This window comes from Tenrec ecaudatus, chromosome 11 (genome assembly GCF_050624435.1).
Source record: "Tenrec ecaudatus isolate mTenEca1 chromosome 11, mTenEca1.hap1, whole genome shotgun sequence".
Lineage (NCBI taxonomy): Eukaryota > Metazoa > Chordata > Mammalia > Afrosoricida > Tenrecidae > Tenrec > Tenrec ecaudatus.
In genome coordinates, this window is record NC_134540.1 from 75,907,124 (window position 1) to 76,051,302 (window position 144,179).

Here is a 144,179-nt window from a genome sequence, read left to right on the forward strand (position 1 = left end):
TGTTACTGTTATGAATCAGGCAACCCCTGTGAAAAGGTCATTGGACCCTCAAAAAGTTGTGACCCACAGGTTGAGAACCTCTGGTATATAGCAATCCAATAGACTTCTGTTTGTTGCTCTTGTATCCAATCACTATTCCATATTCTTCTATTGCTGCCAGCATCCCAGTTGTGGAGCTTTGGGAATTTTCAATGTATAGAATCATGGTATCTGCAAATAATGATAGTTTCACCTCTTTCCCCCCCAGATGAATTCCTCTAATGTTCTTTCATTGCCATATGCTGTTTTTCAGGACCTCCAGTACAATGTTGAATGGAACTGGGAATAAGAGTCATCCTTGTCTGGTCCTCCATTTTCAGTGAGATTGTTTTTGTCTTTTCTCCATTAACATCAGCTTTTGGTTTTTCATAGATAGCTTGTATTAACTTGAGGAATTCACCTTCCATTTCTATCTTCTTGAGTATCTTAATTAGGAATGGGTGTTGGATGTTGTCAAATGCTTTTTCTGTGTCTATTGATATCATCATGTGATTCTGATCCATTTTCTTCTCAATGTGATGGATCATGTTGATGGAATTTCTGATGTTGAACAATCTCTGCATCCCTGGAATGAATCCCACCTGGTCATGATGGATGATTTGTTTAATACACTTTTGTATTCTTTTAGCCAATATGTTGTTGAGGACTTTTGCATCAATGTTCATTAGAGATCTTGGTTTGTGGTTCTCTATTCTTGTGGGATCTGTGCCAAGTTTGGGTATTAGTGTTAAATTAGCTTCGTAGAATGAGTTCGGGAGTTTACTGTCTTTTTCTATGTTCTGGAATAGTTTGTGTAGGATCCATGTCAGCTCTTCCATGAATGCTTGGTAGAATTCTCCTGTGAAGCATCCTGGCCCAGGAATGTTTCCATTGGTAGTTTCTTGATAGCATTATTTATTTCTTCTTTTGTTATGGATCTATTGAGGTTCCTGACTTCTATCTGGGATATTCTAGGGAAGGATTGTTTTTACAAGTATTTGTCCAGGTCTTCCAGGTGGAGATCGTAAAGTGAGCAGCCTCCTATTTTGTTCTTCTTTAGTAGTAGTTTGTACATCTGGGGTCTTTTACTTTCCATATAAATTTGGTGATTTGATTTTCCATTTTCTTAAAGTCTGATGATGGAATCTGGTTCAGGTTGCATTATATTTGCAGGTGCTTTGTGCGGTACTGACATGTTCACAATGTTGTTTTCCTATCCATGATCATGGTACATTTTTCCTTTTCTGTTGATACTTTTGTTGTTGTTGTGAGATAGTTAAGGTTTACTGTGCCAAACACATGTGGAAATAACTGAAGGGCAGAGAGATAAATAACTCGCTGAGCCTCATCTTTCTACTTCTCAGGTCTCTTGCTTTCTGATGTTTGGACCAGAGTGCAGCTGCCTTAGCCAGTTCCCTGCTTCAGCTGGCAAGGCTCACTTCCTGCAAGACACTCCCGAGGAGAAGCCACATGGACCTACCCTGATGCAGCCCTGGGTGCTTGAGTAGCCATGTGGAGACCCCTGCCTGCACTGAGATACTTACACGCTCACTGATTCTGCTTTCCTCCTGCAGTCAGCATCATTGCGTGTGTTTTGTGAGATTGAGGATAACTTTGTGAATTGGTGTTGGACATATGGGCTAATGTTGGACTTATGGGCTTGGACAGCACAGGGTTGGGATGTTTTCTTAATGTGCACTTACCCTTTATATAAAACTCTTTCTTATATATATGAGTTTCTGTGGATTTGTTTCCCTAGTTTACCCAGAATAACACATGTTGTTTAATAATTTTCTTTGTATTATTTTCTTCCCCGCCCCCCGGTTAAAATGATTTCTAAGTCCTTCATATTTTTATAGTTACTATTAATGACATTATTTTCCTGATTTCTTTTTCAGAGTTTTTGCTAATGTAGAGGAATCCAGCAGACTTTTACATGCTGACTGTATACCTTCTCAGTTTGTTGAATACCTCTATTAGCTCCAGTAGTTGTTATATTGAGTCTCTGGGATTTTCTGTGTAGAGGCTCATATTACCATCTAACAGAGAGTTTAACTTTGCCATGTTTGGTGCCTTTTATTTCCCTAAAAATACCTTATATTGTTCCACAACTGCAGATGCAATAGAAATTTTAAATTGAAAATAGTAATTAAATAATAATTAGTGAATACTAAATAATAGGAATTAAATAAAATAGTAATAAAATTAAAAATAGCAAAATATGCAGATCCCTTTTAAATAAAAAACAGGGTGCTTTGTAAGGCTGATTGTTGCATAACTAGTGACTTATTTTGAATTATTTAGGTCTTATATATTTCATGATAGATTTTAAAGGTAAAATTTTGAAACGGAAAAGAAAGTATATATAAGTGAAATTCTTAGGGACTTTTCAGCATGCAGTGGCATTTCACGTGAGGTCATTTGAGGAAGCTCCTCAAATAAAGGATGCTTTAATTACTCCCTTCCTCTTTCTCATGAGCAACAATGCTATTCCATTTTTAACCACTTTTCAAGGTAATTGAGAACTAGTAGTAAATTGTTATGGTTTCCTGTTGTTTTCTTTGAAAATTTTCCAATTAGTTCTGCCTTCAATGTCAAGTGGTTAATTATCCATGTTTTTGGTAATTGGTTTAGGACACAATTCCTGAAAGTATAAATTCCATGCCTGTAGACAAATAAAATATTAGTGAACACACTGTTAGACTATATCATTCCAGGGAAAATTGCCACGATCTTGTTTGAACTTCATAAATGTTGGGGTACCTATAGGACTTGGATTGGGCACACATACCAATCCTTTAAAAATATATAATGAAAATTAGAATTTATTTGTAAAAGGGACAAGAGATTAAATAACCTTCAGGAAACATGTAAAGAATTTTCAACACTGAACATAATAATAGTTTTACATGACAGTCGGTTGCTTTAAAAAAAACCAGAAACATCTTTATTTGATTTTAAGTGGGAACATGGGGAAATAGTAGGGTGGGTCTGTGTTACTCTGACCTTTTCTGACCTTCTTAGGGAGAAAATAATCTAATTTCATACCAGCAGAAGACCAACTTCCACAAGACAGACGTCAGACATGCCTCCACCTTTCAGCTTCTTTACTCTACTCTGAACCAGTAGGTCCTCCTATGGCACTTTACTTCTATGTTGGGTTTGAGAATCGCTTGCATTAGCCACACAGAATACAAACAAGACTCACAATTGTGGTGTTCATTAGGGAAGGTAACAGATTCAGAGTGAGTGTTCATGCCATGGACATCAAAGTGGATGTCAAAAGACTCTGAAACTTGCTCTAGATCAGTGCTTCTCAATGTTCCTTTCCTCATGCCTCAACCCTTTCATATAGTTCCTCATGTGTGGTCAACCCCCAGCCATAAAATTATTTTCGTTCCTACTTCATAATTGTCATTTTGATACTGCCATGAATTAGGCAACCCCTGTGAAAGGATCGGTTGACCCCCACAAGGGTAGTGACTCACAGATTGAGAAGCGCTGCTCTTGAACATAGTCTAACTAAAGAAAATGGAAGCAATTAGTATGTAAAAGAGCTGAGCAGAAATATTCAAAAGACAGCCCAAGAAGACAGTAGCATATTTTAATGAAATGTGCAAAGATCTGGAGTTAGAAAAACAAGAATAATCTTTTCAGCATAAATCAAGAGGAAAGAACTGAAGAAAATTGAAGCCTCATGTTGCAATACTAAAGGATTTCATGGGTAATATTGAGTAATGCATGAAGCTTCGAAAGCCAGTGGAAGCAATGCACAGATGCTGTACCAGAAAGAACTTTTGGACAGCCCACCATGGAAGAGGTAGTGTAGGATGATCAAGAACAAGTGATACTGAAGAAATAAGGCCCAGATTCACTGAAGACATTAGCAAAAATCAAGGCTCCAGAAATTGACAGAATCTCCATTGAAATGTTTCAACAATCTGATGAAGCCCTGGAACACTCAACTCATCTATGTCAAGAAATTTGGAAGACAGCTACAGGGCCAACAGACTGGGAAAGATCTGTATCTGTACCCATTATAAAGAATGTTGCTCCAATAGAATCCTGAAATTATTGAATAATATTATTAATATCATATTGTTATTGGAGTGAGCAGTTAATATTCTTTCCCTATTCAGTAAGAATAACAAAGCAGAAGAAAGCTTATTGTACAAGCAAAAAAGGTTTATTAGGGGATATGTGGAGGAGGCCGGGTATGTTGCTTTTAACAAGGGTTTTTCGTGACTTTAGGCAGCACGGACATTGTGTTTATTGATGAAAGGAAGTTGAGAATTCTGGAAATTCAGTTCACGTGAGTGAGGTGATAGTAGAGTATGTGCATGATCGTGTTCAAAAGGGAACTCTGACAAAGGCCTCAGGTGGAGGAGCTATCATCCCTTATTATGGGATGGTGCACATGTGCCAAGAAGCTGATTTTATTTTATCTGGAAGCCAACAAATCAGTTTATTTGTACTTGTCTCCCCTTACCAGAAGCACCAGGACGATAACTTAGTTTCCCTCCTGGGCATAGACTTCTTTTCTGTCTTTTTTTCCCCCCTCCAGATTATTTTATTAGGGGCTCTTACAGTTCTCATAAGCATCGTACATATGTTGCCATAATTATTTTCTAAACATTAACCTTCTATATGAGCCCTTGGTATCAGCTCCTCTTTTATCCATCCCTCCTCACCTCCTGACCGCTTGATGAATTATAAATTATCATTATTTTTATATCTCACAGCAACCACTGTCTCCCTACCCCCTTGGTTTCTGTTGTTCATCCCTCTGAGGGGTGTGTGTGTGTGTGTGTGTGTGTGTGTGTGTGTCTGTGTATTTATGTGTCGATCATTGCTGTTGGTTCCCCCTTGCTCCCCTCCTCTACCCACCTTCTTTCTATCCTCCTGGTATCCTTACTCCCATTTCTGTTCCTGAGGGATTTATCTGACCTGGAATTGTGTGTCCTAAGCTCTTATCTGTGCCTGTGTACATGCTCTGGTCTAGCTTGCAGTGACAGGCAGGAATGGGTCATGATAGTGGGGGTTAAGAAAGCCTCAAGGAACCAGAGGAATATTGTGTGTTTCTTCGGTGCTATACTGTGCCCTGGTTGACTCATCCTGTCCTTGTGAGTCTTCTGGGAGGGGATGTCCCATTGTCTACAGATGGGTTTTGGGTCTCTGCTCCAACCCCCTTGTTCTTAACAATGTGTTTGTTTGTTTTGGGTCTTCTGATGCCTGTTACTGGATCCTGTGGGTGCCTCATGATTGCACAGGCTGGTGTGCTTCTTCCATGTGGGTTTTTTACTACTCTGCTAAATGTCCAGTTGTTTAACTTCAAGCCTTTAAGACCCTGTACACTATACCTTTTGATAGATGGACACCATCAGCTTTCTTCACTACATTTGCTTGTGTACCCATTTTGTCTCCAGCACTTGTGCTGGGAGGGTTAACATCACCGAATGCCAGGTTGTTAGAATAAAGTGTTATTGTGTTGAAGCAGGTCTTGAGCAGAGTCCCAAAGTCTGTCTACTACCTCAATGCATTGCCACATAAATATATGAACATATACCAATACCACTATTTATGAATTCATGTATTTACATATGGACACCCCTATGTTCATACCTCTATCCGTAGGAGAAGCTGATTTTAATCCTCTGCCCAGCTGTGCTTGAGTCTTGAGTTCAACTTAAGATCACAGGTCAATGCCTGCTTCTGTGTCTAGTCGAGTCTGACAAAATGCTGAATATTGCAGAACAAGGGAGTGCACCTGAAAACCACATTATTCTTCAAAGAGGTGATAAGATTGAAAACTACACAGGCTATATTTATACACTACAAGTTAAAAGTTAACTGAGTGTGGTGGTGTGCAGTTGGCCTGGGGGAATTCATTAAATTTATCATCGTAAGTGTGGATGAATCAGCTTCTTTCTTAACTTGTTTCACTTTGCAAGTAAGATTCTGCTGAAGATAATTTTTAAAAAAGTATTGCAGCAGTACATCAACAGGGAGGTACCAGAAATTCAAACCAGATTTAAAAGAGGTTGTGGTAACAGGAGTACCAGACACTATTGATTTATGGTGGATTTTGGCTCAAAACAGAGAATACCAGAAAGATGTTTACTTGTATCTTATTGGCTTTGCAAAAGAATTCAACTGTAGGGAGCAAACAAGCTATGGATAACATTGAGGATCGGAATTCCAGAACACTTCATTGTGCTCGTGTGGCATCTGTGAATGGGCTCAGAGGCAGTGGGTTGAAACAGGACAAGGCAACATTGCATGGTTTAAAATCAGGTAAGGTGTGTGTTAGGATTGTGTCCTTTCACCTGCGCAGACTTAATTCATATTTTGGAGTTTACCGCTAGGTTCTAATAGTCTCTACTTAATCTCTCTGGGTTCTAATGTCTATTGCAATGGCTCCACTGAACCCACAGACAAATTCCATGATGAATGGGTTTATTCAGGAAGTTAACAAGTTGTAATGCCAGTGAGAAATGCTCAAGGCAGTTGTTACTCAGGTCTCCTAAAAAAGTGCCCAAAGGGACTACCATGCAGCTGTTAACCTCAATGAGAAGGCATTCAGCTCAAGCTCCATGGGTCAGCAATCCCAGCCCCCCTGCAAGCCTCACCTCAAAGGCACTCAGGTCCACTTTCATGGGTCACCAAGTCTACTTCCTGAATAAAGTGTTCATATGTACCCCACTCCACATGTTAGCCTCCTGCACAAATGCACTCAACTTAGGCCATGGGTTGGGAGGTCCATCGTTCAGTTCCATTCTCTGGATCCTGGTTCAGCTGCTGCTTCTCTGATGATATAGCTGTCATTTGGATCCAGGAGGTTCACAGCCCAGGTACTTCATGTCCAGAGCAAGAGCTCGTCTTCTGGCTCTTGCTGTTCCTGAGATAACCTCCTCCTACTTCTTACCTGATTCATTTTATACACCGCAGGATGGCACTCCAGGGAATCCTGTTTGCATCATCCCCCTATTCGCAGGTGAATCCTATCAGCATCTTCCCCCATCCTTCCCGGTCCAAGGGAAAGGTTGCTTGGTGGAAGTACACTTTTGGGCTAGAAGAATCACATTAAATAAACCCACATTGTATGCTTTAAAATCAGGAACGTTGTGTGTTAGAGTTGTATCCTTTTACCACACTTATTCAATCTGTATAATGATTAAGTTATTTGAGAAGCTGGACTATCTGAAGAAGAAGGCACCATCAGCATAGAAGGAAGGCAATATGCCTATGACACCACCTTGCTTGCTAAAAGTCAAGAGGCCTTGGAAACACTTGGTAATAAAGGTAAAGGACTGCAGCTTTCAGTATGGATTGAAACTCAATGTAAAGAAAACCAAAATATGTTGGTTATAGGTTCGTTCCTGGACCAATAAGCAACATCATGATAAATGGAGAAAAGATTGAAGTTGTCAAGGATTTCATTTTCCTTGAGTCCACAATCAGTGCTGGTGAAGGACTTGTGAAGGACTCAGTATCAAGAAAGCAGCGAAGCCATGGATCAAATGCTAGCTAGAGACCCTCTAGATGCACACAGCTGCCAGCAGATGAAGCAGGAAGCTGGGAGATCACAGGCTGGTGGATGCAGAGTCAAACAGATCTCAAGTGTGCAGAAGCCAGACAGGTGATCGACAGTTCCCAGGGATAGCAGGCCACGTGGCCATCAGCCCTGGCCCTGGAGCCTGACACAGAATTCTAGCAAGCAGGAAGATGGGGGTGGTGGGTAATAGAGTGTTCTCCACATCTTCTCATGGAAAAGGTCATACTTCCAAGGAAGTGTCATTGGGTTGTGACTGATTGATAGGTTGGACTCCACTCCTATCTCCAAACAAGTACATCAAATTGACATAGACTCTAAGCATCACCACTTCCCTGCACAACCCTGGGAAACATTAAAGAACATTCCATCTTTCCTTGACTTTTTATAATAGTCTCATACAACATTTGTCCTTTTGCAGATGACTGATTTCCTTCAGCCCAATGTTCTCAAGGTTCATTTATGTTAAGAGATGCTATGCAAAGCAACCATTATTCTCTAATGTTGCATAGTATTTCGGTATGTCTATGTACAAATGCCATTTGTTCCTCTGATGAGCATTTGGGTTGTTTCTAGTTTTAGTTACTGTGAATAGCGCTGTGATGAGCACAAGTGTGTGTGCATCTATTGTTGTTGTCACTCTTACTTTTTCTCCAGGAGATACAACAAATAGAGGGATTATGAGGCATCTGAAATTCATTTCTAACTTTTTGGGGATTCTCATCATATCACTTTCCACAGTGGTGGCATCATTTTACAGCCCTACCAGTAGTGTGTGTTTGTCCAGTCTCTCCACACATTTCCCAGTGTTTCGTGCTTTCTGTTTTTATTTTAAAACTTTGCTATTAGTGATATGGTCAGATAATATTTCATTGTTGCTTAATTTGCATCTTTCAGATGGCTAATAATCATGAGTATTTCTTCATATGTTTGTCGACCACCTGAGTGTCTCCTTTGGTGAAGTGTATGTTAATACCTTCTCACTATTTCTCAATTGCAGATTGAGATTTTCTTGTTGAGATTTTTAAGTTGTCTATAAATTTTCTTGATATTTTTAAGTTGTCTATACATTTTATAGATTAATCCCTTATCTCATATGTCATTGTCAAAATTTTTTTTCAAGTCCGTGGTTCTTTTTTCACTCTTCTTCTGGAATCTTTGATGTGCATATATGTATAATTTTTAGAAAGTCCCAGTAATCTATTTGTCTTCTGCTATTTTCTCTCTCAGAACACTTCTGGAAAGGTATTCATTCAGGATGGCCCTTGAATATCTATAAAATGAGCCAATAAATGACTTAAATTTTAAAACAAGCAAAATAAAAATTAAAGTGTCTTTCCATTGTCTCTTTAAAGCATGATTTTGTAAATGTCAGCCAATCAGGATTTTCTTCACGTAAATTCTTAGATCTTCTGTATTTTGACTTTAAAAATCTCCCTTCACTGTGGTATTTTGGTGAATCCTTACAAGGTACTACCCAATCCTGGGTCATTTTGTTCCTTCAATAAACTCTTTACTTTTAACAGAAGCTCCAGTTTGCTCTTTGAAATTGGTGCTGTCAGATGGATCATTTCTGAAGGATAGTCATCTTCAGTGACTCTCCCAAAACTAAAATCACCATCATCGAATCAATACTGACTCAGCAACCCTATAATAAAGGGTAAGTGGCAGTTACATAATCTCCTGTCAACTTGAGTGAAGGGGTGGGTCTAGCCCGCTAATCAGGTCATAGCCAATTAGGTCTCTGGGTGGGCATGGCCTTCTTCTGAGGATTCTGGGAGCTCCCATCTTCCTCCCTGGAGGCAGGACAGACTCTCTGCTTGACATTCCTGCTGACAAGCTACATGGAGCTAAGCTAGTGGAGCCAGAGCCCTGGAGCTGGAGGAGCCACGTGGATAAACCCACACCAGTGCTGAGATGCTTCCACTACAAGTGGATTCGCAAGACTTTCCACCCACTGGTCTGTGATCTTCCTGTATTCGGCATCATTACATGTGTTGCGTGAGTCTGAAGAGGATTTTATAGACTGGTATCAGACATATGGGCTAATCTTGGATTTATGGATTTGATCTGGACTGAGCTGGGATGTTTCCTTAATATGCAATTGTTCTATGCGATAAAGCTCTTTCTTACACAGATATGAGTGTCGATGCTTCTCCAGTTAACCCATACTAATTCAGGGTAGAACTGCCTCTGTGAGGTTCTGAGAACTGTCTACTGGAATAGAAAGCCCTGGCCTTCTCCTGTAGAGCAATTGGTGGTGTGGTGGTTTTGTTTTCAACCACCACACCACCAGGTCCCTCAGTGGCTCTGAGAGGATGAAAACCTGGGGTCTGCAACCAGCGTGGGCCCACTGAAGCTCTTCCACTTGCATATATTCTCAGGACTGGCTGTAGTAGGTGTCTCTAGAATCTTGAACTTCATGTTCTGGCATTGAACTTTTGGAGAATTATTGAAGAGTTCTAGTCGTGTTTTATCTATTTGTTTAATTTTATCTTGTCCGAATTCATTTTTGTTTTCCAAGAAATGTTGCCATATTTCACATGTGACAGCGTGAAATTCTAGGCAATTTACTGTTGTAGATTTTGAGTGTGCTGAATTTCAGGCTTTCTAAGTTGCAAAGAAATAAAAGGCACAGCATGATCAGTAAGTACAAGTAGCTCTCTCACAATGAACAGGGGCGTCAAGATGGACATGGTCTCAATTGAGAAAGTTAGATAAGAGATAAAATAAAAGATAACAGGTGGGGTTTAGGGAGCTTCTGAAGTATAGACACTCCAGGACCCAGATTTTTATTCAAGGCAGGTTTATATGCAGTTCTTGTCACATATCCTGCATTCAGGGACACGTTCTCACACAAAGGATCTGTTGACACTTTCTTGGAAGGCAAACAGAGAAGCAAGAATATCTTTAGCCCATTAGACTGTGGTCCGGAGGGAAATATAACGGACTACCTGGACAATGCTATGTTACAGCCATTTCCCAGGAAACAGGAGAGAAAATGTTTACCTTAGCATAGAAAAAGGCTAGACTCTCAGAGTCTCAGCTCCCTGGAAGGAGCTGTCAGCTTTTTCACATGTCCTTGCTTAAACCATGGCATATTGCAACGGTCCTGTGCTACTCAGAGGAGAAAATGAGTTACAGACTGTCCCGTAAATATTCTGTGACATGGAAGCCCGGGGATTCCTTTCCCAGAGTACATCTTAAGCCAATCTGTTCCCCAAACCAGCAGTGAGTAAATTGGTAAAAAGTTACGGTGTCAGGATAAACCAGAGCATATAATAGACAAGAAGCCATAGGCTTGTCAGACAAATCCTCTGCATAATAAGTTATAGGTATCAGTAAAGCACACTACGTAAACCTTGGCAAGATTCCCATCAGGATTTTGTTGAGTCTTAGAGTTCTAAACTTAAAACACAGTGAATTGTCCATATTTATCAGAAATGTTAGCATTCACTTCTAGGACTTCTGTCATATATACTGACAAACACTATGCTGTCTGATTGTGCCTATCTGCTTGAAAACTTCTCACTAAAGACTGTATAGAAAATTGGTGACCACTTTTTGGTTCTTTTGAGCTACCTAAATTAACTCCTATAAATGTAATCTCCCCGTTAGGAAGTCCCAACAATTCTTTGCAGTGACAGGGAATCCATTCTACTGGGCAAGTAATCAAAGAAATACATTAAGCATTTACTGTACATTACTGTCCTCATCATTAACAACATTCTAGGTTAGTTAAAAGAACTAACTAATGATAGAGTAAAAACCCTTTTCACCAAGTTTTCTGTGTTCTTTCCTGGACTAAGCTCCTTTCCCCGATCCTTCAATTTGAGGTCCATTCCATTTAAATTTCATAAACTAGCCCCACGTGAAATTACTACTGGAAGCTCTATGACTCTCCCTTATATTTGAACTCACTCTAATGTTGTCAAGCTTTGGGTCAGTGCTCTACAGAGCACCTTGCATGAGTCAAAGGAGCTTTTGACAACCAAAGTTTATAAAAAACGAACATTACCTACTACTGAGCAAAGAGACACTGTATATGATAAGAAGCAACAATGAAAAGAGTTCAGGGAGCCTCCCAGCAGAGGATTCTTCTGGGTCCTTATTACGAACTCTCCTGTTACCAAATTGCAAGTAGTCAAACCCTGGAGGTACTAGCTCACCTGCAGAGGGCAAACATGTCTTCCTGGACTGCTTAACTACCGAAGGGTTTAGGTTAAACCTCAGACATCACTGTGACCACACCCAGAGGCTCACCTCAGACTCTCCCAAACCAGGCCTAAAAAATAAACTTCTTTTTACTGTAAATGAATGCCTCTAGAAATGTTCCCCTGGATTGGGTTTAATTGTTGCATGTGTGGTACTGTCAAGTCCAGTCTTCGCTGGTGGGTCTTTCCACTGCAGGGATCTGATTGGGGGACTTGTGGATACAAGGACAATAGAGAAATAGGGCACCATTACAGGAAATCCCTTTCACTGGATTTTCTATAACTTAAACTTTAGTGGTACCACAATCCTTATTTTACTGAATGAAGTTGCTTAAGAAGATTTAACTACAGAGTCCTCCAATCCTACAAACCTTACCTTTCATATTGGAGGTCCATATCAATAACTGTAGAGTGGATTCCTCTGATTAACTCTGCATGCAGGGGTACTAAGTTAAGTTGGTCCCTTGCGTTGTGAATAATCTATCCAGGCCCTTATGAATATACCAGCCCTCATCAGACCTACAGAATGGCTTCGAATAACTGAATGTACACCAATTAGAATCTTACAAGCTACTGATTGGTTTCCCATCAATTATCTATTGGGTTGCCCCGAAAGATACCTTTAGGCTTGTGGAAACCACTTTTGGCCCTGCCACCTGCGGGGCTGCATTGAAAGATGCCTTATGGGCCTCAGATGACCTCGCAGGCATATTTTACTTGAACTCTCTTTCCCAGCTAATGCACCCATGTTCGGGACTTGGTGGTCTTGATCAATATCTCACTGGAATAATCATTTAGAAGCAATGTTTATACCTCAGAGAGGACTTAGATATTATGGTACATGAAGAAGCACTAATTAAATATATTCAAAATTCCCCAAATGACAGCATCATGGACTTCAAGAGCTCAATACCAAAAGAGCTTTCATTAAAAAGAAAAGTTCTCCAAAATATAATAGCTCTTGATACCTTCACGGTAGTCCAAGGAAATACGTGCCTTGTGTAGTAAAATCTGATGGTGGTGCTTAATTCCCGAAAATGGTGCTAACATCATATTGCAATATGAAGTTTCTCGTCTTAACTATCCTGCTCCCTTCTAAAGTGAAATTGTGAGTAATTTATTTTCCTCTTGGGGTGACTATGGCAAAAACCTGCTACTTTATTTTGGGATCTTTACATTTCCATTGTTTTCCATAGTTATCATTGTAAATGCTGTTTTGCATTCTATACATGGAATGTTGTGTGTCAGAGCCCCTTTCCTCTTCATATAATTTTTTTGATACCTTATTGTGGTGGTTACATAATCTGGTGTCAATTTGGGATTTAGGAGGATTAAGAGTGAAGGGGTGGAGTCTAGTCTGTCAATTGGGTCACAGCCACAGCCAATGAGGCTTCTGTGGGCATGGTCTTCCCCCTGAGGATTCTGGGAAAACTCTGGTATTTCCTCCTTGGAGGCTGGAGAGCCTCTCTGTCACTATTTCAGTTTCTTGGACAAGCTCTACTGACAAGACACATGGAACAACACTAGTGTCCTGAGCTGAAGAAGCCACATGGACCTACCCTGATGCAACCAGACCTCTGAAGCTAGAGAAGCCATGGACAGACTCCTGCCAGTGCTGAGATGCTCACAACGTCACTAGATCCAAAGACTTTCTTCCCACTGGCCTGTGATCATCCTGCATTCAGCGTCATTGCATGTGTTTCATGAGTCTGGAGAGGACTTTATAGGTTGGTATTGAGCACATGGGCTTATGGACTTATGGGCTTGGACTGGACTCGGTTGAGATGCTTTCTTCTTTTTATTTTCTTAATGTAAAATTACCCTTTATATAAAACTGTCTCTTATATACATATGAGTTTCCATGGATTTGTTTCTCTGTCTACCCAGACTAACACGCTTATCCTCAAGGATAATTTGTCCGTAACTAAGCAAACCAGCTGGGGCCTCTCACTTAGGTTTCGATTTCTTCCTTCCTGGGCAAATGACCTATCTTTACATTTCAAAGAATTTTAAGTTGAAGTTACCTGTTGCATAATCTATCATTAATCCCCATACCTGATTACCTTTAATAATTATTATAGGGCTCAGACCAAATCCAAACTCACTGCCATTGAGCCGATTCTGACCTACATGTGCTATATCCTAAGAGACCGGATGCAGAGGCACATGTGAGAATCAAGTGTCTTATGTTAAAGCAGACATTAAAGAGATCTGCATGTAAAGCATGGAAAACATGTAAAGCAATATCATTGTTTTCAATCTATTCATTTAGGAAATTACAGTTGTATTTCATAAAATGTATGATATTTGTGCTAATCTGTAATGGGCTTATTATTATTGAAAAGACATAAACATGATAAAAATAATTTTATTCACATCATATGACAATAATTATAATAAAATAACAGATAATAAAAGTTCAATTTCTTTCCTTGATTTGAATTCCAGTATAATAAATCTAAACAGGTGTAACTCACATAAATAAAAGCAATTTGGAATCCTAAATGGTTTTTAAGAGTGTCATAATTTGCAAGTAGCTGGCCTCTGAGTGATTGCGGGGACTGTTGCTGCTAAGTCAGTTTCTGGGTGCCTCTAATTAAGTGATCCTTGCCATCCCCAGCCCCATAAAAATCAGCAAAAAGATTTTGACCAGAAATCTTTCTGCTACTTGGAGATTGCTATTTTCCAATCTTAGTGTTCTGTGGATTATTCCAGGGTGTCCCTTAATGATGGGAACATCTATCTCTGTTATCATCCTATTGCAAAGACTGAAGGAGCCTTGGTGGTGTACTGGCTGCCAGCCTCATGGTTGGCAGTTCTAACCCTCCAGCAGCTCCGTGGGAGAAACACTGGGCTTTCTACTTCTGTGGACGGTTACAGTCTCAGAAACCCACAGGAGGCCTCTGTGAATCAGTTTGGATTTAGACAGGAGCACTTTTCAGATTACTGGTAGCAGAAGAGGCTTCTGTTATGTGGATTTCTGTGAATGTGGATTACTCAACCAGATAATGATATCAAACACTGTACAGGATCACCTTTGGTGTTCCAATTTAGGCCACTGCTGGGCTGCAATAACTGCTCAGAGAGCTTCAAAAGAATAATTCATTTATAGAGACACGTGGAAGCAGATTTAAGATAGTTTCTTTTAACTGCTAGAAGATTAGATACAAAAAGATTTTAAGACCCACTTCCTATAACCACGCTAGTTCCTTCCCACTCCACCACTGGTGACCAGGGATTATCCTGGAATGCAAATACCTTGATGAGGCTCCTGCGTTTGTATTGTATTCTCTGGCAGCTCTGAGGATGCTCAGATCCAGACACTCAGGTAATCTCACAACTGGGGCTTAGCCAGGAGCAGGGGGAGAGGGCTGGGGACGGGTGCTGGCCTCTGATCAGTAGAGAAGTGTAGCGTTAACTCCCTGCCATGGAGTCAACGCGGACCCATAGCGACCCAGTAGGACAGGGTAGCACTGTCCCTGCGAATGCCTGAGATGGTGACTCTATGGGAGTAGACAAAGCTGAGCCTGGCATCGGTGCTGGTGGGGGTGGGGCCGCATTCCGCCTCCAGCCTGGGAATAAAACTGGTGTCTGCTGTCTAGGCGTGGTGGCATTCCGTCCATGGCTCATTTTCTCTGTGCAACTTTCCCCAGGAGGCCTCGGCGGGCTTCTTCCTGGGGAGCCCGCGCTTGGGTTTTCCGATGAAATTCCTAAGCTCAGGCGGATCCAGAAGGTGAGATCTCTCGGCAGGAGGCAGGTTCATGGGCGCCCGGACGCGCGAGTAGGGGCCCGGGACTCTTGCAAGGGACTCAGGGCTGCCCGCAGCCCGGGGAAGCCCTGGAAGCCAGAGGTCTGGAGGGAGGCTGGAACCTTCCCCGGGCGCAAGGCGCCGATCCTGCCCTGCTGCAGGTGAGAGCCTGGAAGGGCGCCCGCTTTCCACTCCATTTCCCCGCATCTCCCAGCGAGTCCCCTGGAAGCCTCCCGGCGGGCGGGGGAGCTCTTTCTACTTTCAGCGCCTGAACCTACGAGGTCAGGGCCCAGAGAGGAGAGAGTTGCCGAGCCGGGGACAAGGAGTCTTTGTGAGCGCAGCCTGGCCAACTGGGGCTCCGAGATCCAAGGTGCCGAACACGGAAGGAATTGGAATCTGCTCGGGCGGCCCAAGTGGGCTCGCTGCACCTGGCTGGAGGCGCTCCGCCCTCTCGCTGTTGCATTCTTCAGGAAGTCTTCTCTATTCTTGTAGCCCAGTATGGAGATGTCGTGCTTTCTGCTCTGCGGGGTGTCCCTGGCCCTCCCACTTTTTGTCAAAGCAGGTACGTGCCCTCCCTCCCCCTCTCTTGCCCTGCCTCGCCCTGCCCAGCGCGCTGTGTGGACCTCCTGGGGTCCTGGCCTGAGACGGGACCCTTGCTAATTCCCCCAGATGGCCAGCTGGAATTCTCAAGCTCAATCCCTCATTCTCACCCTTGAACTTGGAGATGATAATGGAGGGAGGGCAGTCCGATAAATGTTGAGGTCAGGCGTGCGTTAATGGGCTAACAGGACCAGCCAACCAACTCCAAAGGCCGAGTCTGGTTACATGAATGATGTCCTAATTTGCAAAGCCTTTCCAACATTCTCAATTTTCATCAGGCAGTGAACGATGTACATATAATATATCTTGGTGGAATATTGGAAGGGAAACATTTAGGCTAAAATGAATACAATATGGCCGCTTTTACGTGCTGGATGTCCTAGGGATGCAACCCAAAGGGATGCTAGCCCAAAGGTTGGAGGTTTGAGTATGATTCGTGGTGCCACAGAGGAGCCCTCAGGCCTGATCATCCACTGCAAGCAATCAGACCCTCGCAGTCCTAGGGAGCGCAGTTGGACTCCGACACCCCCGGGGCTCACCGCGGCTTGCATTCCCCAGCACTGGGTTACTGCTTATTTCCTAGTCATTCCACGAACCCTGGGAAAGGGACAGAAACCATCCACGCTGACATTTCCCTCAACACATTAAGCAATCTAGTGAAAATCAACTTTAAGGGGTCCCGAATTTTTGCTTAAAAGTCCCTCATGGCACAAGATCTAAAAAACAAAAACTAGTTGCCACTGAGTCTCCGTCTACACATGGCGATTCTATGACAGGGTAGAACTGCGTTGAGGGGTTTCTGAGATTTTAACTCTTGACCGGATTGGAGCCCACCTCGTCTTTTCTCCGGAGAAGCCCCTGGTAGTTACAAACCCCTGACAGCCCAGTGCGCAACCACTGTGCCATTAGGGTTGCTTGTGATACAGGATAGTCCACTTTTTTTAAAATTCCAGAGTGAAGAGTGGGAAGAGAATGAAACATAAGACTCATATTTAGAGGATAACGAGGGAAATCATTCCAAATGGGGCAGGTGGCTTGTGTCCAGGGCACTGATTATGTTCTGTCTGTGAACACATTTGTAGAATTTCAATATCTGCTTTGGAATCAGCACACTGTATTGGGTGTTGCGTTTGTTTGAGTTTAGTAAAACCCTGGATGAAAAATACTCCCAAATGAAATTTTAATTTGGTGAAAATCAAAGAGGCATTTGCTACAACTAATGGCAAGCAAACAAGACAATGCGCTTTCTTGACGGTTACACCTCTCTCTTCTTTCTTTCCATAGATGGATGCCAGGACATTAGTGTGCAAAATGAGACGGTCTCAGGAGGCCAGCCTTTTGCTTTTAATTGTACTCACCCTCCACAAACACTTGGGGAAGTGAATATAACGTGGTTTAGAAACTCGAACAAAATCCCAATATCCAAGAACATGCAGTCTAGAATTCACCAAGAGCAGAGCTGGATTTTGTTTCTCCCCATGACACAGAAGGACGCGGGGATTTATCAATGTCTTATAAAGTAAGTTCCTCATTTAAAATAGATTACTTTCTCGTCCTCTTTCTCCCTCACTGTGTGGATCTATAGAAAGCATTCTGTGAGGAGAATGAATTTTTTGCATGCCTAATATTTATTATTATTTAAAATATTTGAATGATAAGTAAGAGTATTTAAATATTGTTTTAAATATTTAACGTTGGTTGTGGTTAATACATATGTATCAAATCATTTGCCTTTAAGAATTTTTTCACATATGCAGTTCAGTGACATTAGCTGTGTGTATCCTTCTGTCCCACCACGATCATTTTCAGATGTTCCCATCACCCTCGCAAAAGCTCAGAGTCCCCTGGAAGTGAATTCCCTTTCAACTCCCTCCTGATCTCCGGATGGAGACTAGTGAACTTCGGTCTCTAAGTACTTGAGGCTTTGAAATACATCTTTTACTGCAGAAATGATGTGCTGGGACAGGCCAGCTGACAAAGATCATTTATCCCAGGTTATTTTGGTTTTTTTCCATTTTTCTTATAATGTCCTACATTTGTGTGTGTGTGTGTGTGTGTGTGTGAGATCCATGACATGTTTCAATAGGAATAAACCCTTTTTAAGCACCTTTTTCTAGAGTATTCTGTTTAAAGGAATTAGCAAGCATCAGGTATGTTCCAAACCCCACAATAACTTCGGGATTCGGCAGGTACTAAGCATCATGTACTGTGTTCCAAACATAGGCTAGGTGCTATGCTGGGAAGTAATGGAAATGAGTGATACAAGTTGGTGTGAGAAAATTGTGATTAGTGGAGACTTTGGACTCCTTTGGACTGCTGAAGTCCATGCCCCCAATTTCTCAAAGAAATCTGGAAATTAGATTTTGGGGTGTGTGTAAAAATTTTTAATTCATAAAGCTTTGTGTTGTCTGAATAAAATACTTCGGTGAGTCAAATTTGGCCTGAGGACCAACATTGTGTAACCTTCCTGTATTTGCCTTGTGCTGTCTTAACACATGACTTGGTCTCTATGAGCCTCACTTTTCTTATCTGTAAAATCCAAGTTTAGCCAGCTTTATAAGGTTGAAGAGAAAATTAAATGGGAAGAACATAGATGAAGCAGGCACTACATATACGCCCATAAGGTTGTATTGTCCCTCTCTTGCCCTGGTGCTATGATATTTTCTGGCTCTTTCCTCTGTCCCAGGATGGCCCCTGTTCCACTCTAAACAATTAATTCCATGTACTGTCCATGTAAAATCATTTAGTGTTGCACAAATGGCAGTGTGCAATTGCCTGTTTTCCTGGTTCATTTCCACCACTAGACTCACCCTGTAGGTTAAGACCCCCGCAGCTTTTATGGTGGTCCACCCTCTCATTTTTTCTGGACTAGAAATGATTAATTTGGGTTGGAGACTGTAAATCCATCTAATGTCAGATCTGGATTTAAAATATCTATATCTTGGAGTAATGAAATGGGGAAAATTATCTTTCATAGAAATAAAGATGAAATTAATCTTGGCTGTATGGTCTCCCCCCCACCCCCAACCCCCACCCCAGGGATGTGTTGTCTTCTGTTGAAGGCAGCACTCGCCATTAAGTATGGTTTTAATTAGACATAGATACTGTCTCTCATGGAAAAAATGAACATGTCTTGGCAGAGGGGTCTTTTAGTGAAATGTCTGTTTTTAATTTTAATTTTGAATTAATCTCAAATTACTTCAAATGACACTTGAAAATATAATATGAAGAATGCCCTCCTATCCACCCTTCACATAAATTCATTATCTTTTAATATATTAAGGAGCTCTGGTGGCGTGGTGGTTAGGCGCTGGGCTGCTAGCTACAAGGTTTACAGTTCGAAACCACCAGTCACTTTGCTGTAGAAAGATGGGATTTTCCACTGCCTTACAGAACTGCCATCTCAGAAACTCACAGGGGCAGTTCAACCCTGTCCTTTAGGATAACTATGAATCGAAATGGACTCGGTGGCAGTGAGTCTGGTTTTTAAATTTTTTACCAAAAAAAATCATTTTATATTTACCACATAGAGTTAGCCAATGCAGGCAATTTCCCCCTCATACAACATTTTAACCTAATCTACAATCTATATTCTATTTTGTCAGATATCCCAACGCTGACCCCTGTAACCTTTTACTCTCCTTCTCCATGATCCAGTATAGAATCATGCATGATCCAGTATAGAATCATGCATCTTCAGTCTTTTAATCCATATATGGTAGTTCTTTCTTGTTTTGTTTTCATGACATTGTGATTTTGGAAAGTGCAAGCCAATTAGTTTATACTACATCTCTCCATTTAAGCTGGTCAGATATTTCTTCATGATTAAGGTTAAGCTGTATAGTTTGGAATGGGATACTATATATTCATGCCATTTTCACATTATAGCATTTGGATGCCCTTGAAGTCCATTAGACCTTTGTTGGGGTGTTAATCTTGATTAGTTTGTTAAGGTGTCTAGTGTTTCCACTCTCCACAATTTCTTTTTTAATTAAATAATGTGTGGGGTGCATATTACTTTGCTTGAAGGCAGAGAGTAGACATAGTGTTCTGAAAATTATTTGGATATATTTGAAGATGAACTTAATAATTTCATTTTGTAATTGTTTAAGTGTTTATGAGGATTCAATCTGCTATTTTCTTATAGGAATATAAACAGCTGTTACAGAATATATGTAAACCTGATTGTTTTTAAAAAATATTGGTGTCATACATCCAGAAAAAATCCAACGAATTTATCAGATGAGTACATACAAACACTTCATTTTGGAAAAGATGGCATTCTTACATGCCATTTGAACTTCCCAAAGAGCTGTGATTTGGAATTAAGCAAGTGGTATAAGGTAAAATAATATTACTCCTGTTGATAACTTGTGTTCTTTTCTTTAAACTCTGCTTCCTTCTTTCCCAACTTCAGGTGTATGGTTTAACATGGTGTTGGTAGAGAGCTGTGTGCCAGAGAGGAACTACTGTAGCTGGTACCTTTTTATTATTTCACCCTCCTAAATGTCCTTCTTAATAGATATAACAGTTTTTAAAGGTTTCACTGCATTAAGCCACCGGGTTCGCACAAGTGTTTTTCTTGTCTCGGCTATTATTCTTGGTAGTTCTGTTTTTCTTATTAATTAAATAATTGCTTAGCTGGGTACTGCCTATACACAGTTTAATAATCATGTATAAAACATGACTCAGTGAGAAGTCTTCTTCGCACTCTCGTTCATTGTTGCCCACAGCCTGTCACACCTGTCCTGTCAACAGATTCCATTAGTAGTTGCTGTTGCTATCCTTCAAGAAGCCTTGTGCTAGACCAACACGTAGGGAAACTCAGAAGAGGATGTGAAACAAGGGTTGTCATTGCTGATGTCAGATGGGTCTTGGCTGAAAGCAGAGGAGGTCAGAAAAGTGTTTACTTGCGTTTTATTGACCATGCCAAGGAATTTGACTGTGTGGATCATGATAGACTATGGATAACCTTGCGAAGAATGGGAATCTCAGAACACTTCCTTGTGCTCATTCGGAACTTGTACATGGATCAAGATGCAATTGTGAGAATGGAACAAGGGAATACTGCTTGGCTTACCATCAAGAAAGGTGTGCATTGGGGTTGCATCCTCTCACTATACTTATTCAATCTGTATGCTGAGCAAATACTCCATGAAAACTGGCTTATATGAGGAATATTATCAGGATCAGAGGAAGGCTTATTCACAACCTATAATATGCAGATGGCACCACCTTGCTTGCTGCAGGAGAGTGAGGAGGGCTGAAAGCCTTACTGATGAAGATCAAAGATTGGAGCCTTCAGTACAGATGAAAGCGCAATGTAGAGAAGACCAACATCCTCACCACTAGACCAATAGGTAACATCGTGAGAAATGGAGAAAACATTGAAGTTGTAAAGGATTTGATCTTGCTCGGGTCCACAACCAATGCTCATGGAAGCAGCAGCCAGGAGATCAAAAGATGATTTGCATTAAGCAAATCTGCTGCACCAAACCTTTTTAGACTATTGAAATCAAGGGTGTTACTTTGAGGACTAATGTGTGTCTGGCCCAAGCCATGATATTGTCCATTGCTGCACAAGCATGTGAAAGGTGGACATCAAATAAAGAAGACAGAAAAAGAATGACAAGCCAATCTGTCTTGAGATAAGTAAGGCCAGATTGTTCCTTAGAGGTAAGGATGGCAAGACTTCGTCTTGTCTCTAGACAAGTCCCAGGAGAAGGACACGATGCTTGGTAAAGTAGAAGGGCAGTGAAGGAGAGGCAGCCCTCAGGTGTTGGATTGACACAGTAGCTGCATCAGTGTGCCCAAGGATAGGAACAATTGTGAGGATGGCGCAGAACTGGGCAGTTTCATTCTGCTGTGCATTAGGTCGCTGTGGGGCAGAACCGACTTGATGCCACCTTGTATCCATTTCAATAGTACAACAAATGGTGCCTGAGTAAAACCAGTAATTGAGAGAAATTAGCAAGGTCAAGGGGGTTGATTCAAATTAAGAGAGAAAGTGGTTGAATGGATAGAAAGTTCCGGTAGGGAAATATAATAGCCAACGTTCACTATCCATTCTAGTCTTCCTCTCTGTATTGTAGAGGTTACAAAGCTAAACAACGCACTAACACCCGACAATTTCCATAGTCTCTTGTAACTAAGGGGCAGTAGGTGATTTGGTGTTTCTAACTGGCTCTGTGGTTAGAACGCCTAAAAAGGAGATGGTGCATCTTCCTACTCTTTCCAGGGAAAGTCAAGGCAGGGACACATGGTCTTCTTCAGCAGCATTCCAGGGCCAAATCACTTGCTCTGGGGGTGGGGGTGAGAGTGTGTGTGTGTGTGGGGGGGGGTGTCCAGAGGCAGAGCATATGCCTTCTACTTGCTTTTTTGATGTGACTCAATTGAGACATAAGTGCATAAGTGTCAGCTCCTGGTCTCTGATTTGAAAGTGGGGTTTGTTGAAGTCTTGATTCTTCACGTTCATGATTTGTAGTATGAATAGCAGCTAGCAAGGCAAGTTAGTTCTGCGGTGTGATTCTGGCCAACATCTTTTTCTCCCAGCCCTTCTAAAGATTTTGTAAAAGCCAATTTCCTGTACTCAATTCTAAAATAGGTAGGATGTGTTTGCTGTTATTAGTGTTTGCTTGTTTCCTGCAACTAAATCTTGATATATGTGGCCTCATAGAGTTGGGTTTTTTGTTTAACTCTCTGAGATTAAGTGAAATGATCTATACAGTACTAAGTCACTCACTCACTCACTCACTCACTCACTCACTCACTCACTCACTCACTCACTCCAGATTCCCATGATATTCAAAAGTAGAACCTTCACATGAAACTGTTCAGAAACTGAAAAGAAGATAAAATGAAGAAGCAATGACCATTGATTTACAAAGTAAAAACTTTTGAGTGTTCCCAGACTAAAAAACAACAACCAACTCAATCAACCCCAAATGCATAACCCTGCAACCCTGAACTATAGCAACCCTGAAGTGTAGTGGTCACAGACACAGTTTAAAAGGAGGATGGCTTCATGCTGAGATTCGGAATGTAGTTCCCAGGGAAGGAGCTTGGTGAAGCCACTCCTGTTGCTAAGGGTGTGCTGCCTCTGTACCAGCTCAAGGTCAAACAAATGCTCACCAAATTAATCAGATTTCGAGCATTTTCAATCTTGTTCCAAATCTGATGTTTATTCTTGACTTTCTTTATGCCTTCTCTACCACTGCAGCTGGATGCATGGCAATCCCCTTCTCATTGCCCGAGCTTCTCACTGCATTCTGTGCATCCCAGCTGAGCGAGCGGCTTGTGCGCCCTTCGTGCTGTCTGCGTGGTGCTCCCTCACTTCCGATTCTGCTTATCTGTAGATTACTGAAACAACTTCCTAAATTATTTCCTGTATTTAGAGTTGCCTCATCCTTAAAATTTTTTTTTTAACATTTCTACGTAGTCATTCTAGGGATTATTCTAAAAATCAAATCTGATCACCTAATTCTCTTTTCCAAATGCATTATAGGCTTTTTTCACATGATGATTTTCTGTGGCCTCATTCGCTTGCTTTCATAAATGCTCTGTGCATACTATTGCTTAGCCAGCATGTTCTGGGGTATCACATACCTTTGGCCATTGCACATGCTGGGTTGGGAGCATTTATCTTTGTGCCTGCAATGTAAGAAGCATCCAAATGTTGGCTGACATTATTAATATTTTGATTTAAAATCTTGCTATTAAGACATCATCAAAAAATAACAACCAAGGCTTGCTGAAGATTTAGATTTTAAAGCAATGCCCTAGTTGATTCAGAATAGAGGCAGTCCAAGTAAAGGCATAAATTGTTCCCCAAGCTAGTCATGTTAGATCTTAGTACAATTGAATATGCTCATATGCAGCTCTCGGATGAAAGAATGTGTGAGTCATAGAGGAGAAAGCTCAATAATAGAAGTATAGCAGAAGCACCCAGAGGTTATGCCTCTCTAGGCACCATTCAGAGAACAAGCTTCCATTTCTCAAGAACTCAGCTTTTTTGGGGGGGTGGGAGAGAGGCGGGGTGTCCATATCATAAAGGACATGGATCTAAGACAGTAGTTTAGGGAGACCAAGGGAGTCATACTGTGTACTTTAAACTTAGGGAAAGTGTGCATCAGGGTTGTGTCCTTTCGAAGTCACCGAGAGAAGGAACTGACTTAATGGCAGCAGCTGAAGATGGTAACTGCCTAAAGATCCTTGCAGTTGTCAAGATTCTGAATTGACTGTGATTGACAGTCAGCTCCCATGGAAGCAACAGTCAGGCAATCAGACAATGAATTGCATTGGGATAATCTGCTGTAAAAAATCTTTTTGAACTTTTGAAAAGATGTCACTTTGAAGACTATGATGTGTCTGCTCAAAACTGTGATATTTTCAATCATCTCATGTGCATGCAAAACTGGACCATGAATAAAGAAATCCAAATAATTGATGTATTTGAATCACATTGTTGGAGACGAATACTAAGTGCACTATGACTTGCAGAAGAATGAATCTTTATTGGAAAAAGTACAGCTGAAATGCTTCTTAGAAGAGAGGATGATAAGACTTCATCTCTTGTCCTTTGGGCAAGACATTAGGAGGGAGGAGTCCTGGTGGCATAGTGGTTATGCATTGGACTGCTAATCACAAGGTCAGCAGTTCAAATCCACCAACTGCTCTGTGGGAGAGAGGTGAGGTTTTCTCCTTCTGTCAAGAGTTCCAAAAGAACATCATGATTGGTAAAGGAGAGGGTCAGCAAAAAGAAACAGCTCTTCAATGAAATGGACTGACACAATGGCTGCAACAGTAGGCTCAGACACAGCAATGCTTGTGAAGATGGTACAGGGCAGGCAGTGTTTCATTCTGTATAGGTCTTTCATTCTGTAGCCTATGAGTCAGAATGGACTTAATGACACTTAACAACAACAACAACTCTAAAGGAGGAGGCATCTTGTGATTAAAAGTCTCATGCCTTCAACCACCAGATTTTATTAGTAGCTCTCATTCTATTTAGAGAGCAATTGTTTGATTATAGGTTAGTATGCCACATGGGAGTGTTTACAGAGAAAGAATTTAAGGCTTTTAGAAAGTCATTGTACACACTTTAAATCAATAAATGCTCTTTCTGGTATTCCTGAGATTTACAGCACAAGATGGATCTATTCACACCGTTCCAATGATGGTGATGTCTGCACTCCAGTGCTTTTTAACTGACTCAATGAAGATAGAGCCAAGCCTTTGAGCAATTACATCTCCAATTAGGGGTTGCTTGCTGCTCTTACCTATTAGACTTTGAACTTTCTGAGATCTGGGACTACGTACGATTCCTGTCTAACAAAGAGTTCTTGCAGTGTGAGCAACAATAAGAAGTGGAATATTTGAATGAGGATATCAAGCAAATTCCCGGAGAGTTGATTCTGAATGGTGGGGACCCCATGGCTGCAGAGTAGAACTGATCCATTGGGTTTCCATCTCTGTGAGCTTCCAGCAGTGGCTCACAGGCGTTGTCCCCACAGGCCCCTCTGTGTGGGTTTGAACTGCCATGTGCTTCACTGCTGATGCTCCCAAACATGCAATTAACCAACCAGTCACATTAGGAAATGGCGCTTCCTTAAGAGAGGAGAAAAAAAAAAAAACAAACAAAAAAAAAAAAGAGAGGAGAAAAGATTTGGGACTAAGTGGCTTGTGAGAGGAACAGGGGAGTGGCAATTAGCATAAGAACTGGAACCTCTGAGAGATGACAAGTCCTGACAGGTAGAAAAATCTATCAGTATTCACCTGGGTTTGCAGTCTTGGCAAAAGGGCTCTGGTACCATTGGGTTGCGGTCTATTGGGGTAACCAGTCTTTGCAGGTGAAGGACAATTTTGCCTGTTTACCTACTCCTAACAAAACCATTCATGGCCAGTCCAATTCTTCCTCCTCTATGAAGTTTTCCTTCATAAGCCTAGTCTGCAAAAGCTGTTTTCCTCTTAACTCCTATTAGAGTTATTATTTATATTACTCATTTTAGCAATTCTTTGTCAAATCCTCTGGATACACATGTATATTGCCCAACAAGTAGAACAAGTTTTAGAATTTCCAAGTACTAGGGAGCACATACTTTTCTTCACGCTCATCACAGATCTTGGAAGGTGCTACATAAGAATGTAATATTTGTGGGGCAGGAGGAAAGTCAAGAGAAATAGAGGAAAGAGCTAGGAGGCAAAGGGAATTTATAGAGGTCTAGACAAAGACATGTACATATGCAAAAATATATATGAGGATGGGGAAACAGAGCTATGTGCCTATATTTATAGGTTTAGTATTAAGGTGGCGGAAGGACCTTGGGCCTCTACTCAAGCACTCTCACAGTGCATGAATACTTTCTTCCATTAAATTGGCATTCTATGATGCTCACCCTCCCGACACAACTGCTGAAGCCAAAGCGGGTGAACAAGCAAATGTGGTGAAGAAAGCTATCAAAAGATAGAGCGTCTGGGGTCTTAAAGGCTTGAAGATAAACAAGTGGCCATCTAGCTCAGAAGCAACAAAGCTCACATGGAAGAACACACCAGCCTGTGTGATCTCGTGGTTCCAAAGGAATCAGTTATCAGGCATCAAAGAACAAAAAATCATATCATTGGGTGCGCACCCCCATAATATGATTGCTGAGGACAAACGGGTGCATAAGCAAATGTGGCGAAGAAAGCTGGTGGTGCTATCAAAAGAGATAGTATCTGGGGTCTTAAAGGTTTGAAGGTAAACAAGCAGCCATCTAGCTCAGAAGCAACAAAGCCCACATGGAAGAAGCACACCAGCCTGTGCGATCACAAGGTGTCTAAGGGATCAGGTATAAGGCATCATCAGAAAAAAAAATCTTACCATAGTGAATGAAGAGGGAAGTGCAGAGTGGAGACCTAAGGCCCATTTGTTGGCCACTGGAGATCCCCTTGCAGAAGGGTTTAGGGGAGAAGATGAGTCAGTCAGGGTGCTACGTAGCACCAATGAAGAATACAGCTTTCCGCCAGTTCCTAAATGCTTCCTGCCCCCCAACTATCATGATCCGAATTCTACCTTGCAAGTCTGGATAGAGTAGAGGTTGTATACTGGTACATATAGGAGCTGGAGGCACAGGAAATTCAGGGCAGATGATACATCCAGGACCAGGGGTGTGAGGGGCGATACTGGGAGGGTAGAGGGTGAGTGGGTTGGAAAGAGGGAAGTGATTACAAGGATCTACATGTGACCTCCTCCCTGGGGGACAGACAACAGAAAGGGGGTGAAGGGAGACATTGGACAGGGCAAGATATGACAAAATAATAATCTATAAATTATCAAGGGCTCATGAGGGAGGGGAGAGTGGGGAGGGAGGGGGAGAAAAAAAAGAGGACCTGATGCCAAGAGCTTAAGTGGAGAGCAAATGCTTTGAAAATGATGAGGGCAAAGAATGTACAGATGTGCTTTACATAATTGAGGTATGGATGGATTGTTATAAGAGCTGCACGAGTCCCTAAGATATGTTTTTAAAAAAGAATGTAATCTTTGTATGACTCATTCCTTGTCAAATCATTTGGTTAGATTGTCTTCTAAACACGTGGTAAGATCAAGGGACGCTATTGTTTTCTCGAATGTTCTCGCGCTTTTTAGGGTGTCGCTAAGCATGGTACTGGTATTCCAAAATACTCACCAGTTTATTTACTTACTTTTGTGTTTAGGGGTGTAAAGAGATTCACGAAGAGCGGTTTAATTCTGTGGGAATGAAGCTGTTTGTAAAAAATATCTCAGCAGAGGATAGAGGGAAATATGCATGCCTAGCACGACTGACACACGAGGGGAAGAATTACACAGTTTTAAATGACATTAGTGTAGATGTCAGTAAGTATGCTCATATCTGTGTCCTGGCCTCCTCTCCTGGCTTTGTGTGAGCTTGCTGGTCTGCACGGACGTGGTTCTCCATCTTGACTTTGCTGAGAGGGAGCAGGCTTTCAAAACCGTCCTCGTTAAAGTCTGAGAACAGAAAGCGTGAAGCAGAACACTGTGAGCAGTTAGGTTTTCTCAACTGAAAAAATAGAATAGTCAAAGCTCCTGGCTTATTTGTGAACATTAAGTGAGGTCGTGTATGTAGTATGCCTGTAAGGTGCCTGACCAAACTCAGGCATTCGGAGAATGAGACATACAGTGACATTCTTATTATGCTGAAAGTTTTCTCTGATGAAAATTCCAGGGGGCCACTCCACTGAGTCTCAGCAGAGTTCCACATGGGTGGACATGGCTCAGCATTTGGTTGAATGTTTGTGGGGTTTCAGTGATAAACACTAGTGGCCAATTTTCTTGAGCATGAGACTTACAAATGCAAAGAAACCTTAGAAGTAATTTCAGGCCCAAACTCTAATTCCATAGAAGCCCAGGAGGGGAGTAATTGACTCTAAGTTTAGAAAGCTACCTAATGACAAAAGCAAGACTAGAACTTAGGTATTTTGATACTCGTGCAAGCAATGTTTTCCCTCAATGTATTGACATAGGAATTCCTGCTAGGCTATCTTTGTGACTTCTTCAGTAGAGGCTATTTGGTTAAGTGGTTGGCTGCTAACTGAAAGATTAGATATTGAAACCCACTAGGGTTTCCTAGAGAGAGGTATATGCTACCTGGTCATTTGCCCCTGTAAGGATCATGCTCTGCCTTAAAGGGTTGTTATGGGTTGGAATCCACATGACAGCACACAACAACCATCTAAATGGAGGGAATTAGATATTTGATAGTTCTTTGACTTGGACCCTCATGTATTAATTTAATTTATGTGAATGTCCTGATGACTTGTCAGTTATCTCTTAACAGTGAGGTTCCCTTGGGTGATATATTCAGTATGGGTGGCTCCCTATTCCCTGCTAGGAGAGACACCCTGGCATTTAGTCTGCAGAGGTTCAGTGACTCCCTGTGTTCCAGTCATATTGCTCCTCATCATATTCCTACCCGCCCCACCCCCACCAAGCCTTTCCCTGATGATTTTTTTCCTGAAATTATCTGTTTGACTTTAGATGCTCTTGGAGAGCTTTTGATTTTAATTTTCTTTGATAAGAACTTCTTAAGTAAGAAAATTGCATTGGATGTTCTGGTTTTTCTATTCTTTAATTTTATAACTATTATCTCTGAAAGTAGGCATCTACTTTTTATTGTTCACATTGAGTCCCTAGCACTGAGTCCAGTGTCCAAACTCAACGAGACACAGATAATTTATTAACAGAATGGTTGAATACTAGACTGTTTTAGTGATGTGTTATTTCTGTGGGAGGTTCTTGGGACACCTACCCCAAATATTGAAGGTTCAGAAAATTACTTCCAAAGCCCATTGGGTTGAACTGTCTATTTCATTTCAGCTCAATAAGCATTTGTTTTTAATATCTGTCACATAGGGCTTCAAAAACTTTTTTGGAAACTTCTATGATCTTTTATGTCCAGGCAAAAATTTATGTTAGACCTGAAAATTTTGAAATGACAAAAATTGGTTCATCTGTTGAGATACTCCCAGTCTGCTGGTAGTGGCTCTAGAGATATTATGCCAGTTATTTCAACATTGTATGTAAGTATAGAGTTATACACAGAGTGTCTTAGCACAGAGAAAGAATCATCACACTCGAATGTGGTGGGACAACAGAGGTGGCAAATGAGTGCTGATGAAGTAGCCAAGGAGAAATAATGTCTCAACTGGATGTAGAAGGATGAATACAATTTAAATTAGTAAAAAAGGGTCAGGAGGGGTCACTATGCATAAAAACAGTATGAGCCAAATGTGGAAATAATAAACCTCATGGTCCACATTAGATGTAAAACCAATTTCTCTTTAGTCTAAGTATGAGCTGACAGCTGGTGGAAGCCAAGGCCACAGAGTGAGAAAGGGCAAGATCAAAGGCTCCTTGTGTACATAGAATTCATCATGCAGCTACTGAGGGACCAACCTTTGAATGGTTGAGAGGGCAGAGCGACAAGGTTGCCTTTATGACAGATGAGATCAAGTAAGAGATAGCATGAAGAAGAGGTGAAAGGAGCCTTGAACTCCGCAAGTTTTCAGGTAGTCTGTACTTGAGTGGAGGTTAGTCATTTAGTGATTCTTTACCAAGGGCCTAATCAGGCCAGCTTGTGTGCCGGGCCAAGAAATAAAAAGTGAGAGTGATAAGAATCACCTGATCACTGCTTATGTGGAGCATGGTGTGTGAGCTGAGAGGAGATATAGAGATTAATTGAATAATCCACTAATGAAATATATAATTACCAAGAAGATTAATGCAATTAGGGAAAGGAAAAATATAAGATCAAACAGACACGGACTTGTTGTGAAGACGGTGAGTCAGAGAGGACTTCCTGATGATGCTAATGCGAAGGGGTCGGGAAGCATTAACTAAAGGAGGAATGGATGAGCCCTTTTCAGACTAAAGGAGCAAGTTTCTTCTATAGCAAGAGCAGCTTGGTGTCTGAAGAACAGAGAAGCAGACAGGTTGTGTTGGAGTGTTGTGGGCGAGGGAGAACATGGCACATGAAGAGTTCAGACGTGGTCACGGTTCAAGATCAAGTTAAAACAGAACCACTGATGCCAAATCGATTCTGACTCACAGTGACTCCACGTGTGTCCGAGTAGAACTGTGTCCCATAGGGTCTTCAATGACCAGTTGCTCAGAAATAGATCACCACGTCTTTCTTCTGATGGGGTTCTTTGTAGACTGGATCCTCCAGCTTTTCAGTTAGCAGCCAAACGTGTTCAATGGTCATATCGCCCAGGGAGTGGGAAGTCTGGATCGCACCAGGGCACTACCAAAAGCTTGCCAAATGCAAAGATAATGGGATTTTTTTTCCTGCAAACTTTTTGAAGCTCCCTCTTGTTTTAAGAATAAAAGTTAATGCCCAGAAGGGTCAAGACCAGGAGAGAAGCACAGAATATTTCACATTTTAGAATGAGGGGTTGGGCAGTTGTGCACAGAATGGTCCCTGCAGGGACCAGAGTGATGGTTGGGAGGCAGGTACACGAGGGCAGGGGAGACCACATGTTAGCACACATAACATGGTGGCAGTGAAGAGGGAGGTGGACTCAAGGCATGTGAGGAAGTAGAAGTGAGTGGTCTTCGTGTTCCACTGAAGATGGACAGTGAGGGATGTAACCATGCCAATGACACTAGGTCTTCGAGCTTATGTAACTCACTGGATCATGATTCTATTCAATAAAATAAGATGTCTCTGAAGGAAAACTAGCTTTAGAATGAGATATGAGTTTGGTGATAGATAACTCGAGTATGAAGTGCTTTGAGATGCCCCTACAGGGATGCAGGTAGAGTAGGCAAGAATCTATATGGGTCTAGAACAGTGGTTCTCAACCTGCCTCATGCCACAGCCCTTTCATACAGTTTCTCATGTTGTGGTGACCCCAACCATAAAATTATTTTCATTGGTACTTCATAACTGTCATTTTGCTACTGTGATGAATCGGGCAACCTCTGTGAAAGGGTTGTTGGACCCCCAAAGGGGTCACGACCCACAGATTGAGAACTGATAGTCTATAGTTTAAATGAAAGATCTGGAGATATACAATTCAAAGGCATTGGACTTTAAATGGTAGTTGAAGTGGTGGGTGGGAAGGAGATTGCTGAGGAAAAGTATTGAGTTGAAGTTGAGGGTGAGAGAAAAGTGGTTGCCTAGAATGATTTTCAGATTTTAGATGCATGAGATCTCCTGTGTGGAGGTGACCTTAATTAGGTCGTATAATGAAACGAATAACACTAGGTAGTGTTATCATACTGAATTTGAATAGTTGGTATAATATCCAAATATTAATGCCATTCTAAAGGGCATGCGATTTTCCATTTATTCCCTAGCTTGTCCTCACAACTTGTGCATACATCCCCACAAATGGATAGGAGGATCATGGGACTAAGTAGGTAACTGGTAAATTGTGGACAGTGGAATGGAGGAGAAATGGAGAAAGACGAAGGGTCTTGCAGATATCGGTACAAGAAAGACAGCCATAAGGTATAAGTAGGATGACACAGTCTCGTGAATCTTTGAAGAATAACAAAAGAGGAAAGGATGCTGAAGGATATGGAAAAGCAGAGGTTGGGGTGGAGGCTAAAACTGCAGATCATCTGCTAGGGTATGAATTCTTCCCACCTAACAGTATAGAACTTTGCTTATGGTCACCATGGACAAAGTGTATTTTGGGGTATTAGATAATGGGATTTTCTTATAGCATCTCATTAGTTTATATTTACACAAAATATGTCCTTTAGAGGTCAGCTATCTCGGTAGGTTGACGTCTAGCTTTGCTTGTGTTTTTCCTTGACAATTCCATTACTTCTGGAGTGAGACTTTTGTTGCTTCACGTGTCTTGTTTTCTTCGCAACCAACATCCCCTGCAGACCTGCTCTGTGCTGTGCTTTCTTTGTACTACCCCCCTGAAGAGCTGAGCATCTACCCTATGTGATTCTCATGCCGTTTTATGTGGGTATGATTTCTTAACAGAAAAAACTGAATATGGAGTCCCTAAAATTACTTATCCAAGAAACAACTCCATTGAAGTAGAACTGGGTAAGTAAAACCATTGAAATCACTAAGTGCCATGAGTAGAACATTTACATATCTTAGGGCTTTTTTTGAACTTTAAGGATGAAGACAAATCCCACACACATCTAGTTTTCAGCATTGGCTATACCACCGTCGTTAGGAGAGGCAGCAAGATAAAAACTCAGCAGAGCCGAGGCCTGGGGGAGTTGTGGCCACAAAGGTCTGACAGTGAGCATTCTAGGTCTAAATGATTACTGTAAGTTTGCTCATGTAAAAGCATCCAAAATACTTTAAAAAAAAAAGGATTTGTGAAAGAAAAGCTGCATATTGGAAAACTACAACTCACTAAGGTTGATCAAGAATACTGGATCAAAGGGAAAAAAAGAATTCTAGATTATATTATCTAACACTGGAAAGTATATATTAAAGGACTTGGGGTAGTCATGCTATAGTCCCTATTTCATAGAGAAAGGGAACAGTCAAGACTGCCTCAGTTTGTGGTCTAAGTAGAGAAAAATGGGCTCAACCTTTTGTTAAGGGGTTTTCTTTCTTTTTTCTTTCTTCTTTTTAAGTTAAAGGGAATGATTAGTAAAACAAAAAATATATCTAGTACCTTCGGAAGGAAATCCAAAACTAAGTAAACAAAAACCCCATACCATCAAGTTATGGTGATCTGTAAGGCAGCATAGAGCTGCCCCATAGAGCTACAACTTTTAGGAAGGCTGTAACTTCGATGAAACTTTTATTTGTCACATCAAGACACATGGGATTGAGTTACATATTAAAACCAATCATATATTTTTCTCAAAACATATATAAATCTCAAATGATCTGGGAGATTAAAGATATAACTGGAAAAAAATAACAGAAGCGAAATCAGGCAGACAAAATTCATGTCTGAGAACGCATGGTTTGGGAAAATGATAAAATACATCATAATATAGTAATAGAGATGACAACAGTTCCCTCAAATAACACTCTTGTGTTTCAAATAGCAATGCATTAAAATAAGTTAAAACTCTCAGAATCAATATAAGGAGCAAAACATTGTGGAGGATTTAACATTACCTGACTCGGGCAGACTTGTTAGAAAGCAAGGAGCAAAGGGGTTGAATAATATAATAGAAATCACACATTTCTTAGATCGTTTTATTAAAAAAAAACCTCTTAACTCGCTGCCATCGAGTAGATTCTGACTCATGGTGACCTGATAGAATTGTCCGTGTGAGCTTCAGAGGCCAATGAAAATCCCATCTTTCTCCTCAGAGGGGCTGGTGGTTTTGAACTGCTGATCTTGGCGTTAGCAGCCCAACACATAACCACTATGCCACCAGGTGCCCTGTCAGCTCATAACGACCTATGAAAAACTCAAAAGGAAATTGTACAGATCCCATCACACAATCACAGTGGCATAAGACTTTGAATTTACAACTAGAATTAAAACAATGTAAAAATCACTTGTTTAAGAAAATTATACAACAGTCCCTGATAATGCTTTATATTTACATATTTGTTTCATATTTACACTTTAAACTAAATCCTGAATATGTACAAAATAATGACAGTATATCAAAAGTTCATGAAATGTGACCAAAATTGTATTCTAACCCAATTTATGTTTTTAAATATCAAGTATAGAAATGATTAAAATATATAAATTATCCAATTAACTACATAAAGGAGCAACTCAACCACCTCAACAAAGAAAATAAAGACAAAAGTGGAAAACAATGAATAAAAAAACCCCAGAATTGGTAAATTCCTAGGTTAGTTCCAGAGTGAGATTAGGTGAGGGAGACAATAAATTAAAAAAACACAAATAAATAACCTCTGGCCAGTTTAATCCTAAAAATGTAGAATGAGCCCAATATAAAAGACAGTTTATAAAGATAAGTAAATAAACAATCAGTAATCTCAAGTAACCCTTAAATAAAAATAATTTTAAAATACAAGATTAAATGAAATAAAAAATAGCCAAACCCAAAGTGGCAAGCAGGACTAACAAGCACAGGACAGGTGTAACAAAGAGAAATCATGATTTCATCCCACACATATCATTAATTACAGGATGGCCTGCATGCTGAAGATATAAAGATTACCAAGTGGATTATTTCTTTTAATCATTAAAAGAAAACAAACAAAAACCCCACTTCCGTGTGAATTACAAGATCCTTGAAGACTAAAGGATAGAAAATGACGCTACCTGTGCACTAAACAAAACATTGCTGTAACCAAGCAAACCAATGACTCTCACGTCCATTTCTACTCCTGGCAGTCCCGGGCCAGAATAGAGCTGTGCTTTACCGGGTTTCCTGAGGACCTAATAATAGCCATTGCAGCAGGTCGCCAGGCTTTTCCCTGGGGTGCCTCCGAGTAGATTCAAACTACCAATCAATCTGTTAGCAGTTAACCATTCTTGCTATTCTTTCAAGGTAGATTTTAAAGGCAAAAAGCATTAGAAGTAAATAGAAATATAATGATAAAAAATTCAATTCTGAACATGTAGGTACATAATAATATGACCTTAAAAAGTGTGTTGTGTGTACGTGGCATATATGTACGTTCATATACGTGTGCTTCTACATAGCATTACAGTTATAGAGTTGTGGCATGTGAACACATACACACAGCATTCAGAATTACGGGGAAGATGGATACACCCACACTGATGGTGAAGAGACAGTATGTCAGGGTTGAAGACCAGGAGACAAGGAGCTTTCGCACAGATGCCACTCGATTTTGAAAAACGTGAAACCACCGATAAGTAGAGATGGTACCACCTGTATAATAAATGATCCCGAACAGTTGGGTAAAATCTAGAATAAAATCAAACTCATTTATTTATCACAGTTCTAAAGCCGATTTCAAGTGTATTGCAACGTAAATACGAAAGGCTAAACAACGAAGTTTCTAGAAAGATAGCTTTATAATTTGAGTGTCAGTAAAAATATTTTTCTAAGATGTCATACGCAACAGTAATTATTGAGGAAAATATTGATGCATCGGACTACACTAAAAAGAAGAGTTTCTGTTTAATGAAAGACAACCTTTAAATAATGGAAAGGTAAACCATTGAGTGGGAGAGTATACTTACAAAAGGTGAACAAATGCCATCTTCACATATCTTGAACCTATGGACGTTTCAGGAGTCCTGGGGGGTGGGGGAGGGCGAGTGGTTACATTTTTGGCTGCTAACCTCTAGGTCCGCAGTTTGAAACACCAGCTGCTCCATGGAAGAAAAACAAGGTTTTCTAATCCAGGAAAGAGTTACCAAAAAAAAGTTACAGTTTTGGAAACCCACCAGGACAGGTCTATCTGGTCATATAGGGTTATTACAAGTTTGAATCCACTCAACTGCAGCGGGAGTTTGGTTTATGAAGAAGTACAAATCAATGAGGAGAAAATGATAGAAAGATAGGTAAATGACTTCAGCAGACACGACAAAAGACATTATAAAAAGGTGCTCAATCAAATGCCATCCAAAAAAATGCAAGCAAAATCCACAAAATGATACTACTATATGCTGGTTACTTCACAGTAAAACCAGAAGGGCTAAAACAAAACCTACTGACAATAGTATGTATGTCTTGTTAAATATGTAAAGTATAAAAAACTATCATAGACTGCTGAGTGGAAGTGTCAATTGGTATAATAACTTCAGAAAAATTTGGTATCATTTAAAAATTGTATGATATGTATAATCTATGGTCTTCCAATTTTAGTAGTAGATAGGTAGCTAAACCTATTGTGTATATCCATAATAAATGGGTGCACAATTACTTCAGGAATCATGTACGAGGAGGCTCATAGGAGCATTACACATATTGGAAAAGGTGAAAATGTATGTATGAGTATAGCAACAGCCTCGTATAACCCATTGCCATTGAGTTAACTCTCACTCATAGTGACCCTATAAGGTAGACTAGAACCCCCGGGTGTTTAACCACTAAGCCACCAGGCTTCTTTATAGCTACAGTAGGTAAGATAAAACATTATACCACATTCTGGGTCAAAAGCATGGAAGAGTCTTAGAGACAAAATGTTGAGTAATAGAAGCCAGAGGTAAGAGATGTACACACACATCTATGGGAACTATCTTTTCATCTGCAAAATTGGTCTGATAAAAGCCTCCCTCAAGCCCAACTGAAGATCTTCACAAATGGTACCAGAAGTAGGAGTAGTATCCAGGCACTGGATATTATGGTGAACACTCCCCAGACAGCGTGTGTGTGTGCGCGCACACAAACACACACACACACACTTATAAACAAACATCCTGGAATTGCACTTGTCCCTTATGATCTCTGTCAGAGAGAGAGCAATAAAGTAGATTGACATTAACCTAAGATAATTCTGTTAAGTCAAAGACATTCAAGGCTCAGAAAAAAAGGCATGTGTTTGTTGACAGGACTTTTTTTTGGTAGACTTTTCATTTAAACTTTATTGATTTGATTTTTATAGGCTCCCCCCTTACTGTGACCTGCAATATCACAGACTTCAGGGACAACACAAATCTCCGATGCTGGAAAGTCAACAGCACGCAGGTGAATGACTACTATGCTCAATCCCAACGAGTCAGAGAAGGATATGAGTAAGTCTTTTGTTTCCGTGGCGTCTCTCAAAGCTGGCAAAGATTTCAGCATCTGAATTAATTTGGCCTTTCCATTGCTTTCTTTTGGGTTTTAAAGCCCATGAAACTCAAACACAGTTCTCCCTGCCTCCTTAGCATTCCTTTTAGCATTGTCTTTCATGGACATTCCCATTGCTGGCTCACAGTACGGATACAGCCAAGCAGCCGGTTCAGAGAAATGGGAGGTACTCGCTGGTATCAGTCCCACTGCTAGCCTAGTTAAGCAGGTGAGGTGAAGTTAAGGAAGTACCAATACATTTTCATTTTGCTCCACTTCTGCTTAAAGCCATCCATTTTAATTTAGTTATCATAGGTGCCTACATTTATTTGTCCTACAGGTCTGTTAAAATTTTTTTTTCTTAGTACACTTAAAAACTTTGGTACTGTAGCCAATAATCCAAAACAAAGTACAGGTATCCACTTTGTTGCCCTCCTGCGTGAGTTTATCCAGCTCCCCATCAGGGGACAGTACTTCCCACTTAAGGAACCCGGGTTATATCAGGAGCCATAAGCATTTAAGAGTTAGAGAAAAAGAAAGCAATAGAAGAGAGATAGTGCATTCTAAGTATGTAATTGGATGATTCAGAGTCTGTAGCTGTGAAAATGATTAAGCACCTGGTTACTAATCAGAGGGTTGGAAGTTTGAGACCGCGCAGACACACCTTAGAAGATGGACCTGGCGATCTAAAGCTGAGGGTTTGGTTTATAGTTAATACAACTACACTTGGCTGGTCACTGTTCAGAAGAACAGCATGCTTCAGTGAACTATTTCTTAGGGTAAAATGATAGTACCTAGTGTTCTCCAGGAAGTAATTTTATGTTCCAGAATAAATAATACAGAGTGTGCTGTGTAAATGGGATTCATTTATTATTGACAATAATATTCACGCATTAATGACCGTCTCCTTTGTTTTATAGATTTCCCGTATATTTGGAGCAATATATTTGGTACACATTAAACATAACCTTCGTCCAAGTGAGCCTGGAAGATTATGACCGCCCTTTCGTGTGCCACGCTGGAGTATCGGCAGCATACATTATGTTAAAGCTCCCAGGTAATGCTCCAGGGTTCAGCATGAGCAGAATAGTGACTGGAAACACATATGAAAGAGAAATAACACTACGTGTTTGATGTGAGGCAACAAGGTAGTCTTACATAGAGAAGCTAAATATGAAATCCATCGAGAAGTTGACCCAGTGTCTTAGGTTTTTTGAATAAGGCTGTGATTATATTGTAGCCTACCTTGAAAATACTTGAAATTAGTATAAATTTTATGCATCAAAATCTAGAAGAGTGAATTTTTAAGCATGACTTCTCAATATATATATACATATATAAATTATTTTGGGGGGTTCTTATAGCTCTTCTAACAATCTATAAGAAAACAATACTAATATGAAGTTAGTTTAAGGATCATAAAGTAAAAGAAAAATAATATATTTTATATTAATAAGTGTTAATTATTTTAATTTGCTAGAAAAAATGTCTTGTACAAAGTATAGCAACTGAGAGTACCAAAATTTCCATCAACTTAGTTCCCCTCATTTTCTTTTTTTTTTAAAATCATTTTATTGGGGGCTCATACAATTCTTATCACAATCCATACATACATCCATTGTGTCAAGCACATATGTACATTTGTTGCCATAATCATTCTCAAAGCATTTGTCTTCTACTTAGGCCCTTAATATTGGCTACTCATTTCCCCTCTCCCTCCCCACTTCCCCCTACCTCATGAACCCTTCATCATTCATAAATTATTATTATTTTGTCATATGTTATACTGTCCAACATCTCCCCAGCCCTTTTATCTGCTGTCCCTACCCCAGGGAGGAGGCTATATGTAGATTCTTGTAATCAGTTCCCCCTTTCTACCCCATATTCCCTCCACCCGCCAGGCATCGCCACTCTCACCACTGGTCCTGAAGGAGTCATCTGTCCTAGATTCCTTGTGTTTCCAGTTGCTACCTGTACCAATGTACATCCTCTGGTCTAGCCAGATTTGTAAGGTAGAATTGGGATCATGATAGTGGGGAGGGAGGAAGCATTTAAGAACTAGAGGGAAGCTATATGTTTCATCATTGCTACCCTGCACCCTGATTGGCTCATCTCATCCCCACAACCCTTCAGTAGGTGGGTTTCCGGTTGGCTACCAATGGGCTTTGAGTCTCCACTCTGCACTCACTCACATTTAGAATGATATGATTTTTTGTTCTTTGATGCTTGATACCTGATCCCTTTGACAGCTCGTGGTCACAAAGGCTGGTGTGCTTGTTCCATGTGGGCTTTGTTGTTTCTGAACTAGATGGCCACTTGTTTATCTTCAAGCTTTTAAGACCCCAGACGTTATATCTTTTGATAGCTGGGCACCATCAGCTTTCTTCACCACATTTGCTTATTCACATGTTTGTCTTCAGTGATCATATCAGGAAGGTGGGCACCCACTGATATGATTTTTAGTTCTTTGATGTCTGATAACTGGTCCCTTCTGCAATTGTTTCGGGAAGGTGTGCATCCTGGAATGCCAGTTTAATAGAACAATGTGTTCTTGCATTGAGTAAAGTGATTCAGTGGAGGCCCAATGTCCATCTGCTGCCTTAATACTAAACCTATAAATATATGCACAAAGATCTGTTTCGCCACACTCTTATATAAATATATTTACATATGCACATTCCAATCTTTAGACCTCTATGAATACCCTTTGTCACCTAGTTCTTTCCTCTATTTCCTTATACTTTCCTCTTGTCCCACTATCATGCTCAGCCTGCATGTAGAATTCAGTAATTTCTCTCGGTTACCTTGCCCATGCTGAATCCCTACCAGGCCTCTCACACTCTCCTTGCCACTGATTTTGGATCACTTCCTGCTTCCCTGTCCTTGGGTTGGTCAGCACCATCTCTTTACCCCCACCTCCCCCTCTCCCACATCCACCCAGAATCATTGGTCCTGTTATTTTCTCCTCCAGACTATTCATCCAGTGTATATTGTCTAGATAGATCTGTAGAGATAATAATATGCACCAAAAATCAAGTCATAGCAAGATAGGCGATAAGTAAGAACACAGCAATGGCAACAAAAAACGGAAGCCAATTACCCATAGAAGAATAAATTAATTAAAAGAAAAAAATTTAAAAAGAAAGAAAAACCTGTACATAGATCAAGGTCTGATTTTTTATCTCTAGGTGTGTTCTTCAGTCAAGTCCAATGGGGTTCTGGTCCAATGTTCTGGTCCAGAGTCTGTCCTTTGTACCCCCTTGGGGGCTCCCTGCTCTGCTCCCATGGCTGCTCTGGCGCCCGCTTTTAGTGTTTTGCCTCGGTGTCACAGGGTCAGTCTGGGCCAGTCCCGACACTGAGTCTCCAGTGTTGTCCCCTTTAGGGCTCTGGGCTATCAAGGGACTGTGTTTCTCATAGTGGGATCAGCCATATTGTCCACTCTGTCCATTGGCTGTTCAGAGCAGGGATGTCATCCTCCAGGCCTGATGGGCCAGGATGTGCTCTACTCTCTCTTCCTCCCCCTTCATTTGCTCCCATTTGCTCTGATCAGACATGCCCCTCGCCCCTAGCTGCAGCTTCAGTGCTGTCCTCTCAAGTAAATTCTTCTGGGGTGAGGGGCAGTTGTCCACATAGCTGGTATGGGAGCCAAGTCCTCAGGCCCCTCCACTGGCTCCCCACTCCTTACCAGCACACTGCATTCGTCTAGTACTGACTTTATATCTGGTCCCTCTTGCCTTGTGGAGACACAAACAATACCCTCCCTTGGGTGGGTCAGTGCCCTGTTCCTCCATCACACATCTTTTTTTTCTTTCTCTTTTCCTCCTTCCACCCCCTTTTTAGTTGGCTACCATATGTACCCCTGTATTTGGTCTGGCTCCTCCCACACTACCTGGACCTCACCCTGGAGTGTTTGTGCACAGTAGCTTTTTCCCTGTGCCCCTTTTGCACTTACCTTTTTGTGCTCTGTTTTAGATAGATAGATAGATAGATAAATAGATAGATAGATAGATAGACAGACATAAACTTACCTCAGTGGACTCATGTTAATGCTTGTCCTTTTGTTCTGGGCTTACTTCGCTTAGCATAATTTCCTCCAGTTCTTCCCATGCGGCTATATGTTTCATGTGTTCATCACTGCTTTTCAGCGATGCATAGTACTCCATTGTATGTATATACCACAGTTTTTTAATCCATTCGTCTCTTGATGGAAATTTGGGTTGTTTCCAATTCCTTGCGAATGTGAACTGTGCCGCAATGAGCATTGGAGCAGATGTCTGTCCGTGGTTATTTTCTTGCCTCTTTTGGGTATATGCCCAGTAGGGGGATTACTGGGTCTTATGGTTACTCAATTTCCACCTGTTTGAGAAATTGCCAAATCGATTTCCATAGGGGCTATATATACCTACAGGTCCACCAGCAGTGAATGAGAGTTCCTATCTCACCACCGCCCCTCCAACACTTGTTGCTTTCTGATTTTTTGAATTGGGTTATCTTTGAGGGTGTTAGGTGGTATCTCATAGTTGTTTTGATTTGCATCTCTCTTATGGCTAGTGATCGGGAACATTTTCTCATATGTTTATTGGCCATCGGATTTCAGATTCTGTGAAGCTTTTGTTTAGGTCCTTTTCCCACCTCCCCATGGGCAACTAGGTTTTCTCTTATTTTAAGCTTGTAAAGTATTGTAGATTTTAGTAATAAGGCCTTTGTCTGATGTGTCATTGCTAAAGATGTTTTCCCAGTTGGTGGACTGTCTTATTATTCTCTTGGTGAATTCTTTTGATGTACGCAGGTGTCTTATCTTCAGTATATCCCACTTGTCTATTTGTGACTCCTCTGTATTTGTATCCTTCCCTATTTCTGATAGCCTATGTATTCCCTGTACCAAATTCTCAGGTTTGTTCCAATTCCCTCATTATTGGCCCAAAGTGTTTTGGGTTTTATCTCAAGGTCTGCGATCCACCTTGAGTTTATACTTGTGCATGGAGTGAGGTAAGGGTCTTGCTTCATTTTTCTGCAGGTAGATATCCATTTTTTTCCCAGCACCATTTATTGAGGATGGCATCTGCTTCCCATTTAATATTTTGGGCCCTTATCAAAGATCAGTTGCCTGTATGCTGATGTTTTTATGTTGTATGCTGATGCTGGGTCTTCAGCTCTTTTCCGTTGGTCTGAATAGCTGTCATTATGCCAGTACCACACTGTTTAGACGACTGTGGCCGTATAGTACGTGCTGAAATCAGGTAGAGCAAGCCCTCCCATTTTGTCCTTCTTCTTGAGGAGTTCTCTGCTAATTCTGCACTTCTTCCCCCTCCATATGTGGCCTGGGGGATTTTTTTTGTTGGTAATCCCTTGATTACATTGTCTATTCCATTACTATGGGTCTGTTGAGGTTGTTGACATCCATCTCGGATAGTCCAGTGAGGAATTGTGTTTCCAAATATTTGTCCATGTCTTCCAAATTGTTGAATTCATTAGAAAATAGACATTCATACTACTGTGTAATTATCCTTTTGATTTCATTCACAATGTCCCCTGTTTCATCCCTGATCCTTGCAAATGTCATTTGTTCCTTTCTTTGGTTAGGTTTACCAGAGGTCTATCAATTCTGTTAATACTTTCAAAGAATCAATTTTTATTGGCATTAATTTTTTCCTCTCCTGCATGTCGGTTCTGATTTTTATTATATCTATCCTCTTTCTATCAGTAGATTTGTTCTGTTGACTCTGCTCTAATTGGTGTAAGTTTTGTGTCTGCATATCATCCACAAAGCGCTCTTCTTTTTTAATGTGTGCATTTATTGCTATTAGCCTTCCTCTTATAAATGCCTTTGCTGTATCCCACAGGTTTTGGTATGTCGTATTTTCGTTCTCATTGGTTTCTAGAAATTTCCTGATTTCATCTCTGATCTTGGTCAATACCCACTCCTTTTTCAAAGGAAATTGTTCATCCTCCAAGTGTTTGTGCTGGTTTTCTTCACTCTCTTTCTGTTAATTTCCACTTTATGGAACAATGATGTGGGTGGGAGCTCCCTCAGTTGGGCCTTCAGAGCTTCCCAAGCAGAGGCCGTTAGTGGCTTGTGACAAGAAAGAGAGTTAAAGGAGAGGAAAAAGAGAGAAAGAGGAAGACACAGACTGGAGCAATAATTCCAAGCAAACTTACACCCACTCTCACACACACAACTAAAATGCACAGAGTAAACAAAAGTGAAAACAGTAACAAAAAAAGAGAAGAAAACAACTAAAAAGGAGAACTAAATCTGCTCAGGCTGTGGTGGGAAATAGAGAAGAGATAGAAGACGAGCAGAAGAGAAGAAAACAGGAAAGAAGAACACAAAGAAAGAAAAAAAGAAGATAAAAGGAAGGAGAAAGAGAGCGAATTTTAAAAGTAGTTTAAAAAGTAGCTGACCTTGTGCTGTGCACTGACTCATCATGTGTGCACCACTGTCTTAGGGGTCATGGTGCCCGCTGTGAGGACAGGGATGCACTAGGCAGAGTGTAGGGTCTGGGAAACAGTAGTGGCCTGTGAAAGGAATGAGAAGGAGCAGAGAGAATCATACAAGCCAAGAGAGAAGCGAAGAGAACAAAGACAGAAAGAGGAAAGAAAGAAAAAGGATAAAGAGAAAGACGGGGAAAACCCAATTGTGTTCACTAATCTTGGCTGTGATGGTTAAGAGGGAGGAGAAAGAGAAGGAGGAAATAAATAATAAAGAGATAGATGAACCCTGATTGCTTGAATGTGGGGCCAGAGGGGTTTAGACCCTGCCCTACAATGGCAGGTTGGTGTGCCCTTTAATGCCAGGACCCAGTGTTGTTGGGCACAATTGCCCTAGTTGAAGAGATCGCCTTAGAGGTCTGACAGAGGTTTCCTCAGCAGTGCAGCATGGGGTAGATGTTTTTCACAGCTGCCTGTGTGGTGTACAGCAAGCACTCCCACAGAGGGCAGGTTGGAGTTCCTCCTGCTATTTGGGTTGAGTTGCCCTTAAGCAGAGGGTAGTGACCTGGAAGCCAGTAGTGGCATATGATAGGAGAGAGTGGGAGAGAAGAGAAGAAAGAGGGAAAAAGAAGAAAGAGGGGAAAAAAAAACCCAACACAAACCTGAGCTCGTTGAGACTGACTGTGATGGGAAAGATAGAAGACCTAGTGAATAGAGTGGGAAGAAATAGAGTAGTAGGTAAGGAGATAGCTGAGACTGACTTGATCACCTGTCCTTGAGGATGGAGGAGTTTCAACTCTTCCTCAAGGTAGCGGAGTGGCGTACCTGTTTGATGTAGGGTTCCACAGATGCTGTGTGGGATTACTTCAAAGGCCAGATCGCACCTGTGGCCAAGCGTCAGTTGAGTGTTGGAGTTCGCTGGTGTACCTGCCTTGTGCTGTATGTAGCACTGCAGCAGGGACTGGGGTGTTCCCACAGTCCACAGCCCCGTCTAGTGCCCCAGGACAGGCAGGGACTCCCTAGCTATGTGTAGAATCACTGAGAGGGAAGCTGGGCTTATTGTCCTATCTAGTCTGCTGGTGCTTACTAGATCAGAGGATTTTATTTTTTTATTCCCCTGGCCTGCTAGAATAAAATCAAATTAACTTGTTTCCCAGTCTCTGGGCTGTAGCTCCATGCTGTTTGAAGCTGAAGCTTGCTATAGCGTGTCTTTGTTATGCAAAAAGCTGCCAGGCCCTGTAGGTGAGTTATGGAATTCCTTAGCTAGGTTTTTTTTATGCTGATTTATGTTAAGGGCCTCCAGCCTATGTGTTCCTTGGAGCTGGGCAACCAGACTTGGGTTTGAGTTTTAAACCAATAATATACACTTCACCCTTAAAAAAAAATTATGCTTGTGATGTGCTCTGATTTGGGGGCTGTCAGGCTAATCCCCAGAGGGGGAGATCCAGTTTATAAGTGGGGTTGTTTCCTTCTCGGCCAATTGGAACTAAATTTCCTCCCCGGACTCCCAACTTTGTGCCTATTTTCACCCACACTGCAATCTACCTCAGGTAAAAATCTACTTTTTCTTCTACCCCAAATTATGGCTACCCACTACCACCAATCCCCAGGCTGTGAGCTGAAGGCAGCCAACTGCTTGGAGAGCTCCCGAGTGGAGTTCCTCTCATGTCTGGGATTCTGTCTGCTCTCTGGGGTCCGTCTACAGAAATCACTGCTCCAGGCAAGGCGTAGCCAGTGCCCACGGGCTCCCGAAGATACAGTGCTTTAGAGCATTCTTGGTTTGCTTTGTGAGTGGAAATCCCACACAAAAAGGGGTTCAGCAGAGACCCTGGTACCCTAGTTCTAATTTCAGGACTCCAGCTCCCTATTTCCTTTACATTACCCCCCAAATTTCTGGTCTGTCAGTAGGAGCTCTGGATGGGTGAGTCCTATTGTATCACCATTTTTTACACTCCTCTCCCACTCATTTTCAAAGTTTGACCTCTCTTGTTCCAACATCTGATTTTTCACCTTCTGACCCCTGGTTTTGGAATGTGAGCCATCAGCTCATGCAGGCTCATGAGTCAGCAAGCACCCTGCCATCCAATTTGCTAAGATTGGACTGTCAGCCCTTGAAACTGCATGTCAGAAGAAGCCTCCAGTCTAACACCTGACCCACTCATTTGGGACTTGCCAGCTTTCAACTGCATGGTCCATATTCTTGAAATAAATCTATACATTTATATAAAATACTCCTCATTTATTGATTTTTTAAAACCAAACCAAACTTATTGCCATTGAGATGATGCTGACCCATTGTTGCTTTATAGGACAGTGTAGACCTACCCCATGAGTTTCCTAGACTGTGATTGGTGTCTATAAATTTCCTCTATGTGTTTCCTTAATATGGACCAGTGTCTACATGTGGATTTTTCTTTTTAGAAAAATCAGCAAGCTTCCCACCGGTCCACTTCTGCCCACAAATTACACTTAAGAAGCCCTTTGGTATCATCCTGTTTACTTTCATTGAACTATCCACATTACCATGTACTTAGTACATGACTTACTTAGTACATTACCATGACCTACTGGGAAAGGGTAGGACATGCTCTGTAGAATGCTGAGGTATGATTCACTAAGACAACTATTTTCATTTTCTTTTAATTTGATTACTGTTTTGTTAAATTTTGTTTTATTTAGGTAGTTAGTTAGCTACATGCAAGAGCAGAAGGTCTGAATCTGTCAATGTCCCTTAACAATAACCTGAGCCCATGTTTGCGTGCAATCCTAGTTACAACCCAGCAGACATGTTTTTCTACCGCTTAGCATACAATCCTGTGGATGCTGCATGGAGCTAACAAATGTGCCTGTGCTCCAAGAACTTGACTTGGGGAGTGCCTTTCACTGCTCACAGCCAAGCAATGGAGATAGGGAAGGTGTCTATGTCTGTCTTCATCTCACATCTGTGGACTGGAGGCCAAGGCCACTCTGTCCTGGTCTTGGCTAAAACAGCGCTAGCCTAACAAAAGTAGCATAAATGATTAGTGTTAAGGAACAGAAACTTACATTCTCTCACTTTTGGAGGCTGGAAGTATGAATGCAGGGTGTGGCTTAAGGATGTGTATGGTCTTCTTGGCCTGTTTTGGCTTATTAAAAACTAAACCGAATGTGCTGCCATCATTGAGTTGATCTGACTTACAGTGGCCTATAGGACAGAGCAGATTTGCTTTAAAGGGTTTCTGTTCTAAGCCTACTGTCTTTCTAGAAGCCTCTATGTAACGATTATAGAAGCAGACTATCGCAGCCTGCTGAGTGGTGAATTCTGACCACTGACCTCTCTTAACAGTAGAGCGCTCTAGCTATGGCACCACCAGCACTCCTATTGTCTCACCAAGGTTCCTTTCAGCTCGTGCCACCTGACAGGCCTTGGGGTCCATGGCATTCCTCAGTGTCTGTCTTTCCCCTGTGAATGTCTGTGTCTACTCTGTCATTTTAATAACTCAGAAGGAGTCACGTTTAGTTGCCACCCAACTCTGAAATGATCGCATTCACAGAGTGAAAGAAAAGGCCTGTTTCTAAGCAGCATCACATCCACAGGGACAGTGGTTAGGATTTCAGCACACCCTGGGGCATACAATCCAATCCATTACAGTGCGCGACCGCTTTAACGGAAAGTGACCACACTGCCCCTCCAATCCTCGACTTACTCAGAATCCGTTCTCCTTGCATCTCATCGCATCAATTGGAAGGAGTCTGTGTTCCTCTTCCACCACTGTCTGTTTTTTTGTGGGTTTTTTTTTTCTCTTCTCAGTGGCTTCTCTCTGTCACAGAGAGTTACTTTGGTCACTTTGTCCTCAGTACATTTTGCTTCTAGCTGTTCTCTCTGTGGTACATCCGGACGATTCTGGCGATGTTGCTCTTTCTACCTTCTTGGCCATGACAATCTTCCTTATCCTCGTGGCTTCAATCGTTACCCGCAGGTGGAAACAAGGTCCAAATCGCCAAATGTTTCCTCCCTTCCCATGTGGCAGCCCGGCGTTGCTAACTGCCCTATGGACTGCAGGTACATGGGCTAAATATTGAAAGCAGATGAATCCCTTGTAAAACCTCCTGATCTTTTTCCCATTTTATGGACTTTAGTTAGTGACACTTCCATTTTCCAAGTTATTTGGGCTCAAATTCGAGGCTTGTGTTGATGCCTCCTTCCTTTTCTCACATGTTTAGTTGTCTTGTTCTGCAGACTCTGCCTGTACAAGGTCGGCCGGGAGGTCTGTTCCTCCTCTCTTCACCAGCAAGGCAGATGGTGGAAGAGTTTGAGCAATGGCTTTAAGGTCAGGATCTCGGTTCAGACTTTGCCTCTATCATTTAAGAGCTGAATAAACACAGCACTGTTCCTCAATCTCTCTGTACTCATTTCCCTTTTACAAAAGAGGCTAATAATGTATTCCCACCGGATTATTTTATGAATCAGCGGGGCTTACGTTTCTTTTTATTGTCAGTTATAGCACAGAAGAGTGCCTGCTTTAGATAGAACAGGACATACAGAATATATGTACCATGGAACAAGTATGTGAGACACATGTGGAAATACCACTGGACGGAGGAAAAGAATGTTACCAAACCTGAAAACCCTCTCCTTGTCCTTCCTGTTTGCGAGCCCATTCCCCTGTGTAGATAACCACTCTCGAATTTTTTAGCCTAATCATTGTCTTGCTTTCCATGTAAGTATATATCTTTAAGATATAGTCTAGTCTTACTAGTTTTTATAGTTTTGAAAAGTTTGTGGAAACTGGAATAAAACTATAATAGAACTTTTCCACAAATGATATAAAGCCCCCTCATATAATACTTTCTCTTATGACTTGCTTATTTTCTTATATTCACAAGATTAATTGGTGGAGCATTTGATTAGGATATAGCTGAAACTTATCCATTATTAATTCTCAATTATATTTCATTGAACAACCTGGCCCCAACTTACCCTATCCATTCTACTCTAGACATGTGGTCATTAGACTTGTTCCCAGTTTGGGTCCACGGCCAAATTGGGTTCTTATGAAACTCCCTGCCTTGCTGAATCCTATAGAAGTTTTCCTATGGGATCGATCTCTAGGAGTAGACTTGCTAGAGCAGAGTCCAGCTTCAGCTTTTCTACATAACGCTGAGCTGTTCTTGCATGTGATTATGCTTTCCACCCCCGAGCAGTGGGTGAGAGAATCCAAGGTGATTGTGTGGAACAAACACAAAGCATGATACTTGACAAGACCTACCAAAGTGTATTTTTCTACATTAATGAGTGTCTTTGCCCAAGGCATGTTTAAATACTAATTGGACAATGACATGGGTTTTCAAGTGATTGCCTTCATGATGTTCTATTTTACTTATTGTAGTAGACCTGTCTTCCCCGAGGAAGCCCTAAGTCTACCACCTCCAAGCTGAACTTCAGTGCTACCCCTCACCTCTGGAATGAAGTTGGGACTACTTGCTTGACATTCGAAGCCCTCCCTAATCTAGCTTTTCACATGTACTTTCCAGTAGTCACCTTTACCTGTTCCACAGAACTGAGAGACTGATAAGGGATGGGGGTGGGCCCTGCATGGGCCAGAAGTTCAAAGATCCATATTCTGATGAAGGAGTGACTTTAGAGCAGGCTCGGGCCTCCAGTATTGTGCCACGCATAGAGAGGACGGACTCTCCATAGGCCAGTGAGAAAAAGGTTGTTTTCTCCCCAGAAAGTAAGGCAGAGCCTGCGGGCACATCCTCCCCCCTTTCTCCCTTGTTCTGTAGCTCTCCAGCAGAAAGTCAGCCCAGTCTAGGTCAGGAGAAGGGACTCTGAGCCCACCTCAGATAAAAGAGGTGAGGCTGACTGCACGAGGCCTCCGAGATTTCATGAGTTGTGGTTATAATCTAAAGTGACCTCAAGCTATAGGTTTAAGGTCTTTGTTTAGTAGTTGTTGATTGAAGGTGGTCAATACAGGTAGTTACCAACATACAGTAGGATTTCAAGCAATGGAAACCTCTGATTTAGTTTATTTTTTTAATTTTAGCTAATCTTTTCATTGTCAAATCTTTTGATAGCTTCTCTCCTTCTGCCTCCTCATTAGTTTGTCCTCTTTAGTGTTTCTCTCCTCTTCCAGATCCATTGAGTCTTGGTTAGTTAGTTCCTCTTCTTCGTGGTATGAACAGCTCGACATTGGCAAAGCAAGTTCTAAATCCAAGGTTATTATCAAATGGGCAACTTTTCCACTGACCCCTCCATTCATATCACTGATCAAATATTTGGAACATTTTCACATATCTCACAATTTTTTGCCTTAGCCCTTGCATATATTTTTCTGTAACTCATTCCCAGGAAAGACGCAATGTTCCAGATACATGGAAGGATATCATAATCCTTTTTTAAAATCATTTTATTGGGAGCTCATACAACTCTTATCACAATCCATACATCCATCCATTGTGTAAAGCACACCTATACATTTGTCTCCCTCGTTTTTCTTGAAACGTTTGCTTTCCGCTTGGGCTTTTGGAATCAGCTTCTCATTTTTCTTTTCTTTCCCACCACCCCCCACTCCCCCGCTTCCCCTTCCTCATGAACCCTTGATAATTTATAAATTATTATTTTATCATATCTTATACTGCCCGCGTCTCCCTTCACCCAATTTTCTGTTGTCCGTCCCCCAGGGAGGAGGTTATATGTAGATCCTTATAGTTGGTTCCCCCTTTCTACCTTCCCCTCCCTCTGCCCCCGCACAACCTCCCCCCCCCCCCCCCCCCCCCGTATCACCACTCTCACCACTGGTTCTGAAGGGATCATCCACACTAGATTCCCTGTGTTTCCACTTCCTATCTGTACCAGTGTACATCCTCTGGTCTAGTCAGATTTGTAAGGTAGAATTGGAATCATGATAGTGGCAGGGGGTGGGGGGAGGAAGCATTTAAGAACTAGAGGAAAGTTGTGTGTGGCTGTTGATTCTCCATCTATTGCAGCTACTGCCTGAATAAATGTATAGAATCCTTAGGTATCATGCTTTGAAGGCAGTGATTGCACCCTGATCTATAGGCTGAATCACAGCTGCCAAAGTGGGAGACAGACAAACCACTCTCACTTCCTAATGTAGATAACCTCTGTGAAGAGGATATCCTGGGTGCGGTTTCAGGTAGCAACAGAATATTCCTTTCAAGTAAATAGGCATGTAGTTTTGGATGACATGATACAAGTGGCAGCTTTTGAAGAACACAATCTGGATCCAGGACCTGGAATTATTCCTGTGCTACACCAGTAGCTTATTTTTGTCCATCAATTGAGGGCTTAGAGGTTTCCAAACTTCTAAGATAAAAAAGAAAAGGCTTTATTTAAACCCAATACACTTCCTTCAAGCCACAGTCTGATACTGCTTATATACCTCAAAACCAGGCATTTACTTCATTTCTTTTTGAAAATAGGTATGCTCTGACATTCTTTTCCAAAACAAGCCTGTTTTGCCTGTGCTGAAAATCTGCTCCGGTTGATTCATTTCATCTTCTGTTGTCCAGCTCAGCACTGATTTTTTTTTTTTTTGCTGTTGTTGTTGACAACTTCCATCAGCGGTTCCAGCTCCTCCAATTGGACACATGTCATGTTAGCATTGGAAGAGATGAAACCAAGCCTGGCAGACATAAAAGTGCTCACGGTAGTTTTCTCCTTGTTACTTCAGGTGTTTAAAAAGGTTCTGTGAATTTGTTCGAGTTGTCAGTAAACATATAGGAATCTTTCTCTGGATCTGGTCTTCTATCACAAACCAGCAGCTTTTCCAGCTTGTAAATTAGCCCTTGCTTCTTCTTCATTAAAATTGTTAATTTTATGCCAATGACTACTTCTCCTTCATATTCAAGTCTAGAGCCTTCCTCACCTCTTTTGGATCAGAACTCCCAGTGACATGACTTCTTCTGTTAGACATCTAGTTGTGGACATCGGTAGAGTAGGTATTATATTTAGAGAAACTTGAGCAACTCGATTTCGAATGAACAATGGAGTCATCTTATTGCGCAGAACTGCATAAGGCCATGCTGCAGACCTGGTTTACAGTAAAATTAGTATCAGAGTTCTCACTACGAAGTCAGAGTCACAATGGCATGTGCACACTTTAATCGCCCAATGTCATTAGAGTTGAACACTGACTGTCCCACCCTCTTCTCTGCTGTGATTCCTGATGCCAACTTCGTTGAGCCTGCTAGAATCATAAAACTGAACATCTGTGGATGGACATCTGAGAATTGAACCATCACCAAATTACATGCGGCCACATTGTATGTTGTACATATTATTGACGATAGGGTGCAAAAACCAATAACTGATATTGGCGAGGTGTAAGGGTGGATTGCCATAAACTGAATACATTATAAACCAGGAGTTACCTGTCCTAATTTCCTGGATAATGACTACTTAGAGGTACCTGTGTTCAGAAGGATTCTGAGGCCAATTCTAGGCTCTGAGGGACTAATGCATCTATCAGCTAACACCTGCTACTCATGCAGGAGGAGGTCATTCATCTCCTTTGTTTTAGGCCAGCTAAGAATTTGCACTTTCTAGATTCAACTTTCTTCCATCCAGGTCACATACAACTTAGTTTGTATGTGCATATTTTGTTTTGCTTGCTCTATAGTCTTAGGAAAATTGCCCTCCAAGATGCAAGTGTCTTGAGGTTTATTGGGGTCAGGTACAGCTAACCCAGCTACATCCTTATTTTTGTTGAAGATACCTTCAGATTTGAATCTATTTCATTAGTCTGAAGGATGATCACCAGCTAGTTATTTAGACTGGTGTACCCTTCTCTGACTGACTATTAATCACTCATTCTCAGCTAGCATTTTCATTTAAGACTGGTGGTAACATTTGCCCTCCAGTGGTGACTGTCATTGAATAGGACCCTCAGCAGGGCATCTGGCATATTGAACAGGACTGTGTCCAAAGCCCATCACACAGCCTCGTGGTAGCTGGTGGACTCCTGCTCATGGCAAACTCATCGGGTTCAGGCTAGCATTGTGCTCCACGGGATGGGGGCGCTTGATTTTCAGAAGTAGATGATCAGCAGGTCGTCCTCTGGGACTACTCTTGGGGGATTCCAAACAACAAAATCTGGGATACCAGCTGAGTGCATTAATCCATTGTACCACTTACAGAATCCTCAAAGCTTCTACCCTCCTTGAATGACTTTCCATTTTAACTTATTTACATAGCAGAGGGTATCAGCACTCCTGAGCACAATGAATGGTCAGCCTGCAATTTCTGAGCCATCCCTCCTTGTCTACTAACCAGCAACTTTAAAAATCTTCTAAATAAAATTAAAACGTTTTCCCCATCCTGACAGTTTTCAATACTAACGTTCCCTGAAGTATACATTACAGCTTCCTAGACATGGTTGCACCTTTTCAAGAGGGGGCATTCTTATTCCAAGAAGAAACAGTAACAAAAACAGAATAAGAAAAAAGGCAAAGATACAGAGAATGGAAGAGGGCAAACCAGTCCAACGGTTAGAAGCTAGAGGTCCTAACAAGTGGTCCCGGATTGGATTTGGCACCAAGATACAGGCAGTTACACGCGGTTGTGCTGGGATTTAATCAATGCCTTGGTATTTTTAAAGCGTCCCATATGCTTTCAGTTATTGTGCTTTAGAGTGTCACGTAATTGATGGGACTAAAAATAAGGGAGTTGTTGGCTTCAGTCTGTGTACTACATTGTGAGGCCTAGGGACATGATTAAGAAAGCTCTTCAATGAATATTTAAAGAAACCAAAGTGCTCTCACGGTTTAGGAAAATAGGGTCTTCCCCCACCCCTCCAGGCACCACCTCACTGTCTAGTGGGAACCAGGCATCAGAAAGTGGCTGAAGGACTGAGTGGGGTATGAAGTGAGCTGTGCAGAATGGGAAGGATTTCTCTTCCTTCCTCTTTCTTCCTCTTTTGGGATTCTCTGGGAGGCACGAAGTTTGGGGCTGTGGTGGGGCAGGTGGCTGTACCGCTCCCTTTCTCAGATGTGCAGGAACATGTTTTCACGGACTCGGAGTTCCAGCACAACTGGTTCTGCTCCTTGGTTGTCTCCTGCCTCACCACTTCTGCTCCTCACTTCCCTGTCAGGTCTCATGAAGCAGAGTAGGATGGAAACCCCGTTGCTGAGGTGCCAAGCTGGCACTCTGATGAGGGAGAGAGAGCTGCCTGAGAGACTGGCTCTTTGCCCAGCTTAAGGAGCCAGCAGAGACAGCTCCTCAAGCAGGCGATGGACGGCTCCGCATATCTCGCCTCAGGAGTCCCGATTCTCCATTTTGCATACCGGGGAGAGAGCAGCTTCTACAGTGGTTATGAATCAAGAGCGTGCCACAAAGCCCCTGGAGGGACGTATCCAATGAGTGGTGCCCAGGATCTGCGCTGGAGATTCTGGTTTTGACCAAGGCGTGCCTGGCCATGCATCTTTGGAAAGCAGGTCTGGTGTGCCGGAGAAAAGTGCTGGGTGGGCTGGCAGTGCCAGAACCCTGGAACCGCTCCCTTTGAGGTGTCCAAGAGGTCAGACTTGGTTTCCCCAAATCCATTCTTAGAACAGATGCTTTGACTCCAGTACCTATTATTTAAATTTAAATAAATACTGACTCATTGTGTTCTTGCACATTTCCATTTAGTATTTATAACGTGGTCGGCATTAGTAAAGGATGTAATTAATTCGCTCTCTCATCTTATTTTTTTTGTTGCCACGTTAGTTTCAGATTACCGAGCCTACTTGATAGGCGGGTTCATCGCCTTGACAAGTGCAGTCCTGTCCGTCATGTACATTTACAACCTTTTTAAGATTGACCTTGTGCTCTGGTATCGAAGTGCCTTCCTTTCTGCTGGGAACGTAAATGGTAAGTGTGGGGAATTATTGAATAATGCCTCAAAACTGCTATTTCCTCATTATTGAATAATGCCTCAAAACTGCTATTTCCTCATGCCATTTTAACTGCACATTGTCATCTTTTACTAGCTTGCCTTTCCTCCTGTTGAAAAATATGAGAAAGGACTCTTTTGGGAACTTCTTACGCGTTGAAACATGATGTGTCCATGTTCTCAGCACTTCTCCCTCACATAAGACCGGTAGGGTGTTATTAGCTGCAATCAATTCTGACTCCTGGTGACCTTATGCACATCAGAAGAAAACATTGTCTGGACCTGAATCTTCCCCCTAATTCATTGCTGTGCCTTTTGTGCCAATCCAGCTCCACGAGACGCCACCCCCCCCCCCAAAGGCTCTTCCCCTCACCGCACATAATGTTCCTCTCGATTCATCCTTCCTCATCACATGTCTGTCTTAGGCTGGGCTTTCTAGAGACGCAAAGCCAGCGGCACCAATATATGTATGTACATACGTAGAAACGCAGATCAAGCAAATGGCCCACACAGTTGTAAACGTGGGCCAGTCCTTGTCCAGGCAGTTTCCATTTTCAGATATTAGGCTTGAGGCTTCTTCTGACTCACCGAGTTGCAGGGACTGATGCACCCAAGATCAGGAGGAAGGCCGTAGACCGGTGCCTGCAGAGGTGAATGAATCCAAGGTTAGCAGGTCAGATGGCCGGCTGATGATGACTCCCACGTTGCTGGCAATATGGCAAGCTATAGGCTCAAGTCCAAGGACTACCAGGCTTATGAGTCAAGTGGACGATCTAGATCCAGCAAAGAGCTTTTCCATAGTAGGAAGCTACCTTTAATTGAGCGCATCAGAACTGTGAGCTGAGTAAGGATGCTGCAGCCACCTTAATCTTTTTATAGCTCATTGGCTGCTTATGTTTTTCCGTGCCATCCAGTCCACCCCGACTCATTGCGACCCAATGCACAACAGAAAGAAACCCTGCCTGGTCCTGCGCCATCCTCACAATTGTTCCGATGTGTGAGCCTATTGATGCAGCCATGGTGTCAATCCATCTTGTGGTGGGCCTTCTTTTTCAATGCCCCTCTACTTTACCAAGCATGATGTCCTTCCCCAGGGACTAGTCTCTTCGGACAATATGTCCAAAGTATGTAAAATGAGATCTTGCCATCCTTGCCTCTAAGGAGCACTCTGGCTGTACTTCTTCTCATACAGATCAGTTTGTCCCTTTAGCAGCCCATGGCACTTTGAAAGTTCTTCTCCAGCCCCACAATTCAAATGCATGAATTCTTCTACAGTCTTCTTTATTCATTGTTCAACTTTCACATGCATATGATGCAATGGAGAATACTATGATTTTGTTCAGGCACAACTTAATCCTCAGAAATGTCCTTGCTCTTAAATTCTCCCAAAAGGCTTTGTGCAGCAGATCTACCTAATGTACCTTTTGATCTCTTGACTACTCCTCTACAAGTTCAACCTCTTCACCATCTATCATGATGCTACCTATTGGTCCACTTGTGAGGCTTTTGGTCTTCCTAATATTGAGTTGTAATCCGTACTGAAGACTACCAACCTTGATCTTCATCAGTAAGTGCTTCAAGTCCTCCTCACTTTCAGCAAACAAGGTTGTGTCATTTGCACATCTCAGATTGTTAATAAACCTTCCTCCAATCCTGGTGCCACACTCTTCTTCACATAATCCAGCTTCTCCGATAATTTGTTCAGCACACAGATTGAAATAAGTATGGCAAGAGGATACAACCCTGATGCACACCTTTTCTGATCTTAAGCCACACAGTATTCTCTTGTTCTGTTTGCACAACTTCTTGATCCATGTGCAAGTTCAGAATGAGCACAATGAAGTGTTCTGTAATTCCTGTTCATGTCAAGGTTATTCACAGTTTATTATGGTCCACACAGTCAAATGTTTTGCATATTCAATGTAACACAAGTAAACCTCTTTCTGGTATTCTCTGCTTTCGGCCAATGTCCTCTTCTGAATCCAGCCTGAACTCTGGCAACTCCCTGTAAATGTACTGCTGAAGCTGTTGTTGGATGACCTTAAGGAGAATTTATTTGTGTGCAATATCAATGATATTGTTGGCTGCTTAGAGGCAAAAATGATGGAAGTGATTGCATTATGTTAGACCACACCATCAAGGATTACTAGGTCTTAAACCGCCAAGCCCCCGAGACTCCTGGCCCAACCAAGTTGACACAAGCCCTAACTATCTCAGTGTCTGGGGCAAGTGAGTTAGGCAGTGATCTGCTGTCATCCATAAAGGTTTCATGGATAGATTTTCAGAAGTAGATCCCTAGCCCTTTTTCCCTCCTTTGTCTCAGTCTGCAAGTTCCACTGAAACATGCTCACCATGGGTGACCTTGCTGCCATTGAGTCAGTTCTGGTTCATATCGACGCCATGTGGTAGTGTGGTATTGCTAAGACACTAAAGCTCTCTAGAAGCAGACAGCCTCATTTTTCTCCCATGGATTGGTTGGTAGGTTTGAACTGCTGACCTTGTAGCTAGCAGCCCAACGCCTAAGTCACCATGTTATCAGGGCTCTTTTCTAGCCCCTTAACAATATACACACCACCGTGGGATAGAAAACGGATGGGTGGTGGTGCAGAGTATTAGTGACTAAGTGAATATTTGCTAAGTAGCTGAAAATCATCTGGATCCCACAGGAAACTCTTACAGAGGGTCTCACAGATACTGGTGTTGGCAAATGAAGAGCTTTCCTCCTAGGACAAAAGACTCCACTCATGATCCGTTTTCAAAGCAATGGGCCCATGAGCACAACTTACGTTTTAGAGAAAGGTGAGTTGACTATGACTAGTGGGTCTTTCTGGTCATTGCAGGGATGCCTGACAAGATTACTCTCTGAAATGCTCATGTCCTAGAGACAGACTGACTTGAATTTGGGTTTCCTCTTGGGCTCCCTGAGATGGTGCTTAAAAAGTCTCTCTCTTTGGGCTGTAGTAAGAGTGATAGAAATGATCAAAGTCTCCCTCACAGAGTGCCTTGGGGAGAAAATGAGCGAAAGTGTGGGAGGCAGTGAGTAGGGGCCCCGTGGTGCAGAAGGGACTCGGTTACTCTGCAGGAAGTTTAAAGCGAGTCACCACACACTGCTCTGGGCTAGAGTTGTAGCGTGGTCTGCGGTGCCCAGGTTCTGCTAGCATCATTTGATAAAGAGATGTCTTAGTTAGAGCTCTCCTCAGATATCATTCACAGGCACTTCCCACTTTTGTGCATTAGCTATTCCTTGGAGAATGGATGAAATTGTGTAAAGCCTCTGAAAGTAGTAGCTCTGCTGTAATCTCCCTAGTTGTCTGGAAAAACTAGTACAAGGCACTGCGAAGTCTATGTAACTGATGTGCTGTTCAGTGAATTTCTGACTCATGGCAACCCCAACCTCAGCCCCACAAGGCAGAGAAGAATTTCCCCAACAGGTTACTTCAGGCTACCGTCTTTATAGAAGTTGATCACCAAGACTTTCTCCCGTGGAACCATAAGGTGGGATGAGTGCCTAACGGCTGTCCACCATGGCTCCTTAACTGCGGTGTGCAGGCAGACATTCAAGTCCTGTGACTGGGACTGATGACAAAGGCAGGGACAGGGAGGTCCTTGTGCCCAAGCAAGTTTTATGAGTATTTAATATAAACAACAACAGTGCTTACATTAAACTCCTTCTCTGCATGCAAAATCACTGTAAGAGTTATTGTTCACTTGCTTTGTAAAACATAAATGTCCAAATGTGGACTTTTTCTTTAAATTTCAGAATTTAAAATTGGCAGTTTTTGAATGACATACAAAGATATGCTTTCGTCATTTTTGATGAATATAATTCAATCATATAAATCTTGCTGTTGCATATTAAATGCAACTTCCAGATAAATTGTCTCTAAGGTGGCTGTGAGAGTAGGTTTTAGGTCAACTTGGGTGGGTGTGTTAGTCTGGGAAGACTAGGGAAACAAATTCATAGACATCCATGTGTATAAGAAAGAGCTTTATATACAAGAGCAATTGCATATTGAGAAAACATTCCGGCAATCTAGATCAAGTCCATAAGTCCAATATTAGCCCATATTTCTGATACCAATGTATCAATTTCTCTTCAGACTCGCGAAAAACATGCAATGACTCTGAATGCATGAAGATCACAGACCAGTGGGTGGGAAGTCTTGTGGATCCAGGGGCAGTGTAAGCATCTCAGCTCTGGCCGGGGTCTCCATGCGGCTTCTCCAGCTCTGAGGCTCTGGCTGCCATCAACCTGTCTCCATGTGTCTTGTCAGCTGCACTGTCTTGCAGGGAGTGAGCATGTGTCTGCCTCCAACAAGTTATTTATCTCTTTATCGCCTCCAAATGAGGTCATCAAGCTGCGACCCCAGCGTCAGACTAAACTCCACCCTTTCACTCCTAATCCTTTCAAATTGACAACAGATTATGTAACTACCCCAGTGGGCCAGGACTCGTCCATAAGATGATTTAATGTAATGTGGGTCAACTCCATGATGGGATTTTCTGGGAAGCAGCCAAGCAGCTGTGGGGAAAATAGACCTCCTTAATCTGGTCACAGCCTCTGTATGATTGAGGAAGGTTTCCCTCGGGTGTTGTCTCCTCTTAGTAAGAATTGACAGCATGTGATTGCTAGTAGACTTCTATTGTTGGATTTGGACAACTCAGATAGTGACCTTGAATTCATTTGGCCTCTTTCGGATTTGTTCAGTTCAGCATCCACCAGCCTGTGCTAGTCCTGCTCATGTTCCTGCTTCTTATTCATCAGCCCTTGCATCTTCAGAAGTCAGGAGAAGCCTTCAGCTTACATCTGACTCATAGAGTTGATCCAGACTGGATTTACCCCTTCTATAACCGTGTGAGTCATTTATTGATTTAAATCTCTTTTTTATATACTGACACATATCAGTGTCACTGGTTTTGGTTCTTTAGGGAACCCCAACCAACACAGTGGAAAATAGTTAAATTTGAGATATTTTATTTCTTGTATCCTGAGCAATGGTGATGCCAGAAGCCGCAGAGGCAGTTCTGTGTACTTCTGAGGCTCACTCATGTCTCTGCAAACAGGCTGTGCCTGGCTTAATCCCAGTGGTTCAAACAGTGGGCACCGAAACTCAAACCGTGCATTCAAACAGTGTGCACACAAACAGTGTGCCCTCAGCTACGAACCTGACAACACAGTGTGCGCTCAACTACCAACCCGAGTAAAAGCAGTGTGCACTATACTACAAACCTAAAGGTTGGTGGTTCATGCCCAGCCAATGGTGTTGCAAAAGGAAGTCCTGGTGATCTGGTTGCACAAAGATTACAGCCTGGTGTCGGGTTTGACCAGGTGTCAGAATTGACTCAACAGACATGAGCTTTGCTTTTTTTTGAGGAAAAAAAGATTTGGTCCATTGCCACTTATTTCTTCTGACCCAGTGATGTGCCTGGTTTGACTGATGGCTGTTTTTTAATCATCGCTTATAGATATTATAATAATCCATCATTCAGTCAGACTTAGCCTACTTGTACAATTGCTGCCACCATTCGTTACAGCACATTTTCTTTCTTCTTGAGCTCCTGATATCAGCTCCTCTGCTGGCAGTTTTTGACTAGTACAGGGCTGAGTCGCTGGAGAGCAACTTTTGGTAGCTTCTCTCTCCACTGATTTACCGTGACTCTGAGGACCCGTGACTCTGAGGACCTGTGACAACAGCGGTGACTTGGTGGTGGTGTACGCCCAGCATGAGTTGAAACTGCCGAATCATGAGGGTAAAGTCATGGTTGGCTGAAAGACTGAAGAGGATGGTGATTCATCCTGTGCAGGGGGAGTGGAGGCCAGGAGCCGAGTCAGAGGGCCCCACCCACCGCCCAGACAGGAGGCAGCCCAAAGTCAGAAGCAGAGGGCTGAGGATTGGAGATGGGAACTTTGGTATTTTTCTTTCTTTTCTACTTCGGTTTACCAGTCTGTGTGCTTATACTCTCCCGCTCAGTCTTGGGGTGCTACTGAGCTGCCAGCTTCCTCTGGGGGTTGGTGCCCTCATGATGAGACCCTGAGGTTATTGCTGGGCAGTCTCCACAGCTTGGTTTCCCTGTAGGCTGTTTTCTGGGCTGCATGTACACCTACTGAGTAATAGATGGCAAACACAAATGAGGAGGTGCGAGATAAGCCTTATGATAAGCCGTCTCATTTACACCAACTAGTCAAGCTTCCCAAGTGCGTTGATGAAACGCACCACTGTCTTCCTGTCGATTTCAACTCGTGGCAACCCTTGACGGACCAACGGACGAACGGATGGATGGACAGACTATGGAGTAGAGCTACCCTGTTGGGTTGCCAAGGCTGTCAATGTTTGTTAAAGTTGATGGCTTCATCTTTCTTCCTGAGAGCAGCTGGCAGGTTGTAACCGCCGGACTTTGGGGTAGCAGCCCTATGCTTAACTCAGTGTTCCACCAGGGATCCTTCACACTATTATATTAATAGCTAGGTGTCCAGAACTCAAGTATTATTGAGTCCCTGGCAGGTCGGGGTAAAGTCAGTAGGTTCTGTTTCTGTTGATTTTCTATTAACCACCCGTGATTTTTAGAATTACCTTGCTGGGTGTTCAGGTGTGTACAGAAATAGGAGCACAAGTTTACACATCTACCGAAGAGATTTCTGTGTGCACCTCATCTGATGCCAGAGTACCTGGCTGGTGCAAATGGCAAAGGCACTTGGCATTTAACCAACAGGTGGGTGTTTAAGTTCACTCAGAGGTGCCTCAGCAGAAAGGCCTGGCAATCTGCTTTTGAAAAGGCAGTCATTGGAAACCCTCTAGAACATAATTCTGCTCCAACACACATGGGGCCACCGTGAGTAGGAATGGACTCAATGGCCACTGTCAGTTTCTGTTCACTGTATTTCACATAGGTGTGAGGAAACTTGCAGAACATACATTAGAGGCAGAATGATTAAAAAAATATAATCAACAGGTACAGTGAAGAAGGCAAAGGGAAATGAAGGGTCAAATGGTAAAATATAGCCTGGGATAGAGATAATTATACATCATATAATTAAAATATTATACATTATAATATTTTACATATCATATATGTAAAAATGTATACACATATATGTATATAATACATATAATATTATACATATAATATTATTAATATGTATATAATATTACATATATATTATGTATATATTGTACATATTATATATTATGTATATAATATATATAAATATATAATATATATTTAATTTTATTATTATATATTAATAATATATAATAATAAATATATAAAATTTTACATATATTATATATTATATTATGTATTATATACATAATAATATGTAATATTATATACATATTAAATACATATAATATAAATGTATACATATAATACATATATACATAATTTTACATATAATTATACATTATAAAATATTAAAATAATTTATATTTAGAAGCTAAAGCAAAGGCAATGGTCACATTGTTGTACACTTTTTGCCAAACACGTTCTGCTGCTCATTAAAGAGCATGGCTTTTCCTGGAGTGATTTTTTTAAAGGAAAATTTGTGGAGAGTATTCACCTTAAAAGGTTGTAGTATGCTTTTTAAATGTGACTTTATTTATGCAGCAAAGCCTGTGAAAGTAGGCATCTCTGGAATAGCTTTGGTAGAGAGGCCTGTCAGAGATGAAGAATTCAAACAACTTCCACTTACGAACAAGCCGAAAAATAGCAAAACTTCCTCATGCCCAAGTCACACAAATAACCTGCCAGAGGCAAAGCACTTGTGAGCACCAGACAAATGAGGAAGTCTAGTTGGGTTCCAGCTCTCAAAGCTTTCCCCAGAGGTTCTTTATAGCGTGTTAGGATGAAGAAACCAGGCCACCAGCACCCATGTGGAAGCCACGATGATTTTGTCTGCATTTGCCATGGATCCAGGACACAACTTAGCCATCTTGAGGGAAATGAGTGACTCATCTGGAACTCAACATTCATAGATTCTAATGTAGGCATATCACTTCCAATCATTTCATTAAGGAGCCCTGTGGTGCAGTGGGTACGCAATCACTTATTAACCTAGAAAGGTTGGCGGTTCAAACCCACCAAGTGGCTCAGTGGGATAAAGACCGAGCAATCTATTTCTATAAAGAAAGATCACAGCTTTGGAAACACTGTGGGCTGTTTGACTCCATCACACAGGGTCACTGTGAGTCATCAACTCCATGGAATGCAACCACTTTTTTGTTGTTGCTAACAGCTAATTAGGTAGATGCCAATGCTTTAGTATTGGAGGCAGGGTTGACTCTTTAGCTCAAGAAAGAAGCTTGGCTAGAACTGTTACCTCAGAAAACTATCAACTTAGAATGATATACAAGTGGGCTATGAGTGTCTGCCCCCAAGGCCACGGGCTTCCTTAACCAGGCCATAGTGGTTCTACTGTGTGGACCGTGCACGATCCAGTAGGTGTAAAAGAGGCTGCCATTATTATCTGTTTCTGTTAGTACTTTCTTCAGTTGCTGTTCCAGTTATGGAGAAACAAGTTACCTGGGAGATCTTTCGCTCTCTCTCTTTTTTTTTTGATTAATCATTTTATTGGGGGGCTCTTACAAATCTTATAATGATCCTTCATTCAATTGTATTAATACTTGTACATATATTTCCAAAACATTTTCTCTCTACTGGAGTCCTTGGTATCAGCTCCTCTTTTCCCCCATCCCTACCCTATTCTCTCACCCTCTTGACTCCTTAATCAGTTATATATTATTATTATTTCGTGTCTTACACTGTCCGTTTTTTCCCTTCACCCACATTTTTGTTATCCGTCCCTCTGAGGGTGGGGGTGGTGAGCTATATATCTAACCTGATAGTGGGGTCCTACTTTCGCCCCTTTGCCCACCCCCAACATCTCCCTGCCCTCATAATATCACTATTCCCACTACTATTCCTGAGGGTTTTATCTGTCCTGAATTCCATGTGAGAAGATGTGTACTCAGGTCTAGATGGATTTGTAAGGTACAAGTGGGTCATGGTAGTGGTGGGTGAGGTGGGAGGATGCATTCAGGAAATAGAGGAATCATGTGCTTCATCGGTGATGAAACCCTGGTTGATTAATCCCTTCCTTGTAACCCTTCTGTGGGGGGATGTCCAGTTGTCTACAGATGGGCTTTGGGTCTCCACTCCAACCCCTCTCTTTCACATCAAAATAATTGTTTGTTTTGGATCTTTTGATACCTGATAACTGATCCCATCGACACCTCATGATCGCACAGGCTGGTGTGCTTCTTCCATGTGGGCTTTAGATGTCTGCTTGTTTAACTTCAAGCCTTTAAGACCCAGACACTAAATCTTTTGATAGCTGGGCACCTTCTGCTTTCTTTACCACATTTGCTTCTGCACTCATTTTGTCTTCAGCAAGCGTTTCAGGAAGGTGAGTATTGAAGAGTGCCAGGCTATTAGAACAAAGTGTTCTGATGTTTAGAGAGGCCTTAAGTAGAGGCCAAAAAATCCATCTACTTTTTACATATACTATATTTACCTATAAATATATGTACATTGACCTCTATACTTTTCATTATAAATTAATATATTTACATATATATGCCTATAGCTATACCTCTATGAATAGCTTTTGCTTCCTAGTTCTTTTCTCTATTTCCTTTCAACTTCCTCTTGTCCTACTATCATGCTCATCCTCAATTCGGCTCTCAGTGATTCCTCTCTGATACATTGCACTTGTTCACACCCCACCAGGATTATATGCCCTTATCATCATCAATTTTTTAGGTCTCGTTGTTCCCTTATCCCTGAGTTTGTTGGCTACCTGCTCCCTCTACCTGCTCTCCCATGTCCCCCACTTTTCCCTTGGTATCATGTGGCCTGCTTATCTTATGTAGATAGACATAGAGCAAAAGAAAATAACAACGACAACAACAACAATGATAGTTGAGGTCTACCTGCTGACTCTTATGAGTGTTTTCCAGTCTGGTCTGATGAGGTGCCAAGCCCTGTACCCCAAGCTAGCAGTTTATTTTCAGGATTCCTCGGAGGCTTGGTTACTTTGCTCCCCCTGCTGCCCTGTTGCACTCGCTTCACGCTTCGCCCTTCTGTGTGTGTGGCAGAACGGGCACGGCACACTTTCCACATGGTGTCTTACCTGGAAGATCTTGTGGCACAAGACAACAGTTTATTTGACTTAGAGATTCTGTGAGTCAGCAATGTGGACAGTAGGCTTGGTCTCTTTCTTCCCTACGATGTGTGGGACTACAGCTGGAAGACTAGTAGTTTGGTTTCGGCTGCTGGCTGCTGGCCTCTGTTCTTTTACATGGGCCTCTCTTAGTGGACCCTGTGTGTGCTAGTTTGGACTTCACAGCACGGTCACTGTTTTCCAATAGGCGGTGTTTCAAGAGCATGAGAGCCAGATGAAAGCCATATGTTTATCACGTAGCCCTCGAATTTAGATTCCATTCCATTTATCAAAGCGACTACAGAGACTTACCCAAGGGGAAGGGAAATAGATCAATCCCTTTGGGAGATGAAGTGGCAAAGTTCTCAAGTATTGTTGGGGTTGTTTTTGGAAATTACAGTCTCCCAGAGGATCATGCACAGGATTAACCAGTGATATGCTTTGGGAAAAGTGCTCTTCCCACCTCTTGCTTTCAGTTCTTATTTCTACTACCAAAGAAAGCAGTGGAATCAGATAAAAAAGACTTGAGTTTGAATCCAGGAGGTGTTGATACCAGCTGGGAGACCCAATGCAACCGTGCTGGGTCTCAGCTTCCATGTTTTGAATCCAAGGGGGAACTATGCCCTCCTTCCTTCGCTGGGGGAGGCAGGGCTGAGGACGTACCCCGACTGTGGTTCAGCTGACAGGGCCCTTCGTAATCAGCAAGCTGACGCAGAAGGCAAAAACATCTCCTGCTTGATCATTTGCTATATTGGTTAGTAAGCCATAAGTTGTTTATTTGAAAGTGGTGAACGCTGACTGCATTTCGAGAACAAGTTAGCAAGTCATGCCCCATCTTAAATTCTTGGTCAAGAACAAAAACTAAGCAAACTAAATCACTCAAGGTATTTTTGCATTTTGAGTTTTTGAAAGGCATGACTCACTACACACCATCTCCTTGCTGTCCCTGAGTGTGGATGGCAAGGAGCACTGTACCCTCAGATGGCCCCTAAACACGGGGGGGGGGGGGGGGGGGCGGGGCATGGAACACGATCTAAAATGAGAACACTTTTCTCTCGGCCAGCAAGTCCATTCAAACCCATAGTGACCCTATCACACAGGGGAGGTCTGCCCTGGGGGTTCCAAGACTCTGTTCACAGAAAGAGAAAGATTGCTTTCTCTTGCAGAGCAGATGGGGGTTTGAATCCCTGACCTTGAGGTTAGCAGCCCCAAATATAACCATTACACCAGGGCTCCTGAGAGGCATTTAGCGATTTATAGTTATGTTTTTGAGTTCTGTCATGTGGCCAACTAAATCTGAGCCGGTGGGGAAAAAAGAACCAGTTTGAAAGAAGAGAGACACAAAATTCAGCGTGTGGGACAGAGGAAGGTGTAACCTGGGCATTTGATGTGGTCTTAGATGTAAAGAAGCCATATGTTTAGTAAGGAGGTAAATAAAGCATCAATGAGACCATTAAGCAGCAAAAATATAAATACAAAAACTGTTTTTTAACTGGGAAAATTTAATTCTTCCCCAAAAGTTTAATAGAAGAAATAGAAGGGGTTGGTTATCTTTTCAGGTTCACATTAAGTTGGGTTTTGACTTTCTGAGCACCTTGACCCTGCGTTTTCCCATTTTTAATGAGACTTTCACTGTCACTTATTGTCCTCGCTGCTTTCCAATCCATTTCAACTGTCTTAGACTCGAGAAACAAATCCAGGGAGTCTCATATGTGTGTAGGAGATGTTTTATATCAAAGAGTAATCATACATTAAGAAAACCTCACAGCCCAGTCCAGATCAAGTCCATAAGTGCGATATAACCCCATATGTCCATACTAGTTCATAAATTCCTCTTCAGACTCACACAGCCATGAAATGATGCCAAATGCAGGAAGATCACAGGCCAGTGGGTGGAAAATCTTGTGGATCCAGTGGGTGCAAAGTCTTGTGGATCCAGTGGTGGTAGAAGCATCTCAACACTGGTGTGTGTCTCCATGTGGCTACTCCAGCTCCAGGGCTCTGGGTCTATCAGCATAGCTCCTCAAGAGGAATGTCTTGTAAGGAGTGTGTATCTGGCCTCCAGTGACCTATTTATCTCCTTATGGCCTACAAATGAGGTCATCAAGCTGGGACTTGATCGATAGGCTAGACTCCACCCTTTTGCAAGTTGACAGATTATGTAACTGCCACCGCAACTCGTACACATTGGACGGATCAACAATTGGAAACCACCAGCTGCTCTGAGGGAGAAAAGAGGAGGCATTCCACTCGTAAAGAGTTACAGTCTCGGAAAGCCTCAGGGGCAGTTCTGCTCTATGCTATGAGACCCATTGTCCCAGTCAACCTAATTCACAGACTTCTATCTCACTAAAATTTTCTGGTCTTGACTATCCTGGCCCTGCCCAGACCACTGGCTGGGCTTGCCAATTTCAAGCTGTTCCCTTACCTGGTCTGTTCACCTTCCACCCTCAGTGCTCCAGTTTTCCTAAATTCTTCTCCCTTTTTCAAACGCAGGCACGGTATCATACCCTTTGTGTATTGACTCCAAGAACTCCAGATCACAGAGGATTTCGTCTCTCTGTATATCGTGTCCAGTTAACTATTGTCTTAGTTGGTTGTTGGTTGCTGCTGAGTTGAGCCAAACTTGTGGTGACTCGAGGTCTTACACAGTCGAACCACTCGACTGTAATCATTATACAGCAGATCACCAACTCTTTTATATCATTTCTGGGTGCATTCAAACCACCGACCTTTAGGTTAGAATTCTAGCACTAACAGTTGGCATCACCCGGTGACCTTGGTGTGTCTTATTAATCCAATGTACATGGCAGATCTGCCCAATTAGATGTTGTGTCTTGTTCATCTTTACACTGGCAAGCATTTGCAGCTGCCAATAAAGGCTTGTTCATTCTCATGATGATGATGTAGGTTGTTGCATTTGCTTAGTGTTGAGCACCAGGTTTCTGGAGTCTGCTCAGGTTTTGGTTCACTCAGTGGCGATACTGTGTCGTCGTCAGGTGCCTTCATGTTGGCTTGAACTCATAACACTGCTATGTACAACAGGATGAAACCCTGCCCACTTCTAGATGATCTTTACCCTGCACATTGTCGAAGCCATGGTGTCCATTCATCCTTTTGAGAGTCTTCCTCTTTTTCACTACTTCATCAAGAATGATGTCCTTCTCCAGGGATGGGTCCCTGCTGACAGTATTTCCAAATGACAGGCAATGAAGTCTCTCCAGCTTTGCTTCTAAGGGGCATTTTTGCAGTTCTTTCAAGACAGATATGCTCATTCTTCTGGAAGTCCATGGTCTATTTAGTAGCCTTTGCTAGCATCATCACTCAAGCAAACCACGTCCTCTGCGGTGTTCCTTATTCATGGGCCCGCTTTCACACACGTATGCAACAGTTGAAAACGCCATGGCTTGCATGGGGGGCACTTTAGTCTTCAAATGTATCTGTGTTTTTCAGAGGGCTTCTGCAGTAGGGTTCCCCAAAGCAGTGCGATCCTTCACTTCTTAATCCCTGCTTCCGTAGCTGCTGCTTGTGACCCCAAGTGAAAGGAACTCCTTGACAACTTCAATCTTTTCTCATGCTGTGGCTGCTTGGTCCAGATGCAGACGAGATGCAGACGACATGTTATTTGCTGAGCAGGAACAGGACTTAAAACCCTTATTAAATGAATATCAAGGAGTGTAACCTTCAGCATGGATTATATCTCAGCCAGAAGAAACCAGCAGAAATCTTCACCGCTGGCCCGAGAAGGAAATCTGTGATGTTAGTCGTCACCTCATTGGTCTACTTCTGCCATTGACTAGGATTCACCAAGGGAAACCTTGGTGCACATCCCTGCCTGCTCTCAGCTCCCTGGTTCAGCCAGGCCGGGTGGACTAGAGAAACAAATTCATAGATACCCCTATGTATATAAGAAAGAGGTTTATATACAAAAGCAGTTGAATATTGAGAAAACATCTCAGCGCAGTCAGATCAGATCCATAATTCTGATACGAGCCCATATGTCCGATACTAATCTATACCGTCCTCTTCAGACTCACAAAACACATGCAATGATGCCAAATGCAGGACAATCACAGTCCAGTAGGTAGAAAGTCTTTGGGTCCAGTGGTGTTGGAAGCATCTCAGCACTAGCAAAGGTCTCATGTGGCTTCTCCAGTTCCCAGGGCTCCATCAGGGTAGGTCCCTGTGGCTTCTCCTCACGGATGTCTCCCAGGAAGTGAGCAGAGAAGTGCAAGTGTGTCTTCCCTGCCTCTAAGGAGGAAATACAGGATTTCCTAGAATCCTCAGGAGAAGGCCATGCCCACACAGAGGCGTAATTGGCTATAACCGGATTGAGAGGTTAGACTCCACCCTTCACTCTTAATTCTCTCAAGTCCCAAATTGCCAGCAGATTATGTAACTACTACTTAGTCCAAAACTCAGGTTGAAATTTGGAATGTGTGACCTTGGAGAATTTATACAAGACTTAGAGTCTCCACTTCCTTCTGTGAGAGCCAGACTCCGTGTTTTGGAAATTCTTGGCACTTCATTCTGAAGTCTCAGAACTCAGTCTAAAAGGACATAATGGTGGCAAGTCATGTTTTCATTGTTTTACTGTAAAATACTTGAGTGAAAAAGAACATTCCATATGTTTGTTCACTTCTGTTTCAGACGGGAAACTCTATGATGCATACGTCTTATACCCAAAGCCCCAGAACGGAAGCCAGCTTCATGACGTGGACATGCTGGTGCTGACAATCCTACCAGAGGTGTTGGAGAGGCAGTGCGGATATAAGTTATTTATATTCGGGAGGGATGAAGTTCCAGGACAAGGTATGCTTTAAGTGAGCTATAAAAACAGTGAATGAATTTAAAAAGGAAAGGCCTTCTCCCCACCCTTCTCCTTACACACGGTGGGGCCGGGGTTGGGGGGCTGGGGGGGTGTTGGCATACTCTCGCCTGGAAACCACAGGAAGTCTCTGACCACAGCCTCTCTGGCTACACCAGCCCCAACCCCAAGTGCTTAGGCCAAGTTGCTCCTTTCCTCATGCCCATTCTTGCAACACAAAGATGACTAGAATTCCTGGCTGACAATGTAACTCTGCTTTTGGAGAAAGAACAATGTTAAATCCATCCACATGCATGGGAGGCCAGTGATATAATGCTGGCCGGGAGCCAAGTGACCAGTCATTTCCCCTCATGTGACGAGGACTGACGACTGAGTGACTTCAGTTGGCTTAAGTATGGAAGTTAACTCACGTGTCAAGCTGATTTTATAAACCTCGATCCCATCTGAGCCTCTCCTATCCAAATAAAAGAGAGGTTCTTTATTTGCTTCTCCCATTGAACAGGGGATGGTGGTCTCATCTAGGAAACGGGGACAAGAATGCTTCCCTGCTCTGAGAGAGAGGATTAAATGCTGTAAACTTGCAAAAGGACCATCGCGGGACTTGACACACAGTAGACACTCAACCCATGCATTTTCTTTGTTCCTTTATACCTGCTTGCTTTAAAAGCCATGTGGCAAGATGACTGATGTCTCAAATAATTAAAAAAAAGACACCTCACTGCCTTTGAATCCATGTTGACTCATATGATATCTAAACTGAACACCCTTTATTAGGCACAGGAAAGCCAAGATTACTGCTTTATAGCAATAGAGGTTGCTGTCATGGTTTTACTTGCTCAGTCCAGTTGCTGTGCAGTATCTTTCAGCCTCTACCCTTTCAGAAGAAGACCACTAGGCCTATGCTGGAGCACATTGTTGTTGTATTTAGGTACCATTGGGTCAACCCTGACTCGTAGCAATCCTATGCACAACAGAACAAAATCACATCTGGTCCTGTGACAGCATCTTCACAATCGTTCCTATGCCTGAGCCCATTGATGCAGTCATGGTATCAGTCCATCTTCCCTGGGCTTTGTCCAACATAATGTCTTCTTCAGGGATTAGTCTCTCCTGACAACATGTCCAAAGTGTGTAAGATGAAATCTTGCCATCCTTGCCTCTAAGGAGCATTCTGGCTGCACTTCCTCCAAGATAGGTTTGTTTGTCCTTTTGGCAGTTCATGGTACTTTCAATATTTTTCTCCAGCACCACAATTCGAACATGGATTCTATTTCCATCTTTGCTATTCAATGCTTAACTTTCACATGCATATGAGGTGAATAAAAATACTATGGCTCACTTTAGTCAGGCTCACATTAGTCCTCAAAGTAACATCTTTGCTTTTCAACACTCTAAAAAGTCTTGTGCCACAGATTTACCCAAGGCAATGCGCATTTGATCTTGTCTTGACTGCTGCTTCCATGAATATTGATTGTGGATCCAAACAAGACAGAAACCCTTCATGATTGCAATCGTCTCCCTGTTCTCTAGCAGAGCCATGCCTATTCCAGGTCACTGTAGAATGTTTGGAAACCCGTTGGATCAATAGTGACACACTATATCATAGGCCCCCATACTTTTGCAAATTTTAAATCTTCTTCCATGAGGACATGAACATTTGACGTGGCATGTGTCATAAACATGTAGACAAGCCCTTACAGATTCACCCAAATATTTATCGAGTACCTACTATGTGCTGGACACCAGGCTGGGCACTCCAACCAGCTGTTGCCAGCTTCCTTCTGACTCACAGCCTTCCCATGTGCGGCCGAGGCAAACTCTCTGTGCTCCATAGGGGGGTCAGTGGTTGATTCTGCAGGAGTAGAATTGAAAGCCCTTGTTTTTCCGGAGGCCCTTTCTGGTTACTCATCGAGGGCCTTAGCCGTTTGGGCCACAGAGGGACTCAATTCAAGGCACTAGAAGCATAAAAGTCAGCTACTCTTGGGGAGGCTAGTTTGTCCTTATATCCCATTACAGAATGACAGGCAGAATAGAGTCTGCATACTTGGACATGTAAAGTATTCTCTGCTTCCCTCCCAAAGCAACCATTGGGTATGTTGTATGGTTTCGCAATGAGTCCTATAACACATGCCAATTTGACAAGATGTAAAGATGAGACAAAAGAGGAAAATATTAGATCAACACAACATTCAAGCCAACTATATTTTTTCTATAATGTCTAAATCTTTTTTTTAAAAAGCATGTTCATCATGTAATGTGTACATGCCAGACCTTCAGCTAGTCTGGGGCTAGAAAATTATTGATGATAAGATCTTTGTTTCCAGCAGCTCACAGTTTGTGGGTCTAGGGGATGGGCTTGTCAAAGGGCTATGGAAACAGTGAACTATAATAACATCTGACCTGTGACGACAGAAGCCTAATTCTGTAGGGGAATGTCAGGAAGCCTCCACAGAGGGGTGACACATTCACACTGTGGTTCATTCATTGCGGACTACATCATGTGTGAAGTCCACGGTCTTTTCTCAGTGTCCCTTTCTGATGGTTGTTATTGAGACCCAGGCTGCTGTAATCCTGAGTACGTCTGAATCAGCTTTCCTTTCTTTCTGTTCAGCCGTGGCCAGTGTCATCGATGAGATGATTAAGCTGTGTAGGAGGTTGATCATCATTATGGCCCCTGAATCGCTGAGCTTCGGTCTCTTAAAAAACACTTCAGAAGAACAGATCACAGTCTACCAAGCCCTCGTCCAGGATGGAATGAAGGTCATCCTGATTGAACTGGAGAAAATCAAGGACTACACACACATGCCAGAGTCCATCAAGTACATCAGGCAGAAGCACGGGGCCATCCAGTGGACTGGGAACTTCACGGAGGAATCTCAGTCTGCAAAGACCAAGTTCTGGAAAAAAGTGCGGTATCACATGCCCGTGGCAAGGTCTCCTTCATCTTCCTCCAGGACAACTTCAGGGCACATGTCTCAAAACTGAACAGTGGAGAAGAGGTCAACCAGGGGGTCTGTTCTCCAGGGATGGCCGATTTACCGCCATGTGGGGCCTAAGAGTTGTAGAAAGATACATTTCATTTGGGCTATCTGTCCCCAAAGATTGCTCTTAGATGCTTGTGCAATTCATGGCTGTCAAGTTGATTCTGACTTAACCAAAAACAAATGAGACCTTTCACAAGTGTATCAGGTTCCATTTGCGCTTGGCTACTAACCAGCATGTTGGTGCTACAAACCCATCCAGTGGTGCTATGGAAGAGAGGCCTGGCAGCCTGCTGCTAAAAGATCGCAGCCATGGAAACCTTACAGAGCACAGTTCTACTCTGACACACATGGGTTGTCATGAGTCAGAATTGACACAGGGGTCCCTTGTGTACTGGTTCAGCACTGTGGGTGAATTGATTGTTGTTGGGTCCTCATCCTCCGCGTTAAAGTCAAAAAGCTTCTCTCCTGCCAGTATGTGTCTCGAAGTGTCTTTTTGTTTAAAAGTGTTTAAAGGCGTGTTACTAATGTCTTAATATTAATAAATTATTCCAGCGCATTTTATTTCCTGTTTAAGTGAAATGTATTTTATGTCCTAGAAGAGAAGCCATTTCCTGTACTCCAGCGGAAGCCAGTGGCTCTCACCTGTGAATCAGTGCTCCCTCTGCTAGACCGATGAGTCAGCATTGACCCCATGGGAGGCAGTGAGCTTGGTTTTTGGATTTGAGCTGGTTGTCAGCCCACATGCTCTGACCAGGGATTTATAACACGCAGCTGCCATGTTTTAAAAGATCGATAAGGCCTACTTTCTGTCCACAAAGTCCTACCCCTTTTAACTGTAAACCCATTTAATAATTAGATGAACACCATGGTACCACTCTATAAAGTATATACACTCACAGCATTTGGAATATAATTTTAGGAAATTGTCCATCCTTTTTTCTTTAAGATGAAAAAAATATTAAAAGATCATTTTATCGGGGCTTTAACAACTCTTCTAACAATCCAGACATCAATTGTGTCAAGCATATAAGCATATTTGTACCCATGTTGCCATCCTCATTTTCTAAACATTTACTTTCCACTGAGCCCTTATTATCAGCTCCTCTTTTTACCCCTCCTCCCCCTCCCATCTCATGACCCCTAGAAAACGGATAAATTATTATTATTTTCATGGCGTACACCAACCACTGTCTCCAACCCCTCGATGCCAATCCTTGTCTAGCTGGTAAATGAAACGTGTAGGAGGTGCATGATCCAGGAGAGGGGCTCTTGGCTGACGGGGCTTTGCTTCTCTTTGTATGGGATCTGGTCCTGGTGTTTTGCGGCGCTCTAAAGAGAGGCAGGTGCAGTGAGTCCTGCGTGCTGCTGAGTCATCCAGAGTTTCCCCAAAAATCCTTTGGGAAGAAGATCCTCAGGATTTTAGTGGTGCGCCACCAATACTGCAGACCAGGGGTCAGTCACCTGCCGCCCGAGAGCCACATGCCGCTCTTTTGGGGTGCACACGTGGCTCTGAAGGAAAATTGGGGAAAAATGAAAGGATATTATTTAGCTAATGGTGATTTCATTGGTCTGTAAAAATATATTTCTGGCTCTCGAATAATTTTTAAATTGTTGTGAGGGACAAGATCGACTCTTCTGTCTCAACAGTTTGCCGAGCCCTGCCCTTGACCGAAGCGCTCCAACTGGTCTTCCCTGGACGAGTTCTAGGTCCCCTGAGATGATGATTCGGGTGCATCACAGCTTTATCCATGGTCAACTGGCCTCACTGTGCTTTGTTTCAAAGTGTGGGGTCCTGTGGAGGAGGTGGGCCTTCTTCCAATGAGGACACTGAAGTCACTCAATCAGATACTCGGTCGTCCGTGGCCAGCCAGGTTAGGTACCGTGGGCTCCTTGTTGTTTGGTGGCTCTTTCCCCACAGCACAGACCTCTGAACCCCTTGTCAGTCAGTCACTTACACAGTGTTGTTTTGTTTCATCTGGTCTTTGGCCCTCAGTCAACCAAACCACGGCATGTAAGTGCCGGTGGGATTTAACATTCAGGACCAAGATTTTACTGAATGAGTTTTACATTTCTCTAGTACAGAACATGCCTAACATTGGGGGATTTTGCTGGGTAAAGATTGCCTGTAAGACAACTCAAGTTTGAAGCCTTGGTCGTACTGGATTTCTCCCGTTGCTTAGGGAGCGTGGTGACCCAGACTCCGTGAGGTGCTTCAGAACCTGAAAGACTTAGATCTAAACTTAGCTCCGCCAGCTCCTCTCCGTGGAGCCTTTGAAGTGCCGGTCCACCCCCCTGAGCCCGTTTCCACAGTTAGCAGAGGTGTGTCCAGAAATGAGATGACATGTGCGAGGTGGACCAGGCGCAGCTTGGACAACCTTTACAAAACCCCAGTCAAAATACTTAAGGAAAAGATTTAAATGCGGGCGATAAATCTCTTTATTAATTTTATTACTATTTCTTCTTAAAATTAAAAAAAATTTCTACTATGTTTAACAAAATAATAGGGATATAGTCCAGAAGAAAAACAAACAATGGCATTAATCTGGCTTTGCCATGGAAGTGTAGGTTGGCAGGTAATGAGTTAAAATATTCATTTATCTGCAGGGACAATGTCCCCATTTTCCTAGGAGAGGGTCAGGTATTCGATGGATGAGAAACTCCATGACAGCTGAGAACCACCACCAACTCTTTCCTATTTGACCTGCCCGGCCTGCACCAGAAGGAGGGTCGACGAGGTCTAAGTGCAAGTCTTAGAGGTGGGCCCCGTGCTCCTGGGATGCAGTGATCTGCCTACCAGGAGGTGGGGGTGAGACAAGGATGAGGTTAGAGAGAAGATGAAATAAAGGCTGCAAAACCACTTGAGTACCTCTGGGTTCACACTCTTACGAGTGTGTCAACCACAAAGCTCACATCTTTGGGTGTCTTCCCTCAAGCACTGTGGGTCTGACCTTCAGAAAGACTGAGGAGACAGAGTCACATCTCATCAAGGGCCCCCACAGGGTCTGCTTCTTTTTTCAAAAAGAGAAAATAAGATGACTCTATCTATCTATCTATCTATCTATCTATCTATCTATCTATCTATCTATCTATCTATATCAAAGTGGGTGGCATACTCAACAAAGCTCTGACCAACTTGTGGGAAGCATTTTCTCAGTGTCTTGTAGTTCAATCAAGGCCACCTCTCTCCCCACCCCCTATCCCACTGACTCATAGTGACCTTCCTGCCCAGCCAAGTCCAGTTGACCTTTTCTCAGCACTTGATGCTCATTTTTGCCTGTCAACTCTCCTCCAACACAGGCTTGTTTGGTTGATTTAGCCAGGACTGAGTCTGGAAAAATAAGAGAGTGGAAAATTCCTCTCTGGCATGCTTCTTAGGATAGAGGCTACTGGATATATGACAGCATCCACAATGGCCGACTAAGCTCCTGGAGGTGACCTCGATTCTTAGAACCATAGAAGCTACTGTGTGCGCTGCTGAAGCATGGGAGATCTTGGTGCGTGCATTCCCCCCCCTCTCTCGTGCACAGATACTTTGCAAGAAATCCTGCCCTTTGTCTGAAGAAAACTGTGCCTTGATCCTCCCAGGAAGGAGGCTTGGTGGCACCGTCGTGAAGCCCTCAACGGCTAACTACAAGGGCAGTGCAAACCTCCCAGAGTTGCCTCCAGGGGAGAAAGGCATGCGATTCTTGTCCAGAACAGGCCTATCATAGGCGAGGGGGCAGACTCACCCTGCCCTGCAAGGTCACTGTGACTCAACATTGCCTCCGTGGCAGGCAATGGGCTTCCCCAGGTGGTCATGGATGAAGGTGTCCACTTGAAAAGGCAAACTCAGGACAGTAGCAGCCATGGTGCGTGTCCTTGGTGGTGGTTATAGTTGATGCCAATTCCGGGATGAAGGTAGGGGTGGAGCCCAATTTACTAACCAGGTGGAAACCCGACGACACCTCTTGGAGGGTATGAGTTTTCGTATGAGAGAGGGACCCTGAGCCTAGCGGAGTGTTTTACTTCTTTACCTTCTAGATCTGGATCCTGCATGTGGTTTGTTGATCTGTCCTCTGCCAATCTCAGGAGCCTTCAGCCAACGCCCACCTTTACTTCTAAACCCACCAGCTTGTGGCCTTCCTGCTTCGTCACCCGCTGCATGTGCATCAGCTTCCACAGCTCCATGAGTCTGGAAAAGCCTCAGCTTCCATCTAACCCATGGACTTGAACTGAACTGGACTTAGCTATGTCCACCACTGCGTGAACCACTTCTTGATATAAATCTCTGTCTAGACACAGACACATCCAGATATCGCTGGTTTTGTTTCCCTGGAGAACCTGACTGGACATCCCTCCAAATTCCCCTCTTCTCCAAAGCTCTCTTCTTCGCGCTTGCTTCCACTGCTTGACTTGGGTGTTCATGTCTCACCACCTTTGGCCAATTCCAACCCGGGGCAAAGACCAAAACTGTTTCTGAAGGAGAAGGGATAAGAGACGAGAAACAGAGTCCACAGAGAAACAGGATCAGAAGACTTGGAGTAAAAGATCAGGGGGTTCTTGTCTGCCTGATGGACTTTCTATTTATCCCTCACTTCCCCAGCCCACCCCAAACTCAACCAACTCACTGCCACCCATGCCATGCTGACTCATCTCACCCCCTCTAGCCCTTGTTCCTCGTTTCCCCCCTTCCTTCTGTTTGCTTTGCCATCCAGCATTATTGTCTTCCTTCCCCTCCCCAGCCACTGCACCACCGCTCCAGTTGGTATCATTCTGGTACCATAGGACAGGGTACAGCTGCCCCTGTGAGTTTCTGAGACTCTATGAGTCTCTACTCTTTATGAGAGTAGAAAACCTACCCTCAGAGAGGCTGGTGATTTTGAACTGGTGACTGTATGGTAAGCAGCCTAACCCATAACCACTAAGCCACCAAGTCTCCTTCCCATGCCCACAGAGGGCAGAGAACATGCTTTTTCCTGATGCAGGGTCAAGAGACTGGACTCCAAATGAGACAGGTATGCACGTTCATGCTTGACTGGGACCTGCTTCACCGGAGCCTATTGCAGGAGCTTGCTTTTGTATGCTACGCTGTCCCTACAGGTTGCTTATTCCCTGCAGCGGAATAGGACAAGGGTGGGGATGTGGGAGCATCACTGCTTCCCTCGATGCGCATGGGCTGAGGGAGGCCACTGAACCACTCTCACCTATTCGCAGTACCTGCATCTACTGCTGTGTTGGGTGTGTCCACGTCATCCCTGAGCTTCAGTCCTAGGGAGGCCTGGGGACCACAGCTCAGCATCCCGATGGGTCTCATTGCACCCCCTCTAGCCCTTGCTCCTCTGTCCCTGCCCCCTTCCTTCCATTTATTTTGCCACCAAGCATTATTGTCTTCCTTCCCCTCCCCAACTACTGGTACCACTCCAGTTGGTATCATTCTGAGACATGGTAATATTTAGAAGTGGCTCAAGCAGGCTTTGGACTTTTTCAAATTCAGTCCCTCAATACTGTGTGTCCGGTCTGCAGGCCTCTTCTCAACCCAGACTGAACTCTGAGCCTGTGAGAGCCCCGAGGGAACTGTGGTTTGCAGGCTTTCAGAGAAGGCTGGCACCCATTCCCAATGAATGGCTCCCATACTTTAAAATTGCACCCCACAGGAAAGAAGACATTTTCTATCGTCACTCAGTCCCGGGGGATGGATTCCATGCTGGGTAAAGAAAAGGGGGAGCGAAGGAAAAAGAGGAAGCCCCTCAGGAGATGGAGGGACCCTGTGGGCGCCGCAGTGAGATCAGGCACGGGAACAATGGTGAGCATGGCACAGGCCTGAGCAGCTCTGTTCAGTTGTGTATAGGGTTGCGGTGGACTGGAGCCAACTCAATGATACTTCACAACAACAAATACACACATACGACCCACCTAAAGGTTGGTGGTTCAAATGCACCCAGCAGGTACCTTGGAAGAAAGATCTGGCCATTTGCTTCCATAAATATCATAGCCAAGAAAATCCTATCGCGCCATTCGACTCTGCATGCATGGGGTTGCCATGAGTTGAATTAGCTTGATGGCAATGAAATGCACACACGTACAATTTAATATATGCTTAAATTATGAAACAATATACATTCAGAGTGAAAATTCTTATTTTCTGTTTTGTTTATTCGAGCCCATTTTATCCTATTTAATTTTTTTATTACTACTGTCCACAGCCCCCCTAATTTGTCTTATGACAAACTCAAGACTTTCCGGTGAAATTTTGTGTTAGACTGGATTGACTAGAGTAACAAATTCACTGACACTCATAAATGGGCAAGAGTGAATTTTATATCAAGAAGTAATGATGCATCAATACCATCCCAGGTCAGATCAAGTCCATAAATTCAATATTAGCCCACCTGTCTGATATTAGCCCATGCATTTCTCTTCAGACTCCTGCAGTTCATGCAATGATGTTGAATGTAGGAAGATCCCAGGCTGGTGGGTAGAAAGTCCCGGGGATGCGATGGCCGTGGACGCATCTCCAGGGTTCTGGCTGCCATCAGCATGGCTCCATGCGGCTTGTCAACAGGAATGTGTAGCAGAGAGTGTGTCCCACCTCCAGGGAGGAAGAAAGGAAGTTCCCAGAATCCCCAAGATCACCAAGAAGAGATGTTCAGGCTGACTTCTATCAAGTTGACATGAAATTGTGTAAGGACCACACATTTGGAAAACACAGCTCCAGCTTCCTAGCCTGATCGTCACTTACCGCATCATGTGATTGCTTTCGTCAATCAATCATGTGGCTTTGCAGTTCTTCTGACAATTGTTCCCGTCCAAAGCTTAAAGCGAACATGATATCCTTCCCATGGAAAAGGACGTTCTCAAGAAGAAAGGAGGCGCTCCGCAATTGAAGAATCTTGAAAAAGAGGTAAGCATTTTCTTTTGGGAGACCAGGAATATCCCCTTTCACTTGGCAAAAAAAGACTTCTCAGAAGCCAGCCTACGGTGCCAACGTGCCCTCTAGCGGCGACGTGGGAGTCATCATCTCACGGGCTCACTCCTGCTTGCTCACCTACCTGTGGAGGCTGGGAGACTGGGACCCACCAACGCTGGAGCGGTTCTTCAGGGGCAGGCAGGCAGGCAGGCAGGTAGGTAGATCCATCCGTGCAGCGTGCGCGTGCGTGTGGTGGTCTCCAACATATGTGAAAATTGGGCAGGGGCTACGGAAGACGGAAGAAGAATCGATGTATTCGAATTGTGGTGCTGGGGAAGAATACTGAAAGCGCCCAAAGAACAAAAATCTGCCATGGAAGATTACGGCCAGAGTGTGCCTTAGAGGCATGGTTGGTGAGACTTAACATGCTTTGGACATAGTCCCTGGAGAAGGACATCATGCTTGGGAGAGGGCCAGCAAAAATGGGAAGGGCCTCCAGGAGATGGATTGACCCGGTGGCTGCAACCATGAGATCAAATGGGAACAATGGGGCGGATGGTGCCGCCCGGCAGTATTTCATTCTATTGTGCATACTATCGGAATGGATCGGGACCGATCGACCTCACAACAATGCATCTCGCTTCTTCTTAGGCTGCGGGACATGTTGAGGTGTCATCTTCTAAATTTGTCACGCTGTTGCTGCTCCTGGGACTTCCAAGATGGCAGAACGTAGTCCAAGAGGACTGAGTTGGGACTGAGCTTGAGCAGGCATCCCTTCTATTTCGCATCAAGAGAGAACCCTGGGCAAAGTGGTTTCAACTTCAACCCCAAGTCCACCACTAACTGAGAACACTCGCTAAACTGCAGTTTACTTCATCCCTCAGGCCAGTCCCTGAAGCTCTGTGATTCACATTTCTTCATCCGTACGGATAACTTATTTGCAAAATACTCATCAACTACTGACATCTGAATAAACATTTGCTCATTATTATTTATTACAATACTAAGTATAATCATTACAATGATTGCTATGGCTATTATTTGCATGCATTACTTACATGGTTGCAATTCATAGTGATCATTTCGATGGGAGACCATTACGGAGCATTTACAATATGTCATAATCTCTTTTGCATGGACTCATTCATTTCCAGCGGCACGAAGCAAGGTATCTGAGAGATTTGGCTTTGCAGGTGATGAAGGGGAGGCCTGGCATCACATTTGAGGAGGCTTTGAGTAGGTGCCCCGGTGCTCCGCTGGGATAGGGATCAGACTTCGAACCTCGTGCTGCAGATCTGGCAGACACTCCCTGCTCCCATGAAGATTTGCAGTCGGAGAAACCCTGTATGAGATGGCTTTGGAATTGGCTCAATTGTAGTGGGTTGGTTCTTTGAGTTAGAGAATTTGGGTTGAAAGTATCTAATGCAGTGTTCCATAGGTAGATGTTCCCTTGATAGGACAATTATAAGAATTAAATGCCATAAGTTAAAAAAATTCAAGGTTTAGACAAAAATGTTTCTTAATATGATTATCTATATGACACTCTGCAAGGTTACCAAATATAAATAAATGAACATATAGAATGGCTTCCCTTTAAGAAAGTATCAATTATATTAAGAAAATATGTATAAGCTCATGAACACAGAAAATGATTACCTTCCTATCTTTTTAAAGAGAACAGTATATTTCTTAAAGGGTTCCTGTAAAGACTGACTCTCAAGCGAATTTCATCTGAACTAATAAAAGGACACAAGACTAAAAATCTATTAGAAAAGACAGAGGTTGGTAGACGGAATCACTGCCAAAGGGGAAGAAAGAGTGATGTTTTTCACTAAATAAGGGTGATAGGTCCCTCATCCCCATGCAAAGGGAAACAATGTGGAATATACTGGAAAACATGTGTCAGTAAGTATGACATCCTTCATGCTTACTAGAAAAAGGGACAAAGGATTTGAGCCGGGTATTTATAAAATAGTGATTTACTCACACAAGTGCTTATTCAACGGAAAAAAGTATACAACACCACAAGTCATCTAACAGCGTGACCAGTTCAGTTGTTCCTGGGAACTTGATGAGTTAGAAATGGCTTGAAGGCACCTCGTGGCAGCATTACCACCACCACCACCGTGACCACGACCACCACCGAGTCAGGCTCTACACCAAGCTCTTATATCACCTCATTTAATACTCTCTTTTTCATATATATATATATATTTCATTTTTAAAATGAAGAAATTAATGGTGCAAGAGCTTAGGTGACTTAAATGGTTCAAGGGGAGTTATCACTGTTTGGCTAGGTCATGATAGTGGAACCTGACAATATGAGTTTATAAGTAGGATACTGTTAACATGGGTATGTTTTGGAAAGAGCCCTAATATTTTAGAGGTCATAGTCTGAAGGTTTTACAAATGAAATACTATGATGTATGAGCTGTGCTTTTAAATAATTCAACGAGGGCAGAGGTGGAGTCCACTGTGAAACAAGAGTGACCTTGAATGAGGTCCAAGGAGATTCCTTGTGCTGCTTTCTCTGTTTTTGTAGAGACTTCAGAATTTCTTGGGGGCGGGGGGCGGGGGAAGGCCAATGAAAAATGTTAAGGGACACGTTAACAACAGGACTGTAGGGGAAGGAGCAGATAGTCTGGAGAGCAGAATGAAGCTAAAGAGGGCTAGGTTTTTTTCTTTTCCCCTTTGCAAACATAAACAACTTTTCTTTTCCCTTTATTTTCTCATTTAAAATAACTCACAAAATCACAACGTTGAAGGACTGTCTATTAACCTTGGGTATTGATGTGGATATGTAAATATATCTGATCTTGGGATAAAAACATGGCCTCTCTGATTTATATACAGTAGAACCTTGGGATTCGGCTGCATTAGTACTTGACATAATCGAATTTCAACACGAAATGTTGAGAAAAGTTTGCATCGGAGCTCAAACAAACATCAGAATCTGACCTGACACAAGTGATTTTTGTCAACGAAAGCAGTTTGTGTTTCAGTCACTCGGCGTTCGGTTCATTGGCGTTGTTAGTACGCCTTGTTTAGACCTTTTGTGGCTGTGTTCCAAGCATTTTGCTACAATTTTCTTAGTTTTTGTGGCTTTTTCTACTGTTTTTAGATAAAACAAAAACCATGGGTCCCAAGAAAGTTTCTTGAAAAGAATCATCATGATATGGAACTGATTAACTGTATTATAGCTATTCTTGATGACAATTTAATAAACCCTTTTAGAAAATAGTTAAGGAAAGGCTAAGCCGCAGACCACATTAGACAATTAGACCGATTTTCTCTTTAGAGAGAGCCAGCCAGTTCCTAGTGAAAAAATGGGGGAGGAGGAGGGACCTCCTGAAAAGCAGCTACCAGTTGATATTACGGAAGGGGATTCCCCTTCCACACAATGACTCTCTCCATCCCTCTTCTCCACATCCGTGTCCATAGATCCAGATACTCATCAATATCAAGGTATGGACCATACTGTAGTTGTTAAAAAAAACTTTTTTTAATGTTGTGTTTCTTATTTAAATTATATTATTTAACTCTGAACTTATTAACTTTGAAATTTCTGTGTAAGGTTTTGTATAAAATGGCAAGGTTAGGGTAAATACTTGGTGGTCGAGAATGGATTAACCCATTTTCAGTCATTTCTTGTGGGAAAAATTGATGTGGAACTTAACTGCGTCACATCTCAATGCTCCTTCTAGAACGGATTAGCGTCGAGGTCTGGGGTTCCACTGTCTATATAAAGTAGTCCTCCAGCAATGTGCCAATGGACTGTGGTGATAATCACAAATCACTAGACATAGACCTACGTCGTTTTTAGTGGTTGCATACATTCCACTGATGAGACATATGGCAACTCACTTACTTACGCTTTCATGTACTGACCGTTATGTAGCTTCCAATTTGCTTCTTCTTTTTTTTTTTTTTTTGCGCCCCACTGCCCCCAATTTGCTTCTTTGAGAAACACATATCCTCAGACATTCTGCCTTGGATAAATTACTGAAAGTAGAACTTCCAGGTTAGGACATTGGATGCTTGTTTTCAAATTCCCTTGGAGAAAACTTGCATCAAACTCTGACTCTGTCATCCATGTTGGCTTCACATTCGTGGGAGTGACATGTTCCAGGGTGACTAGGAAAGAATTGAGGGCTAATGGTTCTGTTTTGATAATGACAGGGAGAAATGTCTTGCTTTGTGTTCTTGTTTGAGTTTCAAAAATGATCAAGCGATGCAAAAGGAAGGTGAAATATTTTCATCTCAAACGACCTAGTGATGCAGGTCTTGGACACAATGAGCAAGGTAAGCGCAGACTTGCTTGGTCTTCCTTACTAATCTGTTTACTACAAATTAACAAGTAAACCCACCTTTAACTGACTGACTCCCAAAGGTGTCCCTGTCAGGGATGGGACATTTCAAAGGAGGCTTTGATTTTGTAGCGCAGTTGAGAGTTGGGAGGGTCGTGGAACTGGGAGAGAGGCAGATGGTAGCCATCTCTAGGAAGCAGAGTCTTTGATGTGGAAATAGAATGAAATTGTCCACGACAGATAAACAAATAAGCACTCTACCGGGGGAGCGGGGTGAAATTACGTAATTACCATATGGGTCCCGTGTCTTGTGCATGCATCAGGTTTCACATGATCTGCAGCTGGTGACTCATGACAAGGCATGTTCTCAGTCACATTTACTCATGGTCTTTAGGACACTCCTGTGGATTAGTGCTGTGTGGCTGCTTTCATCCAGTTGGATGAATCATGAGGCACGTCAATGGCCATAACATGTGGGTGAGGAGGGAAGCCCAAGGCTCCAAACAGAAAGGAGAAACACCTATTTTTTCCCAGTCATCACTCTGGTAGTGCATGCTCCTTGAACAACAGAGCAACACAAACCTGGTGGGCACTGTTAGTCTTTCCTCACGTCAACCAAAGAAGGCCAACACCATATTGTATCTGGTGGGAGCCCTGGTGGCTTAGTGGTTATGAGTTGGACTGTGATTCACATGACTGGCAGTTTGAAACCACTGGCAGCTTCAAGGGGAAATATCTGGGCTTTCTATTTCCATAAACTCTTGGAAACCCACAGGGACTCACTATTGACTAGATGGCAGTGAGTTTGAGTTTGGGTTTGTATTGGTGGCCCTCTGTGGAAGATTTAACTGGAGGATCTAAAGAGAGTGGAGGGCCCGTGCTTGAGTTCAGGAAATGTAAATGTAAAGATTCCTCTCTATAAAGAGGTTGAGATCCCTTACGACAAAGAACATTTGAGATTTTAGGGTGTTTCTGATCTTACTTTGATATCATCCTCTGGAGAACTTTCTAAACCATGCTTTGGAAATAGTAAGATTATCAATATATACTGGTTAGCTACACAAGCAAACTCTACTGGGGGAGGTGGGAGGTGGGTGGTCCCACACAACTTACTCCTGGCCTTCAGGCTTGAATGTCTGTACCCACCTCAGTTTCCCAAATTTTCTATTTCAGGTAAAAAATGTTGCCTCTCTGAGTCCTACACACATTTTCTGACTGTTGTTAGGGGGCATTGAGTCAGTTCTGGCTCATAGTGATCCTCTGAATAACAGAGCAAAACCAATCTTCACCATTGTTCTTATGTTTGAAGCCACTGCTGCAGCCAAAGGGCCATTCCATCTCACCAAAGGCTTCCCTCTCTTTCCCTGCCTCTCTGTTTTACAAAACATATCCTTCTCCAGGGGCAGGTCTCTCCTGACAACATGTGCAAATTATGTGAAACCAAGGCCCATGCTTTCCACAAAGGCACACTCTGGCCTTGATGTTCTTCCAAGACAGATATGCTTGTTCTTTGGGCAGGCCATGGTACTTTCAGTATTCTTCCCCAGCACCACACTTCAAATGCCTTCATTCTTCTTTGGTCATTCTTATTTAATGTCCAACTTTCACATGCACATGAGGCCATTGAAAATGCCATGGCTTAGGTCAGGAGCACCCTACTCCTCAAAATAACTTGCTTGCCTTTCAAAATTGTAAAGAGTCCTTGTGCAGAAGATTCACCCAATGCATTGGTCAAAGGAGTGAGTAAATCAATAGAGTCTATTTTATTCTGTGTGAAAACAGTGTCCATTTCTCTCACCTCTGACAATAGCCAGTAGGTCTGAAACCAGCCCTTTCTTGATCCAGCCCAGAAGAGCCCTCAGCAAAGGCCATCACCTCAGCGGCCCTCAATAGGAGTCTGCTGAATGAAGGAATAAATGAATGAATGAAGACTGTGAATATAGGGGTGGTTTCAAAACTTGTGGAGTAGTTAGGTTTTTTTCCAACTTGGCCGGGCCACGATTCTCGCATGGTGTGAACGAAAATAATGTAATCAACTTCATGCTGGGATCTTCTGCGAGCAGCCCAGAATAAGGCGGAGCACTATGCTCTAATCTGGTCACGGGCTTGCTACAACTGATGTTTCATCGAGAGTGTGGCTACTCTTCAAATAGGCTGACACTACAGGGAAAGTGGCTCACTTCTTGCTGATCCAAATGTAGCATCTGACTCAGGGGCCATGTGGCCTGCCTCTGATCTTTCCCACTTTGCAGCCAAGAGTCTGACTTGCTTCCCTGGGACTCATCTACCTCTGCACTAGCCTGTGATCTTCCTACTTCCGGGCTCATCTTCCTGCTTCCGGTTCCTTGGGCTTGGCAGCTGAGTGAGTCAATAAAATCTTTGACTCAGGGAATTGAAAGCAACAGCTGACCCACAAACTGGCTGGGCTTAGCCATTTCTACAACTGTGTGAGTCGCTTTCTTGATCTAAGATTCTTTCTTTCGCATCACTCGCTGGTTTTGTTTCTCTAGAAGCAAACTCAGCCAAACAGAAGAGGTGACAGTGTGACTGACATGTAGTCTTTCCTCTGTCCATTTTCCCCCTCTGTCCAAATTTGATTTGGAAGTCACATCATGGCTTCCAAGCAAAGCAAACGCATTATTGTTTGAATGTATTCCCATAGTCTGAGTTGGGGGGCTTGAAGGTCAATAGTACACAGGGGGAAGTGTCTGCCCAGTTGCTGCAACACCTGATCTGTCTTCAGTCTTATGCCTAAAGCAGCATCTGTGAGTGTGTGTGCAGCCTGGCAGGGGCAGAGGCTCCTCCTGGGAATGTGTCCCACATTGCAAAGATATGATTTGAGCAAGGGACTCTGAAGGGTATGCTGTATCTGGGTTCCTGGAAAGCCCACATCTGGTGAAATGGTGGCCAGGGACATTACAGGATCAATTTCTCACCCCTGCTGCTGCTCCTCCTCTGGTCCCGTATTCTAAACCCAAGGAGAAAGACTCGTCCTATAGATGTTTCAGCAGGGGATGGGAGAGCACGATGTGTTCAATGCCGTGAAAAATGACTCTACATGGTCTTTCCCAAGTTTCTTCTCTTCTACCACTCACTCACTCAGCAAATGAGACTCCTCTGTGGATCGGCAATTTCAAATACAGAGCAGTCTCTGCCTCCACAGCTCATAACATCTAGTAGAAGGACGGACTAGCACCAAGGGACGGGTGTATTGATGGGAGCAGAGGAAATCTAGAGCAAAAGAACTGAGATACCAGGAACTCATAGAAGAGGAAATAATTTGATCTGAAATAATTTGACGATGGCGTCAAATGGCTAAAACACTCGCTTGCAAGCTGAAAGGCTGACTGTTGGAGTTCACCCAGTGGCACCTTGGAGGGAAGATTGGATAAATGGGTCACAGAAAGCCGACGAAGCACAGTTCTACTATGACACATATACTGATACACATATGTGGAATGGACTTTCTTAACGGCAAATCCTACAGGATGTATTTTATACGGTAATATAACATATCACCAAGGGATGTGCTCACAATTCCTAATCATTATCCAAATGGGACTGCTATATGTGACTATACTATGCACAAGCCAAACAGCTGCTTTGTTGTGACAGAGAGGCCCCAGATTGTGGCTCTCACTATGATCAGAGCAGAGCTTAGGGAAGAGCTGACACCTGGAGCGGTGGGTTTAAAGGCGATCCAAAGGCAAATGCAGGAGAAGTGCTGAAAATGTCTTGTCTCTAAACCCCACGAGAGAAGGAGGGCTTAGGACTCCAGGCTTGAGGCATAGCTAAGTCAATTGGCATAATGTTCTTCACAGAGATCATGTTCTAGACCCTCCTTTGGTGAGTAGTAACTGGGGATGGAAAGGCTAGAAAGTGGCCTTCTTTTTTTTGAATTTTTATAAATCATTTATTGGGGGCTCTCATAGCTCTTACAACAATGCAAACATCAATTGTATCAAGCACATTTGAACATATATTACCATCATCAGTTCCTCTTTTTTCCTTCCCACCCTCGTGAACCCTTGAAAAAGTATAAATTATTATTTTCATATTTTATACTGTCAGCTGTCTCCCTTCACCCATGTTTCCATTGTTCATCCTCCCCCTAGGGTGGGGGTTATATGTCGACCTTTGCTATCAGTTCCCCTTTCTCCCTCCACCTTCCCCTCATCCTCATGGCATCATTACTCCCATTATTGTTCCTGAGCGGTTTATCTGTCCTGGATTCCATGTGTTGAGAGATCTTATCTGTACCAATGTACATTGGTACCAATGTACCAATGCATAGCCGGATTTGTAAGATAGACCTGGGGTCATGATAGTGGGGGAGAGGAAGCCTTAAAGAACTAGAGCACGGCTCTCAACCTGTCGATCGTGACCCCTTTGAGGGTTGAATGACTCTTTCACAGGGGTCGCCAAAGACCATCGGATGGGCTTTGGTTCTCCACTCTGAGCCCCATCATTTGCATCAATAGATTTGTTTGTTTTGGGTCCTCTGATGCCTGATACCTGAGCCTGTTGATACCTCGTGATCACACAGGCTGGTGTACGTCTTCCATGTAGGCTCTGTTGCTTCTCTGGTAGATGGCCAGTTGTTTAACTTCAAATATTTCTGACCCCAGATGCTGTATCTTCCAATAGCTGGACACCATCAGTGTTCTCCACCACGTTTGCTTATGCATCCATTTTAACTTCAGCGATCATGTTGAGAAGATGTGCATTGTGTTATTAGAACACAATGTTCTTTCATTGAGGGAGGACTCGAGTAGAGGCCCAAAGCCCATCTGCTACTTGATACTTAACATATAAATATATGTACATAGACTGATATTCCTATCATTATTTACGAACATATTTACATAAATATATATAGTTATAGTTATAGATTTATAAATGTATTTTGCCTCCTACTTATTTTCTCTGGTTCCTTTTCCTTTCCTCCTGTCCTACTATCATGTTCAACCATTTGGCTCTCAGTAATTCCTGTAGGCTATATTGCACTTGATCAAACCCCACCATGTGTCCTATACTTTCTTGGCCATCAACTTTAGATCTCTTGTTGTTCCCTTGTTCTTGGGTTTGTTGGCTCCCATGCCTTCACCCCCACCTTCTCCTCTCTCATCTCCCCCCAGAACTGTCAGTCCATTGTTTTCTCCTCAGGATTGCTTACCTTGCAGATCTTATGTAGATGGACATGAATAATAATAACAATAATAATAAATAGGGCCTATAAATAGCTCCAGGTCTGTCTGCTGACCCTTATGTATGTTTTCTGATTGAGTTTGATGAGGTGCCAAGCCCTGCCCCCTGAGTCTGAAGTCTATTTTGGGGATCCCTATTTATGGGTCTTCGTTGCTTTTCCCTATTGCTGCTCTGTTGCTTTCCTTCTTGAAAGTGACCTTCTTCATAAGCCTTATTCCAATCCTGAAGCCAGCTTCTCTGATTATTTGCTGAGCATACATATCCAATAAGTATAGTGAGAGGTATCAACCATGACACCTGCCTTTCCTGATTTTAAACCAATCAGAAGTCTGTTGTTCTGTTCTCACAACTGCCTCTTGACCCATAAACAGGCTCCTCACTCTCACAGTGCCAGATTCTGCAGTTCAAGTTCTTCTCAAGGCTATCCATAGTTTCTTATGATCCGCACAGTCAAAAGTCTTTGCATAGTCAACAAAACACAAGCAATCATGTTTTTGGCATATTCTGTTCTCAGCCAAGATCCAACTGATGTCAGTAATGATGTTCCCTTTTTCAAGGCCTCTTCTGAATCCAGTTCTATGTGGAGGTACTGCTGTAATTGACCCTAACACACACCTTTCTTGGTTTTAGACTATGGGGCTTCCCTTGGTTTGTTCTTATGACTGCCTCTTGGTACGTGTACAGGTTCGGCATAAGCTCATTGAAATGCTTTGGAATTCCCATTCTTCTCAATGTTATCCATAGTTGGTCATCAGTCACAAAGTCAAATATTGTTACATAGTCAATTAAAACCAAAGTGAATATATTTCTGGTACTCCCTCCTTTCAAATCAAAACCATTTGACATTCCTCCTTTGTGCCTTGTCCTCTGCCGAGTTCAGTTTGAACCACTGGTAGCTCCCTGTTGCTGTATAGCTGCAACCATCGCTGAATTCCCTGCAGCAAAATTTTGCTTTCATGTGGTATTAATGATATTGTTTCATAAGGTCTACATTCTGTTGAGTCATTTTCTTTGGCCTTGGCACAAATATGATGTCTTCCAGTCTACTGACCATTAACTATAGCTATTTTCCAAATTTCTTGGTATAAACCAGTGAGTGCTTCCAGTAATCCACCACCTTGCTGAAATATTCCTATTGGAATTCCATGAGCTACCAGAACCTTGCTTTTTTGTGAATGCCTTCAATGCATCTTGGAATAATTATTCCTTTGATATCATTGGTTCTTGATCAAATGCTACCCCTTGAAAGGGTTGAGTGTCTGCCAGGGCTTTTTGGCATAATGACTTTATTTTTCATTTCTTTGGATACCTCCTGCATCATTCCATATTTTGCCCACAAAGTCCTTTAGTATTTCAACTTGGGGTTTCATCCTCTTCTCCAGCTCTTTCAGCTTGAGATATGCTGAGCTCATTCTTCCTTTTTGGTTTTCTAACTCCAGGCCTTTGCATATTTCATTTTAATACTTGGCTTTGTCTTCTGGAGCTGCCCTTTGAAAATTGTCCATTCAGATATTTGACTTCATCATCTCTTGCTTTAGTTACCCTACATTTAAGAGCAAGTTTCAGAGTCTCTTCTCACATCACTTAGATCTTTTCTCTTTTTAAGGTCTTTTGATTTCTTCATGTATGATGTCCTTGGTGTCACTCCATAGCTCATCAGGTCGTTTGTCATTAGTGTTCAATTAGTTAAATCTGTCCTTGAGATGTTCTTGAAATGCAAGCAGGATATACTTACGGTTGTATTTTGGCTCTGGTGTTCTTTTGTTCTTCAATTTCAGCTTGATCTTACAAATGAACAATTAATCGTCTGTCCACAGCTGGCCTCCAGTCCTGTTCTGGCCGAGGAAATTGAGCTTCTGTAGAGTCTCTTCCCTTAGATGTAGTCAGTTTGATTCCTGAAAATTCTGTCTGGCAATCCATGTATATAGTTGCCAAAATGGTTTTTCATGAAGGAGACTTTGATCTTGCAAAATTTGATCATTTCTAACACTGAGGCTATACTTTTCAACCACGATTGTCCCTTTCTCTCTGTTTCTAACTTTTGTATTTCAATCACAAATAATTATCAATGCATCTTGATTGCATGTTTGAAATTGTTCGAACAGGGCAGGAGTTTGCTCAGTTTCTTCATCACTACATAGAGTGGTTGCTGCATGCATTTGAATATAGTTGTATTAACTGAGCTTCCTTGTAGATTTGAATAGATATTATCGTATCACAGATAGCATTGTAGATCAAGATATATTTTGAAATGTTCTTTTAAAGAAGGCCACACCATTCCTCTTAAATTCATCTTTCCTGGAATAATGCATCATAAGTTTATCTGAGTAGGAATGTTCAATAAAGTCCATTTCAGTTCACTAATTCCTATGTATGTTAGGCTGGATTCTCGAGAGAAACAAAGTTAGTGATGCTTATCAATGTATATAAAGCAAGAATTTTATATTGAGAAAGTGGCTCACAAAGTCCAGTGTGGTCAAATCTGTAAGTCAAATGTTGAGCTGGAGACTCTTCCTGACTCCCATAGCTGTCAGAGCTGACCATCCAGAAAGCAGGTAGAACACAGGCCAGTGGAGGCAAGTGGGGATGAATCCAAGATAGACAGGTCAGGTTCGTGGTTTCTTCTGATGCATGTAGCTGCTAGGACTGACAAACCAGTAAACAGGAAGATGAACCATGTAGCAAGTTGGGCTCATGGCTGCAGAATCAAGGGAATCCAAGGTCAGCAGGCAATGTGGAGATCTTTGAGCCAGATGCAGACCAGCAAGACGAGTGGGACAAGTTCTTCTCACAAACTTTGGTAAATAGGAGGAGGAAAACGTCCTTTCTGTTCCCTCAGTGTGGTGACCTTAGAAAGGAGGCTGCAATCCTCCCCAAACCTCTTACAATTGCTGCTCAGGAAGAGCCCATCATGGATGTGTTTACTGTATGTTAGAGCATATCATGGGGAGGCTTCAACTGCCAAACCACAGAACACCAGACCCAGCTAAGTTTATGTAAAATCAAACACTAGGATATCCATTTTTATTCCATTCCATGTTTGATGATTTCCATCTTTCTTAGATTCATACTCAGCACCGCCTACATTTTGATGAAGAATGGATATTTGCAGCTGTTTCTTTTTTACAAATTTGATTTGTGCCCATCAGCAAACGAAGGTCCCGACAGCTTTACTCCATCATGTCATTAGCATCAGCTCTACTCTCTGGAGGCGTATTTTCCTCGTTCATCTTTTGGGTGCCTTCCAATTTGAGAGGCTCATTTCTATACACTGCATCCAACATCGTCCTGCTTCTAGTCTTGAGGATTTTTTCATGCCTAATCCCTCCAGAGCTAACTGGCTTCTTCTTGGTTTTTCCTTCATCTGGAAGCTTGGCTGAAACCTGTTCACCTTGGTTGAACCAGCTGGTCTTTAAAATATTCGTGTCATCGCCTCCAGTATCACAGTAACCAATATGCCACCACAGTAGGACAAACTAATGACAAGTGGTGGAAAGATCTAATGAAACCTGCGAATCACAACTTCCACCACCCTGAGACCAGAGGAACTGGACAGTGCCCAGATCTCAACCACTCCCGTTGAACCCATGGAAGACTCTGGACAGATTGGGAGACAAAAATCAGTCAAAATTCAAAACCATGAAAAAGTCCAGATCTTGGTGACTGTGGGCCTGCAAGACCCTTCAGTTGTGGAACTGAATGCACTTCTTACAGATAAACAGCCACCAATGTGAACAGTGACACTTCCGAGAAATTCCTCAGAATAATTCTCCACACAAGTTCCGAAGGAGCAGCATGTGCCCTAGAAAGTAGGACAGGTCAGGGAACGAGGAATGACCAGAAATGGGGAACCCGGGAAGAAGGCGGAATGAGTGCTGTTTCATTGAAGGAACTGCAACTAAGGGTAAGAAACAAAATGTGCATAAATTGCTGAGTGGAAAACGAATTTGCCCTATAAACTTTCACCCAAATCACAATAATAAACATGAAATTGGGTGAAGAGAGACATTGGTTGGTGTAAGACATAAAAAAAGTTAATAAAGTATCAGGTGTTCATGAGGGAGAGAGAAAAAAGGGAGAAGCCGATATCAAGGTCTGAAGTAGAAAGAAAATGTTTTGAATATGACGATGGCAACAAATGTACAAATGTGCTTGACACAATGGATGGAGGTATGGATTGTGATAAGAGTTGTATGAGCCCCCAAGAAAATGATTGAAAAAAACTCAAAACCCCAAAACATGAAATTGAATCTAAGGCCCAAACCCCAAAAGCAATGTCTTATCTTGGAAGTCATTTTGGAGTTTGCTGAATAAATCATTTAGGGTGACATTTCCTTCAATACTCATGAGACATGGTTATGCAGATGGATTCAGCTGACTATGAACACAGAAAGCATGTTTAGTGGGGGCACCTTTGTTGCCTGCCCCAGAAGTGGTGATGATGTAAGTGGGCAGGGAAGAGGCCTGCCTGACTGGTGCTGGAATAACCTGGAAGATAGACTTTTTCCTCCAGAAAAGTACCCCCTCCTACTCACCCACCCACCCAAATACCAGCCGGCTGTGAGCAGAGCCCTTCCCAGTCTGTTGTCATTTCCTTACTCAAACCTACTCAGGCTTCTTACATTTTTTTAATCAACTAGTCTAACCTCAATAACAAGAATGTGACTTAAAAAACAAACAAACCCAGTGATCTCTTGTTACAGAGCTGTTTCCCTTATTAACAGGCGGGGATTTCCCAAATTCAAACCCAGTGAGGTTGGAGGCAGACCAAGCATCATCACCAATACTCCCTTTGTCCTGTAAGGGGCGCCCCTGTATTTGTTTTCTTCTATAATCAATATACTCGTGTATAAGCTGAGTTCTTCAGCACCGTTTTTATGCAGTTTTGTGGTAAAATTAGGTGCCTCAGCTGATGCTCGGGTCGCCTTATACTTGAGTATATATGGTACCTCTTGCAGCCCACCCCCACCATACAACTTCCCAAACAAAACAAAACCTAACACAACAGAAACCCACATCTAGCACTGATTCTTGGTGGCTCTCAGTGTGTCGGAGTGAGACTGTCCTCTGTAGGGTTTTCAAAGGCTGATTTTTCATTAGTAGATTGTCAGGTGATTTTTGTGAAATGCCTCCGTGGACTTGGGACTTGCAGCCTTTCCAGTCACAGCTCCATTGCCCTCTGCACCATTGGAGACATCAGAAGTTTTTCTATTTCTGGAAGGATTCTGAAAAGGAAATTGTGTTAGACTGGCCTGGCTAGAGAAACAAATCCAGAGACATCCATATGTGCATAAGAGAGAGAGGTTTATATCAAACATGCAGTGTATATTAAGAAAACATCCCAGCCCAGTCCAGATCAAGTCCATAAATCTGCTAGTAGCCCATATGTCTGATACAAGTCTATAAATTCCTCTTCAGACTCACCCAACACATGCAATGATGTTGAATGCAGGAAGATCACAGGCCTGTGGGTGGAAAGTCTTGTGGATCTAGTGGTGGTGGAAGCATCTCAGTGCTGGCATGGGTCCCCACGTGGCTTCTCCATCTCCAGGGCTCTGCCTGGGATCAGCGTGGATCCATGTGTCTTGTCATCAGGAAGACGAAGCAGAGAGAGTGTGTGTCCTGCCTCCAGGGAAGAAGACAGGAGTTCCCAGAATCCTCTGGTGAAGGCCATGCCTACACAGAGATCTCATTGGCTATGACTCAGTTGACAGGCTAGACTCTACCACTTCACTCAAGTTGACAGGAGATTATGTAACTGCCACAGAAACATAGCCTCAGTTTGACAGAAAACAACACTAAATGTATTCTGATACAGCTAAATTGATTCTTATTTGAAATGCACCAATTCTTCTTTGACTTGGTTGCATTAGGCTACTTTAAAATTTTTTTAATTTAGTAGATGCATTGAATTGTGGTGCTGGAGAAGAATATTGAGGTAGCATATTGAGGTAGCATGGCGTGCTAAAAGGACAAACCAATCTGACATGGAAGAAGTATGGCCAGAGCGTTCCTCAGAGGCAAGGAGGGTGAGACTTCATCTTACATACTTTATATATGGTGTCAGGAGAGACCAGTCTCTTCAAAAAGACATCGTGTTTGTAAAGTACAGGGGCAGTGAAGAGAGGAAGGCTCTCCATGAGATGGACCGACACTAGCCGTCACAATGGGCTCAAGCATGAGAACAATTGCGAAGATGGTGGCAGATGAGGCAGTGGTTCTTTTCGGAACTGACTTCACAGCACCTGAAATAACAAACCAGCCCCACACTGACTGTACACATGTGCTATGTCTCACCCCCTTCGTGCTTCAGAACAGGAACATGATCCATCAAAGACAAACCCACAGTGTCAAGTTTCTTACTTGATTGGATAGGCTAATTTTGTGGTAGGCTTCTCTGGAGGTGTCATCAAAATAGAGAATGTATACAATAAAATTGAAATGTCATTTTATCCTCACAACAACACCGCAAAACTGTTTTCTTAGTTCAAAGAGATAGACATAGACAGCTAATTCAGCGCAATCCATCCTGGTACAAATAGTAAAAATTCCATTAGCCACCCCCCATCCCCAATGCCAAGTTCCTTTTCCCTTGAGTCCCTTGAGTAGTATTTCAGGTAGACACTATGATGTTGCAGTCATGATTGGCACCTTAAAGAATAATTTGGAGTGTATAGGATGTGACTCTGGTTTGTATTAAACACCAAAATTAATCTTTTGATTCACGGCACATGTACTCCTTTTTTCTGTCTCAGAGGATTCAGAGCTGTGGGCCTAGCTGGTGAAGTGAAGGTGGGTACAGAATGCTATTATGAATTTATCTTTCCTGGCATAGTTCACCATAAATTTGTTGGATTCAAAATGGTCAATCTAGTCCTTTTGAGTTCACGAATGCCTATGTATGATAGGACGGATTCTCCAGAGAAGCAACACCTTCCTACTGCAGGTGGTGCAGTGAAGAGATGATAGTGACAGATGTCCTTGTCTCGACAGAGTGGCAGCCCTCTCTGGGGCACCCACACTGCTGCTCTGGCTCATGGTCCATGTGCTTCAGGTGGATAGAGAGTGATACATCCGTGCCCTAACTACAGAGTATGATACCTAAGCACAGACCTTGACAATGGTGGTCCTTGGAGGGACCTGTCTGTATTTTCGGGCTAGTCTCCAGGGATGGTCTAAAGCCACCTATCTGTGATATCTGTGCTTCAGTTGTATTGCCTTCCAAGTCTAGAGCTTCCAGTCTTAACCTCTTGCCATGGTCTACTCTCAGGTCTGCAAGTACACAAGTGATTCCTCTTCCTTCATCTTTAGAAACCTGGAAGTCTGTTGGTGTGTACCGTTGTGTGAATAGGAGGGTGCATCCTAGCTTATAGTTTTTCTTCTTGGGTCTATTTTTCTCTAGCTCCAAGGGACAAGGAATTGTTCAGTAACTCCACTAAGGAATCCAACACCTAACAGGCATTGGAATCTACCTCCTTATCCTTGCTGGCGGTGCACTAGGTTACAGGAGTGCTTCTCTTGGGGTCTCCCTCCTACCGACTCTTGTAATGAAGCCCACACACCGACAGGGGTCTCCACAGATGAGGTGTGATTATGACTTAGAAGAGGTTTAATGGTGAGGGGGATAGGATCAATTCCTATGGAAAGGCACCTTCAGTGAGCTTGTTATCTGGGGTTGTGTTCCCGCAAGGTACAAGGGTGCTAAACATTTTGAAGATGATGATGACAACATATGTACAAATGCACTTGACACAATGGATGTATGTATGAATTGTGATAAGAGCTATACGAGCCCCCAATAAAATGATTTTTTTTAAAGAAAGAAAAGTTCTGGGAAATGACAGCTGACAGGATTTTCCCACAAACCCTTTGAAATCTTCTTGAATGGTAAATTTAGTAAACTTTCCCTTTGCCAGGCACTTAGCTGAAATTCTGGTATAAAAAGAAATTCCCTGTTTGACATGTGATATATTTGATGCGGAAGAACAGAAGATTAGGAGCGGTGTTTACATTCAATTCCCCAGGGTATGTTATCAGCAGAACAGCACGGGGACATTTCCCTGACACTTTAATCTAGAGTCCTTCCTGATAGCATGCATTAGAAATGCTTTCTCTTCCCCTCTGATTCACTAATCTCAGAAAGAACAAACCCGCTGTTCTTAATTAAGAAAACGTTAAATAGGTTTATTGGCATATAATTCACATGTCATTGAATTCACTAGCTCAACCACGTCGAGAGGAAGTGCCCAATCATCACCACAATTTTAGAATGCTCTCTTCGTTGGTGTGCTCACCGTTATTAGCTCCCCGTTGCCGCCAAGTCTCTCTTGCCAAATCCCAAGCAACCATTAATCCAATTTTTGTTTCTACAGATTTACCTATCCCAGATTTCATATACAGAAAAACATTTTAAAAACCCTAACAATAACAACATAAAACAGATAAAAACCTCAATGGAAAATAAAGCAGAAAATACTAAATGCTAGAACAAAGTTAAAATGGATCAAAAGAGAAATCCAAGGATAAGGCGTTAAATTTTAATCTAACTGCATCTGTAAGAATCCTTCCAATGCACCATGAATTCTTTGCGGGAAAGAGAGGAAAGGGTCATGCGAGTGGAACACGTAGATGGGGAGGAGTTCTGCGATGGGTTGGGAGACATTCTAGTGGGAAAGGCCTCTTTTAAGATGATATGAAAGAGGTTATAAGTGGGTTTCCAAACCACAGAAACGAAGACCCTCAGATCTGAATGTGAGGCACATCACTTCCCTGTGGGGCTCTTGAACATTCGTTTTTTAGCTGGACAGGGTCAGGGGTCCCGGTGGCACAATGGCCACGGGCTCAGCTGCTGGACAAGAGGCTGGTGGTTTTAAAGATATGATGATGAACTTTTATAAAGATTTGTAGCCCTGTGACCCCAGGGGATAGTTCCACCGCGTCTATAGGGTTACCAAGAGTCAGAATTCAACACATTGGCAATGGGTTTTGGTTTGGAGCACGAGTTTCCTCGTCGGCTAAATGGAGGTAAATTCCATACATTATGATGTCCCCAAGATTAGACAGGGGGCAGTCAATAGCAGAGGTGATAAATATTAATGAATTATTCAAATGGAGAGTGTATTTCCTTAAAGAAGGTTTTCCCAAAGCCCTGCCCACAGAGAGACCTACACGTCGAATTGGATCATGCGGGACGTTTCTACATGAGGCATCTTGATAAATTTCACTCTTTGAAAACGAAAACTTCTGTACTCCAAAAGAAAACATCAAAAGGGAATATACAGGTCACAGATCAAAAGAAGGTACACATAATAACAAAAGATAAATACTTGAAATAGGAAGATAACATTTAAATATCAATGAACAAAAGACAGCAAATAGAAGCATAAAATCAAGAATCCCTGCCATTGAGTCAATTACACCTCATAAGAACAGGCAAACTAAAGGATCAAGTCACATAGCAAGCTCAGTTTCACTAGTCATTGAGGAAATGCATTTAAGTACCAGTTAATGGTTTACATTTATCAGAGAGTGAAATGTCAAGAACTTAGCGTTGTTTGTGAGTTATTGGGCTGCCGCCGAGCATACTGTAAAGTAGTAAAATCTCTGTGGAAAGCATTGGCTAATGACTAGCACAATAAACAATGCTGCCTAAGTGTATGTGATTAAACAAAAATACATGTGATTAAACAATGAACCTACTGCCGTTTAGTACATGGGGACTTGTAGAAGCTAGAGAGCAATAGAGCTGCCCCTGAGTATTTCCAAGACTACAGTCAGCCTCGCCTTTCTCCCTTAGAGTGGCTGGTCCGCTCAACACATTCACTTTTACAGCTCTTCTAGCAATCCATCCATCCATTGTATCAAGCTCATTTGCACATATGTGTCATCATCATTTTCAAAACATTTTCTTTCTACTTCAGTCCTTGGTTTCAGCTCCACTTTTTTCCCTCTCCCACCACTGTGACCCCTTGATAAATTATAAAGTATTATCATTTTCATATATTACACTGTCCACTGTCTCCCTTTACCCATGTTTCTGTTGTTTGTCCCCCTTGGGGGGGTATTATATGATCACAAGGATCGGTTTCCTCTTCTTTCCCCTTCTCATTCCACCTTCCCCCTACCTTCGTGGTATCACTACTCCCATGACTGTTCCTGGGGGGTTTATCTATCCTGGATTTGTGTGTTGAGAGCTCTTCCCTGTACCAGTGTACATGCTCCGGTCTAGCCAGGTATAACTGGGCTCATGATAGTGGGGGAGAGGAAGCATTAAAGAACTAGAGGAATGTTGTGTGCTTCGCTGGTGCTATACTGCACTCTGGCTGGCTTATCCTTTCCTTGTGACCCTTCTGGGAGGGGATGTCCAATTGTCTACAGATGGGACTTGGGTCTCCACTCTTGCCTCCCACGTTCACATTGATATGATTGTTTGTTTGAGGTCTTCTGATGCCTGATATCTGATCCTGTTGACACCTTGTGGTCACACAGGCTGGTGTGGTTCTTCCATGTGGACTTTGTTGCTTCCCTGCTAGATGGCTGCTTGTTCAACTTCAAGCCTTTAAGACCCCAGATGCTATATCTTCTAATAGCCAGCCACTATCGACTTTCTCACCACATTAGTTTATGCACCAATTTTGTCTTCAGTGATCGTGTCGGGAAGGTGAGTGTTACAGAATGCCGGGTTATTAGAACAAAGTGTTCTTGCGTTGCAGGAGTACTTGAGTAGAGGGCCAATGTCCAGTTGCTTCCTTAATGCTTAACATATAAATATATGTACATATGCCTATATCCCTATCATTATATATTAATTTATTTACATATGTACATACCTATATTTATACCTCTATAAATGTCTATTACCTCCAAGTTCTTTCCTCTAATTTATTCAAACTATTCACTTTGAGGTTAGTAACCCAATACATAACCCACCACATCTGGGTGTTGTTCCAACAAGCTCCCTGACATCAAGTCAAGTCCAATTCACCCAGAACCCAGGTAGGATTTCTGAAGCTATACATCCTTCCAAGAGCAGAGAGCCTCATCTTTCTCCCCAAGAGCGCCTGGCATGTTGGAATGGTGAACCTTGAGGTAATCCATCCAGCACTTAACCAACAAAGCGACCTAAAACCAAACTCACTACCATCGAGCCTATTCTAGCTCATAATGACCCTGTAGCACCCAGGACACTGCCCCTTTGGGTTTCTGAGACTGTCAATCTGTATGGGAGCAGGAAGCTTCCCTTTCCCTTTGCAGTGTCTGGTGGGTTCTACAGGTGGCATCTAAGTGCTGATAAATTGACTCCAACACACAGCAACCCCATGGGACAGAGCAGAACTGCTTTGGCCCTTGTAGGGCTTTGTGGGCTGTCACTTTTATGAAGCTGGTCCTCCACTGTGTGGGTTTGAACTGTAACCCTTTCGACTAGTAGGCAAGTACTTAACCTTTGCATCAGGGTGTCTTGTCAGGTGTATAAACTAAAGAAAATCTTGTGTATATGAACGAGAACACATGTAGATGAATGTTTATTACTGCATTCGTAGAAATGGAAGTTTGGAAGCAGACTAAATATATCCATAAAAGGTAGAAGAGATAATCTGAAGGATGCCCCCTGAATATACTATTATGGGTTGCCATCGAATGGACTTGACTCATGATGGCCCGTGTGTGTCAGAGTAGAACTGTACTTCATAAGGCTGTCGGTGTCCCCTAGTGGTTCTTCTAAGGTGCCTCCAGTTGATTTCAGCTGGCAGGCCCTTAGCATACAAAGTTTCCCACTAACCTACTGAGATACAGTTTGCAGATGTGTAGATGGAATTATAGAGGGTTTAAATCCCTTTCCCCAAATGTACAAAACCATTTGAACTTAGAGATAGTTGACTCCAAAATTCAATATGCCACAATACCCCTAAGTGATAGTTTTCCTTCTACTACACTTAATCCTTATGTAGCTTTGTCATGGACTACAGTCTGGTTATGCCCAGAAAAAATTTCTTAGCCTTTCTTTGAATGCCTTTTGGAAATGCCTCTTGCATACAAATGATTTCTGTGGGTCGATGGCCCAAGCTTGGTCAACTACAATACGTCTTGTATGCGGTTTAAAATAGCCACGTTATCTCAGAGTGAACTGGCATCCTCCAAAATTATTTTCAAATAAGATAAGTAGAGAATCGTCTCCTCTTCTCTCTGATGAGATAGAGGATGTTTGACACCACCAGCCTCTCTGTGGGAGAAAGATGAGGCTTTCTACTTCTGTGAAGAGTTACAGGCTCCTCAGAGGTGTTATCTCATTGGAGGTCACCCTCTTGAAGTTGTGGTGTATGGTTTTCTGTGTTTGGTCTATAAAACGCAGGATTTATGAACCTATAGTGACAGCAAGTAGAATAAGGGTTTCTGGGTCACAGGGTACGGTGGTGGTGGTGGTGGTGGTGGTGGTGGTGGTGGTGGTGGTGGTGGTGGTGGTGGTGTGTGTGTTGCTAAATGGGAGATGATGTCAAGGGGTCCAGGAAGAAAAAAAATGCTTTGAAACTGTGATAACCATTATGAAATTCTGCTTGATATGATTGAACTGTGGAAAGATATGACATGTATTAAGTCTCAATTAATAATAATTTTTTTTAGAAAGCAAAGAAAAAAAGAGTTACAGTCTCAGAAACCCACAGGCATGGAATTATACTGACCTATAAGTTTGCTATGAATTGGAATTGACTCAATGACAGTGAGTTTATTTTTTGTATGATAGTGGTGAAGGATTTAATTATGCTTGGATTTACAATCAATGTTCATGGAAACAGCAGTAAAGAAATCAAAAAGTATATGGCACTGGGAAAATCTGCTGCCGAAAACCTGCTTAGTGTTGAAGAGCAAGGATGTCACTCTGAGGACCAGTGTGTACCTGATCCACGCCATGCTATTTTCCATGACCTCGAATGCATATTAAAATTGGACATTGAATAAGGAAAGTTAAAGAAGAATTGCTGCATTTGAATTATGGTACTACTGAAGAATATTGGAAATATCAAGGACTGCCAAAAGAGCAAACACGTTTGTCTGGGAAGTAATATAGCCAGGAGGCTTCTTACACGGAGCACATGAGGCTTTGTCTTATGGACTTGGAACATGTTATCAGCAAAGACCAGTCCTGAGAAAGGACTGTCAGGGAGACAGGTTGACACAGCGGCTACAAGGGACTCAAGCAGAATCACACTTGTGAGGAGGGTACCGGGCCAGCAGAGTCTCGTTCTGTACAACACAGGGCAGCTATGGATCAGAGCCCACCCAAGGGAACCTAACAACACTTTTTTTTTCAATTTAAATAAGACTTAAGGGGATATTTCTGGTTTAGATTTTAAAGATTCTTTTACAATGTAAAATTTCAGGGTTCATCCAGACTCAATCGAGTGGTTCCAGAAACACTGGATTCCATGAGAATTTGAAGCTCAGTCCATATTTTACCTGTTTTGATCAGAATTCTCTTATAGAACCTTTGACTCATTGATGGATTTAGAGAACTCATTATGTGACAGTGTCTCTCCACATTGAATTAAATTGTGGTTACAGTTGTAACTGCTTTGTGGCTTATTTTGCTATGATTGTTCTAAGAAGTGTGGAAGGTTTATGAGAATGACTTTATTGTGGCCATTCTCAGCTATAACAATTTAGCCTTTTCCTTTACTTACAGCCATAGCCATATTAGAATTATCAAAGAATGGTGAGTTTTTTATTTGTTTGTGTGTTAGTCTGGGTACATTAGAGAAACAAATCCACAGAAACTCATATGTATAAGAGAGAGCTTTATATAAAGGGTAAATGCACTTCAAGAAAACATTCCAACTCAGTGCTGCCCAAGCCCACAAGTCCAACATTAGCCCATATGTCCAACACCAATCCACAAAGTCCTCCTCCATCTCACAAAACAGACGCAATGACACCAATTGTAGGAGGAAAGCCAAATCAGTGAACATGTAAGCATCTCAGTGCTGGCAGGGGTTTCCACACGGCTGCTCCAGCTGCATCAGGGTAGGTCCATATGTGGCTTCTCCTAAGGGATGTCCCACAGGAAATGAGCCTTGCCAGCTGAATCAGGGAACTGACTAAGGCAGCTGCACCCTGGCCCAACCATCAGAAAGCAAGAGACCCGAGAACTAGAAACGCGAGTCTCACTGAGCCATTTGTTTCTCCACCCTTCAGTTAACCCCACATGTGTTATCGGCTAAGTTGGCACAATAAACTTTAACTATCTCAGTTTGTTTATGTTTTTGACTTGAACTGTTTAAAACAATGATGGACTATGCTTTTATTTATTTATTATTTTGGTTAGGTCTGGTTAAGTTGGTCCTGACTCAAAGTGTCCCTATGTACAACATTGGCAGGTCCTGTGCCATCCTCAAAAATATTGTTATGTTTGAGTCCACTGATACAGTTACTGAGTCAATCCATAAAAACATAAGAGCATAGAAACATATAAAAATATGGAATTGTTCATATCAGCCAGGAAATCCTGATTTCCTTACCACCATTACCACATGTAAATTCAAAAGTAAAAAGACAAATGTGCTTACTTCTAGTTGTTCCTAAAGTATAGAATAGAATATTTCACCCTTTTAGCTGATAATTTCTGGGTTCACTAGGAATATTATTTCTTTAAAAATAGGGAAACCAAAAATAATATTAACAAGAAATATTTTAGAGGGAAAGTGAGAACTGTAAAATAGCTCTTTGGAGAAATTCAAAGGGCAACTGTTGGAGATCAGGAAGGTAAAAAAATAGTTTTGATTATGATGCTAATGATAAAGAACAGGGCAGGATTGACATCATATTTTCTAAAGAGTATTTTGAACAATAAAACTAGGAAAATTTAATGATGACCTCTACAGGGTAGTAATCTGCCTTAGAGATTTCAACAGGGGTTCAACTTAAAAGACTTTCAGAAATCTATTTTAAATTTCTTTTTGCCAAATTTTAAAGACATGCTGAAATCTAGCAGAAGAACAGGAATATAAACATCTGTTGAGATTAATAAACTGGTTTGGGATTTTAAATTTAAAATGTGTTGCAAATCTGAAAAAAATATGTAGAGCTATTCTTAGCACAAGATAAAAAAAATATATTCTCCAAAGGAAATAGAGGAAATAACTAGGAGGCAAAGGGCATTTATAGAGGTCTTAAAAAAGGCATGTACATATGCACCACATTTGCTTATGCACCCACTTTATCTTCAGCAATCCTGTCAGGAAGGTGAGCATCATAGAATGCCAGTTTAATAGAACAAAGTATTCTTGCATCGAGTCAGTGCAACTCATAGTGACCCAATAGGCCAGGGTAGAACTGCTGCTGTAAGTGTCCGAGACCATAACTCTTTACAGGAGTAGAAAGCCTCATCTTTCTCATGTGGAACAGCTCTTGGTTTCAAGCTGATGACCTTAAGGTTAGCAGCGCAACTCATAACCACTGCACTGCCGGGCAGGGCTCCTCTTTGATGGAACAAGTCACTCCTTATTGCTATACCTTTTCCAGCACTTTCTTGTTTCCTCAATAGATTCTTTAGTTTGAACAAATTTCCACTTGGATAGTGGGGGGGACAGGGCACTAACCCACACAGGGGGAGGATATTGTTCATGTCTCCACAGGAAATCGAGAGAGGGATCAGACCTCAACGTGGCACCAAACCTCATGGGCAACAGACCTGCATGAAGCAGTGAACCAACAGTAAGGTCTTTGGGGCTGGCCCCAATTGCAGCTACATTTTTCTCCTCCCCAGAAGAATGCCCAGAGGCTAGGGCTGAAGACGAAGCCTGGGAAGAGTGGTGGGTCTCCCTCACAGGGCTACGGGGACAGTACTGGACACACAGAGTGGGGATTGTGCCCAGTCTGACCTCCTCACACCAGAGTGAAATATGAAGGGAGCGCAGCAGAACAGCAAGGGGAGCAAAACAATGAAGTACCCCCATGACTCCAGAAAGTAGCCCTGGGAATCAGAGGCAGGGCAGGGCATGGCACTTCACCACACCAGATTGGAAAACATTCAGAAGGGTCAGCAGAGAGAACTGGAACTATTTATAGGTGTTTTTTCCCCTCTGTCTCTTTCCCCCCCTTTTCTTTCGGTTTTCTTTTTCTCATGTCTATCTATATAGGATAGGAAGGATAACTGTCCTCAAGGAGAAAACAACGGGGCTGATGGCTCTGGGGGAAATGAGCAAGGAGGAGGTAGGAGAAAGGGACGGGGGAGCCAATAATCCCAGGGACAAGGGAACAAGAAGAGACCGAAAATCAATGCCGAGGGGGGTGTAGAATAGCTGATGGAGCTTGATCAAGTGCCATATAGCCGAGAGAAAGTTCTGAGAGTTGAATGAAGGTCAAACATGATAGTGGGAGAGGAAGAAAGTAAAATGAAATAAAGGAAAGAAGGATGAGGCAAAAGACATTTATAGAAGTATAAATATGGGCATACATATGTAAATATATTAATATATAATGGTACAGATATAGGGCTATGTACATATATGTAAATGTTAAATAGTAAAGTATCAGATAGACATTGGGTCTCCACTCAAGTACTTCCTCAATGCAAGAACACTTTTTTTCTAATAACCCAGCATTCTGTGATGCTCACCTTCCTGACATGATCACTGAAGTCCAAATGGGTGCATAAGCAAATGTGGTAAAAAAACAAAAACAAAAGCTGGTGGTGCCCTGCTATTAAAAAATATAGCATCTAGGGTCTTAAAGGCTTGAAGTTAAACAAGCAGCCATCTTCCAAGGAAGCAACAAAGCCCACATGGAGAAGCACACCAGCCTATGGGGTAGATTTCATTCATGGTGTGGCCTAAACAGTATAAATTGATAGTGTATGGAATTTAGATTTCTATATAGACATCTAATGCTGGATTTGGACCTGCACTTAGTAGACCTCTTCTTCTATCACCTGCTGATCCTAGGAGCAATAAGTGAACTCCAAACCTTGAATTCAGTTGGTAGATCGTGGATTCATTCAGCTTGGCATCTACCCGCCTGTGATCTTCTTGCACCTGTTCTTCCCCTCCTGCAGCTACATGAGTCTGGAGAAGCCTTCAGCTTACCTCTGATGCATAGATGGGAACCAGACTAGTCTTGCCCATTTCTTGATATAAATCTCTTTCTATATATGAACACATTAAAGCATCGCTGGGTTTGCTTTTCTGAGAAACCCAGCCCAACATATTTAATACGAAGGGTGGTTCTAGAGAAACAAAATCAGATAAATAAATTTCCTAAATTTGGTTCTCAAACTTGATTAGGCCTATTAAAAACTCACTGTTGTTGAGTCACTGATGACTCCTAGGGCCCCTAAGAGACAGGGTACGACTGTCCCTGTGACTTTCCAAGACTGTAACTCTTTGCAGGAATAGAAAGCCCCTTTTTTCTCTCTTGAGAGACTGACGGTTTTGAATTTTGGACCTTGGGGTTAGTAGCCTAATGGGTAGCCATTACAACACCAGGACGATAGGCACTGAGAATTCCCTCTCTGTATCCATTAGTAGGATTAAGTCTCTCATTACATGTAAAGCTGTTGTTAGATGCCACTGAGTTGCATAAAAACACATGCACAACAGAACAAAACACCATCAGATCCTGCTCCATGCTTACAATTATTCTTACGTTTGAGCCCATTGCTGCAGCCACGGTGTCAGTCCATCTTGTTGAAGGTCTTCCTCTTTGCTGATGGTCCTCTGTCCTACCAGGCCTGATGTCCTGTCCCGAGAATAATTTCTCCTGGTAGCACCTCCAAAGTACATGAGGGGAGGTCTCACTATCCTTGTCTCTAAGGAGCCTTCTAGCTGGACTTCTTCAAAGGAAGATGTGTTGTTCTTTTCGCAGCCCATGGTACTTTTAATATTCTTTGTCAACTCCATCATTCAAATACACCAATTCTTCTTTGGTCTTCCTTAGCCAGTGTCCAACTTTCACATGCCTGTGAGGTAAGGGCAAAGACCATGGGTTGAATTCTGTGCACCTTAGTCCTCAAAGAGACATCCTTGCTTTCAACACTTTAAAGAGGTCTTGTGAAGCAGATTTACCCCATGCAATGCATCATTTGATCTCTGCACTGCTGCTTCCATGAGCATTGATTGTGGATCCAAGCAAGATGAAATCCTTGACAACTTCCATCTTTTCTCCATTTATCATGGTTACCTACTGCTCCAGTTGTGAGGATCTCTGTCTTGTTTATATTGGGTTATTGTCCATACCCCAGGCTGCAATCCTTGATCTTCATCGGCAAGCGCTTCAAGTCCTCATCTTGAGCAAGCCAGGATATGCCATCTGCATGCCACAGGTTGTTTATGAGCCTTCCTCCAATCCTAATGCCACATTCTTCTTTATATAATCCACATTCTCTGATACATATTTAGTAATATGGTGAGAGGGTACAAGTCTGACATATGGTGAGAGGGTACAAACCTGACATCCACCTGTCATGATTATTAAATCATACAAGATTCCCTTGTTCTGTTTGCACAACTGCCTCTTGATCCATGTCCAGGTTCCGCATGATCACAATGAAGTGCTCTGGAATTCCTCTTCTTCTTAAGATTCACACAGTCAAATGATTTTGCATAGTCAATAAAACACAAACAAACATTTTTCTACTCTCACCTTTCAGTCAAGATCCATTTTGACATCAGCAATGCTATCCCTTGGTCCATCTCCTTTCTGAATCCAGCCTGAACTCTGGAAGCTCTCTGTCAATGTATGGCTGTAACTATTTTTGGATGATTTTCAGCAAAGTATTATTTGCGTGATATTAATGATATTTTCTATAATCTTCATATTATGTTTGGTGACCTCTCTTGAAATGAGTACAAATATGGATCTCTTCCAGTCACTTCGCTAGGTAACTATTTTTCAAATTTTTTCAGCATAGACAAGTGAGTGCTTCCAGTGCTGAATCAGCTTGTGGAAACATTTAATTTAACATCCTGCCAATTCCTGGAGCCTTGTTGTTTGGCCAATGCCCTCTTTCTTCAGTACCATTATTTCCTGATCATATGCTACCTCTTAACATGGTTGAATGTAAACTAGTTCTCTTGGGGAGGTGACTCTGTGTATTCTTTCCATCTTCTTTTGATGTTTTCCACATTGTTGAATATTTTGAATTTAGAATCTTACAATATTGCAACTTGAGGCTTGAAGTTTGTTTTTTTCTGTTCTCTCACATTAATATTAGTAAAGACAGTGCTATTAATCCATGGATATGAAAAGTTAATATCCAAAGCATCACCATGAATAGATGAAGTATTGTTGAGAAGTATGGTTCCGGGTGATAGTGTATTTACTATCTTGCTAAAATTTTGTCAGCACAAGAAGTGTAAGAATGTTAGATGGTTGGTACTACATGCCATAAACAAATGAGAAAAAGAAAGATATGAACCCAAAGCTTCAGAAGCCTAGATCAAATGCCAAATATAAAACCTCCGAGCATCTACTGATACTGTGAATAACAGAATTAATATGGCTAAAAACAAAACCCAGAATCTGATCACATGAGTAGCTGAGCTACAATGCCACCTCAATTCTCAACCTAGAAAGGTATCAGATATTAAAATAAGGTCATTGATTGGAAAGAAATGGGACCCTGAAACTTGGGATGGAGCCTTATGGCTCATAGTCTGGAAAATAGAAACATTGAGCCCCTAGATTACATTAAGCCACTCCAAGCACCCTCTCATCTGAAGAGATTATTCCACGGCTGGTAAAACTGTTCTTCCCCCCACTCATAGTTGAGGAAATTAACACAATTGTGTACGCTGATATGGCTCCTGGAGCTATATCAGGAGCATTTTCTGAGGTAACTGCCTTACAAGAGATTGCTTCATGTTCCCAGGAAACTTCCTCATCACCCATTTTTGCTTCTAGAGTCAACCTTAACTAAACTTAGCTTCACTTAAAGGTGAAGTTCATATGTGACCTAGAAAGAGGTGCCTAATACTCCTTAACCAAATGAATAGAATTTTCTAATATGAAGAGACAAAAATCTGAAGACTGTGTGTGATAATTGTACAAGGAAGCCACGTTTGGGCCAGTATGAGTTTATTAATACGGACCCACAAAGCACAGTCTGCCCTTTTGTGTTCAGCTCAGGAGGTTGGAAGAACTATTTGTTTTTTGATTGGTTCACTGAACCATGGGTTGGGAGAGGGCCTCCACTGAGTCAAGTTGAAGTAGCAGACCTACCTTGATGTACTTTAGAAGAAGACATCTAATGGTCAAGGGAAATCGGCATGTTAGAGTGAATTCATCGGGATACTCCCATAGCCCCACAAATGGAGTGCCCCGAGGAGTGCCCAGCTTTTACCCAAATGGCAAGAAAGACATTTGTGAAGGGAGCCCCAGAATCTCTGCAGTCTCCTGGGACTATTCCTGTATATACTCGAGTATAAGCTGAGACACCTAATTTACCACAAAAACTGGAAGACTTTTTCATCATAAAAAAATGTGCTGAAAAACCTCGACTTGTACTCAAGTGTATAAGTATATGATTTCATCTAGACGTGACAGTGGGAATTTCCCTAATTGAAGGAAGATACTTGCCTATAATGGAGCTGATTTGGGGTAGAGATCAAGTGGTGACACTTAATCAACAGAGATAAAAGAGGAGTGGTTCTGGAAATGGACAGCAGAGTCAAAGTCCGAAGCACAATATGGACCATGGAGCTGACTACTTAGGAAGAGTGCCCCTAGTGGCGAGGTTGATGCAAGGCCTACTAACTATTTACCTGATCTCTACAAGCAGAGGAGCTCTCACTCAGGTGAACAGCAGTCTAGTTCGAATCACCAGAGCAGAAGTCACGACTTCTGAATCAATTCCCAGATTTGAGCCAGTTTCCGACCCACAACCCTCTGAATTAAGGGGCGGCCGAGTCTATTTGAGGAAGACCCCTACTTACCCTACCAAAGGTTAAATTGTTCGTTTTTCTCCCAGTCTTCCTCAAAGGGATCTGTGGCCTTTTGCAAGAAAGGCTGTTCATTGGGGGAAAGGAAGTAATCATATTTTCTGGGATGACTGGCTCCGAATTGATACTAACTCCAGGAGGGGGAGTGTGTGGAGGTCAAGTTATTTATTGGTGTCTGAGTTCAGGCTTGCCTCATGATGGGTCCAGCGGGTTCCCAAACCCATCCTTACTAATTTTCCCAGTTCTAAAATGAATGTTTGGAATAGACATAATAAAAAAGAGGGGAACTCTCCATTTGGGCCCCTGAAATGTGGAATAAGGACTATTATGACAGGAAAAACCAAGTGGATTACATTAAAACTGTCTTTACCTAGGGAAATACTAAGCCGAAAGCAGTGGTGCATTCTTGGGGGGATTGAAGAGAATGGTGCCACCATCAAGAACTTGAAGGATGCGGTGGTGGTGATTCCTACCACATCCCCACTTAATCCACTTGTTTGGTCTATGCAAAATCATATGGATCTTGGAGAATGACAGTGGATTATTGAAAAATGCACTAAGTGGTTACCCCGATTACAGCTGCTGTTCCTGATGTCGTTTCATTGCTTGAGCAAATGAATACATCTCCTGGTATGCAGAATTCTTTTGGCCAATGCCTTCTCCTCAATTCAGGTTTCTAAGGACCATCAGGAGCAAATTGCCTTCAGCTTTTAAGGCCAACCACTGTCACTCACGACTCTCCCACTGATAAATCCTCACGTTCTATGTCATAATTTAGTTCATAGGGACCTTGATCTCCATTTCCTTCTACAAAAATAAATGTCACACTGGTCCATTACATTGATTACATTATGCTGATTGGATCCAGTAAGGAAGACGTATCAATGAGTTTAGATTTTTTTGGTGGAACATCTCTGTGCTATAGGGTGGGAAATTAACCCAACAAAAATTTAGGTGACTTCCACTTCATGAAATTTCTAGGGGTCCATTGATATGGTCAGCAGTCTCACTGGTTCAGAGGCACTGATATCTAATATTCTGTTGAGTTTGGCGAACTGGTTGTTGAAATCGCGCTTGTAATCAGGGCTCTCTCCAACGTGGAAAGCACAAGTTCACATTCTTTATTCTTCTTTGAGGTTCATCTGTGCAACAGCGTATTCTCAGCACCTGTAGTAATGCTCACTCTATCGAAAGGTATTAAAAAATGAGATGAAAATATGCTTGTAATATTTCATAAACGATGATGATTTGATGAGCTGCTGTATTTTTATTCCCTTGAGGTCGCCACTTCAGTAAAGAAAAATGTGACACAAAGAGGACAAGTGTCAAACAGCCAGAAAGCGGCGTGCTGTCCTTTGTTTCAGTTTTGTGCTGTGCCCCCAAGTCCCGAGACATGATGAGCGGATTATAAACTTCCTGAAAGTGCTCAAAGAGCGGAAAATCTTGTCAGAACCATTGCTTTAATTGCAACAGAAGCAGGAAGTGATTTTTCAAAAACGAACAGAATGTGTGCAGAGATGAAAGGTCACCAGTTTCTAATGCACCACACACAATGACTACCGTCTTTTGGCTTACCTCTAAAGGACTGGGCCATACTCCTGCAGTCAAAGGATGGTTAAGGAGACCTCGCACAGCCGATGATGCTCAGGTGGAAGCAAGGAATATTGCAAGTGAGGATGTAGGTGGAAACATCTTAACAGTATTACTGTTTTTTATCAGGTGTTATTTAATCTTTTTCATGATAACCATTTCTTATAACATAATCTAGTTTTGCGTGCCTCTTTTATTGTTCTTATTTAAGTACTAATTACATGAAATAATAAACTACCTTTCAGTGTATTTTATTTATACTTAAAATGGTCATGAGGATAGCCAACTGGTTGTTCAATTATTTTAATATCACCACAGGGTATGGGGCATGTCGAAGCTGTTCCTTCTAGACTAGAGTGAAGGATAAGTTATTGCATCTGGCCCCTCCCACAACTAAAAAGGGACAGTCTTGTGAGCCTTTCTGAATTTTGGAGGTAGAATAACTCACCTTGGGAGAGCTCTGACCTGCTTAACAAGTACTTTGACAAGCTGGCCGCTGGGAGTGGGGCCTGGAACATGAGAAGCCTAGGCAGCAGGTTCCTCAGCCAGCTGACCCACGGATCTGTCAGCGACAGGTTGAGGTGCACTTCAGTGTCTTTGGCTTGCAGGCCTCCATTGGATGATCGCCGTACAGACCCTTGGGATTTGGAAGCAAAGCTCTGTCATCCTCCACTTTTGAAAAACAGCTTTTGCCCCGTTCCTGGACCTTAGTGGAGACTGACAGCCTCCCAAGGGACCCCCAAGTAAGCAGGTGGCCTGAACTGCTCATCATAAACTGAAGCACAGAGCCATAGAGTTAGATGTGCACAGCGGTATAGATGAGACAGCGCTAGCGCTCAAGCTTTAAGTAAAGTGGCCCAAATACCCGTGTTTTCGACTCCTGTCACAGCAGTCTCTTCTTCAGTGTGCACCTATGTTCTCATGGCGAATTCCCCGTGGCCAGTTGACAGATGAAAAAGGACACTCCGGGTTGGCTGAGGGGACTCACTTCACAGCCAATGAAGTGGGATAGTGGGCCCTTCCCATGCCATCCACAGGTCTGACCATGTCCCCCGTAATCCTGAAACCGCTGGTTTGTAATGGACTTCTAACGACGGGATTATGACAGGAAGCTGTACATTCCCAAAGTCACCGTCCAGTGGGTGGTACTACGTTTCCAACAGCCAGGACTCGCGGCTCCAGGAACCAAGGGATGGCCGTTTCCTGCCTGAAACCCTAAGCCAGCGGTTCTCAACATCTTTCTGATGGTCTTAGGAACCTAGACACTGCTCCTCTATCCACATGCAGATACGCCCACCTATGTAGCCGGAGTGGAGACTGTCACCCATGCTATACCGTGCTTCAACACAAAATTTCATTTATTTGTAATTAGAAATAAATATTTCACAATATATAATTACATATTGTTTTGTGATTCATCACTATGCTTTAATTATGTTCAATTTGTAACAAGGAAAATACATCCTGCATATCAGATATTTACATTACAATTCATAAGAGTAGCAAAATTACAGTTATGAAGTAGCAACAGAAATAATGTTATGGTTGGGGGTCACCACAACACGAGGAACTGTATTAAAGGGTCACAGCTTTAGGAAGGTGGAGAACCCCTGCTCTAGCTCTTCAGGTCTGGAAGTCTTAGTGTCAAAGGGAGGAAGAGTCCTACCTGGAGACGCAGCACTGGCTCCATTGAGCTGGAAGTGAAGAATGCCTCCTGGCCATTGCGGACACGTCATGCCTCTTAATAAACACAGTGAAGGAGGAGGTTACGATATTGAGTGGTGTGACTGGTCCTGATGACCAAGGGGACATTAGTTTGTTCTCGAATAATGGAGGTAAAGAAGGATATGTATGGAATTTATAACTTTCCTTAGTTCATCTTAGTACATTTATGACCTGTGATTGAAGTTAATGATATATGGCACCAACCAAATTCTGACATGAATGCTTATGGCCTAGATTCCTCAGGAATGAAGGTTTGGGTCATGCCACGAGCCTAAGGACCAGGACCAGTTGAGAGATTTCTGAGGGCAAAGGGAATACAGAATGGGTAGTGAAGAAGATAGTTTTAAATATCAGCTACAGCTAAATGACAGCTGCTGAAAAGAGCTCTATACTTTTTATGAATATTTCTGCATTCTATGTGTGCCTCAAATAATTTTGTTTGATTCACTTATTGTTATTATTATTTTTTAAATTAAAAGGTAATTTTTTGGGGGCTCTCACAACTATTATAACAATCCATACATCAATTGTATCAAGCATATTTGCACATATGTTGCCATCATTCTTTTCTAGACTTTTACTTTTTATTTAGCCCTTGGTATCAGCTCCTCCCCCTTGTGACCCCTTGATAAATTATAAATGATCATTATTTCCTATCTTATACTGACCTCTGTTTCCCTTCCCCCACGGTTTCTGTTGTTCGTCCCCCTTGAGGGGTGTGTGTGTATGGTTATGTGTCGATCACTGCAGTCAGTTCCCCCCTTTCTCCCCTTCTCTCCCCACCTTCCTCCTACCCTTCTGGTTAGATCACTTATAAAAAATAAAATATAATGAGGTTAGTCACTTTCAGTGGTATGTGTAGTTATATCATGTTAGCCACAACTCTGATTTTATGAATATCTCTTCTCCTCTGTGTAATTTAAGGAGATGTGTACAAGTGCCACATTGGAAAGGGGTGGGCTGTGTTAAGTATGTGTGATAGTTAGGTTTTATGTAAACTTGGGTGGGCCAGGACTTTCCCATGGTATGATCTGACACTGTGACCAACTTCATGATGGGATCTTCTGTAAAGCAGTCAAGCAACTACGAGGAGACTAGACCTCTTGTCATATCACCTGCAGATCCCAGGAGCTATCAGGGGACAGCTGACCTTGGACTCATTCAGCTTAACATTCACATTGTGGGCTTTCTGTTTCCCCTTCCTGCTTCTTCTGTGTCAGGCCCTGCAGCTTCAGGATTCAGGAGAAGCCTCCGACTTACACGTGATGCAGTCACTTGAACTGGTCTGAACTTTCCCACTGCTACAACCATATGTGCCATTTCTTGATATAAAAGCATGATAGTGGGACAAGAGGAAAGCAAAGGAAATAGAGGAAAAACCTCGGCGACAAAGGGTATTTTATAGAGGTCCAAAGACTGGAATGTACATATGTAAATATATTTATATGAGTGTGGGGAAACAGATCTATGTGCAGATATTTATAGGTTTAGTACTAAGGCTGCAGATGGATATTGGGCCTCCACTCAAGCACTTACTCAATGCAAGAACACTTTGTTCTAATAAATTGGCATTCCATGATGCATACCTTCCCGACATGATTGGTGAATAAAAATGTGTGCATGAGCAAATGTGGTGAAGAAAGTTGACAGTGCCCAGCTACCAAAAGATATAGCATCTGGGGTCTTAAAGGCTTGAAGATAAACAAATGGCCATCTAGCTGAGAAGCATCAAAGCCCACATGGAAGAATCACACCAGCTTGGCTGAACACGAGGTGTAGAAAAGAGACCAGTTGTCAGATGTCAAAGAGCTAAAAACCATATCAGTGGGTGCTCATCTTCCTGACACAACCACTGAAGGCAAACGTGTACATAAGCAAATGTGGTAAAGAAAGCTGATGGTGCCTGACTATCAAAAGACATAGCGTCTAGGGTCTTAAAAGCTTGAAGATAAACAAGTGGCCATCTAGCTGAGAAGCATCAAAGCCCACAAGGAAGAAGCAAATGAGCCTGCTTGACCACAAGGTGCAGAAGGGATTAATTATCAGACATCAAAGATCTAAAAGCTATATCAGTGGGTGCCAACTTCCCTGATACAATCAATGAAGACAAACGTGTGCATAAGCAAATGTGGTGAAGATAGCTGATGGTGCCCAACTATCAAAAGATATAGCGTCTGGGGTCTTAAAGGTTCGAAGATAAACAAGTGGCCATATAGCTTAGAAGCAACAAAGCCCACATGGAAGAAACATACCAGCCTGGTGACCACGAACTGTCAAAGGGATCAGGTATCAAGCATCAAGGAACATAAAATCATATCATTGAAAATGTGGGTGAGTGCAGAGTGGAGACTCAAACCCAATGGTAGGCAACCAGACACCCCTTGCTGAGGGCTTGTGGGGAGGAGATGAACCAGGCAGGGTAGCAACGATGAAACATATAACTTTCCTCTAGTTCTTAAATACTTCCTCCCCCCACCCATTATCATGATCCCAATACTACCTTGCAAATCTGGCTAGACCAGAGGATGCACATTGGTACAGATAGCAACTGGAAACACAGGTAATCCAGGACAGATGACTTCTCCAGAACCAGTGATGAGAGTGGCGATGCCTGGAGGGTGGAGAGAATGTGGGGTAGAAAGTTGGAACTGATTACAGGAATCTACATATAGCCTCCTCCCCGGGGGAGGGACAGCAGAGAAGAGGGCCGGGGGAGATGTCACACAGTGTAATATATGACAAAATAATAATAATATATGAATGATGAAGGGCTCACAGGGTGGGGGAAGGAGTGGGGAGGGAGGGGGAAAATGAGCAGCAGATATTAAGGGCTCAAGTAGAAGGCAAATGTTTTGAGAATGATGATGGCAACAAATGTACATATGTTCTTGACACAATGGAGGTATGTATGGATTGTGATAAGAAATATACAAGCCCTCAATAAAATGATTTTAAAAATCTCTTTCTATGTACAGACACATGCTAACCTCATTGCCTTTCCTTTTATAGAGAACCCTGCCTTATGCACTATGTCTATTTGGCCTTCTACTCTAGAGTCCTAGTTGGATTGATCAATGTAATTATTTTCTTAGCCCATTCATTTCTTATTTTTAATCACTAAGACCTTCCTCCTGCTTTCCTCTATTTGTCATTCACTGGCCAACACACAATGTGATGCTTCAAGTGTCAGATTTGTTTCTGGATATATTTGACCCGCTGATTTAAACAATGGCTCCCGTTTCTCCCATCAAGTCCATGCTCTCATTTTTTGAGATTCAGAACATATGTCATATTTCACTCTTCACTCTCCTGCTCACAAAAAATTCAGGGTATTCTAATGTAGTGGTAACTAGACTGGGAGGAGGTGAACAGTGACTTTATTTAAGGCCATTCATGTTGTATTAAATGTCTAGATCAAGTTATACTTCACATGGTATACTTTGGCTCAAAGATTTATTTCAATAGTATACATTACATGAACTTGGAATTTTCCCCTAAGTACCACTTAATCGTCATTAGGAATTGAATAGCAGGCAGTTCCAATTTCCTATCTTAACAGGGGGGCAGAATTAATAGTTACTTTTCAATAAATAAGGAGCCCTGATGACACAGTAGGCTATGTTTGACTGCAAACCACAAAGTCAGCTCTTCGAGCCCACCAGCCACTCTGCAAGAGAAAGATGAGACTCTGCTCCCCAAAAGATTAACAGCCTCCGAAACCCACAGAAGCTCCCTTCTGTTCGATGGGGTAATAATTGACTAACTGGTTTGTTTGTGTGTTTGCTACAATAAATAGAGATTCGAGGCTCTGAAACCTTAAATGTGTCTGTCAGAGCTCAAACTCTTTATTACAATTAAAATGTTCAAATCTTTTACAATGAAATCTTTATTACAATTATAAATCTTTATTACAATTAACATGTTCAAATAAGATGACACAACTTCTCCACTTGTGCACAGAACTTCTTAAAATTAGAAGTTTTCTTACAAAGAAAGTTGGAGTCAACTTCACCTCTGGAGCATTTAATGTGATTTATCTATGCGTTAGGCCGAGCTGACTTGAGAAACAAATCCAGTGACACTCCTATATGTGAGCGCTTTATATCAAGAAGTAATTATATATCAAGCAAATATCACAACCCAATACAGATCAAGTCCATTAATCCAATACTAGTCCATAAATCACTTTTTTTCAGAAAGAAAATAAAACTGAGCTTTATTTTAATGGAAATATCAGCTTGAGGTTGAGGCGAAACAGAGCTTCTCAGACTGATTCCCTGGAGGCCTTAGACTGAATGTGAGTTGATGGGCTGAATTCCCACTATGTGCAGGGCCTCGTGTGGTGTGCTTGGAAGAATGCAAACTCATTGGAGTCTCATGACTTATCTTTGAAATGAATGGTGCTCCTCCCACATCCCAGTAGGTGCTTAAGAAGAGTACTCAGTTCTTAAGTATCAGAACTGGGCGTCTCTCATTCCTTTTTCTTTTGTTGTTGTTGTTCTTTTTTTTTTTTTTTAAATCATTTTACTGGGGGCTCAGACAGCTCTTATCACAATCCATACCTCCATCCATTGTGTCAAGCACATTTTACATTTGTGGCCATCATCATTTTCAAAACATCTTCTTTCTACTTGAGACCTTGGTATTAGCTCCTCATTTCCCCCCTCCATCTTACCCTCCCTCTCTCACGAACCCTTGATAATTCATAAATTATTGTTATTTTTCATGTCTTACACTGACTGATGTCTCACTTCACTCACTTTTCTCTTGTCCGTCTCCCCAGGCAGCGAGTTATATGTAGATCATTGTGGTCCATTCGCCCTCTCCCCCTCCCTCCCCTTACCCTCCTGGTATTGCTACTCTCATTACATAAATCCCTCTTCAGACTCTCTCAGTCACATGCAATGATGTAGAATGCAGGAACATCACAGGCCTGTGGGTGCAAGGTTGCATGGACTCAGTGGCTTGACCACATCACAGGGCCCATGCAGGTTAAGCATGGCTTGCCAGGATGAAGGCAAAGGCAGAGAGAGGGGAGGAAGTTCCCAGGACCCTCTTGATGAGAAGGTCACACCCATAAGTAGGTACTATCAGGCTGTGACCTGATTGACAGACTAGATTCCCTACCCCCCTACACTTTTATATCTTCAACTTGATGTGAAATTATTTTGCTACCACATCCATTGACTTCTATATATTAACATGTGCTCTGAAATGTTTGTTGCATAATTTGAAAATAAAAAATTCAAAATATTTATGAAAATTGTTATGAAATCTTACATTTTTGACATTCTAAATTGCTCTCACTCTTTCCATATGTATACCTTTCAATTTTCTTTTTTATTTTCCACTCTTCGCCAGCTGTGTTCTGGATTGAGAGTATGCAACTTGTAGTCTCTATTTACGTTGCATAGTCCTCTCATCCCCAAAAGAAGTCAAGTGCAATGTAGCTGAGAGGAATGACTGAGAACTGGTCAAACATGACATTGGGACAGGAGGTAAGTTAAAGGAAAGAAGAAAGGAAAGAGCAAGGAGGCAAAAGACATTTATAGAGGTATAAATAAAGGCATGTACATATGTAAATATATTAATATATAATGATAAGGTTATAGGTCTATGTATATATAATTATATGTTAACTATTAAGGTAGCAGATTGACTTTGGGCCTCTGACTCATTCCTCCCTTAATGCAAGAACACTTTGTTTTAATAACCTGGAATTCTGTGATGTTCACCTTCCAAACAGGATCTCTGAAGACAAAATGGGTGCATAAGCAAAAGTAGAGACGAAAGCTCATGGTGTCCTGCTATTAAAAGATATAGCGTCTGGGGTCTTAAAGGCTTGAAATTAAACAAGCAGCCATTTAGCAGGGATGCAACCTTGGAAGAAGTGCACCAGCCTATGTGATCACGGTATGTTGATGGGACCAGGTATCAGGCATCAGAAGATTCAAAATAAACAATCATATCTATGGGAAAGAGGAGGATCAGAGTGAGACCCAAAGTCCATGGGTCGGCAATTGGACATCCCCTCATGGAAGGGCCATAAGGAAGGGATGAGTCAGCCAGGGTGCAGTATAGCACCGACAAAACATGCAACATTCCTCTAGTTCTTTAATGCTTCCTTCACCCCACTATCATGTCTCCAGGTCTACCTTACAAACCTGGCTACACTGGAGCATGTACACTGGTACAGATAAGAGCTCTGGACACATGGAATCCAGAACAGAAAACGCCCCCCTATCCCTTCCCCCCCTGACCAGCCCGCCCCTGTCCCAAGGAATAGTAATGGGAGTAGCGATACCATAAGCATATGGAGAAGGGGAAGAAAAGGGGAAATGATTAAAGTGATCAACATATAACCTACCCCCACCTCCTGCCCCTGAGGGGGATGAACAACAGAAACGTGGATAAAGGGAGACAGCGGACAGTGTAAGACATGAAAATAATAATAATTTATAATTTATCAAGGGTTCACGAGGAAGGGAGTGGGAGGGGTGGAGGGAAAAGAGAGAGGCGATACCAAGGACTCGAGTAGAAAGAAAATGTTTTCAAAATGATGATGGCAATATATGTACAAATGTGCTTGATATAACTCATGCATAATAGATTGTTATAAGAGATGTAAGAGCCCCAATAAAATGATTTATTTTAAAAAAAAGAAATAACATTATACACAGTTGTAAAGAAAAACTAAGGAGGGGAAAACCCTGTCTCCATTTAATCAGGTCTAACTCAGTGACCCTAAATGAAAAAGAAGAACTGTGTCTTTGGGTTTCCAAACCTTTAAATCTTTAAAAGGCTGTAGGATGACTGCTAGGTTTGAACTGCTGACTTTGGGACGGGCAGCTGAATGTGTAACCAACTAGCCAACGTGGGTCCATAGACCTTGGAAGTCCCTTAATACCTAATTCTTTTTCAAATATTTCTTACCTTTATTTTGTAATTTGTCAGGTCGTAATTCTTCTTATATTTAACACTAGGATGATAAATTAATAAATTATAACTTAATAGCCGAAAATATAATGGAATACCATCTCTAATAAACTAGAGCTGATATGGTCTATCCAATTGAATTTTCTGAACCATTTTTCCAAACGACAGCTGGAACAGGTCTACAAACCAAAACAACAAGAACAAAAAGTGTTATTAATAGTTTTTTGAATTCTCAAGGTAAGTGCTTAATAACTTTATTCTATATATTTTTAAAAGAATTGTTTCTTGAATACAGCTTTGACTGCATTTCAGAAATTTGATAGAGGGAATAATTCTCACTACTGTTTTACTAATGTTGTAAAACGTGAGTTTTCACTTTTAAGTGTTAATTTGACTTTGATCGTTGTCTTTCTTTTTCTTTATTTTTGGTTGTTGCATATAACACTGCTAATTTTTTCAAGCTTTATGGCAACATGATAAGAGCAGCAATGTTTTACCAATCACAGTACTTTAAAAATTCTATTGGCATAAATTATTGTAATTCCATTATATTAAGTGTCTGTGAGTCTAAATGACTACTTATCAACTAAGAACATCAACAATTCTGTCAATTTACATATTACTGAGTAAGTTTACTCGCAGGCTCTGTCTATAGGGCGATGTTGAGCCAAGCGTTACTGCAGCAAAGAGGAAAGTGTAACTCGCAAACATGCTCTCAGAAGGCCAATTTATGTGGGACCCTCACTTCCGACTTCTCTCACTCTTGCTCCTCACTTTATGAAATTTTTAAGAGTACTTGTATCTAAGGGGAAGGAGAGAGTGAACACTAGGCTACAGAAAACCAGTGCTTCAGGCTCTTGGTAAGTACAGGTTGGATCAGAATGCTTGGTGGTAAGATCTCGGATGAGAAAAACAGGGAAACCTGGCCGTGGAGTGGTGAGTCACAGGCCAGGGAGGTGCTCCATACAAGCTGAGCTGCCTCTGTAGGATGCACCCAGAGCATTCTGGAAGTGGGTGTTCTGCCAAGTGTAATAGGCACTCGAGTCAGGTGTCCATCTTTTTCTTGCTGCCACTTTGACCCAGAGTCACTACCGGGTCCATTCTCTTATTTGACACCACTCTTTTTGGTCCCCTAGAGCCTCCGTAGCTCTTCACTCTATCCCTACCCTTACAAGAGAAGGCATTGTCAGTGATTCAAAGGTAATAAATATTTTTCAAATGACGGAATCTTTTATGATATAATAGACATTTGTCTCATGTAAGGCAACTATTCCCTGCCTACAAACCCAAACTTAGTTTAGTCTTCAGCATCTTTTTTTAGAGCTATTCATTTTATAAGAATAAAGAGCGGTTTCCTGAATCTCTATTTTCTCTTGCGATCACTATGAATAGAACCACATGCCTTCATGCTTTGAACCATGCCTTCACCATTTGCTTATGGCTTTTGCTCTACTGCTCGTCAGGGAACACTGCATGTGCCCCGGTGATCATCCATAAACACCCCTTTCCTAAAATGTACACCCTTGGTCAAAGCCAATATCCCATTCCCTACAATGTTCAAAGTCAGTAGCCCATTCCCAAGTTAGTGATAAGACTACGTCTTGCTGTGTAACATGGCTTTGGGGTGGGGTGGGGGAAGGACACCTTTGACCTTCTCTCGCTTCCCTATTGCTATAAGGAGGGGTCAGGCATGCCCTCACCCACTGTCCTTCCTTACCCTATTCTGACACCAACCATTTTCCCCGTGACACCGTACTTCCATCCCGGGTTCAATGATCCCTTGCAGTGACACCACAGAACTCACTGACAATACTTAGAATCATGGAGGTTTATTAGGGAAGCTGATGGGTTACCACGAGCCAGAATCAGGAAACAGTCACGACACAGTCATTGGTCTGCAGCAACCCCTCGCCTCAGCCAGCAGCCACGTCTCTCTCTGGTCCTCAGCCACATGGTTCCGTGTCCCTGATCTCATGGACTAGAAACAGTAGCCTGGCCTCTTGCTCTGCATCGCAGTTCCCTGGTGGTAGTGCTGCTTCTTTGTTCGGTCTCACGTTTCCCTGGACCCGCGGGCCTCTGGTCTCAGTCTGGGTCCTTTGCTCTGTCACACGGTCTCCAGCACCTCTGGTCTTGTTCTCCATCACTTCAAACCGTGATCTCCACCATGCGTTTCCTGGGATGGTCTGGGATTTCTCTCTGTGTCTGAGGTGGCTCTTCACTACAGAGGAACGGCTTTGGGGGCGTGGTGTTTATCTTTCAGCAGACGTTCCTGCAAGGAAACAGTGTGACTTGGTGCTCACTTTCCACTAAGGTCAGGACTCAATCCCAGTTCAACCCTGTCCATTTTTATAGCACAGAATTCCTACTCAAATGGGATTATATCCATAAGCAAGTGTCCAGAATTATATCACATAAGTGATTATGGCTAGAAGGGTCATATTAATTGACTATATCTCACTTTCATTTAAGAAAAATAAATTCTTTTTATTTTACTTCTAAATCCTGGCACTCTACACCCTTTCTCTTTCTAATGTAATCCTATTGTCCTTTATGTTAGTCAAAATTCCAATGTTCACCATTAGTTTGGTTGCTTGTTATTGCACACTTATTTTATTATAAAACAAATCATTTTATTGGTGGCTCTTACAGCTCTTATAACAATCCATACATCAATTGTGTCACGCATATTTTTACATACGTTGCCATCATCACTTTCAAAATATTTTCTCTCTATTTGAACCCTTGGTATCAGCTCCTCTCCCCCAGCCCTCGCACCCTTTTGGTACAGCACATTTCTTAAGCCAATCAGATCTGGTTAAAATCCCAACCTGGCTACCCAGTAATTAGATAACCTTGAGATTCTGTACAACCTTGTTTTCTTATTTGCAAAATATAATAATACCTACTTGTAGAAGTATTTGGGGACAAAAATAAGAGATAGAAATATAGTGGGGCATTGTTGCTATTGTTGTTATTACCGGTCAGCCTGAATCCAATATGCTGCAGGGAATATATCTTTTGGTCTGGTCCATGGTTCTCCACCTTCCTAATGCCACGACCTTTTCATAGAGTTCCTTATGTTGTGGTGACCCCCCAACCATAACATTATTTTTGCTGCTGCTTCATAACTGTAATTTGCTACTGTGATGAATCGGCAATCCCCGTGAAAGGGTCATTCAACCCCCAAACGGGCTGGTACCCACAGGATGAGAACCGCTGCTTTAGTCCAAGGTCTGACTCTGACTCTGACTCTGACTGATGCCCTCATCCTCCGTTCTTTTCTCACCTGTCTGTGTACCTCTCTCCTCCAAAGATGAGGCTCCCCCCTCTGCCCCCCGCCCCGGGATTTTGTTGGCGTTGGATGCCATCGAGAAAGTTCTAACTCATAGCAACCGTATATACAACAGAACAGGATGCTGCTGGTCCTTCACCAGCCTCACACCTTTTGCATTTTTGAGCTCATCGCTGCAGCCACCATGTCAATCCATCTTACTGCGGGTCTTCATTTCTTTCGCTGATACTCTGCCAAGCATGATGCTTTTCTTTGGACATTGGTCTCTTCTGATAACGTGTCAAAAGTTTATGAGACAAAGTCTCACTGTCCTCACCTCTAAAGAACATTCGGGCTGTATTTCCAACTAGAAGTGTTTGTTCTTTTGGCAGTCCAAGGCATGTTCAATATTCTTCACTGCATCAGTTCTTCTCTGGACTTCCTTCCTGTCCAGCTTTCACATGCATATGAGTCAACTGAAAATTCCATAGCCTGGCTCAGGAGCACCTTAGTCTGCAAAGTGACATTTGTGCTTTTTAATACATTGAAGAGGTCTTTGGTAGGATATGTCCCTCATGCAATGCATTCAGTTTCCTGGCTGCTATTTTCATGGGTATTGATTGGGTCCAAGTAAAATAAAACCCTTGATCACTCCAATCCTTTCTCCATTACATGATGCTGCTTATTGGTCCAGTTGTGAAGATTTTTGGTTTCTGTATATTGAGGTGTAATCCATACTGAAGACTGTAGAATTAGATCTTTACCTGGAAGTACTTCAAGTCCTGTTCACTTGCAAGCAAGACTGTCATCTACATACTGCAGTTTGTTCATGAGTCTCCCTCCCCTTCTAATATTGAATTACTCACACCGTCCAGTTTCTTAGGTTCTTTGCCCACTGTACAAATTGAGTAAGTATGATGAATGGATGCCCCCTGGTGTACACCTTTCCAATTTTTAAACCAGGAAGCCTAAGATAGTTGTTTTCAACCAAGGAATTGGTATTCGTTTACCCAGCCAGGAGATGCTTGGCTATTCTTATTTCTCAGAAGGCGATATAGAGCACGACTTACATCAGTGGGCAGATCTGTGATACTGCTGAGTGTTTACCCAATGCACAGAAACGTCCTTGTCAACTCAGACTGGCCTTGCCCTCCATGTCGGTTACTCAGGGTAGAGCAAACCTAACCTAGGAGATAAGGGAATACCTCCAAATAACCTGCTTTGAATTTTTACAGATGCGTCCAGAAAACCATTCTAATTTGCCTGTACTTCTGCTTTAGTATCTCTGTCCAAGAACTGACTAAGGTGATCTCTTGATGAAGCTTCCTTGTTTCACCAAACACTGTGCTGCTGTTACCTTTCGCCTAATTGGACCAAACAACACTTGTCTGTCAATTTGTAATATGGTAGTAAAATAATGGAAGCTGTGCCACCAATATTTCAAATACTAGTGTGACTAGCAGGGTCAGCCATGATGAATATATTTCAGGGGAACTTCCAAGAATCAGGCTATAATGAAGGAATAAGCTATCAGCTTCTGAGGAATTAAATGACAACAGCAAAAACCCAAACTCACTGCCATTGAGTTGATGCTGATTCATAGTGACCATATAGGACAGGGTTGAACTACTGCCTGGTAAGTTTATGGGCCTGTACCTGTTGACAGGAATTGAAAGTCCCACTTGTCTCCCAAAGAGTAACTGGTAGCTTTGAACTGCTGACCTTGAGGATCATAACCCAACATATCACCACTATACCTTCCCTACTTCAAACCTTTGGAATAGCAGCAGGACATTGCCAGAAATCCCATTCTGCGTGGATCCACAAGCAATCCCTATTGAAGTAGCAGTCAAGAAATGAACCAGATTTGTTCTGGGTTGATCTGTTGCACAAACCCTTTAAAGTAGTGAACAAGAATGTCTCTTTGAGGATTAAGGTGTGCCTGACCCAAAGTCATGGTCATTTTAGTCACCACATGTTGCACAATGAATAAGGAAGAGTAGAGGGGATTGGTACACTTGGGTTATGATGTTGATTAACAATCCTTTTTTTAGACTGGAGGTGGAGTTTAAGCCTGTCATCAGGTCACAGCTTGATGACCTCATTTGGAGGCACTAGGGCAGTGGTTCTCAACCTGTGGGTCGCAACACCTTTGGGGATTGAACGATCCTTTCACAGGGGTCTCCTGATTCATAACAGTAGCAAAATTACAGTTATGAAGTAGCAATTAAAATAATTTTATGGTTGGGGGGGGTCACCAGAACATGAGGAACTGTATGAAAAGGTCGTGGTGTGAGGAAGGTTGAGAACCACTGTGCTAAGGAGATAAATAGCTCACTGGAGGCCAGATACACTCACTCCCTGTGAGACATTGCTGACGATGAGCCTGGTGGAGCTACGCTGATGCAACCAGAGCCCTGGAGCTTGAGGAGCCACGTGGAGACCCACACCAAGGCTGAGATGGTTCTACCACCACTGGGTCTACAAGACTTTCCACCCACTGGTCTGTGATCTTCCTGCATTCAGCATCATTGTATGGCTGTGTGAGTCTGAAGAGGAATTTATGGAGTAGCCATATGGGGTAATAATATTGGACATATGGACTTGATATGGACTGGGTTGGGATGTTTTCTCAATATAAAATTGCTCTTTTATTTAAAACTTTTTCTTATATAAAAAAAATCTTAAAAACTTTTTAATAAATAATTTTATTGGGGGCTCTTACAACTCTTATAGCAATCCATACATCAATTGTATCTAGTACATTTGTACATATGTTGCCATCATTATTTCAAAAAATTATTCTTTCTACTTGAGCCCTTGGTATCAGCTCCTCTTTTGTCCCCTCACTCCCTCACCCTCTCACTTTGGTGAACCTTTGATAACTTATAAATTATTTTTATTTTCATATTTCACATCATCCGCTGTCTCCCTTCACCCATATTTCTGTTGTTTGTCCCCCTGGAGAGGGGTATAAGTTGATCATTGTGATCAGTTTCCCTTTTCTCTCTCCACTTTCCCCCTTCCCTCATGGTATCATTACTCCAATTATTGTTCCTGAGGGGTTTATCTGACCTGGATTCCATGTGTTGAGAGCTCTGATCTGTACCAGTGTACATGCTCCAGTCTAGCCCGGTTTGTAAGGTAGACCTGGGATCATGATAGTGGGGTGGAGAAAGCATTAAAGAACAAGAGGAATGCTATATGTTTCATCAGTGCTATACTGCACCCTGGCTGATTTGTCCCTTCTGTGAGGGGATGTCTAATTGTCTACAGAAGGGCTTTGGGTTTCCATTCTGACCCCTGTCATTCACATAAAAATGATTGTTGGTTTTGAGTCTTTTGATGTCTGATAAGAATCTTGACAGTATAATGGGTTATCAGAGAAACAACCAAATCTGACTCGGGAAGAACTGCAGTTAGAAAACTCTGTAGAAGGGAGGATGGCCACATATAATTTAGATGTGTTAAGAAGGCAAACCAGTCCATGAAAAATGACATCTTGCTCGGTAAAGGGGAGAGTCATCCGGAAAGGGGAAGACCTTCAACCAGATGAAGGACACTGGCTGCAACAGTGTGGACAAACACAACGATCGTGAGGGTGACTCAGGAGCAGGCGGTGTGTCGTGTTGTTGCACGTAAGGGTGCTATAAAGTAGGGCTGACTAGATGTCACCTACCAAGAATTAGACCAACAGGGAGAATGGCTTCCAGGAACCAAAGAAGAACCTCCTTCCTCATCTCGCTGGGTGAGAGAGGGCTTCAGACATCTCCTGCCTCAGCACAGCAGCGGGAGGTGCTCCACTAACGTGAGCTGATATCCCCTCTTCTTTCCGCATGGAACCCCCTTGGCACCCAGAAAGGAGGGGCAGAGGTCATGCTTGTGAGCCCTGTCCAGCTCGCAGCCAGGCAGGGAGGTACTCCTCTGTAGAGCTGTTTCCTGATCGTTGAATACTGAAGACTCCGTTCTTTTCCCTTCACCAGTGGGAGTGGTTAGTTGAGTTTTGTGACAGGCGACCAAGGCCTTTTAAAAACCACAAGTAGTGCTATCTCCTGACAGCAGCAACTAATAAAGTGAAAAACCTTTCTTTCTTTTCTCAGAACATTTCCTTTCTCAGAAAAAAAGGTGTTACAATCACTTTTTCTTGTAAAGTGGTGACTGGAAGTCACCACTGGTCATAGAAAGAATGTTTTATCTTATGCATAAATCATCAGTTCTCTGCTGTCTCTCTCCCTCTCTGTGGTTCTCCTCCCCATCAAGTGCACACGCAGCTGTTCTGTTCCCTTGGATCAAGTCTGAAGTCTGGAGCCAAGACACAGCACACACCTTTACACTGTTTCTTGAACTTGGCACAAATGTAATCTAAAAATAACCCCGAATTTGTCACTATATTTCATTAATAACTCTAAAGGTTAAAAAAGTCACATTATTTCATTACCACTGGAACATATTTTGGTTTGCAACTGTGCATTTTATTCCATAAAGAAACACTTGCTTGACTAACACTTTCAGAGCTAGTGTTTCTTTAAAAAATATGCTGTTCTGTCTTCTATATGAAACACATGTACATGCAAACACTTTCAGAGTTAGTGTTTCTTTAAAAAATATACTGTTCTGTCTTCTATATGAAACACATGCAATATGGATCCAGGCTATGTTTTCCCTTTATTTTGAAGATATACTTTCAAATTCACAAATTAGTGGATAATCAGTAATTTACTTTCTTGAGCAGATGATCCTCAGAATGGAAAAAAAATACAACAACCTTATTATTTGCTCTTTTTATTTTTGAATAGTCTGTAAACTTGGAATGAGATTTCAAATATGAACTTCTAAGGATTATGACTGTTCTTCTTGATAATTTTAAATGATAATGACTTAATATTCTACCTAACTATATCATTTTCTTTAGCTTTGTCTCTGGCTCCATTGTAATTTTTGTTCTTTCTATGAGTAGGCAAATTATTATGCCTCTTTGATGAGACATAGTCTTTTGAAATGTAAACTGAAAGGTTTGGAATAGAAAGCTGGTTTTCCAGGAGGTGAGGTGGTGCACGGGTTAAAGCTCTTGCCTGTGAACTACAGAGTTGGCTTGGAAGTTTGAATGGAGCAGCAATTCAATGTGAAAGTTCCCATGCACATTTCAGCCCAGGAAAATTAATGCTGTGATGCTTCCCTGTCTCACAGGGTCCGGAGGAGTTGACATTGGCTCCAGCATACACAACAGTGAGTCTTCAACCCTGCTGTGTCAATGTCCCCTTGAGAACTGACAGAATAAGCATACAATGCCCTCTTCCTTCAGATGATTCCAGTGTGCAGCCCGCTGTGAGTACGAGGAGGAGGCAACATCTTAGGTTCTTTCAAGCGTTGGGATCCTGTGAGGAGCCCTGGTGGTGGTCTGGTTACTCCGTGCACTGCTAACAGCAGGGGCAGCCACCCATTGTGAGCAATATAGAACTCTCTATTCCCAGAAAGACTTACAGTCTCCGAAACTCAATAGGGTCACAATGAGTTGGCATTGACTCAATGGGAATGGATTTTTGGTTTGAGCATCCTGTGATCTGACAAAACAATGTTGATGAGGATGCTGCCCATCCATTGGTGCAATGTGATCAGTTGGCATGCTCCTTCTGGAGGTCAATTATTTATGGGAATCAAAAGCCTTAAAAGTATGCATAATCTTTGGCTCAGAAATTCTATTTCTAAACATTTATTCTGAAAAGAGAATTAATGTTTGACCACATATCTAGTTATAAATGTATTGGCTTCTGTCTTATAGAAAATGAAGGAAAAAAGCAATGAAATTGGCAGTATTTCAATAAATTATAACACATTCGCCCAATGGGATATTCAAGGGCATTAAAATAATTGCCCCATGGGGGACATTTTATATCATAGGAAAAAACTCATCATTTATTAAGTTAAAAATTACACAATCAAATAATTTCATTGAGGTTGGTTGGAAATCATATGTACAGCATAACACTTAAAAATAAGATGGCCATCCTTGAGTAGTAGGATGACATGTAATTTGATTTCTCTTTTCTGTTTGTTTTTGCTACTTTCTCTAGATCTATTACGTATTAGTTTGTTACTCAAAGACACTATTTTCATGTCACTGTAGGATATACATGAATTCAAACATGTAGCTCTTTCCATATCCAGTATATGCTAATCATTAAACTCTTCTCTCTGTTATATCTCTATGTTTTACACACTTCTACCTTGTAAGGCTTTGTTACAAGTTTTCTGACCGATTAAGCTCACATCAGCAGAGCTGACTGACCTCTATTTTATGTCCTGTCTCCAGGTCACTGACAAACACATGGAGGAGATATGAGTCATAAAAATATAAACCAAAGTGTTGTAAATGTTCAATGATGGTGTAACCAGGTGGTAGGGTTAAGAAAGGAATAGAAAGATCTGAGTCCAGAGGAATGCGCAGAACCTACCTGGACCAAGGGACATCGAGGACAAGGACAGTTTCCCAGGTAAAGAGTAGGAGATACACCTGCTGAGAGGAAAATGGGACTACTAGCAGTGACTTGCGTATATGGCAAATGTTAGGGTGTAAAGTGAGCCATGCCAGAAGCTTCTGTCCAGCAAGAACAAAAGGTCAGATTGAAAAGTCAGGAACAGAGTGTATCTGTGATCCTTGTGCACAGAAGAGGCAGTGGCTGCAAGAGCAGGATGAATGTTGGAGAGCTGAGTGCCTTCAGGCAGGAGGCTGGCTTGCACACTGGGGTGGCATTAATCAGCAGGATAAGAGCTTCACAACACCTGCTCGAGTAGGGCAGAGGCCAAGGGACCACATAGCTGAGGACCAGACAGCAGTGCAGCAGACAAGCGAGCTGTATCTTTAATATTTCTGATCCTGACTGGAACCTCCTCAACTTCCCCGATGGACTCCACAATTGTGAGCACTGTCTGTTAGTCTGTGCAATCATTGCGTGGGACTGTCAAACTCGGGAGAGCAGTACAGAGCCATGGGAAGTAGAGTTGTATCAGAATAGGATCAATAACACTGGAGGTGGAGGCATGTCTGATGGCTGCCTCTTTGGAAGTAACCTGGGGCTCAGGGGAGTTAGATTCTGCCCCCCATCAGCAAGCATATGCCTCATGCCATTTCCTTATTACTTAATGAACTACCATCAGATGTTTAGGAGGAAACTAAATTGAATGTCCTAAGACACTCATGGAAGATAGTCAAGAAGCTTGTAAAATTGAGTCAGGATTAATTTGGGCACGTCACAGTGACTAAGAACTGAATGGACACCATGGATATTGTGTAGGTGGTATGAATGAATTGGGAAGTGGAGTCAAGTGAAGAGTAGGGTGAAGAAGGATCACACTAAAATGGGTCTACAGGACATCAGCATTTACCAATCGTTGTAGCTGTGGCAATCCATACAAGCTTCTTCAGAGCAGTAAGGACAGGGCTGGAGTGAATGCCTACATTCTGGAGGTGATGTCTGTCAGAGGGATCAGTGGAGGAATCTGAAGAGTCATCAGAACAGCCAGAAGAGTGGGGCGTCGTGGAGGACACAGGTGGAGTGTTGAGGAGGAAGTGGTCACAAAGTCAAAGAGTGCTGACAGAGAAATGAGACCATTGCTTTGGGTGTAAAACGGAAGGCTTATTTTAATTTTTTTTACCTTTTAACAAGTAGTTCATGTGCTTCTGTACAAAGTGGACTGTCAAAGTCCACTGACTCAGCACTATAAGAAAAGAGCACTGGCATTTTAAGGAAGGAAAGCGATGGGACAGTAATTTTATGGAAAAGAGACGATAGGGGAAGGGCTTTAGTTATGGTGAGAAGTCCTGGACATTTTTAAGGGTTGGATTGAGGATGCTGTGGGGACAGAATAAGAAAAGAGACAGCAGAATCCATTAAAAGTTAAGATTTCATTGGAGGTGAGGAGCTGAGAGATGAAACTGAGAAGAGAGGTTAAAATGCTAACCATGCGACCAAAAGGCACATCTTTCTCATAGGTGAGGAGTGAGCGGAGGGATGCAGGTGATGCAGGTTCTCTGAAGTTTTAGGTGGAAAAGATGGATGGTGGTGAACATCAGAGGACCACCATCTTCTTAGTGGCTAAGAAATGAGACCACTGACTCATAATGAGAGACTTAATGATGAATACTTGGATTGGAGGCAAGCATAGCGGTCTGAGCAAGTGCTGGGCATGGGAAAGGAAACACTTTGGGGGACTAGGAAGATCTGTGAGGAGTGTGGCTGACTCTCAGCCCATCGCTAAGTCACCCTACAGGACAGGGTGGAGTCGCTGCTATGAGTTGCCGATACTAACTCTTTATGGGAGTAGAAAGTCCTGATTGTCTCCTGTGGAGTGACTGGCGATTTCAAACTGCCGACCTTGCAGCTAGCTGCCCAACTCATGACCACTACGACCTCAGGGCTCCTATAACCCATGGTTGGAGGCTGTGGATTTGTTAGCTGGGTGAGCCAATCAGCTGTGTGTTTTTTTCCTTCATAATTTTGTTGACCATTGCACTTCCATCATATAACATAGGGCCAAGCCATAGCAGATGCTCAATAAGCATTTGTTTAATGGATCCATCCTGTAAGTATCCTGATCAGTAGACTAAGACGATTGTCAACAGCATTTATTTACCAGTCGGTGGAGAAAAGATGGGTTAGAAGAGACACAGGACAAACTGGGAAAGACACCAGTGCCCACCCCAAAGGCTGTGGATGCCAAGCTGGCCTTCCTTTGTCAGTCCCTGATGAAAAGGAGGGAGGCACACATCTTGAGTGCACGTGATGTTTCCCATTTTCTCCACTTGTCAGTTATTGGTTCTTTTCACATTGCTCGACACAATCACTTATTGTCCAGTGGGTGGAAGGTCAGTATCCTTGACCTTGACGTGGCCTTCATTGTAAGCACAGGACCTCCTTTTTGATTGCCATCAATATACAGTGATTCAGAGCCCCAATTCTATGAGTGATCTTCATTGGATGTTGTAGCTCCTTTTTTTGCACAAGATTTTACCTTTTGGTTTTTGGTTCACCCTTATTTTTTCTCCTTTAATTCCAGACTCATTTATTACCCCTTGACCCTATCATCACTTCCTTCACTCTATCTCAATATCTCTTCTGGGGGGTTTTGCACAAAGACTTTCCCCAACCTGGATTGGTGTCTTTCCATCTATTACTTCTGATGCAAACCTCTGAGTCAGGAATTGCTGACTTTACCAATGTAGCAGATGTTCCCATGAGCTTTTCTTACAGGAAAATCAATTAATCTCATTTTTAGTAATGAGCGTTCACGTGCTACTCAGTACCCCTGAGTTAGGTCACCCATTTCTAAGACGATATTTGGGGTATCATCCTCCTGGTTGGGCTGTCTGCTATCCTCCAGTAGACTCATCTGGCCTGCATCTGGGTTTCTCATTGTATTTTTTATAAGGTCTGAATGATTTTTCTCTCCAGCTTTGTTCAGTACTCACTCTTGTGCTTCTTGGTCCCCTTCATCCTTCCAAACCCACAGGAATCTATTTGTTCCTTTTGCTTGTCCTGGGAGCTACCTTTAGAAATTATGACAAGTATTCAAATGATATATATATATATATATATATATAAGTTTTCTATTGATTTGAATAATTAGGCATAACTTATAGCACCAACAAGGGATGATTTCAGATTAAGGGTAGTGTAAAAAATAGGAGGAGCCCTTTATGTTTGAGGCCAAGGATGTGTCTCCCTTTTTGAATTTGTCATTTTTTAATATATTTTAACTTCTTATGTCTGTTAGGCCGGGGTTTAAATTTCAGATCATATATATCCAAATATCTAGTTTAATTCAACAACTTAAACAGCTCATCTAAACTCCCAGTATCTTACCCTGAGCCCGAGGCCAAGGATTCTTACAATGGGAAGGAAGGTTCTTCCTTTCCTTTCAGGTGCCAAAGGCTCATTTCTTGAGCCCTGACACTTTCTCTGTGAGGATCTGTCCTCTTGTAATACCAAAGAGTGCAGAGTGGAGAGGAGTGAGTCACACACTTGGTGAAAACAGTGCGTTTCTATGGCACTGCTCCTCCTGAGACTTTCTGAAACTCGATGGAAATGAGGTCCGGGCAGGGCAAGGAAACCACCACCAACAGGGAGGACAATTGCAGCATGCATATTGATGGAACACGCAAACTTTGAAAGGTTCACAACCACATCTTTGTGTGTATGATGCTTCAAGGTTGAATTAAGTAACTGGTGTCCTCCCGAAAGGAGCGCTGGTGACACTGTCGGGTAAGGGCTGCAATGCTAACCACAAGGTCAGTAGTAGATCAAGCCTCCCAGGCTCTCTGAGGGAGAAAGAAGCAGCTCTCTGATACCTAAAAGAGCTACAGCCTGAATAACCCAACTCGAAATGGGCGAAGGACATGAACAGACAGGTCACCAGAGATGACGTCCAGATGACCAGTAAACATAGGAAGAAATACTCACAATGATGCAAATCAAAGCAATGGTGAGATACTACCTTACACTGACAGTGACAACCAAGCTGAAAAACAAAAACCAGACAGAGAACAATAAATGCAGGAGAGGCTGCAGCGATATTGTTGGTGCTATCCAGGTAGGACTATAGCTCTGTACAACCACCTTGGAAAGTGATATGGCACCTTCTCTAACAACTGAGAAAAAAATTCCATATAATCCAGAAATGTCGCTAGTGTGTATAAGGAAGTAAAGCACAGCATGAACAAACCTATGCACACCCATGTTCATTGCATTATTGTTCCCAATAGCAAGAAGATAGAAACAACCCTCATTTTAAAGGCCCATAGAAAGAAGAAGGGATAAAAATCTTTGGTATATAAATGCAGCGTGTGTACACTATGTATTGCTAAGAAACAACCTGGAAACCACAAAGCATCTAAAGACACAGAAGAACCATTATGCTGAGTGAGATTAGCCAATCACAAAATGACACATAACCCATGAGACCACTGTTATAAGGAAAATAAAGAAACAAACAAAATAAGATAAAGATTTTCATACCAAATGGCTTGAAGTTTGGAGTTGGAAGATTACCAGTGAGGGCCGGGGTGCAGGCAGCAAAGGAAAGTTAAAGTAACAGCTAGGTTTCTGATGGGTGTTATCATGGGTGAAATGGAAGAGAGTAGTATACAAGAGGGAGAAGAGAAATCAAGAAGAGTAAACAGGACACTATTTTGGTTTTGATTAGTAGTTTAAACTGTTGAATACAAAGTTGATGACCTGAAAGGTAACCACCTACCAACTCATTTTCAATGAAAAAATGTATTTAAGTAAAATTTGTGAACTTGGAAACCCAATAGAGGGTCAATGTGAATCAGAATTAACTTGATGACAGTGGGTTTGTTTGGTTTATCTTCCAGAAATAATACAAGCAGTAGAGTTGATGTCCATTGTAGAGTTCAGTATGAGCCCTCGATTCTTCCTGCTCAGTAATACAGAGAGCTGGTCCAGAATGAAAGGAAGTGTGGGTGGGTTCTGGAGTCATATGTGGAGTTATTTTAAGCACTCACCTTCCCACCAAGATCTTCCTGTTTGAAGCTTCAATTTGTTGACTTGTGAAATGGGGCAATGTTTCCTCGTTCATAATTAAAAGGTCTTAATGGATGGCACTGGAGCAGGCGGTGTATTATTCTGTTGTGCATGGGGTCGCGGGGAATGAGGGCCAACTCAATGATGGCCCCTAACCACAAGGAGGCCAAGGGTATTGCAGGTCAGACAATCCTAAGGTTTACTCTGCTCAAAGTGGCAGATTCAAGAGAAATGGCATAGCATTGCTCATCCAAAAGAACATTTCCCTTTGGACCAATTTTAAAGCTGTTTCAGCTTTTTAAAAAAAAGATGAAGAGGAATGAGATATGGATCACAGCCCTGTTGAATCCCCTCTCAACGTGGACCAGGGATGTGAATAGCCTGCTAACTTTCAGAATGTGTTTGAAAGTGTATTGTTGTAGATCCAGGTAGGTCAAAATTTAGCATCTATCATATGTGAGTTTATCATTTAGCACTCCCTTATGACTCATTTAAAATTTCCATTTTTAATATTTTCTGCTTTCTTTGCAATTGGGATTTTTATCTGCTTCATTTTGTTTTTCTTGTTAGTTTTAAAAATTGTTTTTCTGTCTATGAAATCCAGGATAGGTAAATTTATAGACACAGTAACTGGATTACCGACAAGTAACTCTTGGGGGTATGGCAGGGAGGCTGGGGTGAAATGGAGAGCTAATAACAATGAGTACAAGAAAATGGAGAAAATGTTCTAAATCTGATGATTGTACAATTCTTCATGTGGATGTACTATTGAATTGTACGATATGCAAGTTGTATGCCAACAAAACTGCTGAAGAACAAGGAACATTTGAAGAGCTATTTTGAAGTAAAATGCTCTCTGTGATAGGATAATAGCTATATGCCTAGAAGGAAGTTCAATTCATGAAACTATTATTTTTCATACAACTATTTCTAATACAACCATTCAAACTTATGTACCAACCACTAAAGCTAGTGATGAGGAAATTGAAGAATTCTACCAACTTCTTTAGCCTGAAATTTATCAAGTGTACAATCTAAATGTAGTGATAATTCTTGGCAATTGGAATGAGATCATTGGAAACAAAGAGGAAGGAAGAGTGGTTGGAAAATATGGTCTTAGTGATAGAAATGAAGTGTTAGAGATTAGCATGACAGAATTTTGCATGATCAAGAACTTGTTCACAGAAAATATCTTTTTTTTTCAATAAATGGTGACATGGACCTCCCCTGTAGAATACACAGGATTTAAATTGGCTTCATCTGTCAGAAGAAGTTCAATATTAACAGCCAAAATGAAGTCAGGGGTGACAATGGAACAGATCATATCAATTGCTCATGTGTAGTTTCAATATCAAGTTGAAGAAAATGAAAAGTCCATAAGAGCCAAATATTATCGAGTATGTTCCACCTGAAGTTAGAGAACATCTCCAAACAGATTCGACAGAGTGAATACTAATAACAGAAGACTGCATGAGCTCTGGGACGACATTAAGAACCTCATAAGAAAGCAAAAGGTCATTGAAAAGATAAGGACGGTGGCAAGATCAAAGTGAATGTCATGAGACTCTGAGACTTGCTGCTGAAAGCAGACTGGCTGAAGCAAATGGAAGAAATGACTGAGCAAAAGAGCTGAGTAAGAACTTTCAAAGGAAGTTCGAGAAGATAAAGTATTATAACAGAATGTACAAAGATCTGGACTTAGAAAGCCAAAAAGGAAGCACAGATTTGCCATACCTTAAGCTAAACGAACTGAAGAAAATATTCAAGCTTTGAGTCGGAGTACTGAATGATTGTAAGGGCGGAATATTGAATGATAGCGTCAAGAGAAGATGGAAGGAATACGCTATGACACAGGGCCAAAAAGAAGGGGTTGATCTCCCACCCTTCCAAGAGGTCCCATGTGACCCAAAACCAGTGAGAGTGGAGGAAGAAGTCCACAGTCTATTCAGGGCAAGAGTGAATTGTTCAAAAAGCCGATGGAGCAATGGAAGCACTCACTTGTCTATGCAAAGAAATTTGGAAGAGTTCCATTTCATGGCCATTTCAACAACAAAAACAGTAACCCCAAAGTGTGCGGAAATTCTCAAACAAATAATATTGTTCAAGTAAACATTTACTGAAGATAATTCAACAATGGTTGAAGCAGGCCATCAACAGGGAGGTGCCAAATCCAGACAGATTCAGAAGATGACATGGCATGAGGGCTCTCATGGCTGATATAAGACGGATCTTGGTTGAAAATAGAGAATACCAGAAAAGATACTAACTTGTGTTTCATTGACTGTGAAAAGATATTAGATTGTGGAGCTCATAATAAAATATGGATAATACTGAGAAAATTGGGAATCCCTGATCACTTAAGTGTGCTTATGTGGAATCTGTGCCTGGACGAAGAAGTGGTCATACTAACAGACAAAGGAATACATTGTGATATAACATCAGGAAAGCTGTGTGTATTATTGTTACTTAAAAAAATAGATCATTTTATTGGGGACTCTTGCAGGTCTTATAGCAATTGATAAATCAATTGTATTAAGCACATTTGTACATATGTTGCCCTCATCATTTTCTAAGCATTTTATTTCTACTTGAGCCCTTGGTATCAGCTCCTCTTTTTCTCCTCCTTCCCCCACCCTCCTATCATCATGACTCCTTGAAAAATTATAAATTATTATTATTTTCATATCTTCTTCTGACCGTTGTCTCCCTTCACCCATATTCTGTTGTTCACCCCCCTTCGGTGTGTGTGTGTGGAGGATAATATGTTGATCTTTGTGATCGATTCCCCCTTCTCCCCCCACCTTCAACCTACCCTATGTTGTCACTGCTTCCATTATTGTTCCTGAAGGTTTATCTGTCCTGGATCCTGTGTGTCGAAAGCTCTTATCTGTGCCAGTGTGTATGCTCTAGTCTAGCCAGGTTTGTAAGGTAGAACTAGGGTCATCGTAGTGGAGTGGAGGAAGTATTAAAGAACTAGAGGAATGTGGTGTGTTTCATTGGTGCTATACTGCACCCTGACTGGCTCATCCTTTCCTTGTGACCCTTCTGTGAGGGGATGTCCAATTGTCTACAGATGGGACTTGAGTCTCCACTCTTGCCTCCCACATTCACATTGATATGACTGTTTGTTTTGGGTCTTCTGATGCCTGATAGCTGATCCTGTTGACACTTTATGATCACACAGGCTGGTGCGCTTCTTCCATGTGGGCTTTATTGTTTCCCTGCTAGATGGCTGCTTGTTTAACGTCAAATCTTTAAGACCCAGATGCTTTATCTTCTAATAACCGGGTACTATCAGATTTCTCCACCACCTTTGCTTATGCACTGTGATTGCGTTGAAAAGATGAGCATTGCAGAATGCCGGATTATTAGAACAAAGAATTCTTACATTGAGGGAGGATTTGAGTAAAGGCCCAATGTCCATCTGCTACCTTGATACTTAACATATAAATATATGTACATAGACCTATATTCCTAACATTATATGTTAATATATTTACATATGTACATGCCTATATTTATACCTCTATAAGTGTGTTTTATCTCCTAGTTTTTTTCCTCTATTTTTTTTACTTTCCTCTTGTCCCACTATTATGTTCCATCTTCATTTGGCTCTCAGTAATTCCTCTCAGCTACATTGCACTTGATCAACCCACCAGGCATTCTACACCCTCCCCCTATTGATTTTATTATATTATTATGTTTTTTTACTTTCTTTAAAATTTACATCATTTTATTGGGGCTAATACAACTCTTATCACAATCCATGCATACATCCATTGTTTCAAACACATTATACATTTGTTGCCCTCATCATTGTTCCTTTGTCCCTGGGTTTGTTGACTCAGCCCTCCCTTTCCCCCAACTGCCCCGGATCTGTTGGTCATGTTGTTTTCTCCTTGGGATTGTTTATCTTACCTATGTTATATAGACAGACATGGGGGGGAAAGGGGATGAAAAAAAGGGGGCATCTATAAAATAGTTCCAGGTCTTTCTGCTGACCCTTATGTATGTTTTCTGATCGAGTCTGATGAGGTGCCATGCCCTGCTTCCGAGTCTGAAGTCTATTTGGGATTTCTCGGAGATTTTGTTGCTTTGTTTCCTTTGCTGCTCTGCTGCATTCTCTTCATGTTTAACCCAAATTGGGGGTGGGATGGATGAACTGGGCACAATTCCCACAACGTGTCTTCAGTGCTGTCCCCTGCAGCACTATGGATCAGTGAGGGGACATCGGGTCTTGTGGTGGTGCTGGCCCTACTGTCCTCTCTGAGCCTTGGCTGAGCTGATCAGGAATGCCATTATTAGGGTTTGGTGGGCCAGGATGCAATTCTCTCTCTCTCTCTTTTTCCCTCTCAGTTTGCTCCCGTGTGGTCTGGGCAACCCCACCCCTCTCCCTGGGCTGTATCTTCAGTGCTGTCCTCTGTAGTGAAATCTTCTTCAGAGGGGGTCGACATAGCTGGGATTGGGGTTGGTCCCAGTTACATTCTTTGACCTAATCTGAAAACTGTACAATATGAAGAAGAGAGTGGCATCTATCAGGATTAGAGGAAGGTTTAATAGCAATGGGCAACATGCAGATGACATATCCTTGCTGAAAGTCAAGAGGGTTTGAAGCACTTGCTGATGAAGACCAAGGACTATAATCTTCAGTATGGAATGTAGAAAATTCAAAGTAAAGATTACCAAAATCTTCAAAAAAGTGGACCAATGGACAGCATCATGATAAATATATAAAAAATTGAAGTTGTCAAGGATTTAATCTTCTTTGGATCCACAGTCAATGTTCGTAAGAGTAGCAGTCAAGGAACCAAACCATGTATTGTGTTGGTCAAATCTATTCCCCTGAAGACTAAGTTGTATCTGACTCAGATCATGATATTTTCAATTGCCTCATATGCATGTGAAAGTTTGACAGTGGATAAGAAAGAAGAATTGATAGATTTGAATTATGATGTTATCAATGAATACTGAAGATACTGTGGACTGCTAGGAGAGTCAATAAGTTTCTCTTGGAAAAAGTAGGGCCAGAATGCTCCTTAGAAGCAAGGATGGTGACACTTGGTCCCATGTACTTTTGGCATGTTGTCAAGATAAACAAATGCTTAGATAAGGACACTGCGCTTGGTAAAATAGAGTAGTGTTTCCCAAAATTGGTGGTATCACCTCTTGATACCAGGGGTGGCGGGTGGGACAGACACTTATACTTTATCCTGAATTCTGGGTTATAGCATGAACATTTTTAATTGACTTATGGGAAATGAGTAATTTTTCTTCTGAAAAAGGGATGGTTGGGCAAATAAATTTGGTGATCTATCCTGTGGAAGTCAGTGGGAAAAAAATTAAAACTATTAAGGTCATGGCCTGAAACAGGATAATTATGAAGATGTTGCAGGACAAGTAGTGTTTCTTTTGTTATACACAAGATTGCTATGTGTGAAAACAGACCGGATGATACCTGGCAACAATGTGAGGCCAAGCAACTTAGAAAAGGCTTTTCTAAACCATTTGCATTCAGTCGATGGCAACAGCAACCTCAAAACGATCTTTTACAAAGGCATCAACTAAGTCCACATGGAAGAAGCACACCAGCCTATGTGATCCAAGGATGATAAATAATAAAATCCCAACCCAAAGGAGGGAGTGGTATCAGAGCTTAAATCATGAACACTGAATTTGCAGAAGGTTATGGAGGACAATGGGAGCCTGACATCCTGAAATCCCTGCATAGATGAAGCTTTTAGTGAATACCCATAGTCGAGGGATATGAATAGTCTTGCTACCAGACAGAGAGTATTGAAAATTCAATTATAGCTAATATAATTAAGTTAAAATGTAATGTGTGATCATTCTATCTCCCTTCTGACCCATTTAAAATTTGTTCCAGCTTTCTTCTCGATTGAGGTTTTATCACTGGCTTATTTTGTTATTATTGCTGTGCTGTTGTTGTTGCTGCTGTTTGGTATGTTTTGAATATATGAAATCCATAAAAGGTGTGGTAGTTCCATAATCTGTTGTAAATTTGAGACTCTTAAGAGTAAAGGGGTGGAGTTTAGCCTGTCAATCAGGTTGCAGCTTGATGATCTCATTTGGTGGCACGAAGGAGATTAAATAGCTCACTGTAGCCGGGGTACACGCTCACGGAGCTACGCTAGAGCCCCGGAGCTGGAGGAGCCACGTGGAGACTCCTGCCAACATTGAGATGTTTTTACTGCCACTGGATCCACGAGGTTTTCTGCTCTCCATCCGGTGATCTTCCTGCATTTGGCGTCATTGCATGTGTTGCGTGAGTCTGGAGAGGAACTCAGAGACTGGTATCCGACACATGGGCTAATCTGGGGCAAATGGACTTGATCTGGGCTGGGCTGGGATGTTTTCTTAATATACAATTACTCTTTTATATAAAGCTCTTTCTTATACACACATGAGTGTCTATGCATTTTGTTTCTCTAGTCAACCCCGACTAACACAATCGGCGAATCTACAGGGACAGTAACTGGAGTAATAGCTTATTGGGACTACATGAAGGGCGGTTGAGGGGAAATGGGGAGCTAATCATGAGTAGAAGGAAGAATATGTTCCAGAACTGATTGTAGTGCTCATTATACAACTTTTTAAACATACAGCTGAACTATAAAGTGTATAGTTATGTGAATTAAGATGTGTGATATGTGAATTATATCTCAATACAACTATTTTTTAAATAATAAAAATAGGTGAATGGAAAAGGTACTGCTTAAGTGAAGTGGTGGATGCACAGAATTGTAAGCATGCTAAACATCATGGAATCACTCACTTTAAAATGGTTAATTGTATGTTTATAATTTCACTTCAATGGAAAAATAAACAACAACAAAAAACAAAGTTAGGCCAAAAATAATGGGTATCTCTGGATTAAAATTCTAAATAAGACGCGCAGATTACTGACCCTTGTAAATTCAGTGTTTGGTTGCGTTGCTGGTGGGGAAACAAAGCCATGGGCAAGGAGATGGTAGAATTGAATTCTGCGCATCCGTTTCATGCTAGTAACGTGAAAGTAAACCAGCAGCCTGCCTTTCTTCGGAGAACAAAGGTTCATCTCCTTCAATCTAAAGGCGTTCCGACTTGGAGGTATCCGGCACAGTTTCAGAGGAATCATGTTAGCACTTTCAAAGGAACGCATTACTGTATCCTACACACAGTAAAGGCAAACAACTCACAGATAATTGTTCCCAAGTCACAAGTGGCGCTGCCCCTCTGGTTTGGGTTTTACTGCCTCTGGCTTTCTGAAATACACAGCTTCTCCCTCCCGGATTGAGCACCTTTGTCGCCTGGGGTCTGGACAGCACCCTGCTAGATGGTGCTGGTGGCCCCTGCAGGTGTTTTAGTTCTCTCTGTTTTAAAAATAACCTCAGGGCATTCATAGTAAAAGCATTCATTCCTGGGCCTTTCTACCGCCATTGCATGTGCATGGAGAGAGATAAAGAGAGATGGTCTCTCTGCCCGCCTCCCTATCCCCTGACAGTCCTCTGCCTTTCCAGTACCCTCTCCTACACTCACAACCTGGCCATCACATTCTAACTAGGACCCTGGTCTAAGCTCATCACCCCCCTTTCCCATCATCCAAATCAATCAAATACCACGCCCCTCAAGTCGCCCCTCATATTCACAATCTATCTTACCCCCCGAAAATCTCCACAAGCTCTGGAAATTCTCAATTTGGTTTCAATCCACTGGCCGGGTCTTAACTTGTAAAATGCTTTCCTGGTTTCTTGGAATTCATCCTCTATCATCAGCAAAATCTCCTGGATCTAATTTGCCTCTCTGAATGTACCCACCATCTTTTGCCCGGCACATGGCACATCGGGTTGTTCCTGAGACATTGCTTTTCCTGCAGCTTTCTCCTGTCTGGCAAGTTGTTTTGTTTTGTTTTCAACCACAATTGTCAGGTCACTGAGAGTAGAGGTGGGACCTGCAATTCCCTCGATTGTCCTAGGCACTTCATGGCCATTCACCCTCCCCTTGTCCTAAAGTCTACAGATTTATGTTTCCTGATGTCAAAACAATCCCATCACTCCTATTCCCATTCTATCACTGTTGATGCCTTTGTTCACAAATTCCAAATAGTTCCTCTTCAACTCCCAAAGATTTTAGTTCTTTGATCCCAAGCATTCGACATACACTCTAGGTTCTTATTCCTTTCAGTAGCCACTTAGATGGCCCTCATACATATCTCCCACTAGAATCTCTTCTTCTCGAAGTATCCCTCTGTAATCCATCTGCAGTCACTCACTCTCTTTCCCCAACACCCAGGTCTATGGCCCTACCTCAGTTTCAAGTATCGCTCTCATCTCACACCACACCCCCGCCCCTCTGTTTTTTCCACTAGCATCTGGACTCCAGCCATCAAGAGACAATCCGTTCAATCTCACATCACTTCACTGACCTTTACCCATGTCCTGATTTTACTACCCTAGACTGAAAACCAGCATTATACATCCTCCTTCGTATACACACTCAACTCTTTCGTCTTTCTTGATTCCTTGCTCTCACTCAGCTAACCTCTAACCCTGATTATGTCTAACTCTTACCTCTGTGTCTGCGACTGGGAAGCTGAAAACACCTGAAGATATCACCCAAATAAGCTTACTGGCTTTCTACTAGATCCATGGCCCTAACTGGCCAGCTGGTCCCTCACGATACATGAAGATCATTCCCAATCTCCAGTATTCTAATCCTCAGCCCATGACCTTCTTCCTTTTCCTCTGAGAAAACAGAAACCTTTAGGCAAGCGCTTCTATCACCTCCCACCACCTAGTCCACCCTCTTGTTAGCATCTCTCGCCACTTACTCTTCCATTCCACTGGTTACCATGGATCAACCATCTGAATTTCTCTCAAGGGGAAACACATGCTTTCCCTGAACCCTAGAGTGTTATCTTTGCTCATCTACTCAAGCACATTTTCCCAACAATTCTCTTCTTTGTGCTCCATCATTTTCATTCAAACACGTGTATAGTTATTATCTATGTTTATATAATATAAACAAACATTCTTCCTCTACCTCTTTTCTCTACTTATTTTCCCTCCAATATTGCCCCATTTCTCGCTGTAAAATTTTTCTTGCACTAGTCCTTTTCTCACAATTCTTCTTCTCTTACTCTTACAAGTACTCCAGTCCGTGGACAGGAGTTTATTCTCCCAGTTCCACAAATACTAGATGACCAAGGAGACTCAACCTTTGTGTTGTTAAATTC

The 144,179-nt window shown here is 42.2% G+C and overlaps 1 protein-coding gene across 1 annotated transcript; it reads left to right on the forward strand.

Annotated features, from left to right (window-relative positions):
* The first annotated feature begins 16,036 nt into the window (after positions 1-16,036).
* On the forward strand, positions 16,037-72,558 carry IL1RL2 (interleukin 1 receptor like 2). Its single transcript, XM_075562681.1, has 11 exons — positions 16,037-16,094; positions 17,417-17,651; positions 20,280-20,475; positions 27,824-27,983; positions 29,971-29,973; positions 32,611-32,676; positions 37,114-37,243; positions 38,201-38,337; positions 54,421-54,564; positions 69,396-69,557; positions 72,185-72,558. The coding sequence occupies exons 1-11, from the start codon at positions 16,037-16,039 to the stop codon at positions 72,556-72,558; spliced, it is 1,665 nt and encodes a 554-aa protein (XP_075418796.1).
* The last annotated feature ends 71,621 nt before the right edge of the window (positions 72,559-144,179 follow it).

Bases quoted from the DNA above. Each gene is read 5' to 3' on its own strand.
- IL1RL2 (XM_075562681.1), top strand. From the start codon at position 16,037: ATGTCGTGCTTTCTGCTCTGCGGGGTGTCCCTGGCCCTCCCACTTTTT. The intron at 17,652-20,279 runs GTAAGTTCCTCA...ATTTTCTTATAG, and splicing joins ATTTATCAATGTCTTATAAA to GAATATAAACAGCTGTTACA. The intron at 20,476-27,823 runs GTAAAATAATAT...TTTTGTGTTTAG, and splicing joins AATTAAGCAAGTGGTATAAG to GGGTGTAAAGAGATTCACGA.